General features: G+C 46.8%; 1 protein-coding gene across 1 annotated transcript; it reads right to left on the bottom strand.

The window, feature by feature from the left end:
- Positions 1–41,834: 41,834 nt before the first annotated feature.
- Positions 41,835–132,376, bottom strand: FAM78B (family with sequence similarity 78 member B). The gene is made up of 2 exons (XM_060088615.1): positions 132,114–132,376; positions 41,835–42,357 (listed from the first exon to the last, which is right to left on the bottom strand). The coding sequence occupies exons 1-2, from the start codon at positions 132,374–132,376 to the stop codon at positions 41,835–41,837; spliced, it is 786 nt and encodes a 261-aa protein (XP_059944598.1).
- Between the last annotated feature and the right edge of the window lie 11,803 nt (positions 132,377–144,179).

The following is a 144,179-nucleotide window of genomic DNA, read 5'->3' as shown; positions in this document are numbered from 1 at the left end:
CTCCATGTATCCTCTAATGACATATGTCATTGTTGTTGCTTTTTTTTTTTTTTTTTTTTTGCGGTACATGGGCCTCTCACTGTTGTGGCCTCTCCCATTGTGGAGCACAGGCTCCGGACGTGCAGGCTCAGTGGCCATGGCTCACGGGCCCAGCCGCTCCACGGCATGTGGGATCTTCCCGGACCAGGGCACAAACCTGTGTCCCCTGCATCGGCAGGCGGACTCTCAACCACTGCACCACCAGGGAAGCCCTGTTGTTGCATATTTTAACATATATATTTTAAGCTCCATAAGATGCATTTTTTATTGGTTTATATAGCCAACATCACACACATATTTTCCCTTTTCTGTTCTCTTCATTTCTTCCTACATCTGTGTCATTCCAGGGATAATTCTTCTTCTACTTAAAACACTCACGTTAAGGTTTCCTTTAATGCAGGTCTGCTTTTGACAAACTCTCAGTTTTGTTTGTCTGAAAATGCCTTTATCTGACTTCATTTTTGTTCTCTGCCTCCAGTGAGGATGTTCATTTGTTTCTCTGAAGCACCAGGGGGCCTGAGCAACCAGGGAGCATCTTCATCCAGTTTCAGGGGTTGAGATGATTTTAAGCTGAGCCATAGTTACTATGAGGGCCGGTCCACCTGTGTTTCATCCTCACAGCTCTTCGAAGTTCCAAACAAAAGTAGGAGGGGTTTATGAAGCCCTCTCTATCAAATTTTGTCTCATTACTGCCTGGAGACTTTAAACTCCTCTGAAATCATCAAATATCCCCAAGGGAAAGGTGGTGGTCTCACTTCTTCATATTTCTATCTTTTTCTGGATCTTGGCTTGGTAAGATCCTGTTTGTTCTACAGTACTTTCAGATGACTTCTTCTCTTTCTTCCCTTCCTTCTTCTTTCCTTCCTTTCTTCCATCCTCTCTGCCTTTATATACTTTGTGTCAGGCCCCATGAAAAGGAAGCAGACACAGGACACAGGGGGCTCACAGTTGACTGGGAGAGACATTAATATAGGAGAGTCATAGCTGTCAGACTATAAATTAAATCTGTGTATGAGGTGTCTCCGGTGTAAACCAATCATTGTGATACAGCATAATAATAAGGGTAAAAATACAATGAGTAGAAGCAGAGAGGAAGGGATGGTAATCCCACCTGAGGACATTAAGGAAAGTTTTGAGTGGCAAGTTTTGGTGCATAAAGAAAAACTTCCCAGTTACTAGGAAAACTCTTTTCCATGTAGAAAACTTAATTTCTTAACACTATTCTATAATTGAAGCACACCTAAAACACACAGATGTCTCTGTAGAGATGATTTAAGTTTAATGAATATTAATTGAGCTACAAATTATCAGGCACTAGGCTAGGCACAATTGCTGCCCTGATGAACTTATGGTCTAGTAAGCAAGACAAACCCATAGGAAATAATTCCATATATATAACAGAATGACTGGTGACAAGACATAGTTTTTATTGTATTGAATTATTCTTTATAAAGAAATATTGGTCCCTGGACCAGAACATTCCAGACACCAAAAAGCATTTACAAGGGAAGGCAGATAACTTTGTTACACAGGACACTGCAAAGTCCTGATACTCACACGATGGGACTTTTTCATTTTCTTTCAGAACCTTCTCATCTGTCTTTCTAGGCTTCTCATCCTTCTTATGAGCAAAAGAAGAAAGAATAAATCTCCTATGTTATGAGCAAAAAAAGAAAGAATAAATCTCTTATTTTAAAACTGATTTCACTTAAATGGTTTAAGATGGATCTTTTCAAAATAGAGGATCTGAGTTACAGGATGACAAATGTGTACCTAGCTGGGGGACAAACACCCTACATGTTTCCCCTAGTCAGAGGGGCTGATTCTGTTGGCCCAGCTTTAAGGTCACAGTCAGACCCAGATCATGAGGTGGAAGAACAAGGCTGAAAGTCCCAGCCCTGCCACTTAATGGATCTATGACCATGGGCAACTCATCTGTGTGACTGATTGCCTCCCCACACCTGACACATTGTCTAGTAGGGAGTAGTTGCTCAGCAAATGTTGAATCAAGCATCTCCAAGTTTGTTCTCTATACCTGGAAAATGGGCATAAATGCTGTTGTGAGGATAAATTAAAGAAGACAGTGCAGGTGACCAAGCTTTGTAAATGGTAAAGGACAATATAATAGATCTGAAAGTGACTTGAATCCATATCTGGTCATGTCAACTTTGAGTTGGTTTCCTCATCTCTAAATTGGGTATGAGATTTCTGGTTTAAAGTGAGGCTGCTTGTTGTTGTTTGTTTTTTTGGTTTGTTTTTATTAACTTTGTTGAGGTTCCTGGTATTTTTTGATGGGGGAATATTGAAAGAAATAACATACACTTTAGAGCCAAATGAAATGAATGGAAAACAAATGATCTTCACTGGCAATCTTAGTGAGGACTAATGAAAAACAAGGGTCATCTTTGATCCAATGATTATATTTTTTCCCTGGGCCTAACCTGATTGCATTATTGAATGTTCTGGAGCCCTCCTCACCTATTTAACTATTAAGACCCTTTACTTATGGGCTTCAAGATGTAATTATGGTCTCCTCCCACTAATGAAATGAGAGGTTTTAACTGAATTAGGCCATCAGCAGCCCCTGATGAAGCCTGACAGATCTCTTTTTGGATTACATACTCTTGATAACGTTAACGTCCTTTCTCCATGCTCACTTTCCTGTGCTGGGTGAGTGATAAGAAAGCATTTATGACATCCTCAGAGTCAGAATGGAATTAGTACCACTTGTGGGTCTGCCTCCTAGAGACCCATACTAGATCTAAAATCTTGGAAAATTCTTTGAATGGCCTGAGCTGCAGGAATCAGTCTTCTGGCTAGGTGGATGTAGGTGGTCTGATCTGGAGACAGGCAACAGGGAAGCGGCTGAGCAGTTCCTTCTTGGAGTTCCCCTGAGAGATGTATGTAGGTGGCTGCCACACTACAGTTGGTGAAGTTGAAAGTCCCTTTTATGAATGGAAAGTCCTGAAGTGACCACCAATCAGAAATCAGATTCCTAACAGGGCTGGTAAAGCAGATAGTTCCCAACCTTGGGCCAGGAATGAGTGGCACTTAAATGCACCGGTGGATTCTGGGGGTGAGCATGGCAAAAGTGAGGGCTGGAGCTGGAGAGCTCCAGTGGAGAGGTGCTGCCAAGGCAAATATTAAGCAACTGGAGGGCGGTGAGAGGCATTGCTGAGTCTACCATCTGGTCTCCTCTTTCCAAAATTCACTCCCCTTCCACAGATGCCAGTGCTTTTCAAGGGTTCACAGAAACAGAAGGAACCCACATTCCAACTGTCAATGAGAGTAATGAAGTGTCCTTCGTCTCTGTTGAATCAATATAGTCATTCTTCTTTTTTTTTAATTTTTATTTTATATTGGAGCATAGTTGATGAACAATGTTGTGTTCGGTTCAGGTGTACAGCAAAGTGATTCAGTTATACATCTACGTGTATCTATTCTTATTCAAATTCTTTTCCCATTTAGGTTATTATAGAATATTGGGCAGAGTTCCCTGTGTTATACAGTAGGTCCTTGTTGGTTATCTATTTTAAATATAGCAGTGTGTACACATCAATCCCAAATTCCCAATCTATCCCTCCCCCCAACCCTTCCCCCCAGTTACCAGTAACCATGAGTTTGTTCTCTAAGTCTGTGAGTCTGTTTCTGTTTTGTAAATAAGTTCATTTGTATCTTTTTTTAAAAAAGATTCCGCATATATGCAATATCATATGATATCTGTCTTTATCTGCGTGACTGACTTCATTTAGTATGATTATCTCCAGGTCCATTCATGTTGCTACAAACGACATTATTTCATTCTTTTTTTCTTTTGGCTTCACCACACGGCTTACAGGATCTTAGTTCCCCGACCAGGGATGGAACCCGTGCCCCCTGCAGTGGAAGTACAGAGTCCTAACCACTGGACCTCCAGGGAATTCCCGTTATTTCATTCTTTATAATGGCTGAGTGATATTCCATTGTATATATGTTATTGAGCATATTCTATCTTCCAGAGATTCTGCTAAGGGCTTGATATGCATTACTGTGTTTTATAATTATTGCAATCATTTTGAGTCAGTTACTATCTACAGATAAGGAAACTGAGGCTCAGAATGGTTAAATAACTTGCCCATGTCACACAGCTCATTTCCACTTGACACAAGGGAAAAGGCCCCTTATTCATTTATTCATTCCACAAATTCTGCTTGAGATACTATGTGCAAGATAGGAATGACTAAGAGCTCATCACCTGGTTTCTTTCAAACTTAGCTTCATTTCTTTCTAATTTGTTCAGCTAGCCTAAGAGCTCCTAGACAGATAGTTATTAACATTATTTTGATAAGCCTCCAGGGAAGGAAGTTTCTTATGTTTTCTTGGAAACTTGAGTTCCTTAGAACTCCCAAGGATTTCTTAAGGCTAACCTAAGACCCTCTTGCTACAATTGAAGCCAATTCCTCAATGAGATGGGTAACAGCCAGAGGGAAGTCTTTGAGAACAACCTGTCCTAGAAGGAAGGTAGATATAGTGAGATGGGGCCACAGGGTAAAAGAATATTAGTGCTAACTGAGACCTCAGAGGCTAAAGACTAACTCTCCCACTTTACAGGAGAGACAATGAGCCTAGGGAGAATGAGAAATTTCTCCAAATTACTGAGCTATTCAGTAGCAGAGCTAGAACCAGAGTCTGGGGCTGCTTAGTTTCAAGGACAGAAGAGCATGGTGACAGAAATAGCTGAAGCTTTGAAAGCAGGCAGGTCATGATTCAAAGCCTGGTTCTAGATTTCCTAGTTGTGGGACTGGGCAGGCTTTGAATCTTGTATACTTGGTGCCTTGGGTTTTTTTTTTTGGCCATACCACACGGCTTGTGGGATCTTAGATCCCCAACCAGGGATGGAACCTGTGCCCCCTGCAATGGAAACATGGACTCCTAAGCACTGGCCCACCAGAGAATTCCTGGTACCGTGGTTTTCTTCATCTATAAAATAAGCTGATATCTACCTCATTGGGATGTTGTGAGGATTAAATGAGATCATGTATATGAGTCCCATTATGAGGCATAATGGGAGCTTAGTTGATATTAATTCTTTCCCTATCCTGGGCCCAGTCTTTTAATCAACTGTATTAGCTAATATAACAAATCACACAAAAACTCAGTGGCTTGAAACAACGATAATCATCTATTATCTCTTCCAGTTACTTTTGGTTCGGAATTTGGGAATAGCTTTGTTGGGTGGTTCTGGCTTCATGGTCTTTTATAAAATTCTAGTCAGATGTCAGCTGAGGCTGCATCATCTGAAGGCTTGACCGAAGCTGGAACATTCAACTTCAAGTTGTCTTACTTACATGGCTGGCAAGTCGGTGCTGACTGGATGTTGGCAGGGGGTCTGAATTCCAGACCACATGGGCCTCTCCACAAGGCTGCTTGAGTGTCTTCACAACGTGGTGTCTGAGTGAGCAATCCAAGAGACCAAAGTGGAATCTGCGATGTCATTTATTATAGATAAAGAAGACTAGAGCCTTGAAAATCATACACTTCTGCTGTATTCTACTGGGCACACAAGGCCAGCCCTGAATCATGGGGCCAGACACAGAAGGGCCAAACACCAGGTGAGGATTACTGGGGGCTGGCTGACACACTGTGTCAGGATGAAGTTCTATTTCTGTGTCCACAGTTGTGCCAAGGTGTCTTGTCCCCTCTTAACTTCCCCTGTGTTGAGTGTTGAGTTGGCCTGTTTCAATAGTTTCTCCTGGTTCCTCAGAGCAGGCAGGGGCTGTGCCCCTCTTCGTGTCTTCTGGGGTTCTGAGAATGCTGTTTATAATTAGCCAAGCAATAATCCCCACCGCTGAGCTAACTCCAAGGCTCATCTGCTTGCTTCTCTGGAGGTTTTTAAATAGAGAGGGATGTGCTAATGACACAGTACGTTATCTGTCTGTTACCGTTTGACAGGCAGTGTGGAAACGTGACTTTTTTAAGGAGGAGTTAATCAGTATTAAAGCAGCTCCTGTGGCATTGTCATGAAGCAGGCGCCAAAAGGCTGCCTGGGGAAGGCTGAGGTTCCAAAGTGCCCTGGGCCTGACAACGTGCCCTTTGAGTGGCTATTGGGTATGACCGGGGGCAGAGATGGATGAGGCTTCTAAGAGACATTGCTGGAGGTCCCAGGGCCCTGACCCAACTGGGTTCATGACTATCGTCATCTTCCTACTCCCTCTGCATTTTGAAGGCATTGAGTCTGCTCCCAAACTCAGCATGTTTCTCAGAGAGGAAGCCTGTGAAGTGTAATTGTTGCCTATGTGCTGATAACTCTCCATCTATACGTTTACCCTACCTACTCCCAAACCTATTTCCTGAGTTCCAGCCTACCCACCACTCATTTCCATTTGGATGTCCCACAAGCACGTTGAGAACTGAACTCATAACTTTCTTCCCACATGAATCCTTCTATGTTTTCCACCTCCATAAATGGCACCACCATTCTCCCTGTTGCCCAAGCCAGACACCTGAATGATAGGGCATAAGGATTAAGAGGGAAAGGTAGGAGGATGGGAGCTTGAGTGCTGAGCCTGAATCTCAGCTCTGCCATTTACAAAATGGGTTGTCTTTGGCAATTTGCTCCATTTGATGCTCAGTTTCTTCTTTAGAAATGGAGATCATGATAGAAACAATCCAAGGGGGTTGTTAGGAGAATTAAATAAGGGACTTCATGCCTGTCGTATAGCAAGAGCTCAATAAATGCTCTAAGAATCATTAGGCTCTTTGGAGTTTATCTCCTAAATATTTCCTGAATTCATCTACTTCTTTACATTTCCCACCGCCCAGCCTGGGTCACTGTCATTACTCAGCTGCACAAGTGCTTCCTGATGGAATCTCTGCAGCCAGGGAGATATTTTAAAAGTACAAATATGAGTGATGTCACATCCCTGCTTAAGTCCAGCCCCTTTGTTCTTAGAATTTGGGACAAATCCGTTGCATGGATCAAAGGCCTGTGCAGGCTTTCCCCTGCCTTCTTCTCCAGCCTCATCCCCAGCCTTCCCTTACTGAACTTCTTTCAGTTCCTCTAATGGACCAGTTATCTCTTATCTTCAGGCCTCACATATGCTTTTCCCTTTTCAAAGAAAAACTCCCCCTGTCAAGTCCATTCTCAGCGTTCACCGTGGATCGTATTGTTGAGAAAGAAAGGGAGAGGAAGGTAGAGGTGAAATCAGATCAGGGTGTTTTATCTCTTCCTTTCAAACTACTCCTAGGCCTTCAATAGACCCAAGGGTGGAGGTGATATTTGACTCCCAGGTGTCTTCATTGTCTGAAGAGCTGAGGGTGGAGGATTTTTCAGGCCAGAACTAGAGTTTTCCCAGGTGTGTCCAGTTCTGCCCCTTTGCCTGGCCCTCAGTCCCTTTCATTTTTAAATCTCAGTTACATGTCATGCCTTTGAGAAACTGTTTCCAGGACTTGGCCAGGCTCCCCTTACCTCCTCCCTCAGTCATGGCTGTTAATCTCCCCTTATCTTCTCCCACAATCAATTCAGACTTGTTGAAATTATGCATCATCTGGCAGAGATCAGGCTCATCTTTGTATCCTTGATGTGTTCATAGTGATGGGTGCTTAATGAATATGTGAGGAAGTAATAAATGAATGGGTTGCTACACTTTTTCAAGTCTCTATGCTATGAGTAGCCAAAGGCCCACCAAGGCTTCCTCTTTGTTAAAGTTTTACTCTTATTTCAGAAGTGGGTACATAAATCAGATTCTTAGCTTGAATGTGTTTGGCACTTCTTGAAAAAAATAAGACATCTAGAATTCCTATGTTCACGCAATGAATACTTATTGAGTATTTCATATTACCAGAAGATATTAGAGATGCAAAATTGAATATGACATAGCTCTAGGGAATTCTCTGGTGGTCCCGTGGTTAGGACTCGGCACTCTCACTGCCGGGGCCCCAAGTTCGATCCCTGATTGGGGAACTAAGATCCCATAAGCTGCACGGCATGGCCAAAAAAAAAGGACTCTCACTGACTGACATAGTTCTAGGCTTCCTGTTGTCATGGTGTTTTCAGTCAGGTTAAATGAGGTATTGAACTAATATTTGTGGAATGAATGAATAAATGATGAATATGAGTAATCTAAAAAAAAGCAAAGCTTTTAAACATTATAATTGGAGACATTTGAATGTGTGTTGTTACAGTGCAGTAGGAAATCTATCTTCAAATTCATTCGTTCAGTCAAATTAGTTACTAAACATCTATTATATTTTGAGTATATGAACTGGCTTCTGGATGGGAGCCATAAACTCCACCAAAAATGTGGAAAAATACCATGGGCTTTTGAAGACCAAATGAAATGTCCACACAAAAGAGCTATTTGCAATTTAAATGTGAAGCCACCAGCCTTGTAATAAACTGGCCAAGAAACAAACCCTGGGAACTTCTCATGAGAAGATTAGGTTTAGTAGTTTCGATAAATTATACAGGCAGTAAAAATCTGGGGAACTCCTAATTTGTTTATCCTCCATATTTAAGGTCACAGCATCAATCCATACTTGGGAAAGGCTGCCAGACCCTTGGGCCTGTTTGTAAGCCAACCAGTTTCCACCTACAGATCAGTAGTTTTTAACTTTTACAGACACATTCCCATGGAAAATCTGCTGAAAGCAATGAACTCTCTCCCCAAGAAAATGTAGGCCCAGCGTGCTTTGCATTCAAGTCTAGGGATAGTGCCCTGGGAGCCCAGAGTTGGGGATGAGGACCCTGGAGTGGAGCCATGGGTGTGATCCCATGTGATCCCACAAAGTTTGCTTTCATTATTTTGGAGATGGAACTTCTGGGCATAGGAGCGATGTTGTAATGAGATTGAGTACCCAGGGTGCATTTCAACAACGATCTGATTTAGTTCCTGGAGCATCTGAGGGGCCCTTATTAATGCATGGGTCCAGGGCTACTGCCCTGTACCAGGGGGTACCCCTATTGTGTGTTTTCCACATTGCAGTTGTGTCTACTTTGTTGGAGCCAAGAGACCCAGAACTAAAACCTGGAAAGGCCTTTTAATATGGATTGCAGTGGATCCTGGTTCCTTGACAATTCAGGTAGGATTGGCCACGAGCAGCGCTGAGGCTGGGGTTGGGTTGAAGGAAGGCCTATAGCAACGACTGCATCTTCTGTGCCCTGAATGGCCTCTCTTGCTACTGTTCTCTTCCTTACAAGGGAGGTGAGAGTAGGAGCACATCCTCTTTCCTTCAGCGTCCGCAGAGCTCTCATTGCCTCAAGGGCTGCAAAGCTTCATTTGCATCACTTTGAATCGCAGCCCTTCTCTCCCCAGGAACCTGGCACAGTTTCCTCAAAGGGCCGAGTTAGATGCTAATTTGAGTGATTCTCCATTTACCTTGACTCCATCTCACCATAGGTTCCTTCCTCAGTGGTATTAAGGGAGTTTAGGCATCCATTTCCCCCAGATCCTTGGAGGAGGAGGGATAGGAGTGCCTTAGAATGATTTGGCTAGATGTCAGCTCAGTCTGTTTGGTCAGTGTCTCAATCAAATCAACCAAGTCCTGGAGGGGCCACCCACAGGAAAGATACCACAAATGTGCGAGGGTCAGAGTTGCACACACGGGTCGTTGCTTATTAAAAACCCTGATTGCTCTGTGCCTATCTGGGTCTGAGCCCTCTTGATGTCTTTTTGTTTCCGAAATCCCTAGGAATTTTCAAGGCTGACTCAAAATGCGTGGTAGTTTTGGTGACATGCCGCTCCTGGCAGACACTCTGACACTTCCCTCCAGGCAGGAGGACCTTGGGCCAGGGCTGGTGAAGAGCTGCTCCCAGCTGGAGCTGCTGGGGTCAAGGCCTGTGAACATGCCCACCTGGCCCATGCCAGCACTAGGCTTTCACTCACAATTCACCATTTTAGCTTCCCAGGGTTTGACAAAAACCCAGCTTTTACACCACCAGCGTTGCATGAAACTGGCTGTTTGAAATATATTAGCAGCTGCCGTTATATCCAGCTGGCAGGGTGCCAGGGAAGGAAATTAAACCTTGCATTTCCCCAGCCCTCCCTCCCCACTTCCTGCTAACCAATCGATTCTGTTCAGAGTGTGCCCGAGAGTGCCAACACTTGCCTTTTGCCAGAGCCATGGCACTTAGAATTCTCAGTGAATTTGGATATCCATTTAGCCTCTGCCAACCCGCTGATGGGCTCTGAGAATTCTAATGCTATTCCATGGAGAATGGTTCCCACTTGCCCAGTGTTTGACCCTGAGGTGAGTGTAGCCAGTGGAGAGATGGAGAGGGGTTATAGTTGCCAGCATCCCAATTTGACTTTTTAATGATGAAGAGGCAATAATTCATAAAAGTCAGAAGAGTGATCTATGTCAACAGTTTAAGAAATCAGTATGTGAATAATAAATTATGGCTCTATTTATTCTGTGATAACAAAACTGTAATCTTTCATCGAGTGAGAAAATAACAAATGTACTGTGTTCTTATGGAGATAATTATTACTACCATGCCAAGGAATCATTGTGCCTCTTTTCCCAACCGTTTTACCCAGACTGCCTCTTGACCCATGTCTCATAGGAACCACAGAAACGTGGAAGACCCCTTCTGGCTACCAAGGAATTTACAATCCACTTGGGGAGATAGCAGACATACACGTTTATACCTGTGACACAAGGCTGTGATAAACATTTGTCTGAGAGAAGAGGTATCTACAGGGAACATGAGGCACAGCTCACACCTATTCATTCATTCATTCAGAAAACATTTACTGAAATCTTATGATGCTCCCAGAATGATTCTTGCACATGGGATTCAAAGACTAAAAATGTAAAATGTAAAAAAAAATGTAAATTGTAAAAATGTAAAAATAGTTTCTATCCTCAAGGAATTCACCATGAGGAGACAGGGGAAGAACATGACTTTCATAGGAAAGACTTGGGTTCAAGTCCTAGGTCTGCCTTGGGCAAGTCACTTTTCCACTCTGAGTCTGCTTCCTCATCAACAAAATGGAGGAGAATGAGAGCAACCTCAAAGGGATGGTGAGGATGAAATGAGAAAATGCATGTGAAGAATACAGTAAATAAGCCGTAAAGCACTGGATAAATGGGAGTTATCATGGGCCACCAGTTGTGTTGAGAGCTGGGCTAGCTAACTGAGGTCTCCTGGTTTGGACATCTCACCACCAGGGCTGTAGACCTGGATCTCAGGGCTGTAGACCTGGAGTCTGGGATTCATCACGTCTGTTTCTCTGCCTGCTGGACTGGCCTTTGGGGGATGAGTCCTCTTATCTGCAGAGCTCACCTACCTCTCCTCCCTGCCAAGAAGCTGGAACCCTGGGAAGACTCTACCATGATGTGATGTGAAATCTGCTGAGAGCCTTGTGCCTTATTTACTTGTTCATTATTTATAATTTTTATTCTGGAAATTTTCAGACTTATATAAAAGTAGAGAAAATAGTGTAACGAACCGTCACGTATCCTCAGTGTCAACAGTGATCAACGCATATCCAATCTTGTTTCATTCATAGCCCCGCCTACTCCTTCTGCCCCCTGGAGTATTTTAAAGGAAAGCACTTTAAAAAAACACAATCACGGGCTTCCCTGGTGGCTCAGTGGTTGAGAGTCCGCCTGCCGATGCAGGGGATGAGGGTTCGTGCCTTGATCTGGGAAGATCCCGCATGCCGTGGAGCGGCTGGGCCCGTGAGCCATGGCCGCTGAGCCTGCACGTCCGGAGTCTGTGCTCCACAACAGGAGAGCCACAGCGGTGAGAGGCCCGCGTACTGCAAAAAAAAACCCACAATCACAATACCACTCTCACACCTAAAAATTAAAAACAAATTTCTTAATACTAGCAAACATTTAGTAGGAGTTCACTTTTCCCTGATTGTCCCAAAAATGTTTATATGGAGTAGATTTTTTAAACTGGAGTCTGAACAGGGTCCACAGGATGTATTTTGTAGCTATTTTGGCATGTGTGTGTGCTGATGGGAATAATCTACTAGGGAGGGGAAAGTTGTTGATACAGGACAGTGAGAGGATAATTTCAGGACCAAAGTGCTCCAGTAGATGCAGGGTCCAGCACACAAGTAGAAAAGTTGACATTAGAGAGGGGTGAAGATACTTTCCCATCTGAACAAAGGAGGAGAGGCAGGGGGTGTGGCTTCAAAGGAAGGTAGGTGGTAAGGCGAGGTGATTCTTAGCTGGTTGCTTCTATTTTCTCAGTTAGGTGTGAAGAGTATAAGAGATTTGCTTTGAGCTGGGGAGAATCTGAGGACTACTCTGAATAATCTTCATTTGATAGATAAAGAGAGCCAGGCCCCGAGAAGAGATTTGCCCAAGGTTCCACAGCTAGTTAGTGACAGGTTTAAGAGCAAAACCTAGGTCTCCTGGTTCCTAGGCCAGTGTTCTTTTTACTAACCCTGACTGTTCATAAACAGGAGAGCAAATGGTTCTTCTGTCTCCCTCCAGTGATGCTTGGCGGGGCTCTGCTGGGCTAACAGGGAGGACGTGTCCCTGGGGGTGGTCACTGCTATTCCACATTGGTTTGGGTGAGTCCGAATATTGGGTATCATGATTTAAATCCAAGAGCTTGGCCAAAGAAGGGACTCAAAATCACGGAATCTCAGACTTAAAGAGGCCCCTCCTGGTGGTTCTCAAGACCCATGCTCAATGCTAGACTATTGGCCAAGGCATCCTACAGTCCTCCAATGAGTGATTGTCCAGCTACTTTTTGATTGCGTGCAGTGACTGGGGGCTGGCCACCTCTCAAGCAGCGTACCCTACTGGGGGACATTTTTAATGGCAAGAAAACATCAGGCTAATGCTGGGTTGAAATCTGCCTCCCTATAATTTCTACCCACTGAGCCTAATTCTGCCTCTGAAGCTGTACACTTAGACTCATCCCTTTTCTTCCTGATAACCCTTCAGATACTTGGAGCCGCCTCTCAGTACCCCCTGCTGAGAAGTGATGCTGTGTCTGAGCCTGTCCCCAGAACAGAGGCCTCACCCTGGAGCTTGGAGGACTGATTCTCTTGAGAGCTCAATTTTTGTTACCTGCTTTGTGGAATCCAGGAAATAAAGTCTGCTGTGTATTCCATTTTCTATTTCTGAAAAATGCCTTCTCTTTTCACTTCAGTGCCCTCGGACCCCAATCAAAGCTGTCTAGTACACCTCATTTCTCTTCCAAGAATGTTGCCCACACCCTCTCATATGCCTCAGGCACACCACAGGCCCTGCCTGCAAGAGACGAGCTCCTCCCGGCTCCTTTAAAGTCCCACAAGGAGCTCCAGGGCACCAAGCCCCAATCAGAGGTCACTCCTCCACCAAATCGTTGATCGACAACCAATAGGAAGTCTTTGTGGGGCGTGGGGGATGCTCCTCAATGCCGTAGACACAGCTGTGGAATCTTGACTGGAATCCTTATACTTATCCCTCACTATTCAAATTCTTCCCACCCATCAAGGCTCAACCTCAAACTCTGTTCACCTGAGAAGGCTTCTCACATACTCTAACCTACGTTAACCTCCCCTTTCTTGAGAATCTTTATCTTAACATCAGTGGCATATGGGTAGGAGCCATCTTTGCCTGTGAGGAGGAATATTCTATCACAGATATTGTTTAGCTGCGGCAACGGTGATAATAGAAAGCAGATCTGCTTTTAGTGAGTGTTTTGTTTCTAAAGTCTCTGCACAGTATACCTGCCTATCGCTTGTCCTGGGATGGACACTCCAGCCCAGCCACCTTGGTGTGTCTCTGCTTGACAGTGACTCGCAGCTTGCCCTGTGGTTTCTCTAATGCTTTTATGAGCCTTGATTTTCTCCCCAAGCCCTGGGATAAGCTGCTGATGCCTGGGAGGAGTCTGACTGTTTTTACCCACCTCTTCTTAGCCCGGGGCGCCGACCTGGGCACAAGATCACTGCTTTACACGTGACTCCCTGATCTTGTGAGTGAATAATTGGAGTGTTCCCTGTTCCCAGCAACTCCAGAGCAGGGCATTGTGATTCTAAACTTTTCCTTTGAAACTCTCCCTTCAGATCTGCCTCAAGGAGGAGAGAGACCAGGGTGAGTGAGCTTCTGTACATACGTGAAGAAAGAAAAGTGGTGCCCACAGGGTAACCCTCCCTACCCTTTGCACACCCGCCACCCTCAGCTGTGTGATAAGGCAGAGCTAGAAGGCCGTCTGGCAGGCTGGGTCTGTGATTCTCCAATGAATCAGGGACAGGCATTTGACTTTTCTCCTCTTCTCTCGTCCCTCTTCTCAGCCTCACTTTCCTTTCCTAATTATTTTGATGGGATTTCAGAGACCAGAGCATCTTTTTTCCGGACCTCAGCCGTCCATACGATTTCATTTTGATTTTGCTTTGGCTGAGTCCTTGACCTTATAATTATTTTCCTAAAGTGCCTTCAGTCCCCAGTGAGCACAGCTAATTATCTGTAGAGCATTCACAGAGTGATCCATCAGCTTCTGATGGATCTGGGGCTCTGCGACCCTTGTCTGTTGGTTGGGTGCTGGGTGTTCTGGCTGGATGGTTTTGCATCACTCATTCAGAGTTTTGGCCTGTGGGAGGTTCAGGAAGGGCCCCATCCTTTACTGAGGCTGGTTGTCTGTGAGTAACATCCAGTGATCACCAGTTAGCTCCTCCTGGCTCTTCATTCCAACCACATGGTAGCTGGCCTGCTTCCTGGGAATGAGGCCACCCTGGGAAATAATTTCATTCAATTATTTATTCAACCCATTCCTTCATCTCTTCAACATCTTTTGAGACCCAGCTGTGTGCTAGACATTATGCCAGGTGCTACGTGTCTGATTTGAAAATGACTAAACGATGACCTCTGCCCTCAAGAGCCCTGGTCTAGTTGAGGAAATGACAAGTACACAAGGTAATCTTATAAACTATAAAGGGGGCAGAGATCAAATGCACCCAAAGCTCCTAGGACAGGACAGGAAATTTACATTTAAATGGGAGAGCAGGGAAGTGTTCTTGGGAAAGGATGTGGTTAAGCTGGACCTGAAGAATGGATTTAATCTGGACACTGGGAAGCAGGAGGTGGAAGAAGCCCGTGAGTGAGTGAGTCTTGCAGGACCCCCCCTGAAAGCCAGTCAGGATCCTGGCTTCCCCAAGGCCAGCCGCAGGGTCTCGTCAGAAACCTTGCCAACAGCCTGTCTGCCAGCCCCAGTCCTTACTCTCCTCTCCCAACTGGAGCAGTGATCCTCTGGAGGCTGATGGTCAAGGTCACGTTCATGCAGTGTCACAGGCTCATGGCTCCACTTTCTTCTTTCTGGCTCATCGCGTAAAAGCTGAGGAAGCTCCCCACTTCCAACTTCTCCCACCTCTTCACTCTCCACTGCATCTTCTCCAAGTACTGGATGAATCACTCTAGAATGTCAAAGATGCTCTCACACAAACTGAAGACTTGCAGAAGCCCACCTCCGTTGCCCCTGGACCAATGCTGTTTCTCATCTTTGTGCCTTTGTTTAAGCTGATCTTCCCTTCTCCTCACTCCTCTTGACAGGCTGACTCCTTACATCCTTCCAGACTCAGCTCTGGAAGGATGGACGTGTTGCCTCTGCCTCACAACCCAGGCTGGAATACGGTGCCCCTCTCAGTGTTCCCCTAAACACCACTGTTTCCCATAATCACAATGAGTTAAAATTACCTGTTTGTATTTGAACCTGTGTGCTGTGTTCTGTGCGTCCCTGTGTTCTGTGTTCTTTGAGGGCAGCAACTCTGTATTTTCCCATCATGTTGCATACGTAGTAAGTGCTTAATTGGTGGTTGCTGGGTCAAGAAATGTAGGCAGGATACTCTGTAAAGCAGATGCCTCTGCAATCTATGTGACGAATTCTAGGATGAGGGACTGAAGAGAAGGACTTTGCAAATTTTTCTTAAAGCTGTCATGATATTTAAATTATCTCACTGCTCTGGGCATATTCTAGCAAGCCAGAAGGCCCTGGGAACACATTCAAAAGCGGGAAAGGCGTATAGGATGGGATGGGAGGCATCAGACTAGAGTGGCCCACAGGCCTGGGGATTGGGGACCTTCTGGGTAAGCCTCTTCTTTTACCCACATGTGTGGCCTTTGTCAAGCCCAGGCCTCAACAGTCTTCAGGAGGTCAGTGGTTCTCCAGGTGTGGTCCCCAGACCAGCAGCATCAGCATCACCTGGGAACTTGTTGGAAATTCAAATTCTCAGGGCCCGCCCTAGACCTACTGAATCAGAAACTTTGGGGCTGGGACTTAGCTATGTGTCTTAACAAGTCATCTAGGTGACTCTGTTAGATGCTAAAGTTGGACAACCTCTGGACTCGCTCAGTGCTTCTTAAATTGCACTCTGTATAAGAAACACTTGGGGTAATTTATTTAGAATGATGATCCCTAGACCCTATCACAGAAGTCTGATTTGGAAAGTCAGAGAGGGCCAGGAATCTGCACCTTAAACAAGCACGCTGGGAGATTCAGAATCCATCTCCAGATCCTACACTGAGTTTATCAACACTGCAGGAGGTGATCACTGAAGCCCCTGTGGCAGCAGCCAGCCTCTGGTGCTGACTGACTAGGAGCTGAGCTGTTGGTACAGTGAGTGGCAGAAAGGCGGGCCTGAGAGGCAGATGCTTGGCCTACCTTCTGATTGGCCAGGAGAGGCCCACGGGAGGGAACAATGATGACCGTGTTGTGGGAGAGAACTCTGAAAGGAAAGAGGCTCTGTACCTGGAGTGGGACAGTCTTTCCCCAAAATAGCCCAGAGGGGTACCAAAGGTAGGGTATAGCAGTTCTGCCCCTTTAAACACCCTTGTAATTTGCATTTAAAAATAGAAGCTCATGAATAATTTGTGAGTCATGAGCAAGCCCCTTCAAAATACAGTCATGAATAAAATATCCTGCTTTGCTTCCTCTAATGGCGCTGGCCTTTGATGTTTTATTGATGGCTCCCCTGCCCTGAGTCCTGCCAGGCTCCTGGATTAATTCATGTGATCGAGCCCTCGACCCTCCCGGGTAGGTGGGCTTGCTCTCGCTGGCTGGCTGGCTTGCTTACACATAAATACACCAGCCTGTTTTAGACAGTTCAAAAGAGTTGCCTCAGATTCCTTCGGAACAAGAAGTGTAATGACAGGGCTGTGGGAACCTCTGCCTGGCCCCACTGAGAGCGTGGAACCTAAATCACCAGAAGCCATTGTTTGCAGCAAGGTGAGTATTTGGGGCAGGTGCAAGTGTGTCTCCCATTTTATTGCTTCCTAAGAAGCCGGGAATGGAAAGCAGACAGGTGGGAAGAGAGCCCTTGAGAACCTCAGCCCGGTCAGTGTTGGTAGCTCCAACATTGCTGCGGTTCCAAAGAGGAGCCCCACAAGGCTGGGGCGATGAGAGGAGCCCAGGGCCACAAGGGACCATGACAGAGCAGCTGAGCTAGAGACTACAGTGGTCTGCTGGGAAACAGTGGGAGCTCCCTTGGACCCTGACTGCCCACTCCAACCCCTTCTCCCCACCCTGCAACCGACCATCAAGTCCTGGGCTAGAATCCCCAGGCAAGGTCTCCTATGGAGAGTAGGACACGGGTCCTGGTCAAGATGAAGGAGGAGGTCATGGGGTGGAGGCAGATTGAAGCCATCAGGAAGCACAAGCCCTGGTGGAAAGAAAAGACCCCGGAAGACACGGTTGAGCATGCCTGCACCCCCTCCAGGGGTCGAGGGCAGCAAGACAGTCTGCATAAAGTGGGTTCTGTCCCACTGGGGGCAGGCAGCACCAGGACTAGAGCTTTGACCACCATCTGCCAAAAAGTTGTCGCCAAAATATATCCACCCATTATGAAGTAAATGGTATCCCTAGAGCTGTGGAGCGTACAGTCTGCGGTCACACACAGCAGCCCTGGGCGGGATGGCGGGGGGAGGGGCTCTCTCATCATCACCCCAGGCTACCCTTCAGGGGCAAGTGCATTTAATAGCATCAAAGCCTCCTGCGATAGGAACTCATGGCATTGCCCACCAGGGGTGGGGATAGGTATTTTTCGGAGAGTGTCTTAGTCCTTTTGGGCTGCTATAATGAATTACCATAGATTGGGTGGCTTATAAAGAGCAGTATTTGTCTCTCATGTTCTGGAGGCTGGAAAGTCCAAGATCAAGGTGTCAGCAGATTCCGTGTCTCGCGAGGGCCGATTCCTGGTTTGTAGATGGCCGTCTTCTCGCTGTGTCCTCACAGGATGGAAGGGACAAAGGAGGTCTCTGGAGTCTCTTTTATGAGAGCACTGATCCCATCCATGAGGCTCCACCCTCATGACCTAATTATCTCCCAAAGGCCCTAGCCTTTAATACCATTGGGATAAACATATGGATTCTGGGAGGACACAAACACTCAGTATACAGCACGGAGGATACCGGCACTGGGGTTCCCTGAGGCTCCCAAGAGAAGATCATGCTTATGTCATTACGTCCCCCAGCACGAGAATACAGCCTTGGGTACAAAGATCTTCACTGTTCATCCAGTTCATTCATTCTACTCCCATTCATACTTGGATCAAGTGTTTATTCCAGTCTCTGGAATTAAGTCAACTTCGTGTAGAGTCAATATTCTGGTAAAAGAATGTTGGTTCGACAGCTGTGAAAGCGGATCAGAAGTGTGTGTGTGTGTGTGTGTGTGTGTGTGTGTGTATGAGACAGAGAGAGAGGGAAGGAGAGAGAGCGGCTGTGGATGGAGGTTTCATTAGGAAAAACTAAGGAGCTCACAGGAGGTGAGAACAGCTAATTGCTGTCTTGTCCACACAGTCTGGGAGACAATGCAGAGTAAGGTGTTGCTGAGACTCAGGGGAAGCAAATACCCTAGAAAAGGCAAGTGAGAAAACAGGAAATGTGTCCAGACCAGAGGAGGGAAGAGATTGCTTCTATTGCCTTGTCTGCCTCTCGGTCTGTATTAAACAGAGCATCCTTTCTCTGGAACATTTTCCCTAATTTCATCCAGATCCCTTTGTTCAGGATTGACAGGAGACAAGAAGGTGGCCTGACAGGGACTCTGCAGCCAGATGGCTGGGATTTTAGGATAATACTGCCACTTCCCGATCGGGTGGTCTGGGGTGAGTTAGCGCTGGTGAGCCTCAGCTTTCTTACTGAAAAACCTGCAAAGTAGTCATTCCACGCATGACCTTGCAGGGTTGTCGTGAAGGTGAAATGAGGGTGCTTAAGCCTTTGCACTTAGTAAGCTCGGTAAGTGTAGTGTCAATGCTTCTTGAAAAGAAAATACATAGGAATGGTAAGGATATCACTGTAAGATGTGGGACAGGTATACATATTAAATATGATGAATTAACAACTTTATTACACGTACATGGAAACAAATCACATATGGCACAAGGGTGTTCTGTATGTCTCCTTCTTACCCTATTCTTAGTTTCTGAGCCCCTTCTTCCAAGAGATGAAAGTTTTTCCCTCTTGTTTGGAGGGCTGTGTTTCAGGCTCTCCTTTATTTCACGCTTGTGCTTTAATCATCTCAACCCCCAAGATGTTTTTTATGCAGCTTCTCTTGCCTGGGAGCCAGATTTACAGAAAACATGATTTGAAATGTCTAACAAATAAATAAGCATTCTACACATTTGTTCTACAAAGGATTTGTTTTCTCACACCTTGGTGCCCCAGACAAATACATCTGCCTCACTGACACCTTCAATGGCAGCTGGTGTGCTCCTGTGTGATGGCTAAGAGGCAGGGGCAGTGCCGTGAGTGCATAAGGTGTGAAAGACAAATGTCATTTGTGAGTGCGCTTTCATGGACATTTGGGGGAAGGTTGTGGCTGCACCTGGGCCGCTGCCTCTTCTCACTGAAGTGTGACTTCCACTGGTTACTGGCTCCTGCAAAAGGGTCTTTTGTGATAGGGGCATTTGAGAGTAAGCCTTGCACTCTTGAAGTAGCAAATACTATGGCTGAAATCTCACTTTGGCAAAAGATAAGCAACCAAAGCCAATGCAAGTTTTCTTTTTCCTGCTGGGCCCCTAAAAATGGCACCGATGTAGATTCCTGCTTGGGTTTATCGTATAAGCACTTAGTAGCAGTGATGGGATCCCCCACCCCCATCCTGCCTCCCCACTCACCTCCATCACCTTTCCAAGTCTTCATGGAGACAGGGCTGTGCTCAGTCGATTCCAGCTCTGGGGAGGCCCGGCCCAACACCAAGGGTGTCGAGTCTCAGGCCCATGGGGCACAGGACAGATGGACTGTTTCAAGGGCCTAATGCGTCTTCCCACGGATGCAGTGGGAAAGGAACTACAGAAAGGAAGTGTTTTGCTCCAATGTAGATGCTCCCTTCACTGGCTGCAATAACCTCAGAGCACTAGGTTCTAAAGAAAGCTCTGTGATCCTAGAATTTCATATCCATTCACTCAACAAACATCTATTCTGAGGTCCTGGGTGTACGGTATTGCTCTTGACCTCGAGAAGCTCACAACAAACAAACTGCAGAGCAGCTGATGTGAGTACAGAGGTAAGTGTGGGCAGATGGAATGACTGGGCACTGCATCATGAGTTGGGGCAGGGAGCAAAGGGCCTTCGTAGAGGGCACAGCTTGTGCAAAGACACCAAGAGAACAGCATGACATGTTCGCAAAGTTCGGTCCCTAAGTGTCCTATACCTGCTTCTCCTCATTTTATTTTCTCCCTTCCTTTCTCCAGTCAGAGTTCTGAAATCACCTCCATCACCTGTCAAAGACCTAGGAACTACTGCAGAATATTCATGGGGAGCTTAGCCACCCGGCCAGGGCATCCTTACCTCTGATGAAGACCAGTGGGCAGTGTCAGTTCAGACTCAATAGTGCTCTTGAATAAGCTCCTGGCATGCTGGGTCTTAAAGACAAAGCTCATTCCACTCTCACCCCACTGGGCCTCTGCTCTTCCTCAATTGCATCCACATCCGGCCTGCTCCAGGCACAGGGCCTTTGCACTGCCTGTTTCCTCTTCCTGGTAAGCCTCCTTCCCTAGGTATCTGCATGACTCATCCACCTTTTTTTTTTTTTTTTTTTTTAATGTAGCAGCCATTTATTAAGTGCCTACCATGTGACAGGGGCTGATCTAGCATTTTATGCATTATCTCATTTAATCCTCACAATAAGCCCGTGAAGTAGGTATCATCCTTCACTTTTTAAGGACTGGAGGTCTCAGAGATTGAGTGACTTGCCCAGGTCTCCTCTGCTAGGAAGTAAAAGGCTCTGTGTGTGTCCAGGTTTATCAGGTTTCAATGTCTGTGCTCTGTTCCTGTTTTTTTTTCGTTTTTTTTTTTTCCCACCCACTTCTTTTAAGTCTGTTTTGAAATGCTCCCTTCTCAGTGAAGCTTCCCTGGCCATCGTATGTTCAACCCCTCATCAATCTACATCTTCATTTCCTGCTCTATTTTCCTCCAGAGCATTTATTAACATAGTTTATATTTTGCTTACAAATTGCCTTTATTATCAATCACTCCCCAGCCTGCAATTAGAATGTAAGCTCCTGAGGGCAGAGCTTTGCCTGCCTTGCTCGCTCCTGGGTCCCTCAACCCTAGAACAGTGCCTAGCACGTAGCAGGTGTGCCCTACATGTGTGTTGAATAAATAATAGAGACATGGATATTTCTGAGGACTGAAAAATGGGACTGAAGAGACGTAGCTGGGCCCATCTTGCACCTCTGCTGAGGGTTGGTTGTGCATTGCAAGAGAAATCGCTGGGAAGTTCCTCCGCCAGGTTTCCAAACCCCTGCTCCCTTGACTCCGGGGCCCACCAATTTCTTTCAGAGAGGCCTCATGCCCCTCTGCCAGATCCTGTCACAGCATCTTCACGATCTCGCTGGGGCATTGGGACTAGGAAGACAGTGGCGGCCCCTCTTCCCATCTTCCACACGGCAGATGCTGCTCGGATGTTTGTTCAACGGAATGGGCCACCCCCTCCCTGCTCTCACCACAGGCAGTATTTTCTTAGCGTAACTTGGCAACAAAGGTGTGAAACAGAGATATAAGAATGTCCTTGTTCACAGCTTCTGGTTTCTGCCTACCTGAACTCACCAGCAGGAAGATCTTTTATTTGGGGGTGGGGGGAGGAGGGAATACAGAGCCGGGGGCCCTGGTTAGCTTTCTTGCTGTTTCTCCTGCTGCTTTTACAGTGGCCTCTCTGCCCTTGGGATCCCAGGCTGTCTGGTCACTGAGTAACTCAGCGCCCCAGCCTCGCCATGTGTACACCATCACTACAGTGATGCCGGTCTTCGTTCCGTCCACCCTGAGACCTCCCAGCACCCCTCCCCTGTCTTTAGGGGAGATGGGGGTTGTGCCATAGGAAGGTGACACAGGAGCAAATCATGAGGGGAGAGATTGGAGGGAAATCCCATCGTTCCCTCACAGAGGTGGGTCAGACCAGAATTCCCTTGAAATCACCCTTCCTAGAATGGGGCCAGGTGAGGGGGATTTCCTCAGGGCTGGACTAGCCCAGCCTTCGCGGGGCCTTAGCAAGGCTCCCCGACACAGCCGCCTCTGCTCCCCCTTCCCACAGCAGAGGGAACCTTGGTCCTCCAGGAGCCTTCAGCTAGAAAGGAGCTCGAGTGGGAGTCGGGACCCAGTGCTGGACTGAGCAGGCACGTGAGCGCCAACTCTTGATGAGTTGGTGGACAGGCCATCTCTGGCATGGGCCGGCCCTCTGTGAGCTTCTGTGATGTTTGGGGCTCTCATCCAAAGGCAGGTGGTTGGTTCCCTGGCCCTCCCATTGCTTCTGTAGCTTTAGATACAGAACTGATGCTATACATGAAATAGGTGACTTGCTGTTACCCCCAAGAAGGCCCTCAGCCCTCCCCTGCTGCAGGGTTCAGAGGGAGAATTCTAGCTCTGGGGCCTGTTCTTGTGATGGAGGCTGATTGTGCCTGGAGGGTCGATCTCTGGTGGAAGAGATACAGCAGAAGCTTTCCAGGAGAGCACAAATCCATGGGAAATAAGTTGCGGCTTTCCCTGCCTGTCTCGACGTGACAGGGGAGAGAGAAGCCTGGGCTGAGAGTGACTGCCTGCTGATTCACCTCTCGAAGGCCCTTTCCCTGGACTGGCCACCTCTCCATCCCTGAACCTGGGGCTAGACCCTGACCAGCCGTGCGCTGGGGATCCGGGCACCTCTTCCCTGCACTTCGGGTAAGTCCTGCAGCTAAGCGAAAAATGCAATGACTTTTTGGACCTCAGTGTTCTCATCTCTAAAATGGCCTGACCGATGATAAGTGGGCTTTTTCTTCATTCTAAACTCCCAAGCTGGAGCCTTGCAACGTGCACTGCGTAGACCAGAGACCAGGAAACTCCAATTACAGCTCCAGCTCAACATGTTATTAGCTGTCTTTCAGCCTCACTGAATCTTTTTTTATTCCTATGCAAATATGGGCTCATAACACCCCACAAGGTTACTGGTAGGATAAACTGAGATATTATATGGGACAAAACTTTATAAACTTCTAGGTTTGATACAATGGAAAGTGCTTAGAAATCTCTGAATCTGGGAATGAGAGGAGCCTGCAAGTCAGGGGGGCATATGAGACCTTAACTCTCAGGGGCCTGGCTCACTTCTCTCTCAGTCTAAATTATCACTACAAAGGAACAGCAGCCCTGAGGTAGCTCTTTATTTGACCTTGAAGAGACATTTGAATATCATTAAACACTCCAGAGAGTCAGACGACCTGAGACCTCTTGACAACCTTAAGATGCAACCTGGCCATGGGCATCCCAAGTTGCCTTGCTTTCCACTGGGGTGCTTGTCCGGGAGGTGGGCTCTCTTAAAGAGGTGGCATTTGGGGGGTCCTTCTAGCCATCAGTTTACAACTCTGGTATTTGAAAGAAAGGGCCAGAGTCAACTCAGAATTGCCCAGGACAAACTCTCCAGTCTGCTGTGTTTGCTGCTGCCAGATGGACCCCTCTATTTAGGATGGGAGAGGGGTGTTAGGAAGAGAAGAAACATTCTCCACCAGATACCATTTTTTACTCGCTCAGAAATTTAACTAGGGATCCTTACAGCTTCGGTTGGAGCCCATTTCTCCTTGTCTTTCCTCAGTGATAGGAAAATAGTTGCTTCCCATCATCTTCAATGTAGATAATCTCACTAGAGTGAACAATGGCTATACCACAGATTGGGCTGTGGGGCTGAGACAAAGGCAAATTCCAGAATTTTGCAGATAGATTTGATTTATTTTGTGTCTCTGTCTCATCTGTGACATGAATTTTCGGTTTGAAAACTATGATCATCATGATTTTAGCTTTTCCCATATTCTTTTTATTTCTTCCCGAAGTTCTTCTATCATCTATCTTGGTTCATTCTCTATTCTTACACATGAAAATGAGATTTGCCAACTTCCTTCATCTTGAACCTGGGCTCATCAAGGTTTCTCTGTCTTTTGGGTGGTTTTATCCAACTTCTCTTGGAATCTTGATGGTAGGAGCTGCAGAAGCAGGGTGAGGATACTTTTTATACATCCTCCAAGCTGGGAGGGTGGATGAAGAGGTTACTGTCTTTCCTGGTTGCTCTAAAGCCTCCCACCCTGACCATGGGGAGAAGAAAGCAGGCAACATTTGGCAGCTCTATAAAGGTGCACTTTATTTTTGTAGAACTTTCAAATTTTTTCCCAAGGGCAAGTACATTCCCTTTGTAGGAGCGCAGGGATTGGGCAGTTATATTTAAGAACCATTTCAGAAAATAGAGTATGCCTCTTGTCTTAGTTTGGGCTGCTGGAACAAGAACACCATAAACTGGATTGCTTAAATAACCACGAACATTTATTTCTCACACTTCTGGAGGCTGGAAACCCAAGATCAGGGTACCAGCATGATTGGGTTCTAGTGAGGGCCCTCTTCCTGGTTTCTTCACATGAGGGATGGTGGGGGGTGGGAGAGAGAGAGAACAAGCTGGGATCTTTTCATTAAGGGCACCAAACCCATCATGGAGGTTCCTCCCGCACACAACCTCATACAAACTTAATTAACTCCCAAAGACCCCATGTCCAAATGCCATCACTTTGGGGACTAAGGCTTCAACATATGAATTTGGGGGGGGGGGTGCACAAATATCCAGTCCATAGCACCTCTCCTCCTGTAGTTTGCATCTTCTAAGCTTTCACAGAAGCCATATTCAGTCTTATTTCCTAGCTTAAACGAATGGGGTCAGTACCAGCTGCCTTTCAGGCCAATGTGACAGTTTTTTGTGTTCACTGGTGGGCATTCTCCAACTGCTGAGATGGCAAAGTCAACAAAGAGGATGCAGAGGCCTGGAATAGGACAAGAAATCCAACTGGTTGCTCACAGCCACAACTGAACCCCTGGGATCTGTTACAGGAGTGTCCTTTTCTCCACACTGATGCTCAGAACTTCCTAACAAGGCCCGTGTACCAGTGCTTCTTCAATACATTTAGTGTGATTACACACCTGCTGTTACAGAACACCTTTGAAGTGGGCTTGCTTTGAATTTACTTGAATCAGATAATTAGTTTACAGACAGAAAATATATACTGTTTTAATTTGTCCGACTTTAGTAAGAACTGCTTTGGGAGTTGTGTGCAGCAGGCTATAAAAATAACTCCTTTTAATTATATTTATTTACTTAATGAATCACACAGATAGTAGGTAAGTGGAATGCTGAGGCAGCCTGCAGAGTTGCCCCACAGCATCACATTTGTACCGTGCCTTATGATTTATGATGTAATTTCAAATCCAGTCTTATCTTACATTTGCAGGGAATTTTTCACGGTTTTGTACGCCTAGTAAGATACAATGCTGGATCTCAGTTTTGGATCTTCTGACTTCATGTCTTGTGCTTTTTACAAATGCATTGAGAAAAATCACACAATGGAGTCAAGAGAGCCTTATTGGAATTCTCACTCTGACACTTAGTAGCCATGTGACCTTGGGAAGGTCACTTAACTTCTCTCAGCTGCAGTAAATGAAGTCCTCATAGGTTAAACTAGGAGACAATAAACCTGAGACTGCTTTGGAATGCATAAAGCGTAGATCTCAAGCCTTACATGGAAAAGGATGCCTGTTAATGCAGAGATTAAATGGGGTGCCTGGAGAGGCCATAATTATTCATGTTGTTGTTATTAGTAAGTGCAATTGACAACTGCTTCTTTGTATATAGCCCACACAGAAATTCACCTGGAGGCAGATCTTCTAGAACTCTTGATCCCTGTTTTTCCCCCCTCCCATAGTACTTCTCACCATCTAACACACTATATAATTTCCTTATTTATTGTGTCTATTGTCCGTCTTTCCTCCCACCAGAATGGAAGCTCCAGGAGGGATGGATTTTTGTCTGTTTGGTTCATTGAGGAATGCCCAACATCTAGAATGTAGTATCTGGCACATGTTGGTCACTTAATAAGTATTTGTTGAAATAAAAAATCTTTTTGCTCTGTGGATCAATCCAGTGATTTCCTTCACTTATGCAAATGTGGGCTTTCAGGGAGGGGGCATGGAAGAAACGCAACAACTTGCAAAGGGAACCTGGGCCTTTCTGTAAGACAATGAAAGCCAACTCCTCCTCCCCAGGCTGGAAGTTGGGATCTTCAAGGGGCCCAGAACCAGGCTAAGAGCAGGATGAGTTGAGATCGCTGACCCGGGGAGGAAAGGGCTCAGGTCGTCAGCCTGGGTATAATGCAAAGGTGTAGAAATTCATCAGGAAGGTGATTTCAGCACACAGTAGGACTGGTTCTGGAAGGGCCTCCAGTCCCAGCCCCATTGGCATCCTTTGAGAATAGTGACTGAGCAAAGCATGGTGCTCAAAGCTGTATCAAGGGGACAGCTTGTGTCCTGGGCATCCTGGATGTCTTCCCTCAGGTAGTGGCCACGGAAGGCAGGAGGAAGGCAGGGCAAGAACGGGTTAATGTGACCCTGTTCTTTCTGCTTGGTGTTTTGACTCTTTTTGGTATGAGTTCAGGATCCAGGGTCCCTGAGAAATGGGGGGGTGGGGAGCCTCAAGAAGGGACTGCTGAGCTCTCTGCTAACAGGACCCAAGAAAGTTCAAGTAATGAATTTGAAAAAGAAAAGAAAGACGACCATATTTGTACTCCAAGTTGATTAAGTTGTAACGTTCTTTTCACAGAAATAGCAATAAATACATAGTTTTTGTTTGAATATTCTGTCTTTGCTCCCCCAAATCTCTTCTTTAAGTGTACGTGTATATAATTAGTTAGGTTTAAAAAAGTCAAATACATCCCTGTTTCCTTTTCCAAACCATTACAGAGTTTAACATAGAACTTTACAGTTTTTTTTTAAGTGAAAAAGAAATACCCCTTATAATTTCAGTTTGCCTCAACTATCACTTATGTTCCCCAAGCCTCATCTGTACATTTGAACTGTACAGGTATCCCCCACTTTTTGTAAGTTTGTTTTATGAAACTTCACTTTTATGAAAGACCTACATTAGTACCTGTTTTTGCTAATGGAAATAAATCTGAAGAAGATTTTTGCTTTACAAGGTGAAAAGGGAAAGTTCAGTGTTTCTTTTGCAGGAGCCCTTATAGAGGCAGCAGGCATCTGGAGCAGTGACAGTGGCCCTGCCAAGCTCCTTCCCCAGGAATTACACTCAGCATCTTAGCACCAAGCTGCCAAGGCTTTGACTTGTCTCTGTAAGCATCTGTGCTTTGTCTCAATTTGTTTTGTGCATCCGTTAGCAAGATGTGTCCTGAGATAACTGCTTCTTCGCTTTACGCCACTTCGGTTAATGAAAGGTTTTATTGGATAGTGGGGGAGACCTGTATATACACATGCATTCACACTTGGTGTGTTCAGCCACCACCAACACATGGTTTATTTCTTAAAATAAATGAACTAGGAAAAAAGGGCAAATTGCCCTTTCCCAGAGAGTGTACCTCAGATCACACTTTCTAACGGAGAAGATGTGGAAATTCCTTGCCTAAAATGTGTCTACAAAGCCGCTTCCCATAGAACTGAGCATGTGTTGCTTGGTTGAGTTGGTGAACGTTGGGGATGTCTTAGATTATAAATACATATGCTTAAAAATGTACTCCCCTCACCTCATGACATGCATGATAGAGAAATATTTTTTTCCAAGGGTGGAAACCACTATTACCACTCTCTATATCAGTACCTTTCTTGCTTTCCCTCTTTTGAGTGGTGGCGGCGGTGTGTGTGTGAGTGTGAGAGAGAGACAGAGACAGAGAGAGAATGAAAGAGAGAGGAGAGAGAGAGAATATGAACTAGTGACTCTCAGCCCTCTTAAAACTGCTGATCCCACAGAATGGTCACACCTCTTATTTAAAATAGCCACGACAGATTTGAATAATAGGTGCAGTAGAAAGAACAGCTGGTACCTAGAGGACACCAGGCACTTACCAGTCAGGCACTGGCTTCCAAAGCAGAAAAGCAGGTCGGGGTGAGGCGGTGGGGAGAGGCAGGGGGCCGGGTTCTGATGGGCGGGGTCCTCAGTTCCTCCTACCTCCGTCGGGTTTTCAGAATCCAAGTACAGGTCAAGAGCTTCATCCCCACTATACTTCCCACCCTTGCTTAGCTGCGGTCCAATCATTTAAAAATGCAGCTCTGTGGGAGAGAAGGCAATATCCCAGAAGGCTTAACTGCCTTCGGGAGCTCAGACTCTTCCAAATATCTTGTTTTAGTCTGACCTTGGGTAGCAAGTGTGAAGCTAAAGGAAAATCATTTAGCAAAAGCAAAGCAGAAACTGATCAAAGGGTGCTCTAGGGAGGAGTGGAGGTGGGGAGAGGATGGAAGGGCAAGATTTGCCCTCTGTGTTTCTAGAATTTCTTCTTCCCCCAATTTCACAGCACTGAGTCACAGACTAAGATAGTGTATTATCAGGGAGAAGGACGAGGACCCCTTTCTGTTCCTTACTCAATGTCATCCAGCTTCTTTCTCATCTGAGACTTGCCTTCTGGACCAACAATGATTGCAGCGCTCTGCCTTAGTCTGCAAGTTTTCCTAGCTGGGCAGGACTCCTGCATCTGCCCTCAGTATGTCCCTGGGACCTTCCCTGGGCTTTTTGGAAAACCAGGCATTGCATCTTTAAGGACCAAATTAAAAAGAAAAGAGACGTTGTTGTTGTTGTTGAATACATACTGTATTTAACATTTTTTTAATCCCAGAGAAGTGAAATGCAACATCTGTTTGAGTTTATGTAACATCCAAAGACTGACAACTCAGAATTTCCTAATTAAAGTCATTTTTAAGGCACTCTGCAGAGCCAGCTTTCATTTCTTCCTTTGCTGGGTTTTTCTCCAAACTGTAGCAGAATACCTGGGTTCTCTTTCTTCAAAGTGATAAACACATGCTCATGCTTTTAACCTGCTCTTTGTCCTGACGACACCGAAAAACAGCACAATTCCAATTGGGAAACAGGAAAGGAAGGAAATACATGTGGGGAGATGGGTGAGGAGAGCACGGAGAGAACATCCAAGTCGATGAACTGATGTGGTAGGAGAAGAAATGAGAAGGACCAGAAGGGAAATGGAACAGGGCAGGGTGGGCCAGATGGCTGGCGGCCGGTGAAAAATAGGCTACATTTCCCAGTGAGATTTCAATTAATTTAGCTGGTTCCTTTTTTTTTTTTTTTTTTTTTTTTCATTTTTAAACATAGGGCCAGTATAAGAGAGGTGTCTCAAAATTATGGAAAGTGTATATAGGTTAAGTGTGCTTGCTTGTGCTCATGCACTGATGAAGGTTTGATTTTAGAGATAGGTATGATTTGAGGGGTTGTAAAAAGTCCCCCTCTGATAAAAAATAATCTCCCCTACTGGCCCACTACTGTGCCTGAAATTCCCACCATGAGGGCCACTCCTTCAGATTAAGGCATTTATCTGTAGCCCCTATTAAAACATAAATGTCACCTGGGAGGGTTAACAATCAACTCTTTAGCACCCACTGACTGAACTGTCTGTCATCTATCAGAGAGTAGGACCCTGAGAGATGGGACGTAGGGAAGGGACATTCTGACTAATGGGGAAACAAGGCTTGGTGATATGGGATACAGGAAAGGGACCAGCTGGGCAGCTGAGGGTGTGCTTGACATACTAGTTGCCCCAGGAGGTTACTTGGGGGCAAGAAAGTAACCTTTGAGGGAGATGGGGTAGCAAAAACAACTCTTCCCACATCACAAGTTTCCCTAGGCTCTGTGTGTGTGTGTGTGTGTGTGTGGTGTGTCTAACAGTTTGTAGATATTACAACATTCTGTGTATATATCCAATATAGAATTCACTTGAGTCTATTATGAACGTAGTATATCTCTATGATTTGTATATAGTGTGTGCACATGTGTACACACACACACACATTTACTCACACTCAGCAGTGGAGATCTTGTAAGTGTGAAATGTGAGGTGTCTCTTCTTAGCCATCTGGGGTATGGATTGTCCAATTCTTGGGGGAAAGGACTGGCTTGGGGCAATGTGACTCCTTTCTCTGTTATCAGTAGACCTGCATTCAATTCAGGTGGCTCTGCAGAAATGGCCGAGGCTTGGGTTATAAAGACTGGGAATGGGCATTCCCATCTGGATTGGGATTTGGAGAATAAATGTCTCCAGCTTTGGGGTTTGGGAGCCTGGGGGAAGGGCAAGTAGAGAAAGAATCTGGGAAAGGGTAGGTTTCTGCTCTAAGAAAAGCTGGAAGTTGTCTGAGAGCTGCCCCCAGGCTGGGTGCAGGCACCAGCCTCTATGTACAACTGGAGGGACATGCCAGCTCTCCAGGGATCTGCTTAGGTTGGTTGACCTGATGGGGAAAGTTCAGTGGGAAGGGTCAGAGATGGGGAAAGTTCAGGGCTGGAGGAATGGGAAGAGAACTCATCATTCCTCAATGGCCTTTTCCTATTCTTGGTGCTGAAGAAAGCTTGGGAAAGAAAGGATGAAGGATGTGGGTGGTGGGAAGAAGCAAAGGAGAGAAGACACTAGTAGTGCTTCTCAACTCTAGTCTCACATTAGAATCCTCTACGTGACCTTTTAAAAATACCAGGGCCAGGCTACCCCCAGAGACCCTGCTGGAATGAGCTGGGGAGAGGACCAGAACTGGGTTTTCTGTAAGCTCCTCAGGTGTCTCTAATGTGCATGTGGCATTAGTTAAGAAGACAACACCAGAGCAATTGAGAAGTCTGGTTCTGAGATGGTCAGGCTGGAGCTGAGTAGCTAGTCCCCATCATGCACATGAAGAAGGAGAAGGGGAGGACTGATCTGAGGGGGTAGGGGTAGGGGCTTCTGAGAGCTTCTATTTGGACAGTCAAGCCTCTGCTGATGTGTGTGGCTTTACAGCCTCACTAGCTGGTGGTTTCTAACCCCACTTCTGGTTAAAATCTGCTTGAGGTGGAGGTGTTTGGGCAGAGGGAGAGAAATTCCCCCACTGTTTTCTGTCATTTAAAAGAGGAATAGTTCACTGTGCCCCATGGGGCCAAGAAGACAAATTCTGGGGCTGGGTGCTTCAAAGATGGGAGTAGATTTTCTGCTGCATAATAAATACATATTTCATAAATAAATAAATCAATAAACAAGGCAATAAATAAAATAATGCACATGCTTTTTGCCTTCTTAGGTTGGTTCTCCCCTCACCCCACTGATCCTAGTGACATACACTTTGCCCTTGGTCACCCGAAGGTACCCAGCCTGGCCATGTAGGGGAAATAGGACTGCTTCGGCTCTGGCTCTCCAAGGATCAGAGAAATCTAGAGAAAGTATTAACAATGGCCACCCATGTGGAGAAGGGAGAAAGAGGGGAGATACATACTCCCTCTGTTTTTCACCCAAAAGTGTAGGGAGGGCAGGCAGGGTTTGGGAACCAACGCTGGAACATTTTAGGTATCTGAAGTCCAAGCTGACCAGTGCTTCATCCCAGCTTCACTTAGAGGGATGGGCATGGACTTGAGATCTGGATGGACCTACTCTTTCCACACAAAAAGATACAGCAGGCATGGGCTTCCCTGGTGGCGCAGTGGTTGAGAGTCCGCCTGCCGATGCAGAGGACACGGGTTTGTGCCCCGGTCCGGGAGGATCCCACATGCCGTGGAGCGGCTGGGCCCGTGAGCCATGGCCGCTGAGCCTGCGCGTCCGGAGCCTGTGCTCCGCAACGGGAGAGGCCACAGCGGTCAGAGGCCCGCGTACCGCAAAAAAAAAAAAAAAAAAAAAAAGATACAGCAGGCACAACCCTCACTTTAACACAGCTCCCCAGGAGCCAACCAGCCAGCCAGCTAGCCCATGGAGACTGCTGCATGGCACGTGGTGGGGTGGGAGGGGTACAGGTCATGGGATGAGGGGATGGGAGGATGGCGAGGAGACAGGTAGGATGGCACCCATTTTAATGGGAAATCAGCTGTCCAGGGCTTCAGCTTCTGGAGCCACCAGCCATCGCTCATTTCGTCCTCTTTAGTCTCTGCCATGTGGTTCTGCTCCTTGGTGTGCCTTGTCCTACTAGGTGACCTGTATGTGGACATGGAGACATGTAAATAAAATGGGCATTAAGGCAGTGACCAAAGAATGTAATTCCTTAAAAGCAGATGTTCATACTCTGGGCTCCATAAATAGATTGCAAGGGGACAACGACCCTGAGATTTTTATGCAAAATTATGGGTACTTATTTACATATGCATTGCTCTGTCAAGATGGTCTATAGCATTTACGTGGTTCTTCAAAAAATGATTTAAAACTAAAATAATATTAAGGGATTCTAGATCGTTTATAGGGGTAACCCATCAGCAAGGCACAAAAGGATCTATAGAAATGGGTGGGAATTCCAGACCCTCCATGGCTTTGGTTCTCAGCATCCAAAGGCACGAGGTAATTTGCAAGAATCGCTGATTCACCAGAACCCTATGGCTCACCCAGTATACCTGTGCATGGGCACATATTTCAACTGTGCTAAAACTTTTTGAATATGCCTGTATTATTCAACTTGAAGTTGTCAATCAGTTTTTCTTTAAAAAAAGAAAAAATTTTGCCACTATTTTTTGGGGTACTTGTATATATTGCTTCATGTAATAGTGGTGGTCCTAAAGAAGAAGTGGTGAACTGAATTTTTAAAATAAAAAGGGTATTTTTGAACGTATGAAAGGAGTTGCTCTGAGGTAAATCCAAGCATTGGACATCTTCCTCTTTCTTCCCTGATCATTTTTGTATGCTTTGTTTCATTGGATTATTGACATGCTGGGTTTGCTTACAGGGATGTACTGCTATAAGGGCATATCTAGTTCTTATGATTCTACATGAACACTGTTGCATTTTCAAATTTTATGCATGGTTTCCATTTCAGAAAGAAGCCAAATTCCAAGTTCTTATAAAGATGGTCAAATAAACTTGTTCCAATTGTTTGAAGTTTGCAGACAACCCCAGTATACATGCAAGTGGGGAGTTAGTAGCCTAGAAGCCATTCTAGAAACTGTCCCTCCCTACACCTTGTGCTCTGGAATAGCTACCATGCTCTAGTGTCAATGAATGCCAGTTCCTCTTCCTGCAGTGAGCGATTGGTCAGAGGCACTGATTGTGCTAGGCTCTGCCAGCGCTTGATGTCACACATGGTACAGAGTGACAGACATGGTGGGTGATGGGGGAGAGTAGAGTGCCAAGTGGGTACAGGTGTGCAGAGGCTGTGAGACAACCTCGGAGTCTCTCTGTTGCCGACGGGCCACACTGCCTGTGTGCAGAAGTCGTATCATCATGATGACTGCTTTACATGACTATTATATTCATTATCATATTATTCATATTATATGAATTACACAATACGGATGCCTTTGGGTTAGCATAATTTTTGTACAAAAAATATTTGAACTGCATGGTTGAGTTCTGTCTATCAGTCTTCCCCAAGGCAAGGCACAAGAAGGTCAGAGCTCTATGTCCGTGTGTTCCCACAAGCCTAAAACCTTTAAAGGGGTGACTGTGGCACCGAGGATAGGTCTTCTTCCCATTTCACAGATGGAAAAGTGCAGGTGACCTGCAGAATAAAGTCAATTCAAAAATCAGGCCTCAGGGGCCTCAGATGTCCTGGTCCACTAGACCCTCCTGAGCATTTGAAATAGGCTTGGGAGATGCTTCCTTCTTTACTGAAGAGGAAAAGACAAGACTGTTTCGACTGCAGAAAGTTTGGAATCCAAGTGAATTTAGAGTTGCTTATTCTCTCATAAGAAATGCCACATTTCCTTTCTGATAAACAGCCCAAAGAAGGCATTTCTCTTTTTTGATTTTGTGAGTGGCTCTTAGGAGCAGGTCTTTTCTTGCTGTTTCAGAAGACCCATGAAATTCTCCAGGTGAGATAGTAGATAAGTCTTTAGTCCCTGATATGTGTGTGTGTGTGTGTGTGTGTGTACACATGCATGCGTGTGCACTGTGCATGAAGAGGTAAGTGGGGTAGCTCCTCAGTCCCTGTTCATCTGATATGCATACGCAGTGTCCTTCTTTCTTTCCTAATTAATTAGAAGTAATAGCTTTCTATAGTTTGTGGTACGTGAGGGAATGAAGTGGGAAATAATCTAATTGGCTGTCTTGCTTTCAAAGCCCAGTTTATTGAAATAGTTCTTAGCCTGAAGTGCATGTATTATCTTTCCTGTTATTTTTCCAATTAACGTTTCATTGGATCACGACTGTGTGGAATACTCTAATTGGTTTGGAGGGTGGGGATGATGGGATGAGAGCAGATGGAAAGAGAACCAGCTGTTCCCTTCATCACCAGAGCCACGTATGTACTGATGTGGCTGTAGGTTTTCCCCAGTGCGTTTCTTTGGAAGAGCTCAAAGAGCTTGACAGAGTGCTGCCTTGTCACCTTAGCCATCCTCAGTGAGCTCTTGGGCCAGACAGGCCGACTAAGGGAGCACTTGCCAAGATTCTGGGGTTCCTTTTGTGATGTGTGACTCCAAAGGGGAAAATGAGTGGCTTCCAAAGTTTCCTGTGATCATTGTCTACCTGCAGACTCTGTTTAGCCTGGAACACAGTAGACACCCCCCTACAAATACTTGTAAGAGTGAGTATCCAGGGAGGTCTCACAACACCCTCCCATATCTGCTCTTCTTGTGAAGAGAACAGTGCCTAGAAGATGGCACGAAGCAGGGCTGGGGCTGGGGCTGGGGTGAGGCAAGCCAGGTGCCGAGGGCAGACACTGAAGGGGGCTCCCTCTCAGCAGATACAGAATCAGAGCTTGCAAACAGGAGTGAGCACCTTCTTAGATTTTCCAGCCCAGGCACCTTGGTTGGCTCACGCTAGTCCCGGGTCTGGCCTGAAGCAAAGCATTCCGTCCTCCCTCCTGTCTCCTCCCTGCTGCTAGTGATGCTGGGTCTCAGCCAGCCTGAGATCAGCCCCAAACTCAGCCATCTCTCCATTCAAATGCTTCATGTGCACCACTCTCAGACCCCTCACGGCCTCCAGGGCGGTTTGAGTGCAGCTGGGCTGCCGCCACTGTGTCTTGGCCTTCTCCCCTCACTGCTGCAATTTGAATGTCTATATTCCCTTCTCCCGGGCATTTCTGACCCAGCATTCAGCTGTTTTAAGGGTCAGGCCATGTTTTCTGGGTTAGTGAAGGACAAACAGGAGCCCGGAGGCAGAGAAGAGCCTCCTTTGCAAGGCCACGTGGCCTGCTTCCCAAAGGCCTTTTTTCACATTTGTATTGGTGAGAAGAGATAGCAGGCTCTCTTCAGGACCACTCTCCAGCTGGGCAAAATTACCTTTCTCCCCAGAAAGTCTGTGGTGGGGCCCACCTGGCAGGGAGGCACAGATTGGGGTTTGGGGCAGGGAGCCTTGGGAAGTAGCCCTGAAGCAGGCTATGTGGCTGGTCCAGATGGGGCCATGTGGAATAGGGCTATAGCAGGCAAGGCTGGCAGAGAGAGGGGCCACAGCCAAATATGCCTCTACAGTGGTGAGACAGCTTAGGGGTGGAGGCAGCATTGGAAAAAGTATTTCCTCCTTTTATGTGCACCCACGTGACCAAATCTGTAATGTTACCTACAAACTGTGGCATCCCAGCCAAGATGTGGGGCATCAAAAACCATCTAGGGACAGACAGGCCAGTGGTGACCCACATAAAATTATATATACATATAACACTAATAATTTTTCCCTCTGTATCTCTTGCCTGAGCCAGTGACAGGAAAAACATAGCTGTCCCTGGCTGGCTTCTCCAGGAGACTTAAACTAGGCAAATTGTGCTGGGATTTCAAGTCCAGCCTAAATCCGATCAACCTCTTTTCCTTTCCAAAAGGAAAGGAACTCTTGGAATTCCAGCTATAAATTCTGTCCAGAGCTGCTTTCTACAGAGCTATGCAGTGGTCTCCTTTCTTTTCTTGACTGCCAGGGTCCCGCTCTCTCCATCAAGGTGTCTGGGGGCAGGGGGAGCTCAAAAACCCCACCTTCCCCCAAGGCCATGTCTCCCTTGGCAGGGACAGTGGGTTTCCCTGAGATGGTCTTGGGCTTCCAATTCGATGGCACTTGAGGACCTGCAACTAACCCTGGGCCGCATGATTCTACTGAAGTTACAAAACCTTACATCAGGCAGCACTTTAGACATTTTGGAGTGTTTCCAGACATCATCCTGCTGTGTCTTCCTGACTATGATGTTGGCTGGGCTGTATTAGTGGCTCAGTTAACAAAGGAGAAAACTGAGGCTGAGATGAATTACGTGATTTGCTAAAGGTCTAGTTCATCAGCTGCGTTTAGAAAATTCAAGTCATGCTGAGGTCTTGGGCTCTGGCCTCCTGTCTCAGAGTACTCTTCCAAGGTGGAAGAGGAGAGAAATCACCTGAGGGCACAGACCCTGAGACAGCTGAACACAGACTCTTCAGGACAGCTTATTCTGTCTGGACAAAGTACATCCAGAGATCAATTAGGGCGACCCTGCAAAGACTCCCTGTGCTAGGCAGTCAGCCCTGCCTGAGGAATAGCAGTGGCTGGACAGGCAGAGAAAGATGCTTGCATTTAACTAGGGAGAAAATGCTCTGTGAGAATGGAGTAAAAGTGTGGTGCCCGAAGACTGATTCAAATCTTAAGAGCACCACTGATATTAGTGTGACCTTGGACAGGTCATTTGACTTTCAAATCCCTCGTCAGTAAAGTGGGGATATAAAGCAGACCTTATAAGATTGTTGAGAATCAAATGACAAAATATTTGCGTCTGTGCTATGCAAACTGCAACATACTAATCAAATGGGAGTTATTGTTATTAATAACAATAAGAAGAGAAAGATTAGAGAAATCAATACTAAGATTTTTTATCTTGAATAGAGATGCTTTTTACTCCACACAAAGGAAAGTAAAAACCCTTTGTAAACTGTAAAGCACTGCAGACCTCAAAAGAATTATTAGGAGGACTGAGGTGAGTTAGTGATGGGATCCGTCATGGGACGGAGCATGGCTGACCAAGGTGAGCAGCAGCACTCCGTCTCCCTAGAGGCATTCCTACAAGAGTGTTTAAGGATGGCCAAACAACCTTGGCTGTCCCCTGGCCACTGAGCTGGCAACTCTTCCATAGGCAGATGTCCTACCAGGGAAACTGGAACCAGATGTACTCAAGATCTCAGAAGAAATTAATGGCAATAAGGCTCTGGGGTAAAAATATCTCTGGGCACTGAGCTTGCTCGCTCCACTCCCTTTCTATCTAAGGATCTTTTAGGCTTAATTATAGAGTTCAGGCGTTCATTGGGGTTTTAATTAATTTTCTTTTCAGCTTGAAGCATGTGTGAGTGTAGCGGGTCTGTGTGTGTGTGTGTGTGTGTGTGTGTGTGTTTACATCTTTCTTTGCAACTCAGTCGGGAGCTGGCTCTGGCAATGTTTAATTGTGCCCTCAGTTCTAGCAAGAACGTTCAAGGTGCCAACCGGAGCTTGGAAAGCCATTGTTTCCAATGCCTCTGCCCCACATGCTGCTCCTGACGCACTGAGGGATGGCGGGTGGCAGGGCCTTGCTCAGCTGGGACCTCAGCTGTGGGATGCGTGCTTTCCTCCTCCTTTTGTGCTCATGGTGTTTCAGGGATTCTCAGGCCTGGAAAGCAGATTTCCTACTCTACTAATTACCAGTACTGTGTAAGAGATGCTGAGTGACAGCCAGCTCCCACACGGCAGCCCCCGACAGGCTTTTTTCTGGGCAAATCTCCCTGGGGATTACACAGTTTTCTGCATAAGAAAACAACGTTACTTCTCTTATTTTAATATGTCCACTTAGTAGACTGGTAGGGACTACATGACTGTGTGGGTGACAGTGACTTGCTTTCTCCTTTCCTTCGTTCTCTTTTGTGCTCTCTAGGCAGGGAACAACGCGGGAGGCACCACAGTAGAGTGTAATAGCATGGGATTTGGAGCCAAGTGGCTCAGTTTGAATCCTAACTCATGACACTTTCTATTTGTGTGCCTATGGATAAGTCACTTAACTCCTTTGGATCTCAATTTATTGTCTGTAAAAAGGGGATAATAATAACAATATCAACAACAATATTACACTCCTAAGACTGTCTGAGGATGAGAAAATGCATGTGGAAGCCTTTTGTAAAATACTCCATAAATTGTAGTTCTTTTATTTTATTGCTCAGAACTACTGCTGAGAACATGATTTTGACCTGTGGAATATTCCTAGCACCAGGAAAGAGGGAGTTGCCAAAAGGCCCATGGAAGGGGTGGCAGAGAAGGAACTCGCCTCCAACCTTCCCGGGTGCTGTGGACCAAAGCAATGAACTGGGAATGTAGGATGCTGCAAAGGGCCCAGATTAAGAGTTCAATCTCAGAACAGCTTGCATAGATAAAAGGAAACCAGGAACATTCATTTTTTGAACATACTTGTGACAAGGATTTCCCCCTATTCTTTAAAGGATGGATTCAATGGTTTCTACTGCTAAAAGGGTGAATGGCTCAAGGTTGGTGACAATGCTTTGGCTGGAGACAAGGGGAAAACTGTGGGTCTTAGGTAAGTGTGACCATGCTGTGATATGAGACATGGGAGACCCAGGGTCTTCTCCTGGCTCTGCTGCTAATTATGACCCCTTGAATGATGTGACCCTGAATAGATGAGCTAATATAGCTCGACCTCAATTTCCTTGAGATCATGGAATAAAAAAACCTCAAAGGTGACTAAAGAATCTGTGACCTAATGAAATGCTCTTTTCCACACAGGAATTAAAAACTCTTGTGCCAACTGTTGTGTGTATATGTGTTTAGAATCCAAATATAGTACTAAGACCACCCAACTAAAACCTAATCAAGGCACCACAGGAGCCCCTTTAAGCTGATGGTATCTGGCGTCAGACCCAGGGACTGTCAGGGGAAGAAAGGCCTCATGGGAGGATGGGGGTGACCCCAACAGAGATTTCAAGGTGTATTCTCTCTTGTTGGAGAGTGTCATTTGGCAATATCCTGATTAGCTGAAAGGTAATGATCTAAGGATGATAGAAAGAAAAGGGATCATTTCCTTGTAAAGCAACTATAACTTTAAAATAATAGGCTGCAGGGCAATAGAGCATTCTGCCAGGCTGATTTCAGAATTGAGAGACCCAACTATGGAGTTCACAACAGTATGACTGAAAATAATCATAATGTATATTTGCACAGTGCCTTTAACTTTCATAAGCACTTTCCCATCTACTTTTCTCATTTTTGTTGTTACATAATTTTCCAGAAAACCTGTGGGAGGTCATTTCTTTTAAAACTCTGAAAAGTGTGAGTTTTCAGTAGGAACAAGTCTAGCTAAGTATGTAGCACCTTGCTTTATAAATACAATAAAAGTTATGCTGTAAACATAATTGTGTAAGTAACATCTTATTTTAATGGGCAGAAATCTTGTGTAGTATTTTGCAATGTAAAAAAATACTTCCTCATTAACCTTCTGTTTGTTACAATTTTAGATTTTTAAATATCAGGTTTTCTTAAAGTAGGGCCAACAGGGATTGGATTCCAGGATAAGTATCCACACTCCAGAATTCCATAAGGGTAGCATCTAATTCAATCACAGGGAGAGAGTCCTGTTTCTGACATCAGCGTGGAAATTAAGCAGTTTTATATTTAAACCATGGAGCTCTCTGGGACTACCTCTCCCATAAAACAAGGAGGCATAACATGGGAAGCGACAGAGGAATCCAAATGTAATAGCTGAATTATTTCTAAATGGAATGTCTCCAGGTCTTCTGTGAGTCACCGATGTGTCATTAACGTGGTGTTATAAATAGCTCAGCTTGACATCAATAACTGATCTATAAGAGAGTAGCTGGTGGTTGGGATGTGAGATTAACACTACATAATTTGGAGTGGATCTGTTAACCCTCTCATGTAAATAAGCACAATTCCTGGGACCTGAAAAATATTAGACTAAATTGCATTTTTAATAAAAGTAATAAACAAGTCCTCCTGTTTTTCCTTCTCCATTTTCAAACTGATAAAAGACAGGTCACTGGAATCAACCATGGAATTGTAATAATTGTGTTGAATCGTAACTCTCTCATCTCTGAAATTAGACTGGCAGTATCCACCCATAAAATCCACGATGATATTATGAGAGTTTTATAATTATTTTGCATGGGGGGGTTTGAACAAGGATCTATCTATCTATCATCTATCTATCTATCATCAAAATTAGCACTATGCAGAATAAAAGGAAAAACTCTTTTTGTAGTGATTTAAAAGCTCTTTCTGTGGTGATCCATATGGTAAAGACTGGATACTTTTAAAAGTTTATATTGGCCTGACTAAAGATCTCAGCAATGCAGATTTGCTTACTGTGAGTAACTCAGATTTTCATTAAGAGTCTGAAGTTAAGACTTATGAAGCACTTTCTCACAAATGCTCAAGCAGTTAGAGTTGAGCTTCTGTGAAACTGAGCTAAAATAAACATATATAAGTACACAGTATATGTACTGGGTATGCATAAAGCCTATAAGCACACATGCAGGTACAGCTGGCAAATCTGTTAGTAATTATGCTAAATATATCCTGGCATGTGTGCTTGCATGTGTGACTGTGTAAGAGTAAAAATACTATTCTTCCTTGTAGAAATGTTCTTGAAACTCTACATGGGTTCATGGCTTATAAACAATTATCTTTTTGTAAATTTAGGGCTGGTAATGGGGACAATAAGCAGCTGTAAACAAAATCACAATTCAGGTTTCACTAAAAACACGGTGAAGGCCCCAAATATCACAGCTATTGCAGAATACAGAACTATCTATCTAAATACTGTGATTGAGGATACGTTAAATAAGCAGTTTTTGGAAAGAGGTGGGTAGATGGAACCATTGGGAGCCACCATCAATTAGAACTACGGTCAGCAACTTGGACAGTTCCTAGGAGGCTCTCCCTCAGAATGGAACCAATATCGTGTCTCCAGTTTTCTTAGTGTTTCTTTCATTCCAGTGAGCATGTTGACGATCTGGTGATTAACTAAGACATGCACAGGTATTATTTTGCAATAACAAATTATTCCCTCCGCCTTCCATTGCCCATTCTCTTCACCACCTGACTTTCCTTCCGCCCCTTTCCCCAGCACCCTCCAGTTGGGCAGTGGAACAGTATGTCTTACAAACACCTGGTGTGGATGTTTTCACTCCCACGTCTAATTGGTTGGGAAGCAGCATTTGCCACAGGCACTGTTTAACTTTGTTTCCATCCCCTGCATCTCACAGGAAAGAAATGGTCAATAGTTCAAAGAATCATCCTGGTCAGCTCCAAAATATGGCTACTTGCATGGTAATCACAGCAAGTCTGTCAAATCAGTGATTTCTTTATTCCTAAAAGGAAGGGATTTTTCCTAAGGATTATGGTTCTACCACCCAAGGAGCAGCTCTACTCTTCACAAGTGGCTGCAAAGGCTGGCAAACCACGAGGTCTGCTTTGGCTCAGAAACTCAGTTTGGCTCCTGCCATCCCTGGCAACCTCACTGTGTGTCTCAGTGGCGTGTGCTCCACACACAGTCAGGCCAGTCTGCTTCTACTTAGGAGGGATCACAACCAGAGGTGGCCCCCGCTTGGGCCTCCACATGAGGACCTGGGCATCGTTGGCATTGGGTTTCACTAGTGCGTTGGGGGGAATAGGTTCCATCCTGCTCAGGATCCGGGGCTGCTCCTGCTGAGTCCTGCCCACCAGCCGGGCCCGTTGCCCCAAGAGCTGAAGAGGGTCCACCTCAATGTCCACCCTCATCCTCCACTTGATAGTCTGCAGAATGATCTTCTCTTTCGTGGTGGTGTTCATGGCCACCAGCCAGGTAGTGAAACTTTGGTCCCTCTTGATCCTCGTGAGCAGTGGCACATTGCTGTCACTCACTGGCACTGCCCACGTCACACTGGGGTAGAAATTGTCATTCATGCTGACGGAGAACCTGGAGATCTTGTTGGTGGGGCCAACCAGGGTCACAGTTTCTGTGGTGTTCCCGTACCAAGGGTAGCTCACCCCATCTGAGTCACTGATGGCTTTTACTCTCCCTTCCCTCAAGTCAGGCAGTTCCCAGCTTGACCTGGCAAAGCAGAAGAGATGCACAAGAAAAGAAGAGGCTTGAATGAATTTTTCAAAAGCTGGAGAGATGCCCACCACTTACTATCACAGTCAACTTGGGCAAAATGGGAAGTTCAGAGGGGAATTCAGGTCAAAATGTTCTATGCTGTGCTGTTTCGGGATTAAATGAGAACAAATCAAACCAAATCAAAAATAAAAAAGCAATACCAGAACAAGTTAAATTAAGCCATAGCTGGTCCAACTGGAAGCAAAAAGCTCAAAGAAGCATTTATGAGACCCACAAAGAGGCATCAATTAGCTGGAATGGTGCAATTGTAATGAACTACCTAGAGGCATTCAATTGCAAAAACCACTTTTTCAGGAAGTATGCGCATCTCTAAGGTTTGTTAAGAAAAGGTGGTGGTTGAAATCTGACATACTTGGAAGGAAGTATCAGGTGGAAAGGAAGGCAAAGGGAGGTAAGGTTAAAGGTTATACTGATTTCCTAGGAAATCAAAGTAGTAGAATTTCTACTTAACAAAGAAAGTTGTTTAATTCTAGTCATTGGCCAATCCAGCATTTAGAAAACAGACATAGAAACTGATAACACAGGAGATAATGGTCACCTTTGGGAAAACACCTCAATGTGCAAGTTGTGCCATAGGCTGGCATACATAGTCTCTACTATGCTGTTTTCCCATCAACTTTAAGTCCAGCCTGGAAGTCTAATTGCTCAGTTTAGCAAACTTGCTATTCTGGGTACTTTGTTACTCCTGGCTGCTCCCAACCTTGAAGAGAGGGAAGGAGGAGGATACGTGCCCTACTCTTAGCCCATGTTTCTCCCCCAGTGCTATGGACTACTCATCATCATCGTCATAGCTGATACTTACTGAATGCTTGCACTATTCTGACCACCATGCTGAGTACTTTAATTATGTCATTTCAGTTAATGCTCAAAATATCCCACAAAATAAATACATTTTTATTTCCATTTACACATGAGAGGGTGGAGGCTTAAAGATGTTAAGGTACATGCCAAGGGTTCTACAGATTGTAAGACGTGGAGCTTGGAGTTGTCTGACTCCAAAGTCTATGTTTTTGACCACTGTGCTACACTGCCTTCTGAAGTGTCCTTACATGATGCTGGAGGAAGCCAGAGTGGAGGGCATTCAGGCTATCCAGTGGGCTAGCAGCTCCCAGAGCTGCCATGGGAAGATGGACTGGGTCCTCCTAGGGGCAGACGTTTAGTCAGCAGAACCTGGCTATGCATCCTCCATAAATCCTTTCCTGGGACCAAGAATGACCCTCAGCAATGTTGCATGAGAATTTAATAATTAAGGAAAGAAATGAGACTGCTCCACTCATCAGCTAAGAGGTGGAAGTCTTGTTTGAAATGAAGTTCTTCTCTTAGGAAGTGACAGAATATCCTACGACTTTATATTTTTTTCTTTTTAAATATTTTTATTGAAATATAGTTGAACAAAATATGTTACATGTGTGTAATATAATGATTCACAATTTTTAAAGCTTATACTCCACTTAGTTATAAAATATTGGCCATATTCCCTGTGTTGTACAATATATCCTTGTAGCTTATTTCATTATTTATTAACATCTTTATTGGAGTATAGTTGATTTACAATGGCATGTTACTTTCTGCTTTATAACAAAGTGAATCAGCTATACATATACATATATCCCCATATCTCCTCCATCTTGCGTCTCCCTCCCACCCTCCTTATCCCATACTTCTAGGTGGTCACAATGCACTGAGCTGACCTCCCTCTGCTATGCGGTTGCTTCCCACTAGCTTTTTATTTTACATTTGGTAGTGTATATATGTCCATGCCACTCTCTCACTTCATCCCAGCTTACCCTTCCCCCTCTCCATGTCCTCAAGTCCATTCTCTACGTCTGCGTCTTTATTCCTGTCCTGCCGCTAGGTTCATCGGGATCGTATTTTTTAGATTCCATATGTATGTGTTAGCATACGGTATTTGTTTTTCTCTTTCTGACTTACTTCACTATGTATGTCAGACTCTAGGTCCATCCACCTCACTACAAATAACTAAATTTCATTTCTTTTTATGGCTCAGTAATATTCCATTGTGTATATATGCCACATCTTCTTTATCCATTCATCTGTCGATGGACATTTAGGTTGCTTCCATGTCCTAGCTACTGTAAATAGAGTTGCAATGAAGATTGTGGTACATGACTCTTTTTGAATTATGGTTTTCTCAGGGTATATGCCCAGTAGTGGGATTGCTAGGTCATACGGTAGTTCTATTTTTAGTTTTTTAAGGAACCTCTATACAGTTCTCCATAGTGGCTGTATCAATTTACATTCCCACCAACAGTGCAAGAGGGTTCCCTACTCTCCACACCCTCTCCAGCACTTATTGTTTATAGATTTTTTTAAAAATAAATCTATTTATTTATTTATTTATTTTTGGCTGTGCTGGGTCTTTGTTGCTGTGCTCGGGCTTTCTCTAGTTGTGGTGAGCGGGGGCTACTCTTTGTTGTGCTGCGTGGGCTTCTAATTGCAGTGCCTTCTCTTGTTGTGGAGCATGGGCTCTAGGCACACAGGCTTCAGTAGCTGTGACTCATGGGCTCTAGAGCGCAGGCTCAGTAGTTGTGGCACACGGGCTTAGTTGCTCTACGGCATGTGGGATCTTCCCAGCCCAGGGCTCAAACCCGTGTCCCCTGCATTGGCAGGTGGGTTCCCAACCACTGCACCACCAGGGAAGCCCCCTGTGTATTTTTTGATAATGGCCGTTCTGACTGGTGTGAGGTGATACCTCGAAGTTTTGATTTGCATTTCTCTAATGATTAGTGATGTTGAGCATCCTTTCATGTGTTTGTTGGTAATCTGTATATCTTCTCTGGAGAAATGTCTATTTAGGTCTTCTGCTCATTTTTGGATTGAGTTATTTTTTTGATATTGAGCTGCATGAGCTGCTTGTAAATTTTTGAGATTAATCCCTTGTCAGTTGCTTCATTTGCAAATATTTTCTCTCTTTCTGAGGGTTGTCTTTTCATCTTGTTTATGGTTTCCTTTGCTATGCAAAAGCTTTTAAGTTTCATTAGGTCCCATTTGTTTAATTTTGTTTTTATTTCCATTCCTCTAGGAGGTGGGTCAAAAAGGATCTTGCTGTGATTTATGTCATAGAGTGTTCTGCCTATGTTTTCCTCTAAGAGTTTTATAATGTCTGGCCTTACCTTTAAATCTTTGATCCATTTTGAGTTTATTTTTATGTATGATGTTAGGAAGTGTTCTAATTTAATTCTTTTACATGTAGCTGTCCAGTTTTCCCAGCACAACTTATTGAAGAGGCTGTCTTTCCTCCATTGAATATTCTTGCCTCCATTATGAAAATAATGTGACCATATGTGCATGGGTTTGTCTCTGGGATTCCTGTCCTGTTCAATTAATCTATATTTCTGTTTCTGGGCCAGTACCATACTGTCTTGATTACTGTAGCTATGAAGTGTAGTCTGAAGTCAGGGAGCCTGATTCCTCCAGCTCCATTTTTCTTTCTCAAGATTGCTTTGGCTATTTGGGGTCTTTTTTGTTTCCATACAAATTGTAAACTTTTTGTTCTAGGTCTGTGAAAAATGCCCTTGGTAATTTGATAGGGATTGCATTGAATCTGTAGATTGCTTTGGGTCATTTTCACAATGTTAATTCTTCCTGTCCAGGAACATAGTATATCTCTCCATCTGTTTGTATCATCTTTAATTTCTCTCATCAGTGTCTTATAATTTTCTGCATACAGGTCTTTTGTCTCCTTAGGTAGGTTTATTCCTAGGTATTTTGTTCTTTTTGTTGCAATGGTAAATGGGAGTGTTTTCTTAATTTTTCTTTCAGATTTTTCATCATTAGTGTATAGGAATGCAAGGGATTTCTGTGCATTAATTTTGTATCCTGCTACTCTGCCAAATTCATTGATTAGCTCTAGTAGCTTTCTGGTAGCATCTTTAGGATTCTCTATGTATAGCATCATGTCATCTGCAAACAGTGACAGCTTTACTTCTTCTTTTCTGATTTGGATTCCTTTTATTTCTTTTTCTTCTCTGATTTCTGTGGCTAAAACTTCCAAAACATTGTTGAATAATAGTGGCGAGAGTGGGCACCCTTGTCTTTTCCCTGATCTTAGAGGAAATGGTTTCAGTTTTTCACCATTGAGAATGATGTTGGCTGTGGGTTTGTCATATATGGCCTTTATTAGGTTGAGGTAGGTTTCCTCTATGCCCACATTCTGGAGACTTTTTCTCATAAATGGGTGTTGAATTTTGTTGAAAGCTTTTTCTGCATCTGTTGAGATTATCATATGGTTTTTATGCTTCTATTTGTTAATATGGTGTATTGCATTGATTGATTGCATATATTGAAGAATCCTTGCATTCCTGGGATATACCCCAGTTGATCATGGTGTATGATCCTTTTAATGTGCTGTTGGATTCTGTTTGCTATGATTTTGTTGAGGATTCTTGCATCTATATTCTTCAGTGATATTGGCCTGTAGTTTTCTTTTTTTGTGACATCTTTGTCTAGTTTTGATATCAGGGTGATGGTGGTCTTGTAGAATGAATTTGGGAGTGTTCCTCCCTCTGCTATATTTTGGAAGAGTTTGAGAAGGATGGGTGTTAGCTCTTCTCTAAATGATTTTTTTTTTTTTTTTTTTTTTTTTTGGCGGTATGTGGGCTTCTCACTGTTGTGGCCTCTCCTGTTGTGGAGCACAGGCTCCAGATGCGCAGGCTCAGCGGCCATGGCTCACGGGCCCAGCCACTCTGCAGCACGTGCAATCTTCCCAGACCGGGGCACGAACCCGTGTCCCCTGCATCGGCAGGTGGACTCTCAACCACTGCGCCACCAGGGAAGCCCGTTCTCTAAATGTCTGATAGAATTCACCTGTGAAGCCATCTGGCCCTGGGCTTTTGTTGGGAGATTTTTAATCACAGTTTCAATTTCAGTGCTTGTGATTGGTCTGTTCATATTTTCTGTTTCTTCCTGGTTCAGACTTGGAAGGTTGTACTTTTCTAAGAATTTGTCCATTTCTTCCAGGTTGTCCATTTTATTGGCATATAGTTGTTTGTAGTAATCTCTCACAATCCTTTGTATTTCTGCAGTGTCAGTTGTTTCTTCTTCTTTTTCATTTCTAATTCTATTGATTTGAGTCTTCTCCCTTCTTTTCTTGATGAGTCTGGCTAATGGTTTATGAATTTTGTTTATCTTCTCAAAGAACCAGCTTTTAGTTTTATTGATCTTTGCTACTGTTTCCTTTTGATTTATTTCTGACCTGAGCTTTATGATTTCTTTCTTTCTGCTAACTTTGGGGTGTTTTTATTCTTCTTTCTCTAATTGCTTTAGGTGTGAGGTTAGGTTGTTTATTTGAGATGTTTCTTGTTTCTTGAGGTAGGATTGTATTGCTATAAACTTCCCTCTTAGAACGGCTTTTGCTGCATCCCATAGGTTTTGGGTCGTCATGTTTTGTCATTTGTTTCTAGGTAATTTTTGATTTCCTCTTTGATTTCTTCAGTGATCTCTTATTATTTCTTTCATAGACTTGATTGACTATTTATTTTCCCATGTTAGGGAAGTTTGCAACTATAATCTCTTCAAATATTTTCTCAGATCCTTTCTTTTTCTCTTCTTCTCCTGGAATTCCTATAATTCGAATGTTGCTGAGTTTAATGTTGTCCCAGAGGTGTCTGAGACTGTCCTCAGTTCTTTTTGTTCTTTTTTCTCTATTCTGCTCTGTGGTAGTTATTTCCACTATTTTATCTTCCAGGTCACTTATCCGTTCTTCTGCCTCAGTTATTCTGCTATTGATTCCTTCTAGAGAACTTGTAATTTCATTTATTGTGTTGTTCATCATTGTTTGTTTGCTCTTTAGTTCTTCTAGGTCCTTGTTAAATGTTTCTTGTATTTTCTCCATTCTATTTTCAAGATTTTGGACCATCTTTACTATCATTACTCTGAATTCTTTTTCAGGCAGACTGCCTATTTCCTCTTCATTTGTTTGGTCTGATGGGTTTTTACCTTGCTCCTTCATCTGCTACATATTTCTCTGTTTTCCCATTGTGGTTAACTCACTGTGTTTGGGATCTCCTTTTCACAGGCTGCAGGTTTGTAGTTCCCGTTGTTTTTGGTGTCTGCCCCCAGTGGCTAAGGTTGGTTCAGTGGGTTGTGTAGGCTTCCTGGTGGAGGGGACTGGTGCCTGTGTTCTGGTGGATGAGGCTGGATGTTGTCTTTCTGGTGGACAGGTCCACGTCTGGTGGTGTGTTTTGGGGTGTCTGTGGACTTATTATTATTTCAGGCAGCCTCTCTGCTAATGGGTGGGGTTTTGATCTTGTCTTGCTAGTTGTTTAGCACCAGGTGTCCAGCACTGTAGCTTGCTGGTTGTCAAGTGGAGCTGAGTCTTAGCATTGAGCATGAGATCTCTGGGAGAGCTTTTGTCATTTGATATTATGTGGAGCTGGGAGGTATCTGTTGGACCAATGTCTGGAATCAGCTCTCCTCCTTCAGAGGCCTGACACCCGGCCAGAGCACCAAAACCCTGTCAGCCACTCTGCAGTTGTATGATCTTGGGTAGGTTACTTAACCCCTCACCAGTTTTGCTTCCTTGTGTGTTGGTCTTGGAGAGTCTCGTAAAGAGGCAGAGGGCAGCTTCAGCTCATGCTGGGGCACAATATTTAGAAGCTTGTTCCAATGCCATAAGCTGCTGCCAGCGGGTGCCACTTTCCCTGCAGGACTTTATACCAATGGCCTAAAAGGGATTTGTATTGCCTGGTTAATACTGAACTGTCTCAGAAGCTTTCACACAGGGACATGGAGAAACTGACTGCTGCCTCCTGCTGCCCCCACAGTACTCCCGATGCTAGGCAGCCCCAGCCTGAAGGGAGGGCAGGCTGGATTGCCTGGAGAGGAGGTGAGCCCACAGCTGCAAGAACCTTTTCTCTTGCCTCCATACCCTTGATAACCGCTGGGAAAAACTGCAGTGTATAATGCTTGGCAGAAATTAAGTAAGAGGAATTGACTTGATGCATAAAGTTGGAGACTTCAGTTACCATTTTGTTACCCACGTTAGTTGTAGCTGGGCCAAGGAGTAGCTCCCAGATAATTCTGCAGCCACTTCTTACTCTACAAAAGGAAATAAATGTTGTTTGAGTGGGGTATAATCATACACGGTCAGGTCAAGTGAGAACCAATCTGTCTGCTGGGTTGATGAAATGGTCACACTGGAGGCAGTTTTGTGCCCCGAGTCAAAGGGTTGTGACAATTATTCAGTCACCAGGCATTCATTTTCTGTGTTGCTTCAACCCTGTTCTTCATTTGACTTACAGTGATCAGGCTCTGCTGGCCTTTGGTTTCCTCTGTGGGACTGGAGGACAAGTATTCCCAATAGTGTAAAATTGTACTTGCCCTTCTGTCCTAAACACCGGGCCATCTGTGGCATGTTGCCTGGGGAGTTTGGCTTGCTATAACACTGACCTTTTCAGGACTGGCTAGCTTGGCATTCTATTCAATTACTTTGTCTATAGAGTCTTTACATTCATGTTTTTCCTCCATTTTCCTATCCAGAGCTATGTGAGCAGTGACTCGGGCCCGGGTCTAGAGGTCAGTTTTGTGGGAAAATCACAAAGCTTAGTTTGGTCCCAGATTTTCTGAAAACAGAGATAATACAATAAAGTTGCACTCTTGTGCCTGTCTTGAAAGAGAAAGAAGGAAGCTACCCTTATCTTGGAGGCTTCTCTGGAAGAGAGAAATAAAATAGACTTCTTAATCATCACATCAAAACAAAGGCACCAGAAATACAAAGGATAATGAGAGACTACTACAAGCAACTACATGTCAATAAAATGGACAACCTGGAAGAAATGGAGAAATTCTTAGAAAAGTACAACCTTCCAAGACTGAACCAGGAAGGAACAGAAAATATGAACAGACCAATCACAAGCACTGAAATTGAAACTGTGGTTAAAAATCTACATATAGCTGATTCACTTTGTTATACAACAGAAACTAACACAATATTGTAAAGCAATTACACTCCAATAAAGATGTAAAACAAAAACAAAACCAAAAAAAAAAAACAAAGGCACTTGGTGAGTGTAGTTAATGGGCACGGTGACCTTGGGAGGCTACACACTCGTTCCATCCATTGTTGTGACTTTGGCTACTGCTCTATTGGAAATCCCTCAGGTCTGAGGCATGTTCTTTTCCATAGCCCCAGGGGCCCCAGGACTACACGATTAATGGAGGGTTTGATTTTGGAAGCAGCCAAAATTCATTATGACTTAAGCGGAGTGAATAGGGACTTAAGCCTAGTGAACAGGGAGTAGGTTTCTTTTTGAAAAGTATCATATCATTTTTATTTCTTTCATGAAAAATAGCTATTAATGTGCATTCCAAGGTCGTGGCTTTTTTATTTTTTATTTTTGCAAAAAGAGTTTTGCCTGTAAAATGCATGACTGGTTTATGTAGCTGATAAATTGGCTTTCATAATAGCTTTCAAATAGTTCCTGATAAGTTCCAAGAATAACAGCACCATTGGAATCACTCTATGACCATTAGGACTACTTTGAATGGGATGCCAAAATCACTTCAAATTCCACATAGCCCAAACCAGACTCACCACATCCACCGTAAACTTGGCCCTTTCCCCCGTCTCTGCGGCAAACATTGGCCCACTGCTCACCCTGTCTTCCAGGACAGAAGTGAGGGTCATCTTTGGCTCTTCCTCTGCCTTCTCCTAGACTGCCAAAGCTGTTGTTACTGCATCTTGTGAATTTGCCCCATAAGTGATGCTTGAATTTATCTCCCTTTCTCCATTCAACTCTCACTGCCCTTGTTTAATCCAGGTCTTCAGCATCTCTTACCTGGTCTGCTGTAATGGTCCATAACTGGTCTCTCTGCATCCAATCCTGATCCCCCTCCAATTCATCTTTTAGGCTGCACTCATGTACAAATATGCAGATCTGATTATGTCTTTTCTCTACCTAAAACCCTTCAAAGTCTCCTTTACCTGGACATCACTGGCATCACCTACAGGATAAAATTCAAGTTCCTTAATAGGACATATGGGGCCCTCTGCAGTCTGGCCTCCCTGTCTCCACATACCATGCTGTTTCTCACCTCTGCCCTTTTGCTCACGCTGTGCCATCTGCCTGCGCTGCTCTTTCCTCTCCTAAAGTCTCACTGTGTTTAACTACTTGACATTTGAGAATCATTGCATGCATCACCTCCTCCAGGAAGCCCTCTCTTCTGTGCTCCCATGGATATATCTAGATCTTTACAGGTCCCAGATTATATTATAATTATCTGAAAGGCTTGCTCCCTTGCCTCCATCATTCCTGGCTCAAATATCATGTTCTCAGTGCAATATTTCCTGACAGTCATATTCAAACTGGCAACTTCCTGCGCCAGCCCTCACCATTCCTGTTTCATTTTTCTTTATAGCGCTGTCTAATATTTACATAATTTACTTAGCTAATGGTCTATCTCTCCTCATCTCACTCCCTAAATATAACCCCAAAGAAGGCAGGGATTTCCTATGTTTTATTCACTGCCATATCTCCAGTACTGACAATTTATTCACTGCTATATCTACAGTACCGACAACAGTGCCTGACACACAGGAGTTCAACATTATTTGTTAAATAAATAAGCATTGAATTGATCTGAAGTGAAAGATGGGAGGAGACTGTTTTCAGTTGGGATGCTGCTGCTTTTAGGAAGTTGCAAAGTTGGGTCTAGAGCTTAGGAGAAAATCAGGGCTAGAAATGTAAATTTGGCAGCTATCTGCATGGGGAGAATTGGTTGATGTGATGGGGATGGGTGAGATCTCCGGGGACGAAACAGAGATCTTAGGGGGCTTGTTAGATGGCCAGAAGACAAAGAGGAATCTGAAAAGCAGAATAGCCAGTGAAGGGGGGGAAGAACTTGTTTCCAAAGTCAAGAGAATTTCAGGGAGTCATCACTGGCAACAGCCACACAAATGGAAGAGAATGGGGTTAAGAAAAAGCCATTAGATTTACTATCAAGACAGCAGTAAAGATATGCTGGTGGAGGCCATTCTGTAAGGGGTTATGGAGGGAATGAATAAACACAAGAAAAAATGGAGAGTCCAGGGAGTTCCTTCAAGAAGTTGGGCAATGAAGGGGACAAGAAAGATAAAGTAGAGAGCTGATCAAGCAAAGAAGCTGAAGGCAGGATTTCTGGAGCCAGACTGTCTAGGCTTGTAAACCTAATGCTATCACTTAGTAGCTACCACTTACCAGACAAGTTACTTGCCATTTCTATACCAGTTTTCCCCATTTATCAAATAGACATAAGAACAGGACTTACTTGATGTACTTGGTGTGAGAATTAAATGACATAATGAAGGGAAGTACTTAACACAGTGTGGCACAAAGTACGTTACACTGAAGGTTAGGTATCAGTAAGGAACAGAGACGGGGCAGCGTTAGAGAAAAAGGAAATGAACAGCCACTGAACCCTTCCACGTGCAAGCACTTAATAGTAACTCTGTGAGGCAGGGATTATGATATGCTGTTCATCCATGAGGAAAAGTGGACTAGGCAAAGCCATATAGATGGTAAGGGGCGGTGCCAGGGTGTAAAGGCAAGCCTCCCTGGCCCCAAACTCTGCCTTTTCTACTGCATCACACTGTGGGAAGAGCTCCTTTGAGTTCTAAATTTTATCTCTCTTTCCTTGAAGTCTTTGATGTGGTGAATGGAGGAAGCAACCAAGACTGCCCTCAGGAGTCTTGGATGTCAGTCCCAAGGTGACAGCTGGCTGACTTCAGCAAATCAGCTTCAGGCTGCTCATGTGTGAAATGGGAAGAAAAATAACCCCGCCTCCTTAATCTCAGGGCTATTACCAGGATCAAATGAAGTGATGATCTGTGAGCAACTGCTTTGTAAACTGTGAACACCTGGTCAATATTAGTTCTTTTTTTTTTTTTTTTTTTTTTTTTTGCGGTACGCGGGCCTCTCACCGTTGTGGCCTCTCCCGTTGCAGAGCATGGGCTCCGGACGCACAGGCTCAGTGGCCATGGCTCACGGGCCCAGCCACTCAGCGGCATGTGGGATCCTCCCGGACCGGGGCACGAACCCGTGTCCCCTGCATCGGCAGGCGGACTCTCAACCACTGTGCCACCAGGGAAGCCCCAATATTAGTTCTTTTTTTTTTTTTTTTTTTTTTTTTTTTTTCTTTTTGCGGTATGTGGGCCTCTCACTGTTGTGGCCTCTCCCGTTGCGGAGCACAGGCTCCGGATGCGCAGGCCTAGCGGCCATGGCTCACGGGCCCAGCCGCTCCGCGGCATATGGGATCCTCCCAGACCGGGGCACGAACCCGTATCCCCTGCATCGGCAGGCGGACTCTTAACCACTTGCGCCACCAGGGAGGCCCCAATATTAGTTCTTATCATCTCATTCCTCTCCTTCTCCAACCACCCTTCTCCTCACTGTGATAAACACAGTGTTTTCCTTTCAGACAATCAGCCATTGACCCAAAGCTCACAGCTACTGGACTCGCCAATGGAGCTAATAATGAAAACATCAATTATTGCAACCTACGTGCTTTCTGAATTCCATTTTTAGAAGAAAGAGACAAATCTCAATCAAACAAGCGCATGTGAAGCATTTCATTCAAATAAGTGGTCCCTGGGTTGAGGTCCGGGTCTCCACCCAGACCCAGCCAGTTCTCCCAGTGTCCATGAGGGCCAGAGCACCTCTCTGAAGGAGCCTTGCTTTGCTCTTGCCAAAGCCCTGTGGTCATCAAGGGGATGGGGGGCCAGCAGCAGCATTCTTGAAGGCAGGGAGTGGGCAGTGTGCAGGGACACTGCTGAGATTACTGTCTCCTGATGGAGACTGGAATGGGAGTCAGGGGAACCACACATGGAGAGGACTGATGGTTTCAAGCCTGTGGAGCTCCCAGGGGAGGCCATCCAGGATGGTACTGCCCGTAGGCCTAGGTAAGGGAAGTCCCTGCCTGGCTCAACACTTTAAAGGTACCCACTCTAGTATCTTCTGGCTATGCCCTCACACATTGGGCAAGGAGTTTGTGGGACTAAGAGGGCATGCCCACCTAGAACCTGTGCCCCTCCTTCTAGACCACCCTCCAGGTAACTGGGATCCAGCTCAGATGGCCCCAAACTTGCTTTCAGGGTCTACACAGGCTTTTGTTTTCCCGGTCTGTTTTCCTAAGGGGACCACTCCACCTGTGTGTACACCCCTGGCCCCAAGGCTGTTTGTTGGGGGTATGCATGGAGTTTGGACAGACACATGTTAAATGTTCACATGCATATGTGTGATGGTCCGTATCTCAATATGGTACAGAGCAAGGGGAAGGAAGAGAAATGGAACCAGGGGCTGAAGGTTGGCTATTCCTACGCTGCTGCATCTGGCACAGAACTTTTGGAATCCAAGAATGCTAAACCTGAACCTGGCTTTCAGGTTGTTATAAAGACACATCTGTCAAGGTCAGAGGATAGAACAGTGTTTTGTTAGTCTGAATTATACATTTAGCATTTTGTTAGTTCGGCTTAAAATTAATACTAATATTTTAAAATATGGTACGTGGGCCTTCATTCTTCCCCTGGACCCTACAGATATTAGGGATGGGTAACAGGTGAGAGATCTATATCTACAGGTCTGGAACCATGGACAGTTCCAACCCTGAATTTTCGTTGGGTATGTGAGTTTTATTCACATCTGTTTAGTATTAACATTTACTCTTGGAAACAGCATTGCACCTACTTCTTACATGGATCGCATGACATGGGCATCATTCCAGTTCCATTACACAATAAGGAACCTGCTCAAGGTGACACAGCTAGTGCTGGGCAGAAGTGAGTTGCGAACACAAGATCTTATTCTAAATCACACGTGTTCCCTAAAGTGACTCCCTTGTACTAAATTAGGGCTCCAAAGGCTCTGAAAAATAATAACAGTCATGGATGATATTAGCTGGCACACACTGCTCTCACCATATCTGTTGTTAAGATATTAAAACAGTTTTGGAACAATGGCTAGAGAGACTCCCCTCTCCCCAGGAGCGTCCTCCCTGGCTACCCAGGTTCCTTCTTGGGCCCTCGTCGTGTCCCAAATCCAGCAACTATAGGGTTAGTGTAGGCAGAGCAGAGGCAGTTCTGTAGCTGGGTATCAGTCCTGGTCACATGCCAGGCGCTGTTCTGAGAGTCTGTGGTCTAACCGCCTCAGTGCGTCTGCTCCTAAAGAAGACTGGCCGCTGTGTAAACTTTACTGCACTTAGAGGGTGGAAAAGAGGCCCCTACCTTGTTTCTTTATGTCATGGCTCAAACCAATAGAGTTACCAGTCAGGAACGTGGAAGGTTTAGTTAAAGAGAACACTACGCTTTCTGAGAATTCAGCTTTTCTTCTCCATCCAGTGCTGAGAAGAGTCACGTGCCTATGTCCTGGGAAGCCTCCTGCTCAGCAACACTTCTGACTCGGCAGAGGCAGTGCCCAGCATCTTTCCTCCCCCCCAGACCCCTGCACAGGAGGCTCTGGAGACAGCAGTCCATGGTGGGCAGGGAGGTCGAGGGGGAGAGGGTGCAGAGAAGACCCTTTGGAAGCAGCAGAGCTCAGGGCTGGGAGCGGGCGGAGGTGGGGCTGGCGGGAAGCCAATACCCTGGATCACCCAGGGAGTCACGAAGCCCATGGCCCCTGGGTAGCCTCCCAGCCCACTCAGGCACCAATCCCAGCCCCAGCACTGGCACACATCCCGATTCTCAGATGGTCTGCACCATGATTACAGAGTAAGTTTTAAAATTAGGCTTTCCCTCATTCTGCACTGTTTATGTCAGACTCCGAGAAGCCTGTAAATACCACCCTCCCACCTCTGCCTCCGCGCCCTTCCTTCCTGACCACATCCTTTTCTTTCTGGCACACAGGGAGGCATTTTTTTTTCCCCCACAGCAGGAAAGACAATTCCCAGTGTTTTTAAAGAGTCATCAGTGTTGGGCGAGGCTCCATGTTTAACCGAAAGGTTTCTTTTGTCAGCCACCCTCATGTTCGGTTTAGACTGCGTTTCTCTACCACTGGAGACATCTTCTCAATATGTATTTACTCTTGGGCTTCCCTGGTGGCGCAGTGGTTAAGAATCCGCCTGCCAGTGCAGGGGATATGAGTTCGAGCCCTGATCTGGGAAAATCCCACATGCTGCAGAGCAACTAAGCCCGTGTGCCACAACTACTGAGCCTGTGCTCTAGAGCCCGTGAGCCACAACTACTGAACCCCGCACGCCTAGAGCCCATGCTCCACAACAAGAGAAGCCACCGCAATGAGAAGCCCACGCACCGCAATGAAGAGTAGCCCCCGCTGGCCGCAACTAGAGAAAGCCCTCGCGCAGCAACAAAGACCCAATGCAGCCAAAAATAAAAAAATAAATAAATTTAAAAAATATATGTATATACTCTTCACCAGTTAGAGGTCAGTTACTGTCTCGAAGCCCTGTCCTGGCTGGGTTCTCAGAGACCTCTGCTGCTTCGTCCTAGTTGACAGCCCTGAGGTCTTGGATCAGCGGCCAGTTTTCTGGGTCATGTCTGAGTAAGGTTTGCCTCTGACTCCAATTCTGAGCTTCTTGGAGCAAAGTGCCTTTCCCCACAGAGAGAGCTGTGGGCCTCGGTAGCCTTATCCACGGAGCATCCTCATGCGTGCCTGCAGGGCGGGAATGAGGACCCGGGCTGTGTCCCTTACAGAGCTGGCCAGGCGTGGGCACTCTGCTGGGCATGTGAGGGTCTGTGCTTGGCCTCAAGGAGCTCACAGCCAGCCTGAGGTGACCGGCCAGAAATCCTGGTGGGTCAGACGCCAGAATTTGTCTTTTCGCTCTATGTGCATGGCCACCACCCTGCTCCTCATCAGTTTTCCTTTCTCCAGGCCACTGCAATGACCTCCTTGCTAGACCCCCATGTCTAAGCTTGCCCTGCGCCCACAAGCCACGAATGTGGTTTTTAAGAAATGTACGTCAGATCATGCCTCACCTCTCTGAAAACCCCGATGACGACTTCTCTTGCACTGAACATCCACGCTGCATTATTTGGCCCCTGCCAGTTCTCCAGTCTCATCTCCACCACGTCCCCCTAGCTCCTTATACAGCCCCAACACTGACCTTTTTCATCCTGGGACAAGACAAACTCCTTCCCACCTCTGAGCCTTTGGACTTGTTGTTCCCTTTGCCCAGAACCCTCTTCCCCCAGCTCTCTCAATGCTTGGTTCCTTTTCACCCTCAATTAGCAGCTCCAAGTCACCTCCTGAGAAGGGCTGCCCAACAGTGCCAGTCTCCCCACCAGACTGCAGGCATCTCGAGGACAGGCCTCACTGCGCCTCCAGAGAGCCCAGAGCAGGAGCTTCCTTCAAGCTTCTGCAATGAGTGGGCGGAGTGTTTCCAGCAGAGCAGGCAGGGCCGGCTATTGAGGTTAGTTCCAGAGGGCAGCAGAGGGGATGCTATGGGGAAGGGTCTTCAAGAGACCAGGGGAACAGGCCTGATGTGACGACCAAAGGAATGCAAAGGGATTGTCTGAAGACACATTGGGAGGAGCGTCTTGAGCTTCCCAGCTTGGAGCTTGAGTTGAATGTCCTTCTGACATTCAGCATTGCCCAGGAGCCCGCCCCCCCCCACCCCCAGGTGCTGGGAGAGGCCGGAGGCACCAGGTGGTGGGGCTCATGAGCTGGCCATGGCAGTCAGCTGTATCCTCTACTTCCATCCCTCAAAGCAGACAAAGAGTGGACAAGAGAAGAGGGAAAGTGGACATGTGTTTTTTTTCTTCTTATTTTGGAATTCTGCTACTACAGGTAGAACCTCTGTTAAAATTTAAAGAAGACATTATTGGATGGAGACATCAAAATGTTAAAAGTATGATGATAAGATTATGGATATTTTCCTTTTATTTTTATTTTGTATATATTCTCATATAAAAAGAATTAATTTGTATTTATTCTGTAATCAAAAGAGATGAATTGCTTCACAGAATTGTGTATCATGAGGGTGAAGCATTTTGGGGGAAAAAAGAGGAAGAGGAGTGGCAACATAATGTAGGTTGAATTGAGCTGGGCAGGCCGAGGGGCAGCTAGAGGTGACATGGAGGAGCAGCGAGGAGGACTCACACAGACCTGTGTGCAGCTCTGGACAGCACCGCCTGCAGGGCCATGCGGACTTGAGCAAACAGCTAGGCCTCTTGGGTCTTCAGTTGCCAAGTATTATGGGAATAATAATAAAACCCACCTTATAGGTTGCTTTTAGAAATAAATGAGAAACCTATGCAAAGCAATCTCTGCAGTGCCTGGCACAGAGTAGGTGCTTCACAAATGGGAACTGTTATTACAGATACTGCTCATTTAAGGAGAATGTTGACTGGTTGGGACCAAAGCATCCTCAAAGGGTAAGAGGTATTTCCTCCTTTAATGCAGGTGATGTGGGCACCTGAGTATTTCCCTTCCATACTGACAAGGTTACAGGAGGGTAGATGGCCACCCTTCATTTACATGATGGGGACACTGAAGGAGAGAGAGAGAGATGATCCATTCATGACACTCACCAAGAAAGACACACATCCACATGTTCATTTCACAAAGGTTTTTGAGGTTTTCTTCTCAACATTGAGTCAGACTTTGTAGTTAACAGAGAGGACCTAGGACACCAACCCTCTCAAATTTTGCATGCGATTTCATGGGAGAAGGGTCCTGCTTTGGAAGCTGCTAGCTTGGCCAGAGACCACTCTCCCATGCTCTTCTGGGGTGACTTTTGGGCTACCTTCTCCAACGCGAGCCCTTTCACCTTCAATTTTTTTCATCTATAAAACTGAGAGGGTGGAATACACAATAATCTCATGAATAAGGCCATGTCTAATCCTATGTTCTTTGACCAAAGGCCTCAGTCCTTGTACTGATGGCCAGTGGGATTTTCAGGGCCATAGAGGAAGAAGTTCTGCTTTCAGAAGAGAACAGTAGTGGGTACTCCCCAGGGATGGGCTGCTCTCCCCAGAACACAGGATCCCACACAACTGGTTCTCCTTGAGATCCGAGGCCACTGGGGACTCAGGGTAGCTTCCCTGGGTCTACACTGGGCCAGGGTCCCCATTCACATTCCATTCCAGGGTCTGGCACCGTCCTGATTGAGTCTCCTGCACTACCTGCAGCTGGGAAGTCACTACAACTCTTGAGCCCTGATGGGTGTCTCTGACTTGCCAGTTGTCAGGCTTTCAGTCTGTGCCTTGGGTGGTGGGAGGAGACACCGCTCCTGCCTTCACACCACCTGGATCCCAGCCCCAAGCCAGCCCTGTCCTACAGTTTCCACTGGGGCCTAGAATCTAGGAGCTCCTGTGATGATGAAAGACCTTTGACACTGTCAACACCCAACCTCTTTCTTTCTTTGCATTCTTCCTCTTGTTCCTTGTCCCTGACTGGGAGGAGGTGTGGTTTGCTTATTTCTTTTTTTGTTATTCAAGTGGGATTCCTAGTAGGAATCTTCTGGTGATCCCTGGAGGAGGACATGTTGGGGTCCTCCCATTTACCCTGTCTTGGTGAGCTGACACAGTCTGGCACTGCATGCCCTGTAGTCTCATTGACTCTTTTAGCCCAGAACATCTTCAGCTTTAACTGTTATTAACAAAGATACAGCTAGTTTTCTGTGGGCTGAATCCAATGGTGGCACATGTATCTGATAAAGACGATGTGAGGAAGGTTGGCTGGGGGGCCCCCTGAGGAGGAGAGAGCCACTCTGCCAACCCCACTCTGCCATCTGGACCTAATGTGGATGGGGGCTGGGGCCGGAACTCAGAAGTCTTCCTATTTGGTGGCCTGACAGCAGTTGTTGTGATTTCTTCCCATCCAATTTGGAAATGATTAAGGGCAAAGATTCCTCAAGGGCAAGGGGATATTGGTAATGACACGATTGCCAAATCTTCCCCAAGATGAACAGGAAGTCACTAGATATATACCATCTGAATGAATGAATGAATGAATGAACCACAGCAGGACTCCTGGGCACAGTGTCTGAGCAGGAGTGAAGGGGCACCGCCCACCCTCTGGTATCAGAGAGCATCCTTACCCTTCCCCTGCCTCTGGTTACAGAGGTCTCAGGGACCCAGGGAGAAGTGACCAGGATTTGGACATGTCTGCTGTCATCTTGTTTAAACCTAGCTCCTCTGACCAGAGCTGCCCGAGGCTCACTGATTCCAGCCTGGGGAAGAGAGAAGGTTGCCTCCTTCCACTCCTGCCCACCCCATCGGCTGGCTGTGAGGAACGTCCCACAGGGCTGCGACTCAAGGATCTGGGTACTGCGGGGGAGGGGGGAAGGTCAATGCAAGGTCTGGGGAGGGGGGTCCTTGGCCTCAGCGTCTAGAGGAGCCTAAAGTCTGGAAACTGGGAAATAAAGCCAGAGATCTGTCCACTGGAGCAAGAACAAGACCAGGGGAATCAGATTGAGCAAAACAGCCATGGTGACAGGGTTGAGAAGATTAAGGCAGACAGAGGGGAGACTCTCAGAAGTCAGGTATTATTAATACTGCAACTACTCATAAGAACTGCTAATATATACTGGGGGCTTGCCATGTGCCAAGCATTCGACTAAATGCTTGATACATCAACCTCAAAGGAGGCACTGTTACTCCCTCGACTATTTTCTTCCCCCGAATAAGGGACCTGAGGCTCAGGTTAAGTCACCTGGCAAAGTCACAAAGCACATAGGTGGCTGAGCTGGTATGAACCTAACTCTCTAGCACCTGTGCCCACCTGCTGCCCAGAACCAAAGGTACTGGTTCTCTGCGTCCCCTAACTTGATTCCCCAAACACTGGTTCTCTGTACAGGTGAAACTACAGCTGAGTCCCCAGGGGAAGCATGGTGGCAGAGGGACAAGACTGCCAGGTGCTGCTGGGACCAGTCCTCTCTCACCAGCACTGGGCCAGGTGTGGCCGGGAAGATGGGAGCTGCACTCGCAGACTGTGGATACGCCAGTTCCCCTTCTCCCAGCTGCCAAGTCCTTCCGCTGCTTCTTTAGGGAGCTCCCGTTTCCCACTAAATAATGGCCAAGGAGAGAAGGGGAAGGGTGGGGAATGGTCAGGTTCATTAGTCTAAGCCGAGGAGGGAGGCAGACACAGGCTCACAGGAGGGACCAGGCTGAGGATGGAGGTGGAGTTATGCAGCGGCACAGGCTTTTAAAATCAGAGTTTACTGTTTTCATTAACTTTCCACCACGTGTTCATCACAGGCCACGTTTCACTGCCCGCTGAGCGGGGCAGCAGATGTGGGGAGTTACCGGCAGCAGCGAAGCTGGGAGCAGACAATGTGACGATGCCGGCGGCTCCGTGTGTGTCCTGGCGACAGGGCTGTGAAAATGATTTATTAGACAGGTCCCTGTTTAGCACACAGAAGGGGCGCCTGGGTGCAGGGAGCTGCGCACATATGTGAGCACAGAGGACTTCACGGGGGTCTTATTACACTAGAGGGCAGAGAGATTCCAAAGCACGCAGGGGCTTCTAAGTTTTCCCCCAGTACAGCATGTCCAGGCGGGATGCCCCTCCGGGCGAAGGTCAAGGTAAATGCTTCACACACTTGCTCTCTTGAATCTGTGCCAACACTGCCAGGTGGCTTCTTTTACCACCATCTTATTTTGCAAAGGAGGAAACTGAGACTCAGAAAGATTAAGAGGTACCTGGGATCACGTGGCTGGTAAGCCGTGGAGCGAGGATTCACACCCAAGCAGTTGCCTCCATGGTCCATATTTAAGCACTCGGCTCTCCAGAGACAGAAGGAAAGTACCTTTTCCTGAGCTCCTACTATGCTTCAGGCACCATGCTAGGTCCTTTTTCAACTCATTTGGTCTTCGTAACTGTCTTTGTGAAGGAGGCAAAACCCTGACTTAGAAATGCAGCAACTTAGATTGAGAGAAGTTAGGTAACCTGTGTACATTCTCCCAGCTAGTAAGCGCAGAGCTGAGGTTTAGCCCAAGAGAGACGCCGCACCCTTTCTCCTAAACTGGGTGCCTCCTACATGACAGTGCTGTGTTTTCAATTTTAAAAAGTTACACTACAGGGCCTCCCTGGTGGCGCAAGTGGTTGAGAGTCCGCCTGCCGATGCAGGGGATACGGGTTCGTGCCCCGGTCTGGGAGGATCCCATATGCCGCGGAGCGGCTGGGCCTGTGAGCCATGGCCGCTAGGCCTGCGCATCCGGAGCCTGTGCTCCGCAACGGGAGAGGCCACAACAGTGAGAGGCCCACATACCGCAAAAAAGAAAAAAAAGAAAAAAAAAAAAAAAAAAAAAAAAAAAGTTACACTACAGCTGACCCTCGGTATCCAAGGGTTCTGCATCCGCAGGTTCAACCAATGGTGGATTGAAAGCATTGGGAAAAAGAATTCCAGAAAGTTCCAAAAAGCAAAACTTGAATTTGCCATGTGTCCTGGTAACTATTTACATAGCATTTACATTGTATTTACAACCATTTACACAACATTTATATTGTCTTAGGTATTATAAGTAACCTGGGGATGATTTAAAGTATATGGGAGGATGTGTGTAGGTTATATGCAAATACTATGCCATTTTATATAATGGACTTGAGCATTCCCGGATTTTGGTATACTCTGGGGGTCCTGGAACCAAGTCCCCATGAATACTGAGGGACAACTGTATTTTTTTTTTTTTTTTTTTTTTTTTTTGTGGTACGCGAGCCTCTCACTGTTGTGGTGTCTCCCGTTGCGGAGCACAGGCTCCGGACGCGCAGGCTCAGTGGCCATGGCTCACGGGCCCAGCCGCTCCGCGGCATGTGGGATCTTCCCGGACTGGGGTATGAACCCGTGTCCCCTGCATCGGCAGGTGGACTCTCAACCACTGCACCACCAGGGAAGCCCGGGACAACTGTATTTTTGACACCACCTGCCCCAATCTGTTTTGTTTGTTGGTTGTTTAATTAATTCCTTTAGCACGTAATTCTTGAAGTCCTTTTGTGTCCAAGGTAATATGAGGGAGGGCACACAAAGCTGGCTGTGACCTGGCTCCTGGTGGGTTTGATGACCTTGATGCAAAGAGGAAGGTGAGGAGTGCCGCTCAACCAGAGAATATTCTGGGGGTGCTGGGATGGCAGAGGGCACTTGTTCTTAGTATCTTGAATGGGATTGTTTTACTGATTTCCTTTTCAGATAGTTATTATCAGTGTACTGAAATGCAACTGATTTCAGGAAGCGCTGTGTCTGCTGCTGTTTCCTTCCGCACCCCAGGGGCGGTGGCTCAGGAGTCAGCCTTCCCCAACATGAAGTCCAGGCTTGGATGCTTTGAGCCAATTCTGCTCAAGCTGTTGGTCACCTCCATCAAACACTCAGGGGACTGCCTTTTGCCCCTGGATGGATCATCTCTGCTCTGATGATTCTGGCTTCAGCCTGAGAGCCAGCAGGGGAGCTGGCTTTCAACAGAGGCCTCTGGAACCTCATGCTTTTTTAGATGTTCAGTTGAAATCAGGAGCTTTATGACTCTTCCTTTATTCAGAAGCCCATCAAAGCCAATGTGGGAGCTGCCGTGGATTCAGAAGGAACACCAGCATCACAACTGCATGGCCCTTCAGCCCCACCATGGTCCACTCTGACCTCACTCTCTTTCCAAGGGAATTTTCTTTCTTCTGCAGACCCTGCCTGGGTGGGGCAGAAAAAGCACTGGGAGGCAGAAGATCCAGGACCACTTTCCTGACTGTCACTCAGCCACATGACTCGCATGAGTTACATTATGACTCTCTTAGGCCTCAGTTGTCTGAGCTATAAAATGGAGATCATAATGCCCCCTTACGGATTCACCATGTGGGTTACATGAGAAGTAAGTACAATGTTAGGTTTTATGCCCATTACAACTTCCAGGCTTCATTGAGTAACTTCCAGCTACGGCCAAGCCATTTCTACCCTGTGATCCTATGTGAAGGGCTTCTTGATCAGTCTAGCCCACCTGACTTTCGGAGGGCTGTGTGACTTCTTCCCAGGAGTAGGGGCAGAGGAAGCAGATGCTGGATTAATCTGGGGTTTGGGTTTTGCTGGGTTGGTGGCCTCTCCACTCTACGACTCTTCAAAGGCTTCCTATCACAGATAGAATAAAACCTGAAGCCCTAACTTGCTCCACACAGCCCTGCTTAATCTGGCCTCTGACTCTTTCTCCAGCTTCATCTCACACTACACTCCCTGTGCTCTCAGGGCTCTATCCCCACCAGCTTCCCTTATAGTCCTGAAACATGCCTGCTCTTCCCTGCCTCGGAGACTTGGCACATGCTGTTGGGAAAGCACTTTTCCCACTGTTTGCATGGGTAACTCTGAATAATCCTTAGCTCTCAGTGCGAGTATTACTTCCTCTGGGACCTTCTCTAGTCTGCACACACCCTCCCCCAACGCTGAACTAAACTAGGTCTCTCTTATTGAGCCCTGTTCTTTTTCTGATTCATAGAACATATCACTGTTTGCAGTTACATATGTGAGTGTGTTTATGGTTTAACACCTGTCTCTTCATGCGGACTGGGACAGCTCAACTCTGATCACTGTTATAGACCCGGCACCTGACACAGTCTGCCACAGTCTGCCACACGGTGGTATTTCATGAACGTGTGGAAGGGTGAATGTCTGCAGAAGAGGCAAGAGGATGGAGGGTGTCGGAAAAAGAGTGATGGTGATGAGATGCCTGAGAGGTAAGGAGGCAGGGAGAAGGCAGAGGTCTCTGTGAGACGGAAGATGAGTCCAGTGGAAGGCCTGAGGGTGACTGTTTGAATTTAAGATTTCACAGGAGCAGCCTTGAAGGATGGTCTGTTTTGAGGCTCCCAGAAAGGGTACATGCTGCCTCCTGATGGGGTTTTGTGCAGTCGGGGCATCCAGAGGGCCCCGGGAGCTGGGAAATGGACCAGGAAGTAAGAGAGGGCTCCATGGACGGGCCCATGTTGCCGTGACCCTGTGGTAAGGCGAAGCCCTGCCCTGCAGGTGTCTGAGGGAGTTGGGACTTCACGTGTATCCCTTGGACTCAGCAGGAGGGAACTGTCTTTGGGAGGCAGGGGCTCTGTGAACATAACTGCAGTGGGGATTAAATAGCAGCTTTCCCTCGTGGTCTCGAGCCCTGTGGCCAAAAACGCTGCATGGGCTCTGTGAGACTCAGCTTACACCTTCCCTGGGCCACACTGGGGCTCTTAGTCCTCTGGAAGCAATGAAAAAGCTGAACAGCAGAGGCAGGGATGGAAAGCTAAACAGGAAGCTGGTAATAGCCTCTTGCAGATGTAGCTCTTTTATAATAGAAAGGTTCATATCAAGGTCAGATACACAATACTCCTCCTGTCCCGCCCAGGCCTACAATTCTTCTTCCCAGTGTTCACTTCCTGACCCTTTGCTCTCATGTGGGTTGAAAGATGTCAACATGAAAACTGGGAAACAGGAAGCCCTGTATCGTATGTGTCACTTTTGGGGGCTCTTGAGCACACAGCCATGGGGTAACTCTTTGTTTTCCAAGCCAGGACCATGATATCACCTGCTCATTCACCAGCCCAGCCCCTGGATAGACGGGCAGACCAATGCCCCAGCCACTGAAACTGACCCTTGTGCAACAGCAAGACTGGGCTGGAAAAGCAAAAGTCATCAGGAGAAGTAGGTGCCATGAGCTGAAGGAGGAGGCCACTTGGATGACAACAACAGGGTACGAGCCATCCAAGATCATAGGTTAAGTTCATCCTTCTATGGCTAAGACTAGACCCACAGAAGGGAATGTTGTCCCAATCAAAATCGATAATAAAGAAAAACCACCCCATGGTGACAGATGGTAACTAGACTTATCATGGTGGTCATTTTGTAATGCATAGAAATATTGAATCACTATGTTGTACACCTGGAACTAACATAGTGTTGTAGGTCAATTATACTTCGATTAAAAAACAATCATGATGGGCTTCCCTGGTGGCACAGTGGTTGAGAGTCCGCCTGCCGATGCAAGGGACACGGGTTCGTGCCCTGGTCTGGGAAGATCCCACATGCCACGGAGCGGCTGGGCCCGTGAGCCATGGCTGCTGAGCCTGCGCGTCTGGAGCCTGTGCTCCGCAATGGGAGAGGCCACAACAGTGAGAGGCCCGTGTACCGCAAAAAACAAAACAAAACAAAGCAAAACAATCATGATGAAATGGATGTGGAGGCAGGGAAGTGTGCCAAGTTCCCCTTAGCAGCATCCTGCTCTCAAACATAATCAGATAAATTGTGGGAAGAAGTTACATTGAAGTCTCACCCAACTACAGTGTCTGTATTCCAGACCCCAGGTCTAGCTCAAATGCCATTAGACAGGACAGAAATCATCTAAAGCGTATACTGAAATATGATGTTATCTCTGAGAGTGGCATTGTGGGTGATTTTATTTTCTGCCTTATACTTTTATGTATGAATTACTTATGTAATAGAAAATGGTATTTTAAAAAAAGAAAAAAAAAAAGAAAAACCACCCCAGAGATATGGCTCATTTTAAATCAGTTCCCTGATTTCTTGAACCCTTACCATGTGCCTGGCTCTGTCCTGGGTGCAGAGGACATCAAGACTCATAAAACAGGGTCCCGGGCTTCCCTGGTGGCGCAGTGGTTGGGAGTCCGCCTGCCGCTGCAGGGGACACGGGTTCGTGCCCCGGTCCAGGAAGATCCCACATGCCGTGGAGTGGCTGGGCCCGTGAGCCATGGCCTCTGAGCCTGTGCGTCCGGAGCCTGTGCTCCGCAACGGGAGAGGCCACAACAGTGAGAGGACTAAAACAGGGTCCCTGCTCTCAGGGAGTGTTGACATTATTTGGGGAGGACTTAGAGGCAGATTACTTCAGTACAATGTGGGATATTTGGGGACAGAGATATGTCATCATGAGGGCAACAGTGCTTTTGCTGGGAGAGGATGGTGGTGGTAATAACGACTGACAGCGCTGATGGAGTTGCCTGCTCTGTGCGGGCATCGTTCACGGCCCTTCACAAATGCATTAGCTGATTGACCCTCACAGCCACTCGGTGAGGCTGGAACTGGCCTTGTCCCCATTTTACAGGGGAGGAACTGAGGTTTGGGGAGGTAAAGAAACTAGCCTAGGGTAACGCAGGATTTGAATGCAGGCCAGCTGGCTCCTGAGCAGAATCTGGATAAAGAATGAATAGCAGAAAAGGAAGCAGCATGAATAGCAGAAGAGGAAGCAGCATGCGCAAAGGCCTTAACGACGGTGTGGGCAGACAGGGTAGAAGAAGTCATGTCTGAATCACCTGAACGTAATGTTGGGCTAAGAGCGAGGAGGACGAGGCTGAAGGGGAGGTGGCGGCCTTGACACCTGCCCCGGGGCTGTCTGGTCAGGTTGGTGCGAGGAGGTAGGGTCTCCAGAGTGATTCCTTGTGGGTCCTGCCACCTCTTGCTGCTACAGAGATGCTCCACACTGTTCGGTGACAATGAATGGGAAAACAACCACAGCCAAACACTGGCTTCATCCTCTGCTTTTCACAACATACTCCTCTTATACATGGTCTCGTTTAATCTTCATGCTAATCCTATGAAACAGACAGTATGTCCTCCATTTTATAGACAAGGAAACCAAAGCTCAGAAGGGCTAACTGATTTTTCTCAAGGTCCAGCAGTTAGTAAGCAATGGAGACAGGTCTTGAGCCTCTATCCACATTCTGTATGTTTCCTACCACATGCCCCACTGCCGTCCCTGAAGCAGGCTGGCCTGAGAACCTGGAAACTCAGTGGTTGACACCGTTGAGCTATCATTTCTCTGAAATACAGAACAGGTGGGAGGTTTAGGTATGAAGAGCCCATTTTTCTGAAGAATTTTCCAGAACTTGACTCTCAGGAAGAAGATCTGTCCAAACTGTCTATAATACACTTCGTAAACATGAACAAGAAACAATTAGCTAATGAACTACCATCAGTGTTAATCATCTGTGCCAAAGGATGTGAGCACTGATGGGGGAGATAAAAAGCCATGGGAAACTGCCTTTTGGATGGTGGGACCCGGGCCCTGCTCTCCAGAAGGGGGTCCCGGGCTGGCCTGCCTTCTGCATAGTCTGAATTCCAAACCTGACTGGTGTTCCTGACCCTACCCACTCTGGGGGCTTGTTTAAAGGGACTCCTCCAGGTGATCAGTGGTCTCAACCCCACCCCACCCCCACCACCCTCCTGCACCCAGTTAGTCCTGCTCGGTTTCTTCTCTTCCACAGACCTTTTGCCTTGGATTCACTTCTGGTTCTCTGCCTAATCTCTGCCCATTAGTCTTCGTACTTCAAACTTCCTTAGCCCGTTCTTGTCATCTAGGATGCAGACTTGGCTTCTCCTTTATTCCATACTCCTCAGTTACAAGCCAGCCTTGCCCACCCAGAACTCCAGTCCTGACCCTTGGGAGCCCTAGGTGTGAGCCCCACAAAGTGAATTTTGTGTACATGGCACAGTTTTTATCTTAGGTCCAACCACCCCAAATAGAGTCTCTTAAATTTGGTGACCTCTGCGTAGTTCTTTTTGTGTGGTACGGTAAAAGAGGCTCTCAGAGATGTTATTCTAATCTACATTTTTGATGAATGAAGTAATAAGGAACTTGTTCAATCCTCCCAACAATGTCCATTTTACAGAGGAGCACACTGGATCTCAGAGACCTTCTCACTTGCCACTACGTGGCCAGGCCAGAATTAAACCTGGGCCTACCTGAGCCCCAAACCTACACTCGTTCAAATCCACTTGGAACTTCAGCAGTAGTTAAGGATATGTAAAGCAACAAATATATTGGGGCAGCTACTCCTTAAAGGAGCCTCACAGAGAAGCATTTTGGAACAGAAAAATCTTTATGTAACATAAATAAGCACCCATTAGTTTTCTGGTTTTATAAGTTTCTCTAAATGTATGTGTGTGTGTGTGTGTGTGTGTGTGTGTGTGTGTGTGTATCTCCAGTTCCTTAAAATGGGGCATGTCAGTTTGTGAGAAATAACCCAGAAAAGTGGCCAAGTTGTGTCTCAAGTCTAGTTGTGAATGGTGGTCGTGAACAGCAGGAAAAATAGGCAGCTGCTAATAAACTCTAATTTTCAAGCAGCTATTCTAAGTCCCTGCCCTTCCCACTAATTTTACCAAGAAAAAAACGGGTCTTATAGAGACCTGGGATTGCCAAGGGGGAGGGGGTTGGCAGAGGGATGGATTGGGACTTTGGGGTTAACAGATGCAAACTATTATATATAGAGTGGATAAACAGCAAGGTCCTACTGTATAGCACAGGGAACTATACTCAATATCCTGTGATAAACCATAATGGAAAAGAATATGAAAAATAATGTATGTGTGTGTATCTATCTATCTATCTATAACTGAATCACTTTGCAGAAATTAGCAGAACATTGTAAATCAACTATACCTCAATAAAATAGATTTTTTAAAAAATGGAGTCTTGAGGGGGCATTTGTTACGTTTTATTTCCTTTTCCCCTGGGCCAAAAGCAGAAGGAAATAGGCTGAAATGTCACTCCCTGCCAGGTTCTATGGGACCCAGAGTTCACAGAACCCCTTTGAAAGCAGGGTGCTTGCCTTCTTTGTCATCGAATATCTTTTGGGGCCTTTCTCACATGTAAAGGCTCTAAGAGATCGAACCTGTGCTACACGAACGGACAACAAACTCATGAGAGAAAAGTGTGTCAAAGAGCAATTCTCTGCAGAATAAAAGAATCCTGATCAGCAGAGGCTTCTCAAGGGCCTGGCAATGGCAGGCAAGCGGGTCACATGGAAAGGGCTCTTTATTATTTTTTTAAAGAAAGTGAGAAAACGAGCAGATATAGATTAGGCACTGAAGGTAAGGCAGGAATTGATTTTCAGGAAAGACTTGATACCTCCTGATTGGCTCGGATGATATAAAGATAGGGCTGCTAGGAAGGGACTGTGTATCTCGGGATCAATGACTGTGCACAGGGGAGAGGTGGAGATGTGGGGAACAGGGAATGGGGGCACACAGGGAGTGTGAATGAGTGAGTGAGTGTGTGTGTGTGTGTGTGTGTGTGTGTGTGTGTTCTGGAGTCCATGCTTTATAGAGCCAGAGGCCCAGCACAGGGAGGGGAAGCAGGAGGTTGGGATGCAGGGATGATCTCAAACAGCAAGTGCTGAATGCAGCCCCAGAGCAGAAGTCATCTGAGGGGGAATGCGCCTAGGGGAGTGTCCATACCCACAGCCAAAAGAAAAATGGTGGTAACTGAAGAGCACACAGAGATGGTGGGAATGAAAGTCTCGGTCCCGATGGAGCGGGAGGCTGCCGCCAGGAGCGGGGCACAGAAGTGGAAGGCGGTCACTCCACTATGGAAGGAGGAAGTATCCTGTGCTCCCTGTGAAATCAGTCTCCAAGCCTCTCTCCCTGGAGGTGTGTGTGCTACGCTGACATCTGCTCTCTGCCAGAATGCTGCAGTGGGCATTCTGCAGTCAAGGTGGACCCAGCGCTGCCCTTGGCCATGCTGCATCAGGACTGCAATGAGTCTGGATTCCTGCTGTCATGTTCTGTCACAGCATATTTCCCTCTGCTTCAAACAGTGTGTACTTAGAAGGCTGACAGTGCAAGACAGTCCTATAGATGCAGGGACAGAATGTGCCTGAATTCTTCTGCAGTGAACATTCTGGCCCCGTATGGATGCTGCCATGAATCAAAATGGTCACATATTCTGGAAGGAGCCCTGGGAGGAGCAGAGGCTGGTTGGGGCCAACTGAGGCTGAGATGTGCAGGGGAGGAACAAGATGGGGCTTCTGTTGTAGTGACAGCAATACAAGAGTAGTACTAGTTACTGTGGTTTATGCACCTATGACATGCCAGACAGGATAGAGCTTTCTTTTTTTTTTTTTTTTCCTGTACGCGGGCCTCTCACTGTTGTGGCCTCTCCCGTTGCGGAGCACAGGCTCCGGACGCGCAGGCTCAGCGGCCATGGCTCACGGGCCCAGCCGCTCCGCGGCACGTGGGATCCTCCCGGACCGGGGCACGAACCCGTGTCCCCTGCGTCGGCAGGCGGACTCTCAACCACTGCGCCACCAGGGAAGCCCCAGGATAGAGCATTTTACATACATTTCTTCCCTTAATCCTTAGTACCATGCTTCTGCACAGTGGATATTATGAGACCCATTTCATATATAAGAACACAAGTTCAGGGAGCTGAAGCAGCTTGTCCAAGGTGGGGAGTCAGAGGTGGCCCAGCTGGCAGGCTGCTCTGCCACTTAAGCTGCTCCTGTGTCTCCGCATTAGGCAGGGGGAGCTCTGTCCTCGGGCCCCTGCAGGAGCAGGGCTGCGGGCACACATGCGGGCTCAGGAGGCCGGGCCTCAGTTGGCTGCATTTTCCCATTGCCCAAGGGCTTGCCAGGCCCTGTGGTGGCAGCTTCCCACCCCTCCCCTTCCCTTCCTTTGAGCACGGAAAACTCAGCACACAGCCCCTCCCGTTCCGCAGTCCCACTGTGGTGGCAGTCCAGGCCCAGGAGGGCTTGGGCGGAGGAGTGCACAGGCATCCTAGGTGAGACCAGGGGTGTGGGGAGCAATCCGGGCAGGTCAAAAAGAAGGCAGAGGGGCAGGTAGAGGCAGCGGTCAAGGTGGCCAGTGGGCCAGGATCCGGGGCAGGCAGGCAGGAGAGCTCACGGAGATGGAGTGGTCAGAAGACACGGAGGCAGGGCTCGTGCTGGCCCGAGGTTCGGGCACCTCTGGGGTCGTGGGCACACAGCTTCACAGTTTCTCGATTCTGCAGCGCGGGCTGTCATGTGCCACCGGGGAGGGGAGGTTACGGACGACCCTGGAAGGAAGGCCACCACGACCGCTTTCAGTAGGAATAGTACAGCCAGGGCCTCCGGGCACAGACTGCCAGGCACTGCCCTGGCAGAGAATCCTTACTCCCTGTCTCTGCCCCAGAGCTCTTGCACCCCAGGGACTCCTAGGCCTCCTCAGTCAGCCCTCTCTTCACCCCTGCCAAGAAAGGGGCTGGGGGGAATGGGCAGGGCACTGCCCGAGTGATAGATACAGTGAGTGAGGTTCAGAGCCTCCCCCGCCACCTCCCAGAAGGTCTGTGGGGCTGGAGCAGGGGATGGAATCAGGATCTCTTGTGGATGAAGACACTCCGCCGGCAGAGAGGAGGAAGGTGCTGACTCCCTCCCGAGGACTGGTGACAGTCAGAATAAACACGGAGATAATCAGATCCTAAGTGCAGCAAGCTGCAGACAGCAAGGTAACTCCCCATGTGGCAATGGCAACACCTAAAAATACTGAACGGTGGTTCTCACAGGAACGCTTAATGGCCCACATTCAATCTAGAGCGGCTTCTGGATTATGGGTTAGGGGAAATAAAGAAGATCATCTAAGCGACATAACCATAGGTTTTTAGCTCAAAAGGACATCTGGTACCAACAGGGTGTCTGTCTCTAAGAAACTCAGATTGCCAGTCATCCCAGGAGCCTCTCTGCTGCTCTCAGCAAGTTTTCATCCTGATTTGTTCTGACTGGTGGGAAGAACACATGTTTGGACCTCCAGCTCCCCTTTGGGCCCCTGTTGGTGGTTAGCCAGGAGCCACTGCTGAGAACGGGCCGTCGCCGGTCAGCATGTGGGCCGCAGCTCTGGCAAGGGTGGTGAGCTGGGTCTGCCTCCACCCGTGGGCTGGAAGCTCACCCTGCTGGCCAGCCCAAAGAGCCCCCCATGCACATCACTATACCCCCGTCTCTTCTCCAAGAGAAACAGCTTTAAGCACACAACTTCCTGGCGGCTGGTCAGTGGCAGCATTTTCTTTGGAAGGAAGAAAAACTCAGGATCTAATTCCTGGTTCTATCGTGTCCTGACCTAGGGCGGGTTACCTCGCTGCTTTGTGCCTCAGTTTCATCATCCAAGATGGGGACTAAGGAGAGGAATGTCTCTGACTGCCCTGAAGTCGTCAGAGAGGTCAGCTTCAATGCTCTCATCTTCTCTTCACCCAGCTGGCCTTCCGGCCCTGAACACCCATCATGGCAGGTCTGCCTGCCTCTTCACCGTACCCTGACCTTTGCCTCTGGAAGCCAGCCTAGTTGCCAGGAAAACCAGGCTGGAGTCCTAGGATCCAGCGATGATGAAGAGCTGTGTTCAAAAGGAAAAGAACAGGATTTCTCACTGGCCCTGATCCTGGGTCTCATGAAACCCCGACTTCACATCCTCTCTCTGCACAGGTGGGCACCTTTGAAGAGTCAGGCAGTAAGAGACTGCAACTGCTCTCTTACTTCCGCTGTTTTGGATGTTGTTATTCAGTATCTTTTCTTCCTCTGGCCGAGGCCAAGGCAAGTGGTGAGCAATCCTGGCTCTTCCTCCCGTGAGCTGTTCCCCAAAGCCCAGCTAATAGTTAACTTCCCTGCTTCTTTGTTGCTTGCCGGCCCCTGATGCCATGAGCACATGTCATGAGCATGCTGGCTGCTGGCTAATCCTCAGCTTTGGGAGAGTAGAGTTTGTGGCCCTCAACTATGAAAGACTCAGCTTCTGCTACCTCATCAGGCAGAGCTCCGGGAAGCTGAGCCCATCTGGACCTGTGAGGAGTGAGACAGAAGATACAATGGGATGACATGGCTTAGGACAGACACAAGCTCTGAGCCTCCAGCTTCTCTGCATGTAATACTGAGAATTAAGAAGTTACAAGTGTGAGCATGGGCTGGCACTATACCATCAAGCTTTGGGAGGTCCTATGCCCTGTAAATGTTGACAGGAATGACCGAGAAACCTGAAAGGTCCCTGCTGAGCAAAAATGAAGGATGCCACAGTTGTGAAAAAACAAGTGACCAGTATGAACTCTCTTTGATGGCCAGAGTTGGAGGGTGGAAAGCATTAGGCCTCTGTGTGAAGACAACTGACGGGACCACTGTAGATAGGGGTCTCCTGACCATCCCACAAATGCTGGCCTGAACCTGACCCTTTTCTTTCGTATGTTGTTCCCTGGATCAAGCAACTATGGAATTTAGGTGGCTGAGGTGAGTCCAAGGAACACATTTTTCAGTGCATCTGCTCTTTTCTGCATCAAGGAGACCCCAAATGTATGGCTTGTTAAAAATAGCTACTCTCTCCAGGACTCATGGGCAGGAATAGGAAGGATAAGGTTATACTGGGTTTCACGTTTGTTCTCTGCACCCCAATAAATGGGCCTCTACTTTCAGAGCTTGGTTGTCAAGTCAAGACGCCTAATATGATGATTGCACCAATGCAGAGAGAAAGCTAGAAGTCTCAGACGAGTCCAGGACAACTTGTAACACAGGCTAGAACAGCTGTCATCCGGCAAGGACACATTGACCATGGTTCACGTACAGCGTCTGTACTGTACCTACAGTCTGTTCTAGAAATGTAATAGGTCTCTTACTTTAATTACAAATAACTGGGAATTACCACTTCCTTTTGGCCACCTGAAATGGGAGAAAAGTCAAATCCACAAGGTCCCAAAATATGTCTTTATAACAGAAAATTGTCAGGTGGTTACTAGACCAGGATGCCTTCTGCAGAGGGCTTTTGAGGGGATCCAATGAGTGCAGGTCATCAAAGTTCGAAGCACTTAATAAGTACTTGGCAAATGTTCAATGTTATCTAATTTTCTGTAATATTTAAAATATAACCAGCCAGAAACTAGGGCTCCTGGCTTCCCAGAGGCTAGTTCATTACCTGTGGCTTTCCATTCTTTATTGCTCTCTGGCTGAGCTTCCATCCAGGTCATAGTGATTTTGCCTAAGATAATATAAATTGAGTTCAGTAAGTTGCATGATCCAGGTTCTCAAAGACTTGATTAGCAACAGGAGACATTACTCAGCGCCATGGCCTTCCCTGGCTATAATTCTGCAATCTCATCTCCATGAGCAGCCAGGTCTCTCTGGCATTGCTGTTTCTGTCTAAATTCTTGGGGTGTATCTCCCCACTGGCTCTGTCTACAATTCTCTTTCAGCTTAGTCATTCCCTCTTCAGAACGGATTTACTAGGGATTAGCTTTCTTATTCATTTATCACATTTCTATTATAATCATACTCACGACCCCAGTCCCTGGATAGACACAAAACAGAGAGAAAGGTCGAGAGAAAATATAGATCCAAGCCCAAAGTAGCCTTCTATGGAGTCCAGCCTTGTTCTTCTCTTCCAATCTTCACCTCGCTTCACCCAACTTATTTGCTTTTTTATTTGTTTCTTTTCCATTATGGTTTATTCCAGGATATTGAATATAGTTCCCTGTGCTATACAGTAGGACCTTGTTGTTTATCTATCCTATATATAATAGTTTGCATCTGCTAATGCCAGACTCCTGATCCATTTCTCCCCCACCCCCCTCCCCCTTGGCAACCACAAGTCTGTTCTCTGTGTCTGTTCACTTCACCCAATTTATAAAAAAGCACTAATCAGGTTCTTAGGTCAACAGTCTGAATTACCTTGGAGAGAAACCTCTGGAGCCCGAAAGGGTACTTTCCCTTAGAATCATCCTCCATATGCTGCCAGACCAAGCTCTGGGCCCTCAGCCCTCATGGCACTGCCTCAGATAAGATACCTGAGGAAAGGCCTTGAGGGAGACGTTAATTCACGGATTTCCCTGATGAAGAGCAGAGTACACACTAATGGCCCACTCTGGCCATTCCTTTCTGCAGACGCCCCACTATTCAAGGCGCAGCTGGGTGCTGTGTTACTCCAAGAGGCAGGTGTTGTCTCAGCTCCTGCCCTCAAACCAAGGAGGATGGGGATCAGACAACAAGGCCCTGGACCACCTACAATTCTGGGAGTACTTCCATGCTAAGTACTCTATACATTCCCCTCTTTTCATCTTTGCAACAATCCTATGAAGCACATACTAGGTGACCCCCATTTTACAGATGTGCAAACTGAGGCCCAGAGAGGTTATATAATTCAGCCAAAGTCACTAACAGGTGTCAGAGCTGGGGTATGAACCCATTAGACTCTGTATTCTTGGGAAACCCACTTAAAACACGTTGTTAAATTGGCTAAATTAGAGAGATGAGAGGTTAAAAACAAATCTGTTTTCTAATTCAAAAATAAAACCGCAGAAACTTCCTATCATGAATCAGGCTTGGCTGTGCCCCACCTGACGGTCATTCAGCCTGAAGATGGTCACTGGCCCCCCAGACTCCGCATGCCCTGTCCTGGCCCAGGTGGGGGGCTGGATGTTGCGGGGTGGGCAGCAGATGAGCAAGCTGACTCTCATGACGGCCCTCTGGAACAGTTAGCTGTCCTCTGCCAGGATTCCCCTCCTGCAGGCTCCGGACTCACAGCCCGTCCCCATCAGGGTCCTGCCCCCTACAGGCTTCCTCGGAAACAATGTGGTTTAGTGAAAAGAGACTCTTTGCAAGGGGAAAAAGCTGGATTTGAAATTCCATCTCTCTTATTTGTAGCTGCATGTTCAGATGACTTTACCACTCCAGCTTCGGTCTCCTCAACTGTGAAGCAGAGCTAATCACTCCAACAACGTTATAAAGATTAAATTAAATGTGTGGTGAGAGAACACAGGGAAGGCTTTGTAAACATTAGCAATTAAATATATAACAAAGTTCATTTTCATCAGGGGGTGAACGACCATTAGGAGTTTTGCATTTGAAAGAATACTTGCATTTTAAAAGAGGAATACTTGCATTTAAAAGAGGAATCTGATAAAACAAATGGGTTGTTGGGTTGTTGAAGTGACATCAGAAATGCAGGAATCCCGCTTACTTCCTCTGGCAGGCCTGGAGGGCTGGAATCGTGCTGCCCCTCCCTTCAAAGAGGCTCTGGCCCTGCTGTGTTGTTCTAGCTGGCCTCCCAGTGCGTTCACACTTGAGTGTGTTTCCTTGAACGGCCCCGCACAGAAATGAGTTGGTGCTTCCTGGTACATATGTGTTGCTGAAGGGAGGGTAAGGAGGTGGGGTCTGCATGCAGATGGGAGCAGCTGTGAGATCTCAGCTCTGCCGTGTAGGATGGGGAGGCTGGGGGAAGATGCCGCTTCTGGTAGGAGCAGTGTCAGGATCCAAACGCATAAACATTAAGGTCAAACACAGGGCAAAAGGAGGCAGCCCATCCGAACCAGTAACACCCCCTACCATGCTGGGATCCACCACCCTGCAGGTACTTGTTGGCATGCAAATTCTTTACATAACAAGATGCAGGGCAGTAAGTAAATCAAATAGACACCATCTATGCTCTTAATATTCAGCCAAAGGTCCCCTCTGTGCACACGCTATGTCAGGCACTGCTGGGGGATACAATGTATGATGATAAAAAGACATTTTTATTGCACATTAGGATTTCTGAGGTGCTCACACATGCACTGTCTAACTGAATTCTTGAAACGAACTGTGCAGAACATAGTCTAATGCCCATTTTGAGGTCAGGAAACTGAGGCTCAGGAGGGTGTCCTGGGTCATAGTAAATGGCAGAGCTCAGGCTACAGGCCATTGGTTCATTCATCCGTTCATTCAGTCACAGAGTGGCCAGGATTTTTCCGAATGGATTTTGGTATAGATCTGTCATCTTTCAGAAAAGACTGGCTGCTGAGGCCAGAGAATCCAGGAGCTTGTGAGAGGCAGGTACGCCTGTTTGGTTGATGTGGTCTCCCCAGGACAGTGGGTGCTCTCTTGGACACAGAGGGGGGAGTAACAGGTAGAAAAGTGAACTTTTACCTCCTTCAAACTGTGCCTCTCTTTTGCTCAGCTCCTACGAGTCCGGAGATGGATCACGTTGGGGAAACAGGCAGCCCAGCATCCACCAATCGCACAGGCGGTCAGCTGCCACTTCACGCCTGCTTTCATCTCCACAACATCCCTGGGAGGTGTTAAAACCCCACTTTACAAACGAGAAAAGCAGGAGAGGGATAGGAGGCAGAGGGCTGCTGCATCCTCCTGCTGCTCTGAGGTCGCCAGGAACGCTGACCGCTCCAGGGCTGTCCACCGCCTTGCACGTCCTTCCCTTCCTTTCATCCTCCTGCTGTCAGGGCTCTAGTTTACCCAGACCCTGATTTTCTCTCTCTTGCACTCCTGCAGTTAATTCCATTTGACATTCATTTTTTAAAAAATGTATATATTTAGTGAGCACCAGCAGTGACAATGCTGGCCACTGGGATAGAATAATGCGCATAAGTTAGTGCCTGCCGTTCTAGTGAGGGACACCACAAGAGAACAGGCAACCCTAAATGAGGATGAGTGCTGCAGCAGGGAGAAGTCCGGGGCAGCATGAGTGTGTGGCAAATGCACCCAGTCCAGCTGGGGGAGGTCGGGGGAGGTGGTGCTCATGGTCAAGGGAGGTTGGGGACCTCCATGAGGAATCCAAGTCAACCGTCTTCCTAAGAACCCCCCTTTGAGAGTCCTTCTGAAAATGAAAACCTAAGCGAACCATTCCTCTTCTCGAAACCCTTCAGGGCTCCCTATCATCCACAGAATGAAGGACAGGCTCCTTAGTGAGGCTCCCAAAGTTCTCCATGTTCTGACCTCATCTCCCACCGTGTCCCAACATATCTACATGTTTGTCTCCCACAGAATGGAAGCATCTTGAACGCGGGGCCTAGGTTCAGTTTAGTTCTCTGTATCCACGGTCCAGAACAGGGCTGCTATATATTTAGGTGTGATGGACTTATTCAAAGAATGAATACATTCCTGTGGTCTGAGCCCTTGTCCCCAAAGAGTAGGCCAATTCTGCCTTCCCTTGGGTCTCCTGGTAGGAATGGTCCAAGCCCCCTGCCATTTTGGTCACTGAGGGGAGAAGAGAAGTTTAATAAGGAATGGGGCATGTGACTCTTCTGGGATGGAGCTCTGCACCCCAATTTCCTGATCTCAGCCCTACGGCCAGTTCCTCCTAAGTCTTGACACAGAGGGGTCCTGGGTCAGTTTACACATCCCCCGAGTCAGAGTCCATGGAAATTCCTTTGGGTGACCTGTCCCTTCCCCCTGCATCCCCTCCCTAGGAGCCGCAGCCCCTCGCACAGTGGTCTGTACACATCAAGCCTTTAGGGAGTTCTGTGCGAATACTGAACACTCTTCTCTTGCCACCAGGATGGCGTTTATAACGGAGACAAATTCTCCTGTACTAATTTTCAGGGAGAAAAGAAATGCACTTCAAGCAAGAAAATTGGGCATCTGGGAAGGTTTCCAGCCAGGAGATTTCCAGCAGGACTTGAAAAAATGTAGTCCATCCTGCACTGTAACAGGCTGGGGGTGGGGTGGTGGCCTTGACTCCCCTTTCCTCGGCCCTGTGCTAGTCACCTCAGAGGACACAGAAGAAGATGTGGAGCCTGCCCAGCACAGTATAACAATGTGGATTCCTTATTTCAAAAGAGACAACAGTGTAGCTTAGGTTCTCTGTTTTCCCCCCACCAAGACTCAGAAACCATAGCTGTGCTAGCCAATATCTTTGCAGAGTTAGACTGTGTCTGACCCACATCAACCTCAGGGCTCCCGACTCCCGGGGAGATAGTCTGATCATGTACAAAAGGTTCCCCTCAGCCTTCTCTCATTGTTAGCATAGAGCTGGAGGGTCTCAAATATTTTTTGGGGGAGGGCAGAGGATGAGGAATGAGGGAATAGGAGGGGTATGTGGTACCACTATGCTCTCCAGATGTAACAGGAAAGCAGCTGTTGGTGCCTTAATATGGAACAGCATGGTTTGTTCATTCATTCGATAAATGTTTGCCGAGTGGCAGGGACTGTTCTAAGCTCTCAGAGTCACAGTAGAAAAGAAAACAAAGCTCCTGCCCTTAGGGAGCTTACGTGGTAGGAGAAAAGGACAACAAACAAACAAACAGACAAACAGGATAGAGGTAATGAAGGATGGGGCTCCTTTTTAAGACAGAGATGCAGGGAAGGCCTCTTTGGGAATGTTGTCCCATTGTCATTTTAAGCAAATACCGGAATGAAGTGATGGAGGGAGGATTCCGGGCAGAGGGGCCAGCAAAGGCCCTGGAGTAGGGAAGTACTTCTTACATTTGAGGTCGGCCTGGGGAAGGTGGGTAGAGGTGAGGTCAAAGGGACTGTGGGCCCAGGGGTGATGCAAATCCTAAGGGCCCTGGAAGCCATGTTGAAAGGACTCTTGGTGTCTGCTGTGCACCTTCTATGTGCCAGACATGTCCTAGGACCTGGGGATACTCCGATGAACAGTCATGACCCCCTGCTTTCATGCAGCTTATGATCTAGGGAGGGATGACGGACAAAGAGAGGGGGTCCAGGACCCCATGGTCAGTGTTAAGGGGGCACTTGGAGGAGCTGAGGGCTCAGGAAAGGCCTTCCAGAGGAGATGTCACCAAAGCTGGCAGGAAGAGTTGTGAAATAAGCCAGAAGTCAGCTGTGTTATGGACCCAGTTTTGCTCACTTGTTATCTCAGTCAAGTCCCTTGATGTCTCTGAGCCTCGACTTCATTGTGCATAGAATGGGAACAATAATAATAATAATACCTGTTCATAGGTGTGAAAGTGCTTTGAAAACTGTAAAGCCTCAGACAGATGTAAAACACTGTTATTAGCTCACCGCATTGTTTTCTCTTCCTACGTATTTTGTGACTCTGGGTTTGAGCACACAGGCTCCTGGCCTCTCTCCTTCCCCCTGGAGCCAACCGGAGCTGGTGGCTCAGTCTGTGAAGATCTAAGCCAGGCTTCTCGGCCAGAGGCCTGGTTGCATCGTGTGGACTCCATGCATATCGTGGCCACCAGTAGGGCTGCTGGAGCCACCCTCATGGCATCTGCTCCAGTGGTAACTGGAATTGCTCAAACATGTGTGTAGACACCTGTTTGCTTCTGGGCTCTTTGTCTTCTCCAACCAGAACCAGAGATGGGACCCTGACCCTGCTCCCCAAGCCCCACGTGAGAGGTGGCCACCCTGCACTGCCATTTTTCTGCATCCGGGACGGGGACATTGTTGCCACATACAACAGGCTTGGCTCTGTCCAGAGCTGCATTTCTCTGTAGCAAGAGGCATTCAGCCAAGGAGAGAGAAGAGCATGCTCTCTCTATAAACAAGGTCCAGCTGGGGAGTAAATTTCCATCCGCAGATTGGCAAAGTCATAGTTTAACACCAAACAATCCCCAACGAACTTAGAGTGAAGTGCTTTCCACAAATCTTATTCCATGGTTAAGAAGCTCTTTTTCCCAGGTCCCTTCAGGAAGAAGAGAGTTTCCTTTCAATAATCCTAGGCTTTATGATAATTTCATTTTCCAGGGTATCTTCTCCAATCAGAGATGTCCTATGGAAAACTCACCCTCCTCAGCTGAAACACCCATTCTCGATTCCTAGGGGAACACTGGCTGGGTTCAGGTACTGGTTCTGTGACCCCGAGCACCCCTTGGGCCTCAATAACTATCTGTAAAATGGGGGGATGAGAACAGATGACTCCAAGGTCTCAGGACCCTTTGTTTCTGGGCTTTTTTTTTTTTTTTTAGTTTTTTTAAAATAGACTTTATTTTTAGAGCAATTTTAGGTTCACAGAAAAATTAAGTGGGAGATAAGGAGATTTCCCATATATGCCCTGCCCCCACTCATACATAGCCTCCCACATGATCAACATCCCCACCAGTGTGGTACGTGTGTTACAACAGATGAACCTACACTGACACATCATTATCACCCATAGTTTACATTAGAGTTCACTCCTGGTGTTGTATATTCTATGAGTTTGGACAAATGTATGACAGATGCATCACATGTAGGCACAATTATAGTATGCAGAGTAGTTTCACTGCCCTAAAAATCTTCTGTGCTCCGCCTATTCATTCTTTCCCTCCTCTCCACTCCTGTTTTAAATTCTATGCTTAAAATATATGATTTCAACTACTGCTCTATGTTTAGAATCTCCTCCGCTCTGAGATTCAATACCAAGTTACCTGTGCTAGTTTGACTTGTTTTGTGTTTCCTTCTATAATTTTTTGGTATAAAGTGAAGATCTACATAGTTAACAATAGGAAGAGTTAATCAATCATCCTACTAGTATTTCTTTAAACTCTCTTTCCCCCAAATATATGTGACTCCCATTCATCACAAGCTAAATTGTAACTATGTAATAGTCTACTTCTGTGTTATACTCTGTGCCATTCATCTGTCCATTTATTTTTTTGTCAATTAAAACTACTTAATAAAAGTGTATTTCAGTATTTGATAGGGCAAGTCCCTCATTTTCAAAACATTCTTGACTATTTTCATTGACTTAATTATTCCACAGGAATTTTTAAAAGTGTTTTTCAAGAAAAAATATCCCATTAATATGTAGTGGAATTAATTTCCATGATTTAAAAATTATGTTGAGTCACGAGTTACTTAAGGAGCATAACCTTGGTTCTCTGGTACGGCTACTCCTGGAAGACTAGTATGAGCAACACTTCTAATTGGCAGCCTGGGAGGAACGGGAAACAACTACATGGGATATAGCCAAGGATGGGGCCAGCCAGAACTCACACAAGAAGAGACTTGACTCCCTTCAAGAAAGAGCCAAACCATTTACTCATTCAATGTCTGTCTGAATATGAATCAGAAAACAAATTTGGCTTTTAAACCTCCAAACACAGAATGACTGGAGTCTGAGCTACAGAAGAATAGAGAGGTAGCAACCCTTTAGATTAGCTAACCAAATCCCATCTGCCCTCACATTTTTCTACTCCAAGTACTGGGAACCAAGGCTGTAAGCGACTGAGAAAAAGTCATCCAAACATATCAGATCATCATCATTGATAAGAGTCCGAGACTTAGAAGTCTTTTTTTTTTTTTTACCCTGAGGAACGCTTCGTTTTTAATGGCACCACCCTACCATCTTGTCCTGGCTGAGGAGTCACCATGTCCCTTGACTTTTATCTTGACTCTTCCCTTTCCGTGGTCTCTTTCTGCTTCCCCTGACAGTTTAGGGAAAGACACAAGTCCCTGGGGAGGATTCTTGCCTAATATGGCATTGTGTGGAGCATGTAGTTTGCTGTCGGTGTTCAATAAACACAACAGCAGAAATAATAGACCCCAAATAGCAAGTTTTTCTTTGTTCATTTAGATGATCAGCTGTTACTGTCTTGGCTCCCTCGACACCTCGTTTCCTCATCAGCACAAGCTACTGCTTCTCTGATAGGCTAACAATATAAGCATCCATTTATTCCCACCTGAGAAGCATAGTTTCTAGGGCCACTGTTTCATTCCAGTTTTAATGGCACTTATTTTTCTATGGATATATGCTTTCATTAGCATAGATTTCTGTTGAGAAGGCAGTTAGCTGTTTTATTCATGGTAGGAATGGCTGAACTGTGGGTGTATAGGTAGGCTGAAAGCACTGGGGGTCTGATTAGTCTGGAAAAGAGTGGACTTTAAATACCTAAAGAGTTACCATGTATTCTAAACATTCCTGGATAATTGGGGCCCAGGGGCTGGACACAAGCAGAGCTTTTGGATATCTGGGAAGGGCACAGGGGCTGAACCAAGTGCAGTCTGAGATGTAGAGCTGGGAGTGCAGCTGGGATGGAAAGCTAACATGCAGTCCTCCTGGAGTGAGAGTGCTCTCTCCAAAAGTCTGGGCCTGCGTGGAGCCAGCCTGACATGAGGCAGCTGGGGAAGAGGTGGGGGGGCCCAGGAGCGGTGGGCCAGGTTTCAACCGGAAGCAAGGAGGCAGCGCTGAAGTGGTCCTTTGAGGCAAACCTCTTGGACTCGACAGGGGAAGTGTGACTCATCTGTGGGAGATGAGGGTAGAAGGAGACGGTAGAAGCAAGGAGCATGCACAAGTGGGACCAATGGGGGAAGTCACAAGGAAGCAGAGTCTGCCTTCGTTGAGGACTTGTTGACAGTGGGAGGGGCCTGGATGGAGTGGGCCGTCTCCTGAGATGAGAAGCTCAGTGCAGACTACGGGTAACCAGGAGTCAGGAACTCGTAGAGGGGCTTCCAGGATGGAGCAGGTGATGGTCCCTAAGACCCTTTAAGCTCTAAGAGTCTGACATTCTATGAGGTTTTTTAAAAGGATATACCAAGGTAGCTATCTAATGTGTAACTTCAGTTAATCACATAGCAAATAAAATCAGCAGTAATTTCACACTCTAATGGGTTTTGTGACTTCACAAGATAAACGTGTAACTTCACTGTTAGGAAGAGCCTTACTGGATATGTTTATTACCTTGACTGAGCTGATGGTTTCATGGGTGTATGCATATGAGTTTAATTTTAAACTCATCAAATTAAATATTAAGTATGTAGAGGTTTTTCGCATATCAATTATACCTCAACAAAGCTCTTAATAAAAAAATTGTGAATTAAAAATAAGAACCTTATCGGTCATCTAATCCATGGTTGGCCAATTATGGCCTGTTGTCTGTTTTTACAAATAAAGTTTTATTGGAACAGCCACGTCCACTCATTTACATATTATCTTGGCTGTTTCCATGCTATAATGGCAGAGGTGAGTAGTTGCAACAGTGACCAAATGGATTGTGAAGCCTAAAATGCTTATTTTCTGGCCCTTTAGAGAAAAAGTTTGCCACGCTTCAATCTAATCCAATCCCCCATTTTATAGCTAAGAAAACGGAGGCTGACATAGTTAAGTGACTTCCTTTAGGTTGAGTTAGTTGGTGACTGAGTCGGGACAAGAACCATGGCATCTGATGCTCAGGCCTGTATTTCTCTGCCTCAGCCCATAGTGTCCCAACGGTGGCTGGTCTGTGTACAAGCACCTCTTAATGTCCTGCCACATTCATGTTTCACAGACCCAGGGCCTGAGGGGCAGAGGTGGACAGACCGGCCCACGGTTACTCCACTCCCCTGCCGGCCACATGACGGGCCTCACGCTTGCGAGTTCCGACCCTAGAGAGCTGGCTCCAAACCACTACTCCAGGAAAGCTGAGGCCTTGGGAGGCAGTGAGAGCTTCTAAGAGCTTCTAAGACAAGCACTCATCCAGCTCCCCGAGTCCCTCTCGGCATTAGCATTCACCTTCTGTTATCCAACAAAAGGACACATTTACAACGGTCTCGAGTTCAACCTGAAAACCCTTTTCACAGCTTTCCAGGGAAATTACTCCAAGCAGCCCTGATGGGTTAAAATGATTTTAACACACCCAGTTGCCTTCAATTACTTCGGTGGCATCTGCTACAAACAGCAAAACGTATGAGTACCTGATATTTACCTTCTTTTGCAGTAAGAGATTCCAAAGGAGACAATGCAAAGGGTAAACAAAACAAAACAAAACCAAGCCCTATCTACCCACAATCATATTTAAAGGAACAAACAGCCAATCTGAGGCCCAGGTCAGGCCTCCACTTTCCATGTGGGAGATTCCCCAGAGGGATGAGAACCAATCAGACCCTTAGAATGATCTGTATTTGTCCAGGAGAGTATCAATTGAAAGCCAGCACCCACTTCACCCTTCTTCCAGCTGCCTCCCTAAAAGGGCTGTTTTCCTCCTCCTTGCCCTTTATAAGCCTTTAAATTTTCTGCATTTCCACTTCTCTTACACATCTCTCTTAGACAGATAGGAATGAATATTCATGCAGGAGACTGAGACACATCAGCAGTCCTAACATAAGTGGTCCAGAGAATAAAGGACGAGGTTTGTAAGTGGCCACATGAGACTCCTCAAGCCTTGCCAAGGCGAGACTTTTGACATGTGTGTGGTTCCCTGGGGCCACAGGACTCCTGCCCAGCTCTGACACAAGCTCGAATTTCAAGGGTGACTTTCCCAGCCAAGGGAGGAAAGCTAAGGATGAGAGAGAAGACAGATCAACAGAGGCAGCTCTGCTTGGGGCTCGGCCAGTGGACCTACTGTTACTTGTACCTTTGAACTCAGCCCGCCCCTCTCAGCAGAGTCAGCTCCTCCCAGCGCAAAGATGAGAACCAACATATATTATGTCAGGCACTGGGTGGGGTGCTGGGAATGACCGGTAAATAAGGTCCTTGTCTTTACATTTAGTGAGAATCTATCTGTGCCTGTTCCTGTGCTAGGGGTTTTACACGTGCCATCTCTCTCAATCCTTGCACAGCACTAAGTCCAACATTATTATCCTCATTTTATACATGTAGCACCCACAACTCAGAGAAGTTAAGTAACTGGTCCAAAGATGTCCAGGAATTAAGTGGTGGAGCTGTGCTCTGAATTCGTGTGTGTCTGGGTGCTTTCTATTACTCCGTGCCGCCGCAAAACCTGGGGACTTTCTTTCACCGCTGTTGCTCGTTGACTGTGCCTCACCCACTTAGCAAGGTGCCCAGCAGCTGCAGGAACACGGGTCGAGGAGGAGATGCATGGGGTGTGCTGCGTGTCATGTTGAAACGATAGCCAGTGGAAACGCCGAAGGTCATTTGGAGAAGAGACACAGAGGAGTCAGGGGAGGGAAGAACAAACCCGATTGGCGTGGAAATACAATTGTTTATGTTGGTGTGAATTATATGGAATTATCTGGGCTGCTGAGAGTGCCAGATGTACAGACAACTGTGCTCAGTCAGGCCCCAGGGACTCCTGAAGAGGGGTCCCTGAGGGCCACTGTCAGGGATGCTGAAGATAGTAAAAACACCAGATTCCAGCTGAATCTGGAGTGAGGTGGGTGGAGAAAACAGGAGGAGCTGAGATCTGTTTCCAAGAGAAGGGAGGCTGGGGAGCCGGGGACCTCTACCGAGAGCTCACGGTTAACCAGGGTGAACGGATGAATGCTTGAGGCGGGAGGGGTCGGCCTGACTCCAGAAGCCCTGGCCGTATCTGCACACACCATTTGTTTTGGCCTTTGCACCTAAGTTTCCAACACCTCTGCCTTCTCTCTACTTGGCCACAGTTAGCAGAAGAAGGAAGTGAGAAAGCAAATCAATACAGTCCTGCCGTCAGCTTCAGGTGCTGGTCCCCAGAGCATCAGCTCAGCAACCGCTCTCTATCTCCCTCTTTACCACCAACATCATCACCACATTCCCCCAATTCCCCTAAAATTTTCAGGGTCTGGGACAATAATTTTTTTTTAAAAAAGCCCACATACCATATGACTAAGTATTTAAAAGTTATAAATCAATCCTACAAATTGCTAAATAAAATATGTGCCCTTCTCTGACCTTGACAAGCTTCATGTCTGGAATGCTAGATTCAAATTTAGAATTCTCAGATCCTACCGAGTTCTGCTGGACCACAGTGGTGAGGGACAGCGGTCACACGGATGTGGACACCACGATCCAAGAGGAGCGACACCCACATCACGAAAGGCCACAAGGGGGCCCCATACAAACAGGTGCAGACACTGTGGTCCACAGGGGGCTGATCACACCTGGGCGTGGACACCAAAGTCCACAGGTCCAGGTTCCATCCACACCACCACCTTTGGTCACCTGGAGCCTCTGGGGGTTCCCAAGGCAGTGGAGTCCACCCTTAGGAGGTAGACCTGGGGAAAAGGTGTACAAGGGTCCTGGAAGCAGGCATGAGGCTGTTTCAATAGGGAATTCTGAGGTCCTGGTACCTGAAGTATGGTCTAGAAGGAGGAGTCCAGACACGTCTCCTTGGCGCTTCAGAGCTCCATACACTGTGGAGTGCAGGGCCCTCTAAGGCATGGGGCCCAGGACAAGGGTCTAAGCGTGGTAATGATCTTGACCGATACCCACTGAGCATCACGTACTAATAGTTGTCCTAAGCATTCTATGTGGGTTAACTTAGGTAATTCTCACAACTCCATGAGCTGGGTACCGTTATTGCCATTTCTCAGATGAGGAACCTGAGACACAGAGCAGATAAGCTACTTGCCCACAGTTATACTTGATGGAGCAGGCTGTCTGGCTGCAGGTCCTCACTCCTATCCGTCACCCCATGCCCGTCCTCACATGGGAGAGCCCACCTTCAGGGCACATAAGTCTCACATGGCAGCTTCCCAGAGGGATACACAGCCCTCAGGACAACTCCCAATCAGGCACTATGGAGCTCCTACTGTATACTCATTGCCTATATTCCTGAATGTTTGGAACAGCTCTTTGTCATATCCCTGCATCTCTGACTGCTTTGCTGAATCACAGATTAATTCCCAGATCTGTGTGGTAGACTTGCATCATTTTGAGGAGTTGGAAGCGACTTGGAAGATGGATATTTTTCTTGTCTCAGACAAGATAAGGAATAGAATCTTCCTTAAGGGAGGGGACAAGCATGGTCTGAGGACACGTGTGGTGTGATGCCATAGCTGGTAAGCAGAAGACTGCTGCTCTACCCAGGACACAGATCTGCCTAAAGTGTAAGAGGTGGAAAACAAACAGCCCAGATGAGCAAGGTTTCTAGCAGGCAGTGATGGTAGCTGCTCTTGAATTGAGGGAAAGTACAAACCAAAGGAAAGAAAACTTTTGTACTTCATCTTGGTTCTCTTAAAAGTGCAACCCACCTCTTCCTAAATCAGATAACAAATGTGAAAGAAGATACCATCAGCTCGATATTTACACATGTTTGTAAAGTTTATTATCCAACACTATGTCAGCCAACTCACATCTTACATAATCATAGATGTTGGACTAGAGATAACAGCAACCCACTCTTAAATGGTTAAAAAAGTCAGTCTAAAGGTGAGAATCATCAGGGAGCTGGGCTCAAATCCTCATGTTTTCCCTTAGCAGCTGCATGGTGTTGTGTATGTCATTTGATCTTCCTGAATCTTGGCTTTCTCACCTATAAAATGGGGATAGAAAGTATCGACCAGGATTATTGTGAGAATTAAATGAAATGATGTTTGTAAGGTCTCTGGTATATAGAATGTACTTTTTTTCCTTTTTAAAAATTTTCTTTTTAAATTTTTTTACTGCATGATTCTTCAAATTCTATAGTGCTTTACAATTTTCAAAAGTTTCACATGCATGATTTCATATAATCCCACAGTAACCCTTTTGTCTTTTTCCCTCTACCCCTATATTTCCCCTCCCCCTTCCCTCTCCCCACTGGAAACCACTAGTTTGTTCTCTGTATTTGTGAATCTGCTTCTTTTTTGTTTTATTCACTAGTTTGTTGTACTTTTTTAGGTTCCACATATAAGTGATATCATACAGTATTTGTCTTTCTCTGATTTCTTTCACTTAGCATAATGTCCTCCAAGTCCATCCATGCTGCTGCAAATGAAAAAATTACAATCTTTTTTATGACTAAATAGTATTCCATTGTGTGTGTGTGTGTGTGTGTGTGTGTGTGTGTGTGTATATATATATATATATATATATACACACCACATCTTTATTCATTTGTCTGTTGATGGACACTTAAGTTGATTCCATAGAATGCAGTTTTTTAGAATGTAGTGTTTTTTTAACATCTTTATTGGAGTATAATTGCTTTACAATGGTGTGTTAGTTTCTGCTTTATAACAAAGTGAATCAGCTATACATACACATATATCCCCATATCTCCTCCCTCTTGCATCTCCCTCCCACCCTCCCTACCCCACCCCTTTAGATGGTCACAAAGCACCGAGCTGATCTCCCTGTGCTATGCGGCTGCTTCCCACTAGCTATCTATTTTACGTTTGGTAGTACATATAAGTCCATGCCACTCTCTCACGTTGTCCCAGCTTACCCTTCCCCCTCCCCATGTCCTCAGGTCCATAGAATGTACTTTTAAAATGCTATTTCCCCCACTCTCAGGCCATTTCCCCTTCCACTCCTCCCTCCTGGGAGCCTCGGTCCTCATGCTGTCTTTAGGATCCCATGGAGCGGGTTGTTCACAGCTGTGGGAGGCCTCTTCTGTGTGGGGGAAACATGGTCAGGCTGGGAGGTCCGGGAGGAAGGTACAAAAGCAGCAGAGGGCAGGGCCTGCTTTTGATGAGGAACCACTCTAAGGAAGATGGGGAAACAGACAAACACATTTAAAAGAAATCCCTCGGCAGTGACAGACAGCAGAGCGCTGGGGGGCAGACCTGACATGGCAAGGTGACAGTGTGCTGAGCAGAAAGGGTTTGCTGAAAGGGGAGAACAGAATTTCTTGCTGCCTCTGCCTCCTGCCGCTTCCTGGCCTTGACCTTCCAAGCCAGGCCACCTGCCGCTGGTCCAGAGACCTTTAGGCCCTGGGCCTCATGGGCAGAGACCCAGCTGATGGTCAGTCAGTGCCTGGCCCCTCCTGCTCTGGGCCGCCTCTGGTTTCTCAGATCAGCCTGTCATCTCCATTCCTACTTCAATTCTCTCAGGTCAGGCCCTCGCCACTTCTCTCTTAGATGAGGATGATAGCCCGTCACTGGTGTCCCCATCTCCAACCTTTCTCTCTAATTCATCCTCCACACTGCTGTCAGGGTGACGTCCCTGAAAGGCCCAACTGACCCCAGTTTAACACCCTTCAATAGTTCCTCACTGCTCAGCGGAGGAAATCCCAGCTCCTTGGCGTTGTCTATTAGTCAGGCCTTTTTCATTTGCAAATATCAGAAACCCACTTGAAGAAGTCAGGATTGGGAGGGAGACGCAAGAGGGAGGAGATATAGGGATATATGTATATGTATAGCTGATTCACTTTGCTATAAAGCAAACTAACACACCATTGCAAAACAATTATACTCCAATAAAGATGTTAAAAAAAAAAAAAGAAGCCGAGATTCTAAAAACAGTTTTGCTGGTAGGACAGCGAGAAGGTTCACAGCACAGAAGGCAGGCTTGCAGGAAACTGGGCAGTTCCTGGACCTGGGGGGCCAGGACTGGGGACTATGGGGACCATGCCACAGTGGGGAAGAGGCCTTTAGTCACCCAGAACAACACTCCTCCAGCAACATGCCACGAGGGACAGTGGACTGGTCCACCCAGGCCCCAGTGGAAATTCCAGGGGACCATTATGATTGGCCAGCTTGGGGCACATGCCCATCCGCCCATAACTCTCGTGGCCAGTAGAACTGGGAAGGTGACTGGTACCTGGGCCTAGATGAAGTGGGAAGTAGATTGGAATCTGAGCTAAAAGAAGTCAGGAGAAGGGTGCTGAGCTGATGAAATGCCCCATGATCTGACCCTGCTTCAGCTTTATCCCTCAGCATCCTGCCTGGAACTTTATACGGTAGCAACACTAGCCTCCGTGCAGCTCCTAACACACTCGGGTATGTCATATGGTTTCCAACACCCCTTTCCTGGACCATCTTCCACCTTCTTGGCTTGGGTAATGCCTGCTCATCTTTCCAGACTCAGTGCATTGTCACTTCCTCCAGGAATCCTTCCCAGATTAAAGTCTCTTTTGGGGCTCCTAGCACTCCTGTGTATCTTTATATCACTTATTACAGAATAACACTAAACAATAATAGTGACAATAAAAACAAACATATATAACATTTACTGTATGCCTGGCACTGTTCTAGGTATTTGACATACTTTAATTCATTTGCCCCTCACAAAATCCCGATGAGGTAGGCACAATTATTAGTCCTCATTTTATGAAGCAAAGAAACCGAGATACAGGTGGCTTATGTAACTTCCCCAAGATCACAGACCTAATAAATAGCAGAGCCAAGTTCAAACACAGGACTGGTGGCTCTGGGTCTGTGCTTCTAACTACTGCCTCTAGAAATGGCTTGAAGAGCCTCAGTCGGCCTTGCTGGGTTGTGAGCCCTCAAGGGCAGGGATGGTGACAGCCATCCTCACACACCTAGTGATGGCTGAGCTGGCACTCACGAAATACTGCCTGATAGAACTCAATAGAACTTTCTCTGTTAGGTGATAGAAGGAGGAGGATGGAAGGAGAAAAGGCTACTTGGGCCCCTGGGAGCTGGATTTTGCAGGGCCGTGGAAGGAATGGGGTCAGAGACATCCAGTCCCACAATGCCTGTGTCCTGGAGGTCACGGTATTGGGTGGGGGGTGCGGGGGGGGGCACAGACACCAAACAATCTTGCCAGAGCCCTGCTGCCCACCAGGCCATTTCTGTGGAATGTCTCTGGCTGACTCGGCCTCACTTTCTTTCTCTCCAACTTGTCTCCATATTCTTTAAGCAAATTTGACTTCTCCTATGGCTCGCTGAGACTTCCTTAGTGGCACAAAAAAGGAGGCTTCTGCATTGAGCTCTCACAATCGCAGTTCCTTTCTATACATAACTTGGTAAGGCCAGTGTCAGCGTGTGCTGCGCTGGGGGTATTCTCTCCCGGAGCTGAGGTATTCCTCAATTTAGCTGCACTTTCCTACAGTTGCTGGACAGCCAGGCAGGCAGGTCTCTGACTCACTGTCTTTCCTTAAACAAGCTATCAAATGCTCCCTGACTTGGTTTCTCCAGTTGCATTTTGTTGTTGTTGTTGTTGTTGTTGTTGTTGTTGTATGCGGGCCTCTCACTGTTGTGGCCTCTCCCGTTGCGGAGCACAGGCTCCGGACGCGCAGGCCCAACGACCATGGCTCACGGGCCCAACCGCTCCACGGCATGTGGGATCTTCCCAGACCGGGGCACGAACCTGTGTCCTCTGCATCGGCAGGCGGACTCTCAACCACTGCACCACCAGGGAAGCCCTCCAGTTGCATATTGAAACTGACTCTGATCACCTGCCCCAGTGGGTCACAGAGCTCCATGAAATAGTCTATTTGTGTCCACGAGGAAGGTGGGCGGCAAGGGGGGACTGTGCCCATAATGGACAGACCATGGAACATGGCCCGTGTTTCCCTCCAGTGGAACCTCAACCCAATACAACCCCACAGCAAATGAATCGATATGAAAGTCAGGTACAATGAGAGCAGCCTTTTACTGAGTCTTTGCTATGGGTCAGGCTTTGAGCTAGGCTATTAACAAATACTGTCTACTTTAATCCTTACAAATCCATGTTAATCCTTTCAACAGCATGACTGAGCAACAGTATATGCCAGGCTCTGTATTGGGCACCTGGAACACAGCACCGAACAAAACAGACAAAGAACTTTGAATTGAATACAGAGAGCAAGCCATAAACATAATAAACAAGTAATAAACAACAAGGTCAATATGTAGTAGGTTAGGGAAAAATACTATGGGTAAAATAGTAGCCCAGGTAAGAGGGACAGAGAGTGCTGGGGGATGGTCCAGGGAGGTCTCACTGAGAAGATGATATTTGAGCAAAACTTTGTTGGAAGTGGGGAATAGGCCATGTGGATATCTGGGAGAAGATCATTCTGGACAAAGATTATGGCCAGTGTGAAGACCTGAAGGTGGGAATGTGATGGGGGTGTTCAGGGAGTGCTGAGGAGGCCAGTGAGGCTGGGAAGGAGTGAGGGCAGGACAGATGAGGATGAGAGACAGTGAGGGGCCATATAAGGTAGGGCCTTGTAGGCCATAAGATGAGTACCATTATTATCCCCATTTTACAGATGAGGAAACTGAGGCAGAGCAAGCTGATGCCCGAGGTGCCATGACCTGTAGGTATTAGAGTTGGGAATTAACCAGCTCTAACCACATACACAGCCCATGTGCATATCCTAATACTATATACTCCCCCTCTCCACACATGGCAAACCAGGAAGTTTCTTGATATCCTCCCATGTCAATCAAGTTAGGGTAGGTGGGGCCCAAGACTCAGAAGTTTCTGAACTTGGAAGGAATGCTAGAGATCTTCTTGTCCAATTCTGGCATTGTGGAAGGAACAATATAGATTTTGAGGCTGAAGCCTGGGTGTTCTCTCTTGCCAGGTGACAAGACTTATGACATATGACAGGTATCCTTACCTGTAAAATGGAAACAATCACTCCTGCCTCATATGGTTGTGCAGATTAAATGAAATGATGCATGTACCAGGGCACTGAAAAATGCTGGCAGTTCCTCTTTTTTTCCCCCTATCTCCTTCCCCAGCTTCTTGGAGCTGCAGTCAGTGACAATCCATCTCCAAGTTCAACCCTGCCTCAGATAGAGACAGGATATGTATTTTTAAAAAAAATTTTATTGGAGTATAGTTGATTTACAATGTTGTGTTAGTTTCAGGTGTACAGCGAAGTGAATCAGTTTTATATATATATATATATATATATATATATATATATATATATATATATATATATATATATATCTCCATTCTTTTTCAGATTCTTTTCCCACATAGGTTATTACAGAATACAGAGTAGAGTTCCCTGTGCTATACCATAGGTCCTTGTTATTGACAGAAGAATGGATAAAGAAGATGTGGTACATATATACAATGGAGTATTACTCAGCCATAAAAAAGAACAAAATAATGCCATTTGCAGCAATATGGAGAGACAGGATATGTACTGATAGCCTCCCCTGCCCCCAGTCACCACCAATCCAGTGGGGAGCCTGGAGTTTCCCTGGGACTGGGGAGCATCATCCCCCTTATCTGTCCCCACACATGGTGAGTCCATTGTCCTCAAACTCCCATCTGGTGCTCCAGGGGTCCCCAACCTTGAGTCTCCTCACTCCCTCTCCCATCAGCTGGGGCCCTACTGTATGTGCTTACAGCTCTGTTTAAAGTGTTAGACACATAATAGGTGCTTACTAAATGGTTGTTATTGTTATTACTAGTAGAAATGGAACTCGCTGCCACAAAAATATCTTGCCAGTTTGAACAGACATTGGCAAAGGAAAACTTGATGATGGAAAGAGAAAGATAAATTTAGTTCGCCAATCTGTCTGAACAGCCATTGCACATGTGGGGAAGTCAGTGAAACAGCTGCACCAAGATGCGAGATCACACAGACAGCGGGCTGGGGTTAACCTGCGGGCTGAGGATGGTATCAAGATCACACCTCACCTGCGATAGCCCTGGTGGGTCAGGTGGCAAATGGATCTGCACAGAATTACTGAGCATGCACCTGTGATTATCTTTGAAATAACCAGTATAAAACGCAGAGCCATCATACCAGACAAGGCATTTTGCTATCAGATAAAAACAATCTGTGAAGTTGGCCTCATTAATATAAACTTTATTGTAGGGATATCAGAAAACTTATATAAAATAAAAGCCTAGGACACAAGAGCTAAAGGAAATGTGTAAACCAAGAAATAGGAGAGCTCAGCCAACAAATATCATTTTGACACCCTAATTAGACATATTCCCAGGACTTAAGCTTTTCTTCTTTGCTCGTCACCTTTCCTTCCTTTGTTTATTCATTTATTTACTCCTCATTATTTTATTCATACTCTAGTCACTTATCTTATGCATTTATTTTCTTCCTCCCTAGCTGTTCCTCACTCCACGGAGGCCCTAATCATCAGTGAAATGGACCAGAGGAAGCCTGCAGCTGGAGAAAAGGAAGCAAAGGTGATGGACTTGACAGAAGTTGCCATGTGGCAGGAGCCTGGACAGAGGACTGGGGTTCCAGTCCTTGCTCTGGCACATGGGAGCTGTGTGGCCCTGGATGAGTCACGCACTTCTCTGCACCTCAGTCCTCCACAAAATGGGGGCTTAATACCTGTGTTGGTTTCCATCATGACAGCTGGCTTGGCTAACATGGATGAAATCGTGAAAAGCTATCCACATGTGAGGCTCAGTTTTTTGATCATCAGCTGGAGAATAGAGGAGAGAAGGGTTCATAGATGGATCCCACTGCCAACATCTATAAACCAGAGCCAGGGGACCTGGTCCTTGGACCTCTCCTCCCACTCTCCCCCTGGGAGCAAACCTGGCATGGGATTGTCAGCGAGAGTGGCTGAGGTAGGATGGCTTTCTTTCCTGTGTCAGCCCCACAGATGCATGGAGCATCCCTTTAGCTGGTTAGCAGATAAATATTAATGACTGAACATGTATGTAGGGTGGAAGACGGACAGGTGTCCTGGGAGCCATCCCTTTGATTGTCCCTTCTTAGATGCATTTAAGGATCTCAACATCATAATTGCAGAGTGTGCTGGAATAAAATAATAAAAAGAGTGGCAGGGGGGCAGGGGAGGTAAAGGAAGGTTCATGGGAGGAAAAATAAACCAAAGCCGAATCACCTGCTGAGGGGACAAGATGAGAATGTGACAGAGGTGTCCCTGGGAAGGATGGAAGCCTTTTGTGGGAACATAAACATGGGGATGCCTGCTCACACACTCAAGGGTCCAGCCTCTGTTTTCCTGCCTGGGTGTGTGAGCGGGAAGTCCAGCTGGACCAATTTGGGCTCAGAGCCCCCCTGCTGTGGGCACACTCCTGTGTATATAGATTTAGAGCGTCCCAGTGTATTGTTAGAATATTAGGAAAAAGCAGCATATGGCATATGCTCTGTGTGCAATTCTGTTCCTGCTGTTAAATTACTTAATTCCATACTCTGATTCTTTCTGCTTATAAAAGGCGCTTTGCACAGGGACTCAGACCCCAGGCCGAGCTTCTTTTCTTTTTTTCACTGAATGTTATGTTTTGAGATAAAAAGTCCCTAAAAAATGATAAATGGATTTGAGAAGCCCATCTCTACTGAAAAAACAAAGCACTGAGCAAACGACTGTGTGCCTTTTCCCACAGGAAGTGTGCGAGACTGTGTACAGGGATGGATGCGGGAGGATTCGGGAAACCCACACATTTAATGCTCTTCCCTGGCCCCTGTTTGGTGCCCAGAGCTCCTGATTTCTGGATCTTCCTCCGTTTCCTCCTGTTCTATTAATGGAAACCTCTTTCTCAGGGATCAGATTCAAAGCTGTAGTCCCCTCTGCCTCCTTCCCTTCCTCCCTGCCCCCCGCCCCCAATTCCTGTTGTTTCTCCCCTTGTACTTTCTTCTCCATTTCCTCGTCCCTCCACTCCAACCCCTATCACTCTAGTCTGGTCCCCCAGTCATCTTGTACTTGGCCTCTCCTCACTCCCATCCACCCCAGACACTACTGCCAAACCCTTTAAACACAGTCCTGGCCATGCCATCCCATTACTCAGAAACCTTCCATGGCTCTCCATTGCCCACCAAGCTAAGGACAACTTGCAAACCCGGCATTCAGAACCTTCGTAAACTGGCCACGAGGCCTTATCTCCTGCTACCTTGTCCTCTAGTCCTATGTGCTTCTCTGCCCTTAATCACCCTGCTCCCTACTGAAATCCCATTCGACCCTCAGGGCCTATCCCAAACAGCACCTCTTTCATGAGGCGTTTTCTCTCTGCTACCTGAGTGTCTCTTTCTGGTCTTAGGTATGTACACTCTGCATTTCCAGTCATTTCCGTGCTTAAAAATTCCTCCCACTGGAATTTATCATCCATGAAAATAGGCATGGCTTCTCATCTCTCTGGCTCTTCACATGCAGTCAATACTAAACACGTTAGAAGAAGGAGACTTACTTGAATTGCATGAAGTAAAGCACGGACTTATCAAGTTACTTGCTGGACCATGTAGGGGTCTGGTATAGAATATGCTGTTTCTACTTTCTGCTTCTACAGAATTATAGTCAAATCAGAGAAGACCAAAATGCTAAAGGATGATGATGATAACTCTGATGTCCTGTATTTGCACACATTGTTATTTAATGTATCTGGATAATCCTATCATTTAAAGCAGTGCTTCTCAACTGAGGCAATTCTCCCACCACGGGACCCTCAGCAATGTCTGGAGACACTTTTTTTTTTTGCAGTACACGGGCCTCTCACTGTTGTGGCCTCTCCCGTTGCGGAGCACAGGCTCCGGATGCGAAGGCTCAGTGGCTGTGGCTCATGGGCCGAGCTGCTCCGTGGTATGTGGGATCCTCCCGGACCAGGGCACGAACCCGCATCCCCCGCATCAGCAGGCGGACCCCCAACCACTGGGACACATTTTGTTATCACAAGGCAGAAAAGCTACTGGTATCCAGTGGGTAGAGGCCCGGCGCGCTGCTAAACATGCTACGATTCACATGACAGGCCCCCTCCCAGCCCCCCACAAAAAAATTATTTGGGCCAAAATATCAATAGTGCTACTGTTGACAAACCCTGGATTAATATAAAAAAGACATTATTAACCCCACAATTCAAATGAAGAAACTGGGGCACAGACAAGTTAGGTGGCTTCCCCAAGATAACACAGCACTTTAAGTGGCAGGAATAGGCCTTAACTCCAGGTTCCCTTATTCCTAGCACTGTGCTCTTTCTCCTAGATTATGCATCCATCTGCATAGCCAGACACCATGGCAGGAACTCAGGAGCACCAGACTGGACCGAGATGCTGTTATTAAGTCTGGTAGATGCCAAAGTGACCACAAGGGTGTGGGCCCAGGTTGGATAACTTGGTCTACCACCCAGTCCTGCTCCAGGGCGCTTATCTATAGCTCCTCCAAATTGAACAAGACAGTGGGAGGCAATGCCAGCAGCCCAGAGTGCAGCTGACCCCTATCCCTGTAGGCAGGGCCAGACTGCTCTAGGGTTGAAGCAACTCCACTGGACCATGTTGGAAAGGGTTCCAGGGAGAGGAAAATACTTCCCCCTCCCATCAATGGATAATTGAACCCTCCAGCAGAGAGTGGCTTTGCAGAGACCAAATAGTATCAAGGTCAGTTTTCCTTACTCCAAGTGCTGTATGCAGCCTGGGAAGCAGCCCAAGGAGAGTTGATATCCAGTGATGAGAATGTCAGCTGGGAAACCCTACACAAAACCTCTCTTACTGAATTTCTTGACTCTAGAGAGCAGAGGGGCAGCATGTTGGCATGGAGGGCTTGACAGACCAGATGCCACTTTTTCTGAGCATGTGGGCCCATGCCCTGAAACCCACCACCTACAGGAGAGCGGTGGGATGGAAAAGGGCTGAGGAAGACTGATGGGGAGAGCAGGAGACTTGAGGGGCAAGAGCTTTTCCTCAAGTATCTTCAGGGCAGGCATGTGGATCTGTGAAAAGGCATATCTTAGGGGCTCTCATGGGCAGAACTGGAACTCATGGACAGCATAAAATTTGACAGATGTGGGCCCAATATGAGGAAGAATAGGGATAACTGTATAAAACTGTATGAGGTTCCATGTCGCTGGGATTCAGGGTAAACTGGATGATCTCCAAGGGATGTTGAAGAAGTTCCCAATTGGATACCTCCAATAACCTGCATGTCTTATGAAAGAAAAAGCAAGGCTATGTGGCAATGTGTCGACTTTAGGGCCTAAGCTTATGACCCATCTAGCATGGGACATGTGACTTGAAAAAGCCCTGCCCCAAAGAGCAGATGTTCAGCTGAACGCAGAAGACCTAGGTCTTAAATTTTGCAGTGACAGTGACACATAGGCATTGCTTTCACTCTGTTCAAAGCTGTTGACTTCAGTTGAGCAAGACTTCTGCTTCAGTCTGAGGCTGAAAGTCAGGGAAGGCCATAAAAGCTCACCTAAGTACACTTTTCACCAATTAAAAAAAATTTGTTAGGAGATGTCTCTACAGTAAGCACAATAGACTATGAAGACTGGGCATGTATTAGCCGACATTATTAAAAAAAACTTGTAATAAAGTGAATATGATATGTTCAGCAATATCTTATCATTACTATTGTGTGACATGGGGATTAAGCAGTTCACATAAACAACTGAAAGGTGTTTGTTTGGTTTTTCTGTTCTCACTTTGCTACTTAGAGGGGTGGTTCCAAATCTCCTCTCCCCCAACACTCACAGTATGAAGAAAACGACACACTGAGGTTGACTGTCATTGCCTGATTTCAAATTCTGGCACTGCAACTTAACAGTATGCAAGTCATGTAATTTTCATGTTGTAGTTCCGTCATCTGTAAAATGGGGATGATACTACTACTTACCTTTATAGAGTAACTGCTGAGGATTAAATGAGATGTTTGTACAGGGCACAGGAAGTGTGGGCACAGCAACTGGCTGCTAAACATCAGCCATCATTACAAGGGTTTTTCCATGTCATCTCCCTTCTCCTTCTACCACCATAAGGTGCTGCAGAGAGAGCTTCCCCCCATCCCTCCAGTGCATCATTCTCCACCTAACAGTTGTTCCCACTTGCCAAATTGTTCTGCCTCATTAGACAAAGATTCTCAGGTTAGGAGGAAGGCACCAAGTTCAAAGGCCACTTGCTTCCAGTTACTTTCTGTGCAGGAACCACTATAAAGTGTAGTGTATTCATCAACTATGTGAACCAGTAAGGTCAGCTTTGTTGCTAATGGCCCCAAAGTATTATTAGATAAACAGTGACTTGAGCTATAATACCAGCTCATTGGTGGGATGAAACAATGCTTCATAACATCTGCTGGCTTCCCAAGATGAACCACGATGAAAGCAGTAGGGCAGTTTGTAGCGGTGTCCGCTACAAAGAGTGGACAAATAGGACTACAAATAGGACTATTTATCTCTTCAGGGATATGGGAACAATCTCTGGGGCCAGTCCAAGGTCTTCAGCAGTGCTGGGGATTTGCTGGGAAACTTGTGCTTCCAACAATGAGGGAAGGTATGGGCAGTTTATTAAATTGGCAGGATCTTGGCAAGAAAGGGACATTGCTGACTCTGGGAATGACAGAGTGGCTCTCTTCTTATCTTTGAGAACAGGATTTCCGCTAGAGTCTGGACCCCAGTGTTCTTCTCTTGGCTTCATGTATGGTGAAGGGCTGAGCTTTGCAGAACTGAATGTCCTGATCCAGCAGCTGCATGCAGTGCTTGAAACTCCTAATAATGCCCCTTTGGTCTTTCTCAAGAGCAGGTTGCAAGACCTCTAGCAGAGGATGCTTGTTTCTGTATAACTTTAGGTTTAGAGTTATCTTTCCCAAAGACATATGCAGAAGGTAAAATTTCTTAAACAAAAGAACCTACAATTTGAATACTCTTCCAGCAGGTGGCAGTGATGTGAACCAAACTACAAGATATCTGGTTCATGTGGGGAATCCCCCCAAACTCCACAAGTGTAAAACTGTTTTTTGTTTGTTTGTTTAACAGGTTTTCTTGGTAATGTCTTTTTAAAAAAATATTTTATTTATTTAGTTAGTTGTGCTGGGTCTTAGTTCCGGCCGGCGGGCTCCTTAGTTGTGGCTCTCTGGCTCCTTAGTTGTGGCTCTCCGGCTCCTTAGTTGTGGCATGCAAACTCTTGGTTGCAGCATGCATGTGGGATCTAGTTCCCTGACCAGGGATCAAACCCGGGCCCCCTGCATTGGGAGCATGAGTCTTAACCACTGAGCCACCAGGGGAGTCCCTGCAAGTGTATAATTGTTATTTCCACCGATTTATTAAAATGTATACAACTTTCAAACAATATTAATCTGCAAAATTGAGCAACCTTAAAGAAAGAAAAAATACAGATATAATGTGGAACACTCAACTTGATTTTTACTGGTTAGGAATGTTTTCTACCGCTAATTTCACACCCAGTTAATTGCAGCGGACTTTGCATTGCCGTGGGCTGCAGGCTGTAACCTTTCCCAGGCTGATTCCTTCAGCTGCACCAGCTTCTCTTTCCCTGATGGCTACTTACGAGGAGCTTGCCATTATAATTGTCCTGTTCTGGAACACCTCTCTCCTTTCTCTAAACATTATTATTTATTGAACACTGACTCTATACCAGAAACTGGACAGAACACTTTATGCCACTAATCTCATTTCTGCCTCACCACAACCCCACAAGTTCCATGTTACTATTTGCATTTTACCATTGAAAGACTGGGATCTGCTGGTGACTGAGCCACATCTGAACTCAGATTTTGCCTCACTCTCACACACACTGTGAGTTCCTCATTCTCTCTCTCTCACTTCCTCTACCAAATTCAAAGAAAAGGAAATTATGGAGAGTTTCCTGATGCTGACACGGGTTTCCTTGTGCTGCCCCTATAATGTTCATTTCCTGTCAGAAGGGGGAAATTGTCTACTTTACCCTTTTTGAAAAATAAGACAAAACAGTCTCTCCACCCCACTATTCTTTTATTCTAGGTATTCCCTGAATGAGTGTGCATATCATATTTATTTATAGATTCATAGAATTTTGCCACCAATGGGACCTCAGAGGGGGTTTAATCAAACTCCCTTTCTTTGAGATATGAAAAACTAGGGAGGAGAGCTTCAGTGACACTCCAGGGTCAAGCAACTGGTTAGTGGCAGAGGCAGGATTGGAGCTCAGGAGTTCTGTCTTATGGTTGGACTGTAGTACCCTGTAGGTTTTTCCAAATCATTTCAGAGAGTTCTGAAGAAGTGGCCGATTGAAAGAGATCAGAACAACAGCATCATCGTCAACAAAAAAAGAAAAAGAGAAAGAAAGACTAGAGGTTAAACTAGTTAAACTGGCTTAAAAAGAATGGAGCATGAGAATTTAAAACACCTCAGTAGGTCAGATCAGCATTCACCCCACCTTACCCAGAGCCCCTGATGGTGGTGTCACCAAGGGTCATGGGAAAATATGGGAGACCCATCTGTAATGTTAATTTTAAGCATTTAGAAAATGTTACCTAACTTCCCTTTAATAACCCCATTTATATCTGTCATCCATGACTCTCTGAAAGTTCATTCCTGGAATCTATTTATAATTTCAGTCCATACTGTTTCTAGGAGTAACAATTTTTACACATTTACTACCTGCAGTGTAAAGTACTACTTCCTTTTATTTGGCCTAAAACTATCAAGCTCTCTGGCTGTGCTCAGCAGGTCAGGATGAGAAGCCATTAACAACTTTCACTGGAAGAATTATTTTTAAAGAAGCTAATTAAGTCTACAATGAAAATAGGTATATTTACTATGCAAAAACATTAATTAGGCCAATTTTGAGGTTCCTACAAGTTTCCTGAAAGAGTTCAGTCCACCTACAGGGCTTTATCTTCTCCAGATGTCTTCCAGGTCGAACCTACTTCAGTAGGAATTTTCTTACACACCTGTGTGGACATGGTTTGTGTCTGTCCCAGAAGAAAAATGAAGAGTGAGTCCAAGGGGCAGGAATATATAATCTATAACTACAGTATTACAGCAATGACATCATGAAAATGCATTCTTTTGTTTCCAAAGTCCAAAACTCTGAAAACAACTCCTTTCTAAACAAAGGTATGTTGGGAATGGTTAACTGACTCCAATATCTAAAGCTGGGAGATGGGATAGCAGGAAACACCATCTCGATGAAGATTCAGGTTTCATTACCTGAATCCTTCCAGATCACGATTTATATCGAAAGCATGCATTGTCCCTTGTCTGTTTCACTAACAGTAAGGAAAAAGCTTCCGTTGCTTTTCTATTCAGCCCGATAGCATGAGACCTGTTGGGTGGAGACATTCTCCTTGAAGATTCAAAGAAAGGGCAAATAGATGGCACTCGCTGAGTCTCCTTTTGTGGCCAGGGGAGGAGAGGGATGGAGAGGCAATCAGGCCAGAAAGAATTCCAAATGGAACAGTTTCCATGGAGGTGTCAGGGTTCTTGGGTTACCAGCCCCAAATGACACAGGCACAGAGTGCTTCTAACTCAACACCATGGCGTCTGTCCAGTGGAGAGGGGAGGTTGGTGCCCAAATGTGTTTCTCTCTCTAAATAGATTTACAATCTGTATGCATTCCACAGAGATAGTGCAAAGGTTAATAATCTGAGGTATTTTAGAATCAGTACAGACCAAACCCACTTTCCAAAAGCTGGTTTTTGATGTATTAAGAAGAGATCTAGTCTCCCAAGACTCAGGAAATCCCCAGGGGTTCCTGCATTTGCAAGATGGAGCAGAAGGAATGTATAAACGTTGCAAGCCTCAACACTAAATCTTTTCACGTAGCCCCTTTGAGGGGGACTTGTCACTCACCAGTATTTTTTTTTTTTTTTTGCGGTACGCGGGCCCCTCACTGCTGTGGCCTCTCCCATTGCGGAGCACAGGCTCCAGACGCGCAGGCTCAGCGGCCATGGCTCACGGGCCAAGCCGCTCCGTGGCATGTGGGATCTTCCCGGACCGGGGCACGAACCCATGTCCCCTGCATCGGCAGGCGGACTCTCAATCACTGCGCCACCAGGGAAGCCCCACTCACCAGTATTTTAAGATGGGCTAAGTACAGTGTCTTAAACCAAAGCCTGCCAGTAAGTTGCTTGTCTATAAGACCAGCTGGGAACTAACAAAGGACACGGAAGATGTAACAGAACAAGGCTCTAAGAATTCTAATGCATGGAAGGTGTCAGAGATTTAATGAGTTCAGTCTTATACCAATGTCTGAATTCACAGCATGGCTTTTTCCAAGAAGTGTCAAGTGCTTTAAGGATGACACGTTAATCTTCCCAGAGCCTGGGTAATGGAAAGCCTGAGCCTGCAGGGACAGGGTGTGAGGTTGGGGAAGCAGACTTCTAGCTGTGTGCTGGCCCCCGAGAGCAGACCGGTGACGTGGGTAACAGGACAGCCGTATCCAGACGCCTCATCTTTTTGCCCTGACTGCTGCTGCCAGCGCTGCTAATCTCACTGCCAGTGTTATTGCAAACTGTGACCCCTTACTTCTCACTTCCTTTATAGCAGCGGAACTTTATTGATAAGTAATAACCAAAAATAAAAGAGCTGAAGAGCAGATAAGTGAGTGAAGGGGGTAACAGGAAGACTTGCCAAAAGAAAAAAGCAATGAACTTATAGAAAGTAACGCTATAGGATGGACAAATCCACCTTCTGTCCAAGGTCCTGCGTTACCTCACCCACATTTGTGGGTGTGCTTGCTCCAGACCAAGAGTCTAGGCTCTCTGTCCCTGAGCAGAAAGAAAATCTAGATGCCTGGTGGGGGGCTCAAGTTCCTGGCCTGACCTAGTACAAATAAGGCTCTACCCCACGTGCTAGTACAGTGCCTGGCACACAGCAGGTGCTCACTGAGTGTCTGCTAAGTGAATGTACGTGTACCGCACTCTACAGTTTAGTAAAGTGCTTGCTCACCTTAACTCCCTCACTTCTCGTAACTACAGTGTGAGGTAGGTGTTATTACCCTCGAATTAAACTAAGCCTGTAAGGCAAAAAGAAAGTGCCTGAACCCAGATCGTCTCATTCTATTACTTTTTCTAAATATCTGTAGAAAAGGAATGTTCCAGGCTGACCTAGTGGAAACAGCATGGGCTGGAAGGGAGGAAACCAGGTTTCTATGCCCAGAATGTTAGACTGGAAAAGAACCTGGAGAGCTAGTTGGGGGATGACAAGCATTTTCATTTTACATGCTAACTCTGATTTTCAGCAGTGGCTGTGGGCTGCTGGGGAGCGTGGTACTGAGGACTCTGGGGCTGCTCTGGGGAGCAGTGTGCTGTGATTGATTAGCCATGTCTGCCACAGGTATGGAAAGGGCTAACAGGACCAAAGATGTTACCTATCTGTCATATTTTCTTTTTCTAGTCTACCTACTTATTTCATAGATAATAAAATTAAGTCTATCAGAAAATTAGTGTATTTGAAGTCACACAGCTAGACAGTAGCAGAAGGGAAATTTGAAGCCAGGATTCTTCACTGCTAGTCCAGTATGTTTTCACTGTCATACTAATCTGGTTCCAATACTTAGTTCTAGCTCCCTAAATATGGATAAATGAGTCCCTTATGACTCTGTTTCCTCACTTGCAGATTAGAGGAGATAATTCCTGTTTTATCTTTCTCACAGAATTACTGAAAACCAAGTGAAATGCCAGAATCCCAGAACTTGAAGCTCCCAGGCCCACGTTCTTGCTGCTGCACCATGATGCTATCAATAGACACGAAAACATTGAAAGGCGTAAGCAGCCCTAAAAACGTAGAGCAGTATTATTGGAAGTGAGGAGTCTGGAGCCCTAGATTCTGCTTCAGTTGCATCTGCTCCACACCTGCAGGCTTTCTCTCTATAGCCCTGCGTGCAGGAGCTCAGGAAGAGTCTGAATGGGAGAGAATCAAGGCTAACAGGGGAAGCTGACCCCAGTCCCCTGGGAGGCAGTTGGTCCCATGTATGTTGCAGAGGAGAGCGTGAGACTGCAGGTGGAAGCTCCACCCTCTTGTATTCCACTCATCCCTTCTAGCCTGCTGTGTCCCAGGCCTAGTCAATGAACATGAGTTGTGTGATTGGAACCTGGGATACTGCAGGTAGCCTCCCAGGTTCTCAGCAGTATGGCTTACACGGGAGTGAGGCTGGGATTCCTGGGTCTTGCACTGAGGGGCTTCCTCTCTCTGTCTCCTACTTCTGCACTCTCCTCATCAAAGGCTCCATCTCCACCTCCCCTGCTTGCTATCTCCTCCTCCCCTTCCTCCTGACTCACTCTCATTGGTCCTTCAATCAAGTTGCCTATCCTCTGAGGTCCTCCTTCTTCAGCCTCAGTATCACAGTGATCTCAGGAAAAGGCAACCACCCCTCGCCTTGCACATTTGTGAAGTACTGGGTTTTGGTACCTTTCATAACAACAGCCACTGCATCTACCTTGTCTCTCTTAGGATGAGAGTTGCCATAGAGTGGAGACCATGAGTAAGCCTAGAGGCGTTAGAATACAGAGAGACCACTCATCTTAACCAGCCTCAGACTCATAAGATTGCAGAGCTAAAAGGAACTAACAAGATCTAGTCTAACCAGCCACTGGAAACAAATTCTAAGTATTAAAATTAACGTATCTGAAGTCACGCATCTGGACAGTAGCAGAGATGAAATTTGAAGTCAGGACTCTTGACTACTAGTCCAGTACTTTTTCACTATGTCATACTATCCTGGTCCCAATACTTAGTTCTAGCTCCATAACTATGGATAAATGAGTCCCCTGTGACTCACTTATAAAAGTATCCCTGAACACAGCAAACAATAGCTCCCAGGCAGCCCACCTTGGAAGTCCAAGAAGCTCTGACCCAATACATTTATTTTATTTTTGGATTGTCTCTGCTCACTAGAAAGTAAACTCCACGAGGGTAAGGATTTTTGTCTGTTTTGTTCATTACTGTGTCCCTATTACCTAGAATAGTGCTTGCAAATGGCAGGTGCTCAATAAATATTCATTGAACAAATTAATAATTGGTCTTCTTTCTAGCCCTTGGGGCCTTTTGAGAGTCTGATCCTCTTCATCTTCTATATAGAAGCACCTCAAGATTCAAGGCAGCTGGCATGTCCCTGAGTCTTCTTCCTCCCTCCCTAAGTACTAACAGTCCCTTGAACATTATATGAAGAATATCCAGACTTTTTGCCATCTTTGGATGTTCTCTGAAGTGCTCCAGAATCACAAAACAGCAAGGGGGAACACCTGAAAGTTTTCCTAGCTAGTCCCTGTTCTCATTTTACAGACAAGAATTTGGAAGCCCATAAAGGTACAGTGGCTATGTTAGATGGAGAGGCCTGGGCTCAGAGCTTTATTCAGTAGCAGGTAGGCCAACATCAGAAACAGCTGAGATAAGCTCCATGCTGCAGAAACTTTGTAGGTAAAAACAATCCCACACCAATGTATTTCCCATCTTTCTGATGCTATTCCTGTGAGTAGCAAAAACAGGCGTCTCCAAAAAGAAGCCAACCACTATGGCTCTCTATGCAATCAGACTTTTTATTCATTCAACAAGCACTGCTGACAGGTCAGTGTGTGCTATGAACCGTGCTGGGCTTTGAGGCTACAAAGTTGGGAAAAATAAGTTTCTACACACTTGACACTTACAGTCTAGTGGAGAAACCTGAGCAAACAAACAAGATGGCCACAGTGACAGAGGGGCAGAGTTGACAGGGAACAGAGAGGGAGTAGCCCCTAAGTCATCATCAGGGAGATGGGGAAGGCTTCCTGGAGGAGGAGGTAGCATTTGAGCACCAACAAGCACCACCCACACGCGCCTGGTCTGGGTTTGCCACTGGTTTCAGATTGAACCCCGATACATATAAGACGAGCAGCTGGTAGAGGGGGCTGTAGGGCTCGTCTTAACCAGACTAGCAAATCCCCTGGGCTACTCTTCCTGTGGACACCATCAGCCAGGCTTGTGTTGCCCCAGAAATAGCACAGTATGTTCTTTCAGCCAGAGCGTTGAACAGCCCTGTTGCTTTCTCACGCAGCTCCAAGTTGGGCTGTCCTACTTTGGAGATGAAGGTCAAGGGGCTGGACTCTTCCTCGATGCAGAGCAGGGTGGCAGCCTCCCTACCACCACTACCAGGGCCCCCTCGAAGGCAGGATATGATGAAGGCCATGCAGGATGTGGGGCAAGGTGGAGGCAGATTTCTCCAAACCTTTTTGGAGGACTGCTTTAAATGAGCAGGAAAGGGCTTCCCTGGTGGCGCAGTGGTTGAGAGTCCGCCTGCCGATGCAGGGGACACGGGTTTGTGCCCCGGTCCGGGAAGATCCCACATGCCGCGGAGCGGCTGGGCCCGTGAGCCATGGCGGCTGCTGAGCCTGCGCGTCCGGAGCCTGTGCTCCGCAATGGGAGAGGCCACAGCAGTGAGGGGCCCGCGTACCGCAAAAAAAAAAAAAAAAAAGCGGGGAAGAGCACACACGTGTCTGACACCCTACAGCAGAGCCAGACTCTTCTTAGCTAGAAAATAACCTTTTTCTAGTAGTGACTAGGATATTCCAGGAGCAGAATTGCTACCTACCCATCGCATCCTCCTCCCCACCAAACCTTCTAATGGGCAGATCCCATGTTCATTCTTTCATCCACTGCACAATCCACTGCCAACATGAGACTTCCTAAGCGTTGCCCCTGTCCTGGAGAGAGAAGGCTGACTTGCTGTGAAAGAGCAGAGACCACAATCAGATGAGAGAACTGGCCCCAGCTGGATTGCCGCCTGGGAGGATTTGGATTGGACAGTGAAAGTGAATATGCAAATTAGACTCCAGACATTGTTAGCGCCTAGAGACTGTGATTATAAATCTGGGAAGCCAGACAGCAGCAATACAGAGCTTTGGGCCTTCAGGAAATGATAGGACAACTAATAAATCTGACCAGAGGAGGGAGAGAGGCGCCATCATCTCTGCTCCAGGGTGGGATGAGGAAACTGCCCTGCAGAAGGCCTCTGTCCTTTGCTACGATGCTGATGCTGAATAAGTCATAGGGTGTGCCTCAGTTTCCCTTATTGCACACAGTGGGCGAAGTTGCCAATTGTTAGGAAACAGCTGAGGTTTCTAAGAAAATACTTGATGATAAAACACAACAAAGAAGACTTTTTTTTTTTTGGCAAGATTTGTGTCAGTCCTGACCACTGGTCTGTAGCATGGAGAGGAGGGGAAGTGTCCGGAAGTTTACAAAATGGTTTCCCATCATCCTATTCGCTCTCAAAACAGCCCTGTGAGGCAGGCATCATTATTAATGCCTCCATTTTCCAGATGAAGAGACGATGGCTTAGAGATACCAGGCAACTTGACTTGCTCAAAATTCATGGCTAACCCACAGCAGAGCTGTGGCTGCAATCTGGCCTTTGGACACTAAAGCCCAGGCTACCTCTGTAAGTGAAAGTAGCTAAATTAGAGGGGCATTAAGTGTGTACAAAGTGGAAATCTTCATGTGTTAGCAATGCTCCCTTGACATTGAAGGCTGGGCCAGTGAGCCGGCAGAATGCTCGTAAAGGGCTCACCCACCGTGGTCCAACAGATATGTATGATATGCCCACTGGGGCAATGACATATAAGGTGCACAGAGACAGTCTCTGCCCTCATGGTCTCTAGTGCAACAGGGAGATAAGTCAACATACAATTATATCACAGTCAGACAAATAGTTGATAGGGCAAGCACCCCATCACAAGCAGAGGTTTGGAGACATGGAAATCTCCGTGAGTTTTACCCCAGTTATTGAGCAAGACACCCCATTTCCCTGCATATCCTAACAGCATCAAACAACTGAAGGAAAGGAGCTGGAATACTGCTACCTGTGCATTTTCCATGTGGCTTTGAAACCACTTTGTCTAAGACAGAGTTGCTTAAAACTATTTCAATTGAGTGTTTACTATGTGCTAGAAGCTGGGCCCCTACAGGTACTTAAAAAGTTTGCTAAACAAATAGATGTAGGATCTTCACAAACACTCTGCGAGGAAGGCATATTTCTCCCCATTTTACAGAAGAGGAAAGCGTGTTCCTACGAGGAGGTGATGGGAGGTGCATATCCATGTGGGGCCTGGTAAAGGGTAACCTACAGATGAGTGGCAGCCACCTCTGGTTGTCCTAGCTGCTTCTAGAGGCAGTCCATGACAGCGTGCATTGTCTTTTGCACCCACATTGATGCATGCAAAGCCATACAAGGCAGGGACAGACTGCAAGTACCCCCCACTCTGTTGGAGGAGGACTGCTCCGGGCTGGATGGGCTGGAGAAGGGGAGGGGGCAGGCTGACAGGTGCTGATCTGGTTCCACAAAAAACGTGGTACTCCCTGCACTGCTGGCAAGATGTGCCAACTGCGGGAGGTCCTGGGTTTCCGTGCTCTGAGCACAGTTCCCCCATGAGCAGACTGGCTACGCGGGTGATTGGCACAGTGGCAGACGGCCCTGCTCTGTCCTGGGGCATGTCTGCATGGAAGGGGACTGCTGCCTTGTGGCGATCTATACCCAGGTAGGTCACTAGGGGATGCTGTGCAATGGAAAATAATTGGTAGTGGGTGGAGAGGTCAGACTGCACTGAAATGAGGCTCTAGAATCCTGAACAACTTGGGTCTATTTCAGCTTGGGACTATGTCCCCAGAAACCCACTTCCAAACTGGAATTTCCCAGATGTCTGGGTCTTTTGTGTGACCTCACCCAGGCCTGGGAAGACTGCATAACTGAGGCTAGGACACGGGGCACAAGCCTTAAGTCCATGGAGAGGCACTTGCCGAGTACCAGGTACTGAGCTACAGTACGCTGGCCCTCTCGTCAAGGGTACTGGGGTCTAGCTGGGACAAGTGGGAAACTCTTTTTATATGAGGACTGACCGTAAGACAAAGAAACTGGTTTTGTTTGTGATTTGAAGCGTCATTATCATTCCTTTAGGTTTGTGTATAATCTTGTTTATTTCAACCAAATTATAAGTTCCCCAAGGGTGCAGCCTTGTCTTCTAAGTCTCTGACCCCAGAGTTCTAACACATGAAGGCATTCCAGGCCTTTTTCTATGGAATGATGTATGGGCAACTAGTTACATAAAGTAGGTTAATCTTAAATCTACTGAGTCTCACAGGCCTAGAACAATGGACTGACGGAAGGGTTACCTGAAAAGGAATTGTGCTTATACCCTGAGTGGGGCAGGGAGACAGCCTCCAGGATCAAACATGCATAGCACAGGGCTTCTCAGGTCAAGGAGCTCAATCCATGAGGGACATGGTTTGGCCAACAGCACCAGAGGCCAAAGAGCCCAGTGGTTACGGTGTAGACTCTGGAGCCAAGATCATTTGGGTTCAAAGCCCAACTCAAAAGTGCTGTGAGATCTTAGACAAATCATTTATGTTGGAATTTCCTCATCTATTAGTGGCCATAATAACAGTGCCTAGTTCATAGGGTTGTTGTGAGGATTAAATGTGTTAAGAGATATGAAATATCTGGGAACACATAAGTGCTAACTATTAACACACGGAACAGGCTGGGGCAGTGGAAGGGAGGGACACCGAATCCAGGCTGGGGGAGGATGCCAGGGAAGGCTCTCTGGGGAGATACATCCTGGCTGCGAACTGCATGTAATTTGGTGCGGCTCTGGCTGAGGGACCAAGGAGGGACAGGCAGATGAGATGGATAAGAGATGCCTCTGGTCCTCTAAGCAGGGAAGGTTCAGGGTAACTTGCTAAGGAGTTGAATTTTATATCGAAGGGCATGGGGAACTGTAGGAGACATTTTTTTGTTGGTTTTTTTTTTTTTTTTTTTTGCGGTACGTCGGCCTCTCACTCCTGTGGCCTCTCCTGTTGCGGAGCACAGGCTCCGGACGCACAGGCTCAGCGGCCATGGCTCACGGGCCCAGCCGCCCGCGGCATGTGGTATCCTCCCGGGCCAGGGCACGAACCCGTGTCCCCTGCATCGGCAGATGGACTCTCAACCACTGAGCCACCAGGGAAGGCCCAGGAGACTTTTAAGTAGGAGGGGGTGACCTGATCAGATTGATAGTCTGAGGTTCTCGCTCTGACTCTGATGCAGAGGATGGCTGGTAGAGGGGAAGAGTGTGGAGATGGGAGGCAGGGAGGCCCGTAAGGAGGCCATAGCATTAAGGGAGGTGAGAAGCTGAGGCCTGCACTAAAGGAGTGGGGATGGAGAGAAGAGGGCAGACAGATCCGAGAAAGAGGAGTTAAGTCAGTCATGTTAAACAGCGAGACTGGCAGATACTAAAACACCAGCAATAATAATATGTATGGAGCCCTTAACCAGGCCCCATGCTAAACAGTTGGCGTGGATCATCTCATTTAGTCCTTACCTGCATCCTACAAACATCATAGGGGTGTGGGGTGGTGGAGGGATGGGGAGAGAACAGATGTCTACAGGGCCTGGAGGACAGATGAGACACAACCTACTAACCTACCTTTGATGAAAATAAAAAAGGAGATTCTATCAAGGAGTAAGTAATGACAAGGCAGCCAAAACAGCTGACAAGTCACCGGTGAAATCCTGAACCCAAATCAGTGGGTCCAGTAACCAGGGTTCCCAAGGAATAAAGGGATTGGCAGGTCTCTACTGCTAAGTATTCAGGGAATAAATACCAAAACGTAAAATTGCCCGACAGTCTGCAGTCTGTCAAATGCGTGTGTGTGCCTATGTGTGTGTGTGTGTGTGTGTGTGTGAGAGAGAGAGAGAGAGAGAGAGAGAATATGTTTTCACAGATCCACGCATGCTCCGGCATTTGGATGGGAAGAAAGAGCTGTGTGTAAGAGGGGGTCTAGGAATGGGTCTCATCCTCCTTATGAATGATCTTGATGTGGGTGTCACAGGAATGAAATCAACAGATGGCAATAAATTCATAGGAAATGAAAGAGACAGATTTAAATCCAGGATCACAGGAACCCTTAAAGTGCTTCTATGCAAGGGAGGCATATGAACATTAAATATTTCCTGAAGGATTAGCTCAGTTCTGAAAGGTGGGAGGCAGGGACAGGGAGGGAGGCTGGCTGTCCTCATGATGGGGTAGGAAGACGCACAGAGTAACGGGGCGGGCGGAGACGGGAGCAGAGAGAGGTCTCCCATTCATCTTAAGCTGTACTGGCTCTTGACAGACAGGGAGTGGGTGGCTGTTTATTTCTCAAACCTCAGTTATTTTCTTCAGCAACAAGGTGTAAACCAACTTTGCTCAGGGAAAAATCTGCTGCTGCAAAGGGGAAAAATCACATCAAAGGTATAGAGCCCACAGGGGAAGGAGGGACCTTCCAGGGAGACCCCCCTCTCTGTTCTCCACAATGGTACCTCACCCAGAGGCTCCCCTAGGAATTCATTCATCTTTCCATAAAAAAAGCAACTCCCTCTTCCAAACCCCTGCCTAGGAAAGGAAGAAGTTTGGGGTTTCTTTGAAAGAGCCAGAGATGGGGTGGGTGTTAGGGGGACTCAACACCTGCCAGGCTTGACTATCATTTGAAAGGTACACATCAGCCCCCAGTTCCTTGGATCTCAAACTTTGCCAGAGAAGACAGGTGGGAGGATGCCCTCAGGTTAGGTTGAGTCCATTCTAGTCAAAGTGAAGGATGTGCCCCCCAAATGGCCCTGGGACAAAAAAAGGCTGAACCCTTGTCTGACACCCCCAGGATGCCAAGCACTGCAGTCATCACCATCCCTGCCTCAGACTCTCATCTCTTCCATCAAGGTTGTTTCTATCATGTTCATCTCTCCAAGTCAGAGGTTCCTCCTACACATGGAACTGAGGCAAGATTTTATGTTCTGGATGATTTTCCACCTGCCCAACCTGTCTGAATGGCAAAAAATATCATTCCAGAATACATCTGGTGTCCTGCCTTCCAGGGCATCCTGCAGGTTGGTACCAGATTCCACCTTGGCATCAGCACTTTGCCTGGGCTTTCAAAGGAAAAGAGGGCTTCTCAATAGACAGATGGGGTGTGTGGAAACGGTACAGGACATTCACCTGCTCTGCGCTGTGTGAAGGAAGAGTCAGATGTTTCCCCCAATTCCCTTCCAGCTGCTTCATGAGTTTAAGAGAGGCCACAAAGCATTATCTTAGCAAAAGTCAGCAGAATGTCCAGTCTTGGGTCTGTATATGATCAAAGACAAGCTCAAGTCTGACACATTTGTGGCACCCAATGGGGCCCATCTATGCAAGTTTTCCAAATGAATGGGGATTGACTCTTTTTCTTGGTTGGCTGCACATTAAGCTGATGCTCAAATTCAGGACCCAGAAGCCAGTGGGATGGTAAAGTGGACAAACAGTGCATAATGAGTCAGAAGACACTTTGTTAGCCTATGTCTGCACCCTTCTGGCCTTGGACAACTCATACCACTTCCGAGTCTTTGTTTCATTTGCAAGAGAAATGATACCTTCTCTACCTTTAGTCTCATAGTTACTCTGAGAAGCAAAACAAATGTTATGAGCCAAAGCACTTTGTAAGCTTTTATTACCAAAATGAAGGATGGTCATTAGTAACATGGCTTGGAAGGGCCAGAATCTTCCCTGAGGACAATTCAGGGGAGTGCTTTAGGCCTTCCGTTCGATGGACTAATGTCTCAGAGTTATGCCACTGCCATTTTGTTGACAAGGCTTTTGACCTCAAGGGCCAATTTCTACCTTCTTCATTCAGGGTTTTATGGCATCTGGGACCACAAAGCATTGGGTTTATTGAGGATCCTGTCTGAGTCACTTTTTCTACCTCTGAATTAACCTTATTGATTATTGGGTCAGGGGTGGCACATTAAGCTGGCACTCACATTCAGAACCCATAAGGCCAATAGGATGGCAAAGTGGACAAACAGCGGGGAGTGGGTTTCGGGGTGCATCTCCGTCAACCTCTCAGCAGAGGCAAAGAGCCTCCTGAGCATTGGTGTTCATTTCATTTTGGCTCGTGGGGCCTGGAATTTTCCTGGGCTTCCTTTTCTAGGAGCATTAGTTCCTTAGCCTTCCCCAGTATTCAGTGCTCAGGCTCAGTTTACGACTTTGTGATAATGACCTACAGTTCCTCTTTGCAGGTTTCATCCACTGCCACGGAGCACACACACAAAGCCATCAGCGTTCCTAGAAATTCTGAGCTCATAACCTAATTCCAGGGCTTTAAGCTCTGAGTCTGGTTCTCACCTGCCTGGGGTTTAAGCGAGATCACATCTAGGGGGAGATGAGCAGAGAGGTGGTCAAGAAGGAACAAAGTGCAGCTTCGCAAGCCAGCAATGGACACGGGGAAGGCTGTGTGTGAGGTGAGGACAGCCAGCAATGTCCTAGGGGTTGCTAAAGGTAACAGCTGGCGTCTCTTACTGGAACGCTGTGGTTCCAGAGATAAGAAGCAGGTACAATGCTGGCAAAATAACACCCAGATGGGAATCAGTGAGCAGGGGGCCTGGGGAAGTCCGCTCGTGGCTGCTGCCCACTCAGGCCAGATCTTATCTGAGAACAGAGTCCAGGGATGAGCAAGTGAGACCTAATAAGGCTGCTTTAGGGAACTGGCGCAATTCTGCCCGGAGAAGGCTGGATGAAAAGGCGACTTAATGGTGGTTGTCAACTGGTCTTTATGCATCTATAGGGTTCTCCCTTCTCTGGGTGAGCTCCCTGACCACGAAGCTTATGCTGGACTCAGCACAATGCCAAGTACCGAGGTGCTCAAAACATCAGCTGTCTGATCCAGCTGGATAAAGGGCTTTTACACAACCACATCAGGTTTTTTTTCCCAGTATGAAACACTTCCCAGCACAGTTCCTGGCACATACCAGGTATTCAGTAAATTTTTGTCCATCTAGTTATTTGTTCACCCATTTAAAAAAAAAATGTAACAAAAACATAGTGCCTGCAATGCCTCAGGTGCTATAACTAAGCACTTTATAAACTCATTCCATCTTCCTAACAACTTTATGATGTAGGAACTATTATTACCCCCTTTTATGAATGGGGAAGCAGAGGCACAGAGAGGTTAAGCTACCTGAAGTTACACAGCAAGTAAGTGGTGGAGGCAGGATTTGAACCTATGTGCAGAGGCTGCAAGGTCCATGCTTTTTAATACTACATTGCCTTCAGTCAAAGAGGAATGAAGGGAGATTTTCAGTGACCAGTGGCTCTGAAAGCCATGCCCTTCTCCACTGTGGCACACTCTTCCTTTTAACCTAAGGCTTCATCTTTAACAACACCAACTACAACAACGATTCTCTAACTCTGTGGTCCACCCACATAGAAGCCCCAGATGAATACAAGGTAAGATGTGAGGGGTCTAGAGAGCTGGTAACACAAAGAATTCAAACCTTTGATACTATTCTTTCAAGAGTGGTTTTTTTGGCTTACAGATACATCCTGACATACCTTTCATATGCGTGCAGTTTGGTAAGAGTGCTTGCAATAGTTTTGTTATCAGATGTTCAAATTATTTGCTGTTCCCAGCATTCTCAAGCCCTGCCTGGAATATGAAGTTAACTTTTCTCTTTTAGGTGAAGCAATAATATACTAATAATGGTGGTCCGGGCATAGATTTGGAGTCCTTTGAACCTGGCGTTAAATTCTGGTTCTAGCACTGTTACACGATCTTTCAAAAGCCTCAGTTTCTTTATGAGTGAAATAGAGGTAAGATTAATTTAAATGAACTTTAAATGAGGTATAATTTGTGTAAAACACCTAGCATCTCATGTTTGTCTTGTCCCTATTAGGTGATGAAACAATGATGGATATCTGGGTTAGGAAAGGACTTACCCTGACAGTCAAGTGGGTGAGACACAGCTCAGATTTCTGAATGGGTACTAAATGGACATGAGGGACGAGACAATTCATTCTACCACTTGGAGTCAGGAGGCCCAGTTGACAATCGTGGTTCAGACCCTTTCTTCCCAATACAGTTGTCTATTAGGCAAGGCCATTCTTGTAGACTGTCGTTCCATTTTGGAGTGTGTTTCCCAGAGAAATGACAAGATTTCATAAAAAAATTCAATTCACTGGATTGAACGGCTATCAAAAACACAGACAAAATTTTTAAATAAACGCAATCCTTCGAGGATCTCAACTGGTCCGCCACTTAACTCTTTGTATGACCTTGGACAATTCCTTTTACCTCTTTTAACATCTGGGTTTTTTTTTTTTTTTAACCTGTGAAAAATAATAAAGGAGTCAGACCTGGGAATTCCAACATCTTTTCAGCTTCCAAAGTTCTATCACTTTTTTTTTTTTCCAGCGTCAGCTACCTAAAGGGAGCAATCAATTTGGAATCAGATGGCAAGTGTGGCCACTTCCGCACTTAACCTGCCAAATCGCTTAAGCTTATGGAGCCTTGGTTTTCCCCTTGTTACATGGACAATAATATCATCTCTAAGAGTGAGCATGAAGTTCAGCAGAAGTAACATACACGAAAGCATTTTTGTAAATGCTGAAGTGCTAGCCTAGTCTTTTGTCATCGGAGTCTAGCTTTACATGGTCCCAGCCACCCTGAGATCTCCACAGCCCTGAACAGCTCAATGCAGGGAATCCCCACCCTCCTGCCTCCATCTCTGGAGAGAATCAGCCTGAGTGCCAGGGCCATGCCAGGCATGCGTGCCTTCTCAGGGGTCCCTGGGTATGCCTTCCAAAGAGCAGACAGCTATTGGAAGGCACACCCCGCCTCCCTCCCACCCTCCCGCCTCCCGTTGGTCCTTCTCAGAGCCATCTGGAAGAGAAGGAGGCAAAACAAGCTCACAAACTGCCAGAAGCCAAATGCCAGTGCAAAATGAGCCTCGGGGGTAAGGCCCAAGGAAGAAGAGCGTGGAATCCTGGAGCCAACTCGAGCCTCTGATGCTGCAGAGAGACACTGAGGATGGCCGTGTTCGAGCGGGGTCCTGAGGCTCTTCAGGAAAGCAGCTTCTTTTCCAGCAGAACATTCTAGCTTGTCAAGGCCAACTCAGGGCCCTGAAGTGTGTACAGATGGGTGGCAAATGCAGTAGTCATTCAGCAGTCGCTTACCATACCGCAGAGACAATGGGTCCACGGAAACAGCCGTTTGCGCCTGTCAGCCATGCCCAGTGCCCAGGGGGAGTCTGACGGACTCTCTCGTCCTTAGCTGTGGACCCAAGATCCCCATGGTGCCTTGGCTCTCCTTCTCACCCCCAGCGTCAGAGTGCTAAGAAACCTCAGCTCTTTTTATCAACGCGCCTTGCTTGCCTAGGCAGACAAATTGCTTTGAAAGACATTCATTCAAACCAGAAAAAGTAGCCACTGAAAGCTTTGTCTATGGCTGAGGAACAGAAGGATCTAGTAAGTAAATCATAATGTGGTAGACTAAATGTCTTAAAAAACCCTCCATTACAAATTTCCTACTGAATCCACAGTTGAGCTTGCAAAATAAACCCCCAGGGGTCAGAAATGAAGAGGAAACTGAAAACCAAAGAGGTAAACAGGCTCAGCCTCAAAACGTATAAAGAAACAGTGGACAGCCCTGCAGGAAGAGTCATGAACACACAAGCAAGAGGGAGAAATTTCAACAGACTTTCTCAGTAATTGATAGATCGAGCAGATAAAACTTGGCAAGAATATAGAATATTTGTATAACACAGCTAACAAACTTGAGCTTACAGACATAAGAAATAGTGAAAACACATTCATTTAAAGTATACATAGAAGCCAATCAGAAATGTTCAGAAGTTGGATGGAGTGACCCGGAACTGGGATTTTGAACTCACGTGGAAAGTGATTTCCCCCAGGGAGACCCATCTCAGTTCTGTCCTGGGTCATGCATATATCACACCGCTGACAAACGGGGATGGCATCCGAAGAAAATGAACACTTGAGACTGGAAATGATTGCATGTAGAGTTATAACAGCTCAGGAGTTCCTTGTTACCTTGTAAATTGGTCTGCGCTCTTGAACTCTGGATATATACTTAGCCCTTGACCTGTCCCAGGGAAGACAGCCTGACCATTCCACCCACTTCTTTTTCTCTGGCTACTCTGCTTCCACTTAATCAGAGGTGTTTCTAAGAGAATACTTTTTCAATGCCTTTGTTCTTTCAAAATGGCACGACAACACCCCAAGATGCTTTTCCTTTTCGTGGAAAGTCATCAACACTTGCGTGTAATTCTAGATCCCAATCCTGATGCCCAGACATTCCAGGAAGCATGAGATGCTGAGGGAAAATCTTGGAAAAAAACCCTCTCGGCATCCAAGTAGGGGATTTCCATCTTAGAATAACCACCTAAACATGCCTGGGTTCTGATCTAGAAGCATCCCTACTCTTCTGGGCTCAGTGGTGGCTGTTTGTCCAATTGTGGGGTACCTGGCCTATGACTCCTCAATCCTGAGTCTGAAGACATTGATACAAACCGCAGAAACTGTGGCCCCATGTGAGTGGAGAGGAAACCGTCTTAAACTCTAAGTGGTCGCAAACAGTCCCCCGTGGGGGTTGTGCCCGAGCGTCTCGGCTTCAGTGCTGGACCCACACCACTATTCATCCATTTGGCGAAAGACATTGGCCGCTTCATAAAAAAGTAACGGTGCACAGATCCTAAGGTCGACAGACGGGGTTTCCATGAAAAACTTTCTCATGTCGGCAAATGCACCTTCCTCATGTGGACAGATTCCCCCCTTCCATTCGGCACTGAGGCCTGGTGGTTACTGCGGGAGAAACGGGCCCTCAGCACTACATTTGCACCGTGACCCCTTTCCGTCAGCCTTTCTCCAGGTCCAACTCTCGGTATCAGTATGCAGCAGGTCCATCTCTGAAAGTCTTTTCAACAGTGACTAAGCAACCCCACCGGTACCCAGCTGGTCTGGATTCCCTGTGGGATTCAGGTCCTGAAAAGACAAGCTCTCCAGACACATCTGAGAGGAGCCGGCACTGGCCAGCGCAGGAGGATGCCTGCCTCGACCACAGAGGGGCCGCTTTGGCATTCCCAGCTCCTACCCTCCCTTGCGTCGCAGAAGCCTCTCAGCTGGGGCTACTCAGCTTGGCCACCCGCCTGGAGATGGTTACCTTAGGGGGCTTTTCCACAGAGAAGACTCTGGGGGGGGTGGCTGTTCTCTGGCATCGGGGCGGGGAGGCGGTGAGAGCAGCTGCCACCTTTGCTTGGACCCCGCCTCCTCCGCCCCCAGCTTCACACCCGGCAGGACAAAAGGTCAAGAGTTTGTCCTGACTTGTTGGACAGGAACTAGGCTGAATGTGGCTTCCCTGGGTCCTGTCCACCCCCCGTCAATTGTCCTCTTTATCTTAGGGTCTTCTCTTGACACCCAGGCCTTTCTGATGGCTGCTGAGAAGGCAAGGGCAGTAGAGCATGTTCTGAACCCCCTTCCATGCTCCCTCTCTCTGCTACAGGCTGTGCGTTGACCAGCCCTGAATGCTTGTCCAGTGAATCCCCTCCTCCCTGCCCCCACCCACTCTGGGGGTGTCCCCAATGCTCGGGTCCTAGCTGTTCCAGCTTCCTCACCAGACCTCTGGAACTCTAGTTTAGTTGCCCCTTTAAGTCACAAGAAATTTTCCTCATAAAGAGCATCCCCACCCGTGAGATGAGAGTGGAAGCCCAGTGCAGTCTCAGAGGGGCCAAGGAGGATCTCATGGGCTCCCCCGGCGGCGGCCCCCTCTGCATTTGTGTCTCCTCCCTCAGAGGGAGAGGGTAAGCCCAACAGGGAGGACCCAGGAGGACGGGGCCCTGGGGGCAGGCGTCCGGCTGAGGCCCAGCAGCTTGAAGAGTGCCTGGCCCGAGCAGGGAAACCAGAGGGTCAGAGAGCAAGCAGGGAGACACTGAGATGGACACAGAGACAGCACAAATGGTGGACAGGGACGAAGGCAGGCAGAGCCTTCAGATACTGAAAAATAGACTTCATATACTTCAAATACTGAAAGATCAGGCAGCAGGGCTGATCAGACAGGTACAGGGAGCCCTGAGAGTTACAGGACTTGAAAAGGCCAAGCCAGGTTGGTGGGACAATGGGGAGAGTCCCAAGGAGGCCAGGAGACCTAAAGGTGCCTCCTCCTCCAGGGAGGGCCAGATGTAGGTCCCAAGTGCAAGTTTTGAGAGGGAGGGCCAAAGCTGGAATGGGACCGTGTATGGGGAAGGCAGACCCCCTGACATCGCACTGGATTTCCAGAGTCTTCCTCATGAAAGGCGGTCTGGAGTGGTGCAAAGATCCTGGGTTCAGCCAGACAGGCAGAGATGACAGGCTGCTCGGAGGCACAAACTCGGCCCCTTCAGATCCCAACGAGGGCAAAGCAGATTGTATTGTAGCCCCGACCCGCTGGCTCCTGCTCTTCCCCGCCTCCCACCTCCTTTAGAGTAAGCAGACAGGACAATTGGCTCAGGCCCCTATGCTAAAATGTATCGAGTTCACAAAAAATAAAAGTGGGGGGGAAGAAAATGGAGAAAACCCAACTACAAGCCACGACAGAAACAGAGCCTCCAGGCTGCTAGGATCTCCCTCTCAGACTCCCCGACCTGCTCTGTTCCCCAGGGGCTGCCCAGCTGAGCCCTGCTGTCAGGGGAGGGCCCTGGCCCCCTCACAATCTGTCATCTCTGATACCACTTGGATCCCGTTTCTTCTGGAGCCGCCAGGGGCCATGGAGCTATCCTGCCTGTCTGTGGGCAGGGCCCAGGGGCCCAGGGATGGCATCAGCACCTGGCCTGGGAGGGGGGGGCGGTGTTGAGGGGTGGAGAAAAGGGTTTCTGTGTTGTTGGGCATCCACGCTGAATCTCAGTTTCCAATTTTTCCATACACCCCTCCTCCCCTGGGCTGCCAAGCCCTCCCATTTCCTGCCATCTGTGATGGGCGTCTCTGGGGAGCCCCTCTGTTTTCTGGCTTGCTAATCACTGCCTATGGACACTGGGAAAAGGCTGGTTTCTCTGCTCCTGGCAACTGTGTAGACATCCCCTGGGCCCATCTGAGTTCCTCTCTGTGCGGCCCAGGGCTGTGTTGCTTCCTCCCTTGGGCCCGTGGCCATCTCTGCCCACAGACTCAGCCCCCCAGCAAACGGGGGGCGGGGGATGTGGAAAAACAGGTGGTGGTGACCCCTGATGACTGCTTTACAGACCAGGGGTGCCCCCAGCCTTGACCCACGGAGTGAGCAACCTGCTCCCCCTCAGGTCCGGTGTGGCCCGGTGGTGAAGAACGTTGTCTGTGAAGTCGGAGGGACCTGGGTCTGAGGCCCAGTTCCAGCACTCCCTCGCTGGAGTTCAGTGTCCTCTCTGGGCTTCAGTGTCCCCATCTGTAAAATGAGCAGCTGGGCCAGACGATTGCCCACAGGGCCCTGACACCCCCAAGTCAAGGAGGACTCTGTTGATCCACCACGTGCATTTTCCCGGCTGTTTCTCTGCCCTGTCATCTAGACTCTGCTATGACTGGCAGCTGGAAGCAGTCATGTGCAAGGCAGCTGGAAGGGCAGAGTGCTGACCTGGGTGCTGGGATGGCCTCCTGGGTCTGACCCCGAGACCCCGATCTCATTAACATGCCCTGAACAGCTGAGCAAACCAGCTGGGAGGTGAGGAGGCTGGTTGTTTCCAAAGTGATTTCAACCCTTTGTTCCCCAGGTCCCCACAGCAAGGACAAAAGCAAGCACTCAGGAAATAGCCTGAATGCTCCCTGCTCATCCATTTGCTCATTCATTCACTGTATCGTGCAATCATTCGTTCTTAATGTGGCAGTGAAACACCATAAGGAATCACTGGAATTCTGGTTTCTGATCCTGGATCTGTCACTTATGAGCTGGGTAATGCTGGGCAAGTTACCTACCCTCTCTGGGCCTCTGTTTCATCATCTCTAATATGGGGAAAAGCATGGCACCTGTCTCTCAGACAGTGCCTACGAAGCATTTAGCACTGGATAAGTGTTCAACGTTAAGTTGATCATCATTAAGTTGAGTATGTTGTTCATGGCCTCAGGAGACAGACAATAAGCAGATACCTGCCCACTCCTTAAAGTGTACACATGTCCCAGCAAGACAGGCTCCCTGGCTCTGAAGGCCAAGAAGAAATCTTCAACAGGAGTTTGGGTTTAGTTTTTTGGCACAAATCTCTTCTCCTTCCTTAAACAAGGTGAAGGCTATTTATGGAAGTTTGAAACGGAGTCTCAAATATTTGAGTCGCTTAAAACCTGGTCTTGAAGTGAGTTCCCCAGGCTCAGCCGTGGAGGCTGCCATTTTGGAATGGAGGCTCAGCTGGTGGCTCTTGGGAGGTGGAAGAATGAGAAGGCCACATCCTGTTCTCTGTCAAGCCTCTCCCTCCCCACACAGAGCAGCTCCTGCACCCTTCCGCCCGCCCACGCCTAGGGCAAAGGAACATCTCATTTGTCTGTTTCTGGCAGTTCTCAGGTTTGCCAAAGGCTGTCCCTGTCACCACTCATGCCCTCAAGCCATGACCTCCTTGGCCTGCATGCCCCCTCAGGATGCTGCAGAGCTTGCAGACTGAGAATGCTGATTTATTGCTTCCCATTAGCCAGACCTCTGACAGCCTCGGAGCACCCCGGCCTGACACAGCCCACACGCCAGCTTGGAAAGGTCAGGTCTCAAGAGAGGAAGCCAGCCACCAAGGTGCCATCACGTGGCACATGGCCTTTTTTATTTTGTCTTAATCAGACAGCCTGAAAATTTCTCTTTGCTTCTGTTGACCATATTTAGACGTTTCTATCTACCTTCTCTTGTCTTCAGAGGCCATACATGATGCCCCCAAAAGTGCCCATGTGCCGACTGACCCTGGGGTGCTCAATGGCTCTGAGCACGTGGCTCTCTGAGGATGACCTCTCGCATCCCCACCTCCTTTCCCGGGTTGGCGCTGACCGTGCCCTTGGCTCAGGAGGGCACGAGGGCGGGAGCTGGGAGCCCTGATTCTACCAGCGCCTGCCCTCATGACCTCAAGTGACCTTGAGCACATTACTTATCTAATCAGCTTGCTTATCTAAAATGGGAAAAATGTTTACCCTAAATAGGTTCCATGATTGTTTGGGGATTATGTGAGGTCCCCTTATAAAGGGTTTCTTCTTCATGGTTTCTTTCTTCATGGTTTCTTCTTATAAGGAAACAAAATCATGGAAGTATATGTTAAAGATATACTAAAGATATATTGGAAAGAATATATTAGAAATCGTTTCGGACACGAATTATTTCACGTGTGGGTCTCATCATCCACCCAGGCTGGAAACTGCAGACCTTCCTGAGCCTGGACAGCATGGCTTACATGCTCTAGTATCACCCCAGCCCCGAGTCCCTGGCTTCTCATCTGGGGCCTGACTGATACACCTCAGGAGGACCTGGGGGCGGGGCAGGCAGTCCCCATGAGGACATGGCTGAGTTGCAGGCAGTGCACCAGGGACTGGGAGTGGCCAGGGTCCTGCATGCTGCTCAGAGCCCACAGCTCGGGGCAGATCTGGATGGGCGACCTCTGGGTGGGACAAGAGGTAGTAGCTACCACCCTCCGCTGAGTAAGAATGGAAAACAGCCCTGGCTCTGGAGGGTTTACAAAGCGAGTCTCTCTCCTCCCCTCTGGCTCTGAGCGGGGCTGTGGGAGAGCAGTGGCTGATGCATGAGGGGCCCCTCTCCAGAGGGTAAATGCTTCTCTCTGCCAGGGGAAGCCACGGGGCCACAACCTCCCTGTCCCTTGAGGCTGATCCAGAGTCACCCTCTAGTAATAATAACAGCCACACTCTATAATAATAAAAAAGTAACACATGCACAATACACTACAGTTTGGAGAGTTCTTTCACACTTTTCATCTCACTTGATTCCTGACCCCCAGCCAAGGAGACAAGACAGATCTTTTCATTGTCTATTTACATGCATACAAACTAGACACTGGATTGTTAAGGAACCTGCCAAAGGTCACACGGCTGAAAATCGAACCCAGGTTTTCTGACTCGAATCCCTGTGCTGGGGAGCCAGCTGCTATACCTTCAACTGGCACAGTGAACAGTTCCAACTGGCTTGTATCGGAGCCACCAAGGGAGCAGGGTCCACACAGCTAACACACTGGCCTGATGGGGCCTTGGAAAAGGAATAATAGTATAAGAATTCCTGGGAGTCAGCAGAACGTCCTATGGGCTGATGGTAGAGCCAGGGGTCCTTCCCACCACCAGAAGGGGGTCCTCTTTTTCTTCCTAATCATCTGTCCAAACAGCAATTGTCTGGAGTGTTTGAGGGACGAACAGACTCACAAGTCCAGTAACTGAGTGGTCTGGGTGACTGTCTGCTGGGGTCCAGGGCTGTCCATCTGAGCTGACATGTGATCCCCAGGGAAGATTCTGGCGAAGACAGCACGGGGCTAAAACCTGCAGTCCAGACTGGCCAGCTTGGGGTCCCTGACAGCTGAGAAGGCCTCCCCCTGCTCCCAGGGAATGAGCTTCTCAGCAGTGGATGGACCTGGTCCCTTGCCCTCCTGGCTCCACGCTCTCACAAAGATTCAGCTCAGCCACTTGCTAGACGTATGCTCTCATCTGACCCCCCCTGAGACTTAGTCTCCTCATCGGGTGTAATAGTAGCTTCTAGCTCCCAGGGTCATTCATAGGGAGGGTCAGACAAGATCAGAGCGCTACACAAATCAGAGGGAAAGGGGATATCTGGGATCTTGGCGTCTTACACCAGATTCTGCATTTCCTTATGCAATCGCCAGCCTTCTTTAACCTGGAACACGAAGCATCTGCAGACCTGACCCGCAAACAGCATTTGCCTCTGCTGTCACGTGGAAGGTCGCTGACGTCTTGCAGTCCAACACCTCCCAGCTCACCTGTCCCTGCTTTCTCCACCCCGTGTACCTGTATTTCAGCATCCCAGGCTACACAAGCCACAACTCGTGGTTAACTCCCATTTATTTCTCCCCTTCTCTTTTCTGAATCATGCGTTTCCTCCCCCTGTTCCTCCTATACCTCCCCTCCAGCTCCAGAGTTGCGCTTTATCTCCAGAGAGCTTAATGCTTCCTGATAAGACCAGCTAATCCTCTGCTGCTCCTCTTTTGCGGAGATGGAGAAGATTAGAGGCAAAGGGTCAGGCCGCCTCCCCTTCAAGGGCACTCGGGACTTTAATAACGGAATTGGATCCTGCTTTCCCATCTGATGCTCTGGGACTGAGGGTCCCCATCATTTCTGATGAGGAACAGCTCTTGCTACTTCCAGATCACAAGGCCCCTGACTGGGGGGTGTAATGGGAATGGGGGATGGGTGTTGATGCAAGTCTCCGCAGGGAGACAGAGGAAGTAACAGATGTGAGCCCTGTGCTGAGGCGCATTGGACCTGGTAGGACAATGCACGTGGAGACTCATCAGGCTCCCAGGACAGATGAGCCGAGTTGGCCCTCAAGAGCAAAATGCCCGAAGGAGGCATCTCTATGACCGGTGAGAGCCACACTCACAGCCATGCCGCACAGGCAGCCGTGAACAAGGGGGGAGGTGTTCACTTTGGGGGCAATGACCCTACCAGGCAAGGCGTTGAAGTGATTGCTAGGGCCATCACCTCCAGAAGTCCTGGGGTTCAGGCCGCGAGTTAATGATGCAGGTGGAACTGTGCTACGACAAGGTTCCTATGTCCCATCTCCTTGGGCAGACAGTGAATGCCACTTTGTAGTAGGGGACGTGACAGTGAGGCTTCAGTGTTTGCTGTGGTGCTCAGAACACCTCAGGGCGACAGAAGAAGTGACAGACACGAGCCCTGGGCTGAGGAGTAGTGGATCTGGTGGGACGATGCAGGTCAAAATGACACAGAAGCACAGCGGAGTTAAACTGTATGTGCTAAGTGACTGCTGGAATGTCAAGAGTTGGACAGCTTTGTGGGGTTGCCGTAGGTTTTATATGAGAAGCTAATTCTGCAGAGGCATGATTTGTTGAAGAGTACACAGACTATTTGAGGTCAGAAAAATGGTTCCTTTATTTATTTTTATCAAATGTTTATGGAACATCTGCTATGGGTCAAGCACTGTTCACAGAGAATAAAATGGATATGATACCTGCTTCAATGGGGCTTATATTCTGGTAGATAAGTCAGATGTTAAATAAACATATAAGTACTTGCTTAGTAACTGTAACAACTAAAAGAAGAGTGTATTCCTCAAGAGAACAGGAGAACCCTAATTTAAACTATGAACTCAGGGTTGCCTCTCTGAGCAGGTAACAGTTGAGACCTGAATGGAGAGTAGGCATTTGCTAGACAAGGGTGGGCGAGAAGAGCCCTTCAGACAGAGAGCAGCACGTGGAAAAGTTCTGAACTGGGCTGGAGCTGGTTCCTTTGAAGAAATGGAAAAAGGCTGATGGGGCTTAAGAACAGAAATCCAAAGAGTGGGAAGAGATTTTCAAGTTTTATCTTGCTTGCAATGGAAAGTCATTAAAGGGTTTAAGCAGGAAAGCGACAGCATTTATGTTTTTAAAGTATCACTCTGGCTATCATATGGGGGATAGACTAGAGGGAGGGCAAGAACGGAGGTGGCAGGTTTGGTCAGAAATCCTCCGTCAGAGCAAATGATAGGTGATGGGGACATGTGCTAAGATGGAAGGCGTAGACGTGGTGGCTGGATGAGGGCTGTCCTGAGATGGGATCAGCGGGATGTGAGGATGGACTGGATGTCTGGGGAAGGATCCAGAGTGACACCCAGATTTTCAGCTGAAGCAATCCAGGGACTGGAGGTGTTATTTATTAAGATGGGAAAGAATGGTGGAGGTGCAGCTTTTGGGTGGGAGCTACAGCAGAGATCAAGAGTGCAGGTTTGGGGCTTCCCTGGTGGTGCAGTGGTTGGGAGTCCGCCTGCCGATGCAGGGGACGCGGGTTCGTGCCCCGGTCCGGGAAGATCCCACATGCCGTGGAGCGGCTGGGCCCGTGAGCCATGGCCGCTAAGCCTGCACGTCCGGAGCCTGTGCTCCGCAACGAGAGAGGCCACAACAGTGAGAGGCCCGCGTACCGCAAAAAAAAAAAAAAAGAGTTCAGGTTTGGATACATTAAGTTCAAGATGTCTTTCAGACAGCCAAGTAGAAATTGTATGTAGGCACACACACCTACACTGCAGGTGACTGTGTATCACAGAGACCATCTGCTGCTATTGGGATGGATGAAATTACTATCCATCCAGTATGGAATGAGAAATGTCCTGATAAACTGTACTAGGAGGTCAGATAGAGGAACAGCCAGAAAAATAGTGTGAAAGCTAAATGATGGAAGGAGTCAAGACACAGGAGGCTGTCAACTATGTGGAATATTGATGAAAAGGTGGGTGCGTCTCAAAGTGCCTGCTGGATCTGGCAACATGGAAAAGCCCAGACGAACTGAGCAAGAACAAATTTGGAACAGATAGAAACCAGCTTGGATTGAACTGAACAGTCAACAGAGGTGGGTGGGTATAGTCAAAGCCTCAACAGTGTCGGCTCTGAAGGAGGAGTAGAGAGGCAGGCAGGAGCTGCCTCCTGAGAGGAGTGAGCCCTGACCTCCTCAAGCTTCACCCAGGACAAGGTCCTCCAAATCCTACACCATCAGCCCTAAGCTGACCAGAGACTTCCCTACGGCTCTAGAAGACAACGCACATGGGCTCAAAGGGAGTGGGAAGGGCCTCCAGCCAGCCATTGCCGGCTCTCCCCTTGACCTCAGTTTCACCTTCATCCTTGGCATGTGAACCCCACTCTTTGTTCTTGGGTATTGTACTCTAGCGTGCAAAACTGTTCCAACATGGGGTCGGGGAGGGATGGATTGGGAGTCTGAGATTAGCAGATGCAAAGTATTACATATAGAATGGATAAACAACAGTCTTACTGTATAGCACGGGGAACTCTATTCAATATCCTGTGATAAACCATAATAGAAAAGAATATGAAAAAGAATGCATACATAGGTATAACCGAATCACTTTGCTGTACAGCAGAAATTAACACAACATTGTAAATCAACTATACTTCAATAAAAGAAATTAAAAGAAAGAAACTGTTCCATCATAAAGGTCTCATGCCTCTACTGAGAAGCTCCTGTATGCCCAAGAGGCATGGAGAAGGTATGAAGATCCTCCTTATACTCTTCTGGTTAAGAAGACCTGACCTTAACCTTCTCTTTTCCAGATCTATTGTCCTAGGCCTGCCCCAACAGACCCTTTCTGACCTCATCTCCCGCTGTTCTTCCCCTTGAAAGCTCCTCTACTACCTACACATGCCCCCTTAAGACACCTTATATTTTCCTACCTCCATACCTTTGTTTTTCCCCTTTAGAACTAACTAGTCCCTCCTCCTTGCCTCACTGAATCTTATCCACCTCTCACGTTCAGCTTGAGTCCTTACACATCTAGAAAACCCGGCCTGGTCCCCTGCCCCTCTCTCTGGCCTTTCTCCTACACTGCTTGGGAGCACTGGCTTTTTCTGTGTGTGCCCCTACCTCCCACACTGAGGATCAGTGACGCTGCGTGCTTATTCCTTTGTTTTCTTTGCTGGCGCTGGTACATCAGAGGTGCTTGGTAAATATTTGTTTATTGATGGGTTGATTGAGAAAATACAGTAGCCCTTTCTCCCTGAAGGATGAAGCCTTGCAGTGGTCTCAGCAGAGCTGCATGACCAGGGCTCATCAGGGCCAAATGAGAAATAAGTGGGTGCCACAAGCATTCATAGCCTGCATCCTGTAGAATCATTGGAAGAAGTTCCAAGTCACTTGAGTTCAAGTTCAAATTAAGCTCCGGCCATCCTGACCATCAACTATTTCAAATGCTCCCGTAGAAACCTACTCTTTTTTGGAAATGTTGCAAATTTAAACCACAAAAGCTCATGTTTTCTTTTAGACCTATAGATAGAAGTTTCTTGGCATTTTAAGTTGCAGGTTTCCTCTGGCATAGTCCCTTTTAAATGTTGAAAAGGTAGCTTTCTAACCTACACTCTCTCATCGTGTCATGCTTCGTGTAACAAGAGCATTGCACAGGGGTGAAAATTCAGCCTGCAGTGTTTTTTCCACTCAAGGTACTGGCTAAAGTGGACATAATAACTAATAGACTTCAGTGACTTTCATGCAATATGAGTTTCCATCAAAAAGTTTACACTGACGAAGTTTTCAGGGCAGAAACATTTTGTGGAAATTGGTTCAATCAAATCCGGGCTTCAAAGTGGCCTTAGACACATAGCAATTATTGCAGCCATGAAGAGACAGGTAGACCCTTGACCCATTTCTAAAGTAATATGCTTTGTGATTTCTTGGGGACTATTTTTGCTCCCTGGCATCAACAACAGGAAAACCAAGAATCTTAAAATACTGAAAGTGGTAGTTTAAAGGCAAAACTTTTTTCCCAAATCCCAAAGGCAAGAATTCAGCAAGGAAGGGTCAGTGAAGATGTGACCCTCTGGCAGGCACCGACTCATGCCCATTAAAGCAGGTTCCCATGAAGGCATATCCTCTCATAGTCAAGGAAGTTCAACTACCATGTCTGTTTATATTCACCTCGGCTTCTCCTGAGGTAGAATATATTTTCTTTTATGGAAAGAATGAGTTATTTGCTTTCTGATTACTAATTTACAAGAGATGTGAGGCAACAGAGAGCCTTGGCTGTGCAGTCTTGGGAAAAGTAAGGCTGTTTCGGCTCAGGACCTCCTAGCCTCCTCCAGAGGGGCCCCAGGCTGCAATTACAGCCCCCCCGCAAGGCTTCACACTGCCATTAGGGCCAGGCCAACAGGACAAAAGGGAGGGTGCCCTTGCCCTGTCTGGGGCTTTCTCTGATTTGGCTGGAAATAATAAGTTTCTTAAAAAAAAATCTTTTAAGAGACACATGTGTTCAGATATGATCATTCTTTTGAGGGTGTGTCTGTTTTTAAATGGCATGATTCACCCCAAATAGTATGTCCCCCATGTCTCATATCCAGCTGCCATACAGAAAGACAAGAACACTCTATGTGCAGAGGCACAGAGGAAACTGGGCTGTCACACATCTTCCTTAGGAAGGAACTTTCTCCAGCATTTAGCTTTTATGGTTAAAGAGAAAAGTTCAGACTCTTTGGGGTGGGGATGGGAGGGGGGAGAAACAAAGAGACCTGTCAAAATTCCTTTTAGCACTTACGACTAGTGTTAGCTTACATGCTCTCATAGTGCAATAAAAAGCCTCCAAACTGCTGTTAAAGACATAGCCTGACCTTTTAAAATGGAAACTCTCCCACCTTATATCCATATTCAAAAGATGAAACTTGGGAACTCTATAGAGTTTTAGGTTAATAATGAAATGAGGCTGCCTTTCCAGAACAGGGTTTCCCTACAGGCTGCAAGCTAATTAGGGTGCTCTAGACCTACACTGTAACAGCAGGTAGAACGCAGGCCCCAGACCTTTTAGCCATTGTAGTTGCCAACTGCCCATAGTCTACTTCTGAAAGGAGGCTGGCAGGGAGTCATGAAAATTTAGTAAATAAAAAAGTCCTGGACGCGACTGTCAGCAGCCTGCGGTTCCGGGGCAGGCTGTCGGCCCCTGGCGGCAGAGGAGTCGCCGCGATCTCGAGTCTCCACCGCAGCCGCCGAGCCCGGCGCGCACCCAGCGGCGCTGCTGAAAGAAGTTGGAGAGCTCCCAGATCGCCAACAGAATTCGGCGGTGGGCGCTGGGGAACCACTTCCAGCGTCGCAATCGGTAAAGTTTTGGAGTAAAGACTTTAGACCGACAAGAGACCCATACTTTCCTTGAGCATAAGATACACACCGCACCACGCCAGCCAGAGGCTGCTCGCACAAGGCCATCAGCCCTGCTCCACCGGGACGCGCCCGGTGCCTTCCAGTTCCCACCACCCCAGTACTCGTCCAGAGGGAGCCGAGCCAGAAAAGCGGCTCTCCAGGCTTCCCGGCCCAGGGGACAAGGGCTCGAAGTCAACAGTCGAGGGAACAAGGGCAGAACCACCAAGTCCAGCTGGGACACCCGGGACCTTCTCCTCCAAGCCCGCTCGGGTTTCTCCAAAGGACGCGCGGCACAGCCCACGCGCCCCCGGCACTCCACTCCACTCCTCTCTACAGGTCCCCCCCCCCAAACTCTTCCCGGGAAGCCCCACAAAGCACAGGCGGCGCCCCGAAACTCCCAGGGCACTAGCCAGCCACCCCCACCTCCGCCTCTCGAACCCTCCTTATCGCACCGTTCTCGCGTTCATGGGAGTCAGAAGCAAACCACGAGAAAATGCCTTCGCGAGGAGCCTCCCTACACACACCCGCCCTGTCACTGAAACAAAAGCGTAGGGAGGAGGGAGATGGAAGAGGAGGCGGGAGGAAGGTTTAGAAAGAGGATGGGGAGGGCAGTAAAAGGAGCTGGGGAGGAGGGTCGGGATCAGAAGAGACCGGGGCCAGGGACCCCGCTCCGACTCCGCGCGGCCGGTCGCTTACATGCCCAGGTCGCTGTAGGTGTTGAAGAACTCCATCTGGTTGCATGCCTGGATCCAGCCCACCACCCAGGTTTCGTGGCGGGGGATGGGGGGCATGACCACGCGGGCCGAAGCTTTGAAGTAGGGGGTCTTGTAGCGCAGGACGATGGGCGAGGTCTCTTCGATGCGCGTGGGGCACTGGTCGATGGTGGCGCACACATCGTACACCACGATGTTCTCGCGCCGGATCCGCGCCTTGCAGGTAATGCTTTGGATACAGCCCATCCTGCCGCCCGGCGCCGGCGCGGCGCGGCGTGGGGCAGCGCGGGGGACCGCGCGGGCAGCCGGGGGCGCCCGTCACACCGGCATGGCGACGCGCCGCCCGCTCCGGGTCCGGCTCAGCCCGTGCCTAGGAGCGGTGAGCCGGCGCCGGGCATTCTCCGAGGCAGCCCCCTCCTCTCGCCGCCGTGCCGGGTCTCCGCTGCCCCGACGCCCGCCCGCCCCTGCCCACGCCCGCCCCCTCTCTCCAGGGCGCGGCAGGGCGCGCGGAGCGTGCGCTCCTAGGAGGCGGCGGGCGCCCCCGCCGGCTCCAGGGCCAGCGCGGAGGGCAGGGAGGGGAGCGGCACTGCGAGGAGTGGTGCCCACCCCGGGCCGGAGCCCCCCGCCCCTCGCCGGAGAGGAGGAGGCGGCAGCGGCGGCGGCATGTAGCCGGGGGAGGGCGGCGGCGGCGGCGGCAGCGCCGGGTCTGTCTGCCTCCGCGGTAGCAGCAGCAGCAGCAGCCGCCGCCGCCGCCGCCGCCGCTGCATGAACCTCTGCACCGCGGCTGCCCCCCGCGTGCAGCGCACCCAGAGGCTGGCGAGCGGGCGGCCCGAGCGGCAGGCGGAGGCAGCAGTGGCGGCGGCGGAGACCTGCGCTCCCGCCGGCCCCGCCCCGCAGTTGGGCCGCGGCGACACTCCTCTGCCCCGCCGCCGCGGGCTGGGGGGGGCGCCAGGGGACTGTGGCCCAGGGTGGAGGGCCCCACAGGCTGGGCAACCCCAGACGAGATCCGCGGAGGAAACTGGCTGTACGCCATCAGTTTTGTCCCTCTCCGGCTGCCGTCCGGCTGCCGGGGTTGGGGGGGTACTGTGTAAGGGTGGGGGTGTTTAAAGGGCAGCCAGCGCCGGGGTGGGGCCCGACACGTGGGGCCTGGGAGGGGCGGGGCCGCGGTGGGTGGTGTTCCGGGGGTGGGCGTGGGGGCTGTGGGGACCCCTCCTTGGTTGGGTGGGTGGGGCCGAGAAGGGCGCGGCGCTGTCCAGGGTCGAGGAAGGAACCCAGCAGTGAGTCTTTGGGGCAGCCTGAGGGTTAGGGGAGCAGCTACATCTGAGATTGGCCCGTTGTTTATAATGTAGTTTGTTGGATTAGAGTTAGGCTGAGGTCTGGGCTCCAGTATGTTGCTACATGCAGTGGATTTCCGTCTTTCCCTGACTGGGTTTTCTCTGGAAGCTTTTCTTTCCACCACTGTATACGGGGAAGGTACCCAAAGAATCCTTCCGTGCCCTAACACCAAGTCACCAAAACTCCCAAGAGTTTTGATTGAAGCTCAAGCTCAGTTTTACTCATCGCCTGCCTTCATCCAAATCTTTTCCTTCTTAGAAAACGCTCTTTCAACAAACCCCCGCACATTGGGGAATTAGAGCAGGAAGGGACTTACCCTAAACACTGCCTTTTGAATGTAGCTGCATCCTGAGACAGGTTGTGCCTTACAGAACCAACTAGCTGGATTAGAATGCTTAACAGCCTTCTTGAGGTTACCCAAGGTAACCTGGGACCTGTTAAGTACAAGGAGAACTTGAGAACATTTTTGGAACCGGGCTGGATTTAAATAGTAACTGCTTAATGATACATGTCCAGGGTACCCATTTGTAGTAATCCATCTGGCCTACAGAAAGCCAGGAATCTTAGGACCTATTCTTTTCTTTGCTTGTCCAGGGCACGGCATGGTGACTGGCACATAGTAGCTGTGCAACAGTTGTCTGTGAATGAATGAATGAGTGAACAGAAAAAGCCTCACTGTAATTGTCCTGTAGAAACTGCCACCACAGATATTGGACATCGTGTACAGTATGATGCCCTGTGTCTAATATTGTGGTCTAAAATGCCAAACAGAAAAAAAATTAGCAAATGGTCTTATTGGGCAGTTTATTTTTTTAACATTTGTATTTTCAAAGCCAATAGCTTCTCTTTAAGTATTTCTTCCATGATCATTGAGCATTTGCTGGATCTGGTGTCCAAGTGTGAAATATTCTGACTTAACAGGCTGCACAGGAGGCTGGCTAGAGTTAGTCTTTAGCTAGGACAGATGTGATGAGTAATTTAAAAGTCAGTTGAGATCTAAAAGCACTCTTCATCCTTATTTTAACTTTCCCGGTACCTTGATTCACTTTAGAGTTAACAAAAAAGCAGTTTTGCCCTTTGATAACACACTTCTCTCATTTTACAATTTTAGCCACCGATCTCAATCACTGATCCTTTCATTCAGCAAACAATGACCGCCTGGCAGGAGCCAAGCAGTCAAGCATTGTGCTGAGTACTAGGATTCAAAGACAAGAGCTTGTGGATCACTGGAGAAGATAACCTTGTGAACAGTTTGTCCCTGTAAACTATGACACATGCTTTTTTTTTTTTTTTACAACTTTATTGGAGTATAATTGCTTCACAATGGTGTATTAGTTTCTGCTTTATAACAAAGTGAATCAGTTATACATATACATCTGTTCCCATATCCCTTCCCTCTTGCGTCTCTCTCCCTCCCACCCTCCCTATCCCACCTCTCCAGGCGGTCACAAAGCAACGATCTGATCTCCCTGTGCTATGCGGCTGCTTCCCACTAGCTATCTACCTTACGTTTGGTAGTGTATATATGTCCATGCCTCTCTCTCGCTTTGTCACAGCTTACCCTTCCCCCTCCCCATATCCTCAGTGGATTTTCAAGTAGGTCTGTGTCTTTATTCCTGTTTTACCCTTAGGTTCTTCATGACATTTTTTTCCCCTTAAATTCCATATATATGTGTTAGCATACGGTATTTGTCTTTCTCTTTCTGACTTACTTCACTCTGAATGACAGACTCTAGGTCTATCCACCTCATTACAAATAGCTCAATTTCGTTTCTTTTTATGGCTGAGTAATATGACATTGTATATATGTGCCACATCTTCTTTTTAATTTTTTTATTATTAGTTTCTGCTTTATAACAATGTGAATCAGTCATACATATACATCTGTTCCCACATCCCTTCCCTCTTCACATCTTCTTTATCCATTCATCTGTCGATGGACACTTAGGTTGTTTCCATCTCCGGGCTATTGTAAATAGAGCTGCAATGAACAATTTGGTACACGACTCTTTTTGAATTATGGTTTTCTCAGGGTACATGCCCAGTAGAGGGATTGATGGGCCATATGGTAGCTCTATTTGTAGTTTTTTAAGGAACCTCCATACTGTTCTCCATAGTGGCTGTACCAATTCACATTCCCACCAACAGTGCAAGAGTGTTCCCTTTTCTCCACACCCTCTCCAGTATTGTTTCTAGATTTTTTGATGATGGCCATTCTGACTGGTGTGAGATGATATCTCATTCTAGTTTTGATTTGCATTTCTCTAATGATTAATGATGTTGAGCATTCTTTCATGTGTTTGTTGGCAGTCTGTATATCTTCTTTGGAGAAATGTCTGTTTAGGTCTTCTGTCCATTTTTGGATTGGGTTGTTTGTTTTTTTGTTATTGAGCTGCATGAGCTGCTTATAAATTTTGGAGATTAATCCTTTGTCATTTGCTTCATTTGCAAATATTTTCTCCCATTCTGAGGGTTGTCTTTTGGTCTTGTTTATGGTTTCCTTTGCTATGCAAAAGCTTTTGAGTTTCATTAGGTCCCATGTGTTTATTTTTGTTTTTATTTCCATTTCTCTAGGAGGTGGGTCAATAAGGATCTTGCTGTGATTTATGTCATAGAGTGTTCTGCCTACGTTTTCCTCTAAGAGTTGGATAGTTTCTGGCCTTACCTTTAGGTCTTTAATCCATTTTGACATTAATTTTGTGTATGGTGTTAGGGAGTGATCTAATCTCATACTTTTACATGTCCCTGTCCAGTTTTCCCAGCACCACTTATTGAAGAGGCTGTCCTTTCTGCACTGTACATTCCTGCCTCCTTTATCAAAGACAAGGTGACCATATGTGTGTGGGTTTATATCTGGGCTTTCTATCCTGTTCCATTGATCTACCTTCCTGTTTCTGTGCCAGTACCATACTGTCTTGATTACTGTAGCTTTGTAGTATAGTCTGAAGTCAGGGAGCCTGATTCCTCCAGCTCCGTTTTTCGTTCTCAAGATTGCTTTGGCTATTCGGGGTCTTTTGTCTTTCCATACAAATTGTGAAATTTTTTGTTCCAGTTCTGTGAAAAATGCCAGTGGTAGTTTGACAGGGATTGCATTGAATCTGTAGATTGCTTTCAGTAGTAGAGTCATTTTCACAATGTTGATTCTTCCAATCCAAGAACATGGTACATCTCTCCATCTATTTGTATCATCTTTAATTTCTTTCATCAGTGTCTTATAATTTTCTGCATACAGGTCTTTTGTCTCCTTAGGTAGGTTTATTCCTAGATATTTTATTCTTTCTGTTGCAATAGTAAATGGGAGTGTTGATTTCACTTTCAGATTTTTCATCATTAGTGTATAGGAATGCAAGAGATTTCTGTGCATTAATTTTGTATCCTGCTACTTTACCAAATTCATTGATTAGCTCTAGTAGTTTTCTGGTAGCATCTTTAGGATTCTCTATGTATAGTATCATGTCATCTGCGAACAGTGACAGTTTTACTTCTTCTGTTCTGAGTTGGATTCCTTTTATTTCCTTTTCTTCTCCGATTGCTGTGGCTAAAACTTCCAAAACTATGTTGAATAAGAGTGATGAGAGTGGGCAAACTTGTCTTGTTCCTGATCTTAGTGGAAATGGTTTCAGTTTTTCACCATTGAGGATGATGTTGGCTGTGGGTTTGTCATATATGGCCTTTATTATGTTGAGGAAAGTTCCCTCTATGCCTACTTTCTGCAGGGTTTTTATCATAAATGGGTGTTGAATTTTGTCAAAGCTTTCTCTGCATCCATTGAGATGATCATATGGTTTTTCTCCTTCAATTTGTTAATATGGTGTTGATTGATTTGCATATACTGAAGAATCCTTGCATTCCTGGAATAAACCCCACTTGATCATGGTGTATGATCCTTTTAATGTGCTGTTGGATTCTGTTTGCTAGTATTTTGTTGAGGATTTTTGCATCTATGTTCATCAATGATATTGGCCTGTAGATTTCTTTCTTTGTGACATCCTTGTCTGGCTTTGGTATCAAGGTGATGGTGGCCTCGTAGAATGAGTTTGGGAGTGTTCCTCCCTCTGCTATATGTTGGAAGAGTTTGAGAAGGATATGTGTTAGCTCTTCTCTAAATGTTTGATAGAATTCGCCTGTGAAGCCATCTGGTCGTGGGCTTTTGTTTGTTGGAAGATTTTTAATCACAGTTTCAATTTCAGTGCTTGTGATTGGTCTGTTCATATTTTCTATTTCTTCCTGATTCAGTCCTGGCAGGTTGTGCATTTCTAAGAATTTGTCCATTTCTTCCAGGTTGTCCATTTTATTGGCATAGAGTTGCTTGTAGTAATCTCTCATGATCTTTTGTATTTCTGCAGTGTCAGTTGTTACTTCTCCTTTTTCATTTCTAATTCTATTGATTTGAGTCTTCTCCCTTTTTTTCTTGATGAGTCTGGCTAATGGTTTATCAATTTTGCTTATCTTCTCAAAGAACCAGCTTTTAGTTTTATTGATCTTTGCTATCGTTTCCTTCATTTCTTTTTCATTTATTTCTGATCTGATTTTTATAATTTCTTTCCTTCTGCTAACTTTGGGGTGTTTTTGTTCTTCTTTCTCTAACTGCTTTAGGTGCAAGGTCAGGTTGTTTATTCGAGATGTTTCTGTTTCTTAAGGTGGGATTATATTGATACAAAGTTCCCTCTTAGAACTGCTTTTGCTGCATCCCATAGGTTTTGGGTCATCGTGTCTCCATTGTCATTTGTTTCTAGGTATTTTTTGATTTCCTCTTTGATTTCTTCAGTGATCACTTCGTTATTAAGTAGTGTATTGTTTAGCCTCCATGTGTTTGTATTTTTTACAGATCTTTTCCTGTAATTGATATCTAGTCTCATAGCATTGTGGTTGGAAAAGATACTTGATACAATTTCAATTTTCTTAAATTTACCAAGGCTTGGTTTGTGACCCAAGATACGATCTATCCTGGAGAATGTTCCATGAGCACTTGAGAAAAATGTGTATTCTTTTGTTTTTGGATGGAATGTCCTATAAATATCAATTAAGTCCATCTTGTTTAATGTATCATTTAAAGCTTGTGTTTCCTTATTTATTTTCATTTTGGATGATCTGTCCATTGGTGAAATTGGGGTGTTAAAGTCCCCTACTATGAATGTGTTACTGTCGATTTCCCCTTTTATGGCTGTCAGTATTTGCCTTATGTAATGAGGTGCTCCTATGTTTGGTGCATAAATATTTACAATTGTTATATCTTCTTCTTGGATTGATCCCTTGATCATTATGTAGTGTCCTTCTTTTTCTCTTCTAATAGTCTTTATGTTAAAGTCTATTTTGTCTGATATGAGAATTGCTACTCCAGCTTTCTTTTGGTTTCCATTTGCATGGAATATCTTTTTCCATCCCCTTACTTTCAGTCTGTATGTGTCTCTAGGTCTGAAGTGGGTCTCTTATAGATAGCATATATATGGGTCTTGTTTTTGTATCCATTCATCCAATCTGTGTCTTTTGGTGGGAGCATTTAGTCCATTTACATTTAAGGTAATTATCGATATGTATGTTCCTATTCCCATTTTCTTAATTGTTTTGGGTTCGTTATTGTAGTTCTTTTCCTTCTGTTGTGTTTCTTGCCTAGAGAAGTTCCTTTAGCATTTGTTGTAAAGCTGGTTTGGTGGTGCTGAACTCTCTCAGCTTTTGCTTGTCTGTAAAGGTTTTAATTTCTCCATCAAATCTGAATGAGATCCTTGCTGGGAGAGTAATCTTGGTTGCAGGTTTTTCTCCTTCATCACTTTAAATATGTCCTGCCAGTCTCTTCTGTCTTGCAGAGTTTCTGTTGAAAGATCAGCTGTTAACCTTATGGGGATCCCCTTGTGTGTTATTGGTTGTTTTTCCCTTGCTGCTTTGAATATATTTTCTTTGTATTTAATTTTTGACAGTTTGATTAATATGTGTCTTGGCGTATTTCTCCTTGGATTTATTCTATATGGGACTCTGTGTGCCTCCTGGACTTAACTATTTCCTTTCCCATATTAGGGAAGTTTTCAACTATAGTGTCTTCAAATATTTTCTCAGTCCCTCTCTTTTTCTCTTCTTCTTCTGGAACCCCAATAATTCGAATGTTGGTGCATTTAATGTTGTCCCAGAGGTCTCTGAGACTGTCCTCAGTTCTTTTCATTCTTTTTTCTTTATTCTGCTCTGCAGTAATTATTTCCCCTATTTTATCTTCTACGTCACTTATCTGTTCTTCTGCCTCAGTTATTCTGCTATTGATCCCATCTAGAGTATTTTTAATTTCATTTGTGTTGTTCATCGTTGCTTGTTTCATCTTTACTTCTTCTAGGTCCTGTTAAATGTTTCTTAGATTTTGTCTATTCTATTTCCAAGATTTTTGGATCATCTTTACTATCATTATTCTGAATTCTTTTTCAGGTAGACTGCCTATTTCCTCTTCATTTGTTAAGTCTGGTGGGTTTTTATCTTGCTCCTTCACCTGCTGTGTGTTTTTCTGTCTTCTCATTTTGCTTATCTTACTGTGTTTGGGGTCTCCTTCTTGCAGGCTGCAGGTTCGTAGTTCCTGTTGTTTTTGGTGTCTGCCCCCAGTGGTTAAGGTTGGTTCAGTGAGTTGTGTAGGCTTCCTGGTGGAGCTGACTAGTGCCTGTGTTCTGGTGGATGAGGCTGGATCTTGTCTTTCTGGTGGGCAGGTCCACGTCTGGTGGTGTGTTTTGGGGTGTCTGTGCACTTATTATGATTTTAGGCAGCCTCTCTGCTAATGGGTGGGGTTGTGTTCCTGTCTTCCTAGTTGTTTGGCATAGGGTGTCCAGCACTGTAGCTTGCTGGTCGTTGAGTGAAGCTGGATGCTGGTGTTGAGATGGAGATCTCTGGGAGATTTTTGCCGTTTGATATTATGTGGAGCTGGGAGGTCTGTTGTGGAGCAGTGTCCTGAAGTTGGCTCTCCCACCTCAGAGGCACAGCACTGACTGCTGGGTGCAGCACCAAGAGCCTTTCATCCACACGGCTCAGAATAAAAGGGAGAAAAAGTAGAAAGAAAGAATTAGTAGAAGTAGAAAGAAAGAAAGAAAGAAAAGAGGGAGGGAGGGAGGAAGGAGGGAAGGAAGGAGGGAAGGAAGGAGAAAAAGAAAGAAAGAAGATAAAGTAAAATAAAATAAAGTATGATAAAATATAATAAAGTTATTAAAATAAAAAATAATTATTAAGAATAAAGCAACAAACAAAAAAACGGATGGCTAGAACCCTGGGACAAATGGTGGAAGCAAAGCTATACAGAGAAAATCTCACACAGAAGCATACACATACACACTCACAAAAAGAGGAAAAGGGGAAAATATCATAAATCTTGCTCTCCAAGTCCACCTCCTCAATTTGGGATGATTCGTTGTCTATTCATGTATTCCACAGATGCAGGGTACATCAAGTTGATTGTGGAGCTTTAATCCACTGCTTTGGAGGCTGCTGGGAGAGATTTCCCTTTCTCTTCTTTGTTCTCACAGCTTCCAGGTCTCAGCTTCGGATTTGGCCCCGCCTCTGCGTGTAGGTCGCCGGAGGGCGTCTGTTCTTCGCTCAGACAGGACGGAGTTAAAGGAGCAGCCGCTTAGTAGACTCTGGCTCACTCAGGCGGCGGGGGAGGGGGAGGGAGTGGCACGGAGGCGGGGCGAGCCTGCGGCGTCAGAGGCCGGCGTGACGTTGCACCAGCCCGAGGCGCGCCGTGCGCTCTCCCGGGGAAGCCGTCGCTGGATCCCGGGACCCCGGCAGTGACGGGCTGCACAGGCTCCCCGGAAGTGGGGCGTGGACAGTGACTTGCACTCGCACACAGGCCTCTTGGCGGCGGCGGCAGCAACCGCAGCGTCCCAGGCCCTTCTCTGGGGTCCGCGCTTTCGCGCCCGTCTCTGGAGCTCCTTTAAGCAGCGCTCTTAATCCCCTCTCCTCACGCACCAGGAAACAAAGAGGGAAGAAAAAGTCTCTTGCCTCTTCGGCAGTTCCAGACTTTTCCCCGGACTCCCTCCCGGCCAGCCGTGGCACGCTAACCCCCTGCAGGCTGTGTTCACGCCGCCAGCCCCAGTCCTCTCCCTGCGCTCCGACCGAAGCCCGAGCCTCAGCTCCCAGCCCCGCACGCCCCAGCGGGTGAGCAGACAAGCCTCTCGGGCTGGTGAGTGCTGGTCGGCACCGATCCTCTGTGCGGGAATCTCTCCGCTTTGCCCTACCCAGGTACGTGGGGAGTTCCTTGCCTTTTGGGAGGTCTGAGGTCTTCTGCCAGCGTTCAGTAGGTGTTCTGTAGGAGTTGTTCCACGTGTAGCTGTATTTCTGGTGTATCTGTGGGGAAGAAGGTGATCTCCGCGTCTTACTCTTCAGCCGCCATCTTCTCCGGAAGTGACACATGCTTTAATAGTGTGTATTCAGGGCCACAGGAACCCAGATAAGAGAGGCACTGAAGAGATTTACATGTGGCTCTCTTGAAGTAGTGGCATCTGAACTGGATCTGGAAGGTCCGATAAGAGGCTCACTAAGAGTAGAAGAGTGAAAGGGCAGTGCAGGATGAGAGTTGGACAAATGCAAAAATGCACAGAAGTATGAAAGAACACAGCATGTTTAGGGACATAAACAGCTCACAGTCAATGCAGTTCTCAAAGTGTTATGTGTAGACCATTGGCATCAGACTCCTGGCCAGGAACCAGCTATTGATGGGACCATATTTTGATCTTCAGTGGAAACTAATGAATGCAAGATTTGCATTTTGAGAAAAATTACTCTATCAATTTGGAGGATAGAGGAAGGACAGGTTAGAGGCACTGTGTCAGGATATTGTGATGACAGATGATTTGGCCCTGAGCTAGAGCAGTGCCATGGGACTGGAGAGGCCTGACTGCTTTTGAGAGTCATTTAAGAGGTAAAACTGATTTACTTGGTAACTGAGGAGATGCTGGGGGAAGAGTCTGGTCAACTCTGAGTTTTCCAGCTTCAGTTAAATACATGTGATCCTAATAGCCAAAACAAGGTGACAGAAGTGGAAGCAGACTGAGGTTGTGTGTTGTCATGTTAAATTTGAGGTACATGGAGTATATTTTGGGGAGGGAGCCAGAGTTTGAGTTTCAGTGGTTATTAAGTTCCAAGAAATAGACCAAGAGAAAAGCATTTACCTGGGGGAATTTAGTTATCTTTGTTGATTTGAGTTGCTTGTCAGGCTGCAATTTTGTGGATAAATATTATCCTTTGTCTTCTGGTAATACATGGTACGCCTGCATAAATAAGGAAGGGCAATAGTAGCCTTCTTCAAAATAGGAAAATTATATAAAGGAGAATATATCTTACTTTTCAAACTTAAAATGAGACCATGTTATGTCCAGTAGAGTGCCAATAAAATATAACTCATCATTCCCAGACGTGGACCCTTGACATTCTCAAAGGGTTCATCCATGACCTTCCTGAGTATCCAGAATCATGAATGTCACCATGACATATAATTTTCACTATAAAAAGCAGTAAAGTGTAACTGAAAAATGTAAGGGATCATTTTTAGACTCTTAATGGTTCTATAAATATGGCACCAAGGTAATTTCAAAAGCTACTTAAATAAATTTTGCCATTAAAAAAACTCTTTACTTCATTACATCTGTACCTTGTTAACTCCATATTCCTCTGATTCTGCAAAGAAAAAAAAAAGTCAATCAAAGTATGAGAATTACTACATAGATGTCAATGAGAAGAGCTAAGCTGTGCTGGTGCACAAATGCCAGGTGTTGGGTGTGGTTCATTCACTAACTAAGTGGCTGGCAAGTACACTCTGGCCTCCTAGCAGGCCATTCAGATTTGTGTCTCAGCAAATTACCTCACTACAGGGACCTTTCAGATCACTCGATGGAGACTATTTTCATCCATGAACATTCAGCCTGCAAATGCCAGTGGGCTGCTACATGTAGCTCAAACCAAAGTCTTCAGAAGTACAACAATGTCTCTGTGCTGCTCTTTTAAGTTTCTTTCCCTCCTGGTGAAGTAAGTCTCCCCTGCTTCTATTAGCATCCTGTACCTGCCTCTGTGAGCACCTTTCCTGCTGTTTCACAGTTGTCTCCCTCAATAGGCTGTACACTGCTCAAGGGGATGTGTCATCATGCCCTGTTGTCTAGCCTAGTGCCTGGCACCTAGGAGCGGCTCCATAAATGTTTGAATGACTAAATTTATTTTTTTAATCTGGTAAAATGCTATTTTCCATAACTTAACTATAAGCTCTGTCTCCTTACCTACAATGAGCATATTTTTTTAATCTGCTTCTTTCTGCATGGTACCTCTTTGTCTCCCCACCGTCTTTCCCCCCAGCGTCCTTCCTGGATGTAAAAGTGATGCCCTTTGTCTTTGAGCACGAAATCTCCTCTCAAGGGTTATCAGTTCTAGGCACCAAGAAATGGAAAAACTTCAATGACAGGACCTGGATGACAATCATTCCTTGTGAATAACTTCATTTGAGTTTATTCTCAGGGCACAGCACAAATACTCCTTTGTACTTCATGCTTGTGATATTCTTGAGCATGAGAGAGCCCCTCAGATCCCTGAGTTAGAGCCCTTAGAGCACACTCTCCAGGTCGCTGGCCTCTGCACCCCCTTTACAATCCATTCCCTCAGCCTCCAATGACCCCATGCTCCATCTTTCCAGAAGCAGGGCAATCTCTGACTTTATTTTTCCTATCAGTTGACTCATTATTCAATTTGTCAAGTGAGCTTTTTAGAA

Source organism: Mesoplodon densirostris, chromosome 2 (assembly GCF_025265405.1).
Source record: "Mesoplodon densirostris isolate mMesDen1 chromosome 2, mMesDen1 primary haplotype, whole genome shotgun sequence".
In the NCBI taxonomy this organism is placed as follows: domain Eukaryota; kingdom Metazoa; phylum Chordata; class Mammalia; order Artiodactyla; family Ziphiidae; genus Mesoplodon; species Mesoplodon densirostris.
The sequence above is the reverse complement of the archived record's forward strand: the minus strand, read 5'-3'. Positions and strand labels throughout refer to the sequence as shown.

What these genes read in the sequence shown, in the direction of transcription:
- FAM78B (XM_060088615.1), bottom strand. Translation starts at nt 132,376, where the DNA reads ATGGGCTGTATCCAAAGCATTACCTGCAAGGCGCGGATCCGGCGCGAG. An exon ending in ACCTACAGCGACCTGGGCAT is followed by an intron (nt 42,358 to 132,113) that starts GTAAGCGACCGG and finishes CTGCTTTGCCAG; the next exon opens with GTCAAGCTGGGAACTGCCTG.